Raw genomic sequence first — 144,179 nt, 5'->3', positions numbered from 1 at the left:
AACACTAAAGTTTTTTTTAAATAAAACCTAAGCCTTTGTTTCCTTACCCATAAAATTGGGTGAAAGGACCTACCTTAGTAGGGTGGCTATAAACTTTGAACAAGTTAATTTAAAGGCCAGGGCATTGTCACTCACACGTAAAATTAAAATTTAACAGACAAATTCATAAAAAGTAATCAATACTCAGTTATTGCTATAAAATGTAAATCAGATAAAGTCAGATCCCTGCTGGGAATGCTCCCTTGGCTTCGCATAGAACGCAAAGTCCTCCTGGGTTCAACGGGTGCTTTTATTTATCCACTTTCCTCATCTCATTGCTCTCTGGCTCTTACTCACTAAGCCCGGCCACACCAACCTTCTAGAGAATCCAGCCTCAGGGACTTTGCGCTTGCTCTTCTTTTGCCCAGAGTGTTTTCTCTTCCTTCCCATGGTGACCTCCTTCTTGCCATTGGCATCCCAGCTTGATTATCTTCTCCCGAGAGCGCCTCCTGGTGCTATTCTCCGCTATATTGTTATAGCTTATATAATTTATTCTATAGGTTGTTTCCTTTCTAGCACATAATACCTGTTCCTTTTGTGTTTGTGTACTTGCTGCCTTTCCCCACCAAGATGTCGACTCCAACCGTGTTCACATTGTATCCCTAACTCCTAGAACAGTGTTTGGCACGTAGAATGGCTCAGACAGTATCTGTTGGATTAATGGATGATTAAATTATCTCACCCAGTTAACTAGACTGTTATTAACAAAAACGTGATTCCCAATTGGTGATTGTGATCTTAGCTTACTGTAGCAACTATTGTGCAGAACGTATATGTTTCCAATGTTATATCAGTAGGGCATGGTTATTATTTTAGTTAACGTACTGGAATTTCACTACCTTTACACACATTTGGAGCGGTATGGAAAGTATGTGAATATCGTTTGCCTCTAACATGCGATAGTGTTAAGACGTGATAAGTGGCAGCCGGGATGGACACTACGACGTTTGTGGTAATTCCCACCATCTCACTTTGCGGCTGCTCTCCACAGAAACGGCCAGTCTCCGAAACTGCGGGGCTCTGCAACAGTTCCAGAGCAGGGAAGATGTGCCCAGGTCTTCCTTCCATGGCCTTATGTAGCAAAAGGTCAGGAGCTTGAGCTTTTACGGCACATACGTATCTCGGAAACCCGGCCTAACCACTTCCAAGTTGCAGAAACTTTTCTGTGCCTCCTTTTCCTCATGCAAAACAGTGATAATAATAATACTCACTCGATAGGATTGTTGGGAGGATGAAATAAAGCAGCATATATAATACAATTCTAAAAGTGCAAATGCTCAATGAACCCATTAATTACTTTTATGTGTCCTCCGTGAGAGCTGGACAGAACTGGGTTCCTATCTTCTCTCAGGGAGAACAGATAGAAGCAATAAAAAGTAGTGTGTGATAAATTCCAAATTCTCCTTCTTATTACTAAAATCAAACTGAGGCTAATTTTAGGATTTCCCACTATCACTGAAGCCAGTTTTCCATCCCTCGTGTTCATATTTATTGGGTGGCTCCAAAGAACAAGGCAGTATGCTAAGCGGCAGCGACAGAAAGCACCCCTTTCTAGCAAAGAAAATGTCTTATAATTTCTTTAGTAGCTTCACATCTCTGAATTTCAAAAGTAGCAGTGGAAAGGAAGACAATGTCTTGTGGTACCCTTGCTCCCCTGGGTCCCAGAATTCAATTAAAATCATGTTCCATCTTGCCTGATCCAAAGTGTTTTAGATGAAAGGATCCTGGAATGCAGAGACAATATCTGTAAAAGGATAACTCTAATGTAGCCGGTAAAGTCTCATGCAAACAGAGATGCTGAAAAAGTCCATTTGATGATGAAAGAAAATCAGATAGAGAGTTAAATAGATAGCTACACGGAGCTTTCCAGCAAGCTGTTCCTTTATGACTATAGCCTGCAGGACTGCTTGTGAAATAAAATAATCGTGTAATCATGTAATTTCAGATTTATTGCCTTCTTTTTCTCGCCACGAGTCTCTCTAACCACAGTTCTGGCAAAGCCCATTTTGGCACATTGCTATTCAAACATATTCAAAACCCACGACAGGCTACCCTTTAAAAAGGCATTAGTGTAAGTGCCCTGGGAAAATAGACTCCAAGGTTGTAGATGAATTGATATGATTTCCTTGATTGTATCTTTTTATTTATGAGGCATAATTTATGAGCAGTAGAGAACAAACTGCAGTGAGTGATGACTCACTACAGCCAAAGTCATAAATCAGAAGCAGTGAAGGAAGTGGTGGTTTTGATCGAATCTATTGAATTAGCCGTTGGTTTAGCCAATACAGGTGTTGGAAAGACCTTTTTAATATCTGTTTGTCTCCCTCATGGGAATGTGATCACAATCTCATTACATGCCCCTAGGAAACAAATAATTTAATTGTTTGTCTGTTAACATGCAACCTATTTACTCAACTTATTAATTACTGGCATGGCCATTCATGTCAGGTTTTTGTTTTATTTCTGATATGAATTGTCACAAAGATATATCCATACTCTCTAGTTTTATAAAGAATGATGTTGCTTCTCTAGTGCTGTTCAATAGGAATATATCATCACTAGTGTTGAAGTGCTTTTGTCTTATCAAAAATGGTCATTATTCCACAAGAAGCATGTTACAGGATATCACAGAAGTTGCAGAGAACTCAAAAATCCCTCCATAGCTGAATCCTTTGAGAGTAGCAGTTATAATACATCTCTAGCAATACAACTAAGCAGCCTGGAAAAAGAGCAGAATCTCAAACTTCTCTAAGGGCTAGGACGGTCACTGTCACTTACATGAGGAGTCAACAGATTAGAAGTTCTTTGTGAAAGACCACTGGCTGAATATGGTTATCTCTGCCTTCCATTTTTGTATGGAAGTTGATAGTGAATACAAGAACGAATCGACATCGAGTGGGTGCTAACAGTATCGTCAATATCACTAAGCTGTTCTCTTGGCTTTCACAACACTTGTAGCATGCTGGTCTCTTAGCCAAAAGAATCATAAAATACTTTTACAACTAAGGAGAGTCCTTATGATATGATAAAGGAAAAACACATCAGGAAATCCCTGGAGATTGACACTAAGAATTTCTCTTTGCATAAAGACTATACTTGGAGGAGCGACTGGGGGGCTCAGTCGGTTGAGCATCCGTCTTTGGTGCAGGTTATGATCTCACGGTCCGTGGGTGCAAGCCCTGTGTCATGCTCACTGATGTCAGCGCAGACCCACTTCCGATCCTCTGTCCCTCTCTCTCTCTCTCTGCCTCCCCCCTCGTGCTCTTTCTCTCAGAAATAACATTAAAGAAAAAGACTAGGAAAACATCAGTCCTAAAGAATGTTACTTCAGAAAGCTATGAACCATTGGGTAAGACAAAGCACTAAGATGAAAACGACTTTACGGTTAAGTATAGAAATAAGGCTGAAGAATAACTAGCACTATAATGTAAGCACCCAACAGCTACCACTCCGGGGAAATTTCAGATCTATCTTGCCTTTCCCCTGTCCTGTGCAGAGTCATGGCCCCTTCTCTGTCTCTTTTACAAAAATTATTACAAACGCTTCTGTTCACAGATTCTTCCCTCCCTTCTGGAATCAAACTAAAGGAATAATGTGTTGAGAGGAATTGGGAGCATTTAGAATAATATTCATCTGGGCTGCAAGGGAAAAATAGATCCAACAAGCTCCAGAAATATCGGGGTTTCAAGAAATGTACACCTGGATTGAAAACTAGGTAGCAAATGTTCCTTCTCGAAAGCTAATGAACTCTGGTTCTGTTTGAAACCATGACCGCTGTAATAAACTCTGTAATGATGATTGCAGCTGTAACATATTCAAACAGATACATGCTTCATGCTTTTTTGAATGGCTGAAGGTAATGACAACAGAAATGCAAAGTACAATTCTAAACTGACTTCGATGAATACAAGTTTAAGAATGCATGTGGTGCCGAGGCGCCTGGGTGGCTCAGCCAGTTAAGCGTCTGACTTTGGCTCAGGTCATGATCTTGTGGTTCATGAGTTCGAGCCCTGCATCAGGCTCTGTGCTGACAGCTCAGAGACTGAAGCCCACTTCAGGTTCTGTGTCTCCCTCTCTCTCTGCCCCTCCCCTGCTCATGCTCTGTCTCACTCTCTCGCAAAAATAAATCAACAACAACAACAAAAGAATGTACATAGCATCTACATGTATATTCCTGGTTCTATAAAGAATAGCCATCTGTGTTTCTCAAACAAGACTGGGCACAAGAATCAGTGTCGAAAAGGCAGGTTCCAAGGTCCTTTCACCACAAACACTAATATAGGGGCTCCAAAATGATTTTGATGATCATGGCCCAGGAACACATTTTGACAAAGACTTCTCTGATGGAAGATTTCTAGGAGGCAGTTTTAAATAGAGAAGAAATGATTAAACCCATCGTTTCCACAGCAGTGGGATCCTGGCAGTATGGTGGCACTTTAGGTAACTGAAATTTTTTAAGGCAAAATACAGTCATTAGTACTGGTTGAGGGAAGTAAATAAAAGAACAGTTTCATTTATTTAATGAATACTAACATAAAGATGGTAATAGTAACTAGTTAGGTTTTTTAAATTAGATTGAAAATGGAAATATAAACAGAAATATCTACTACTTTTGCAGTCAATGATAGAATTTGTGGTTAAATGGTTTTATTTTGTTTTTATTCAAATAGTTAATTTACATTGTAACTCTTGTCATGGTCACAACCAAAACCTTAGAGAAGAGAACACCCCAATTTAGCCAGTCCAAACTTGCTCTCATTTTTCACAGCTATTCGTTGGGAGGTTCCTAACTCTTACAGTTGAGTGTGTGTGTGTGCGTGTGTGTGCGTGCAAGTGCTCACTAAACACAAATAACCAATTGTTTTAGTGAAAACTTTAATAATCTTTTTTTAGCTTATTTTTTATTGATATTGAGAGAGAGAGAACAAGTGGAGACGGGGCAGAGGCGGAGGGAGACGGAATACTAAGTAGGCTCCATGCTGTCAGTACCGAGCCCGTTGTGGGGCTCGAACTCAGGAACCATGAGATCATGACCTGAGCCGAAATCAAGTCAGAACTTTAACCGACTGAACCACCTAGGCGCCCCTCATCTTTTTTTATTTATAAAATAATAAATATGTTCAGCTGGATACTGTAGGGATAAAGATATTGTGAATAAATAAAAAATGAAGAGTATCCTTACTTTTTTTTTTTAAGTTTATTTATTTATTTTGAGAGAGACAGAGAGCATGAGCGGGGAGGGGCAGAGAGAGAGGGAGAGAGAGAATCCCAAGCGGGCTCCATGTTGTTGGTGCGGAGCACGTTGTGGCGCTCGAACTCATGAACTGTGAGATCATGACCTGAGTCAGCTGCTTAACCAACTGAGCCACTCAGGCGCCCCAAGACTATCCTTACTTTTTGTCACTTGGCCTTGTAATTCAAAAGCCTTACTTGCTCTCATCCCATAAATATGTCCCTTCTTTTCTATGAGCAGCCCACACAGTAAAAGCCCACGTTTCTGTACCCTATGATCGTGTCAGGAAATCTTGGGACACAAACCAGGTGGACTGGCTTGTCAGTTAGGTAAAAAGTAGGTAACTAGGTGGTAATGGGTGAATGGATGGATGGATGGATTAGGTAAATGATAGGTAGATATGATAGACAGAGATAGATATGGCAGGCAATTCCATGGTCACAAGCTATTTTATTTCTTGATTTTTATATGGGTTCATTAAAATCAAAAGATCAGAGCATATTGCTCAAAATTTCCCATGCAAGATCTCTGCTTCTTTTTTCACACCGTATAAAGATGAACCCAAATCCTGGGGTCCTGTTTTGTCAGTAGAAATCAGAAGCATATCTGTTACTATTTTTATTCTGAACCCTGAACTATTACACTTCAGTTCCTTTGTTTCCTGCTTCACTGGGCATTGGCAGAAAGCCACAGCAATTTTTGGCTAAAAGACTTTTTACTTCAACAGACAGAGAGGATACCACGGACAGTTTCCTCTTTACTCTTCTTCTGGTGGTTTTGTATCACAGAAACACTGCCTCGTGGTACAAATTTTGTGAAATCCATAATTCTTCATTATTTTAGTCAGCTTTCTCTTCGTCGTAACTGCTTTCATTTTCAGAGTAGCTCATGTAAATAGGCTGATCCTGCTTTGCATAAACACGTTGATTTATATGAATGCTATTTTGATCTCAAATTGATTGAATACTAAAAAGAAAGACTAAGAAAAAGAGCACTATATTATGAAGGTCTCCTGTCAAAGACAAAAGACACTAAGTCCTACACACATTCCCAGTTAGTGATGGAGAATTTTGAATTGCCTTCTTTTCAGACCAGAATATTTCCATAGAAATACACAGAAACACCATAATACTGAGGCTCAAGCGTTTTAAAAATGCCAGAGATTAAATCACATTTTGGAAATAGGACTCTACCTGACAAAAACTCACCTAACACAAGAAGGTACGAGGTTTAGTTTTTATCTGACGACACTAGCATTAAAAAGCCTTCATAGTATTTATAATGCTGCATCTACATCAAAAATGAAAGCAAAGTGAATGTTCATAATCCGAGGCCAGACCCCGTGCTGAGCACTTATGATACTTATATCATTTTTTTCAACATCCTCATACCTGCCCTGTTGCTGGTCTCCTATTGGTGCTCAGTAATTAATTGGCAACTTGCTGAATTTTTATTTTATTACACTACTTTTATTTTCCTCCTTGTTTCCTTTCCCATCCATTGTGGCCTGTATCAAAATTCTATATGCCCTTTACTTAATTAAGCAAGGAGACCATTAGTCTATGGTGGCTCTAATGCTTTGAAGGTCTGTGTAAACAAACTGAAATCTAAGCCGGTGAATGCTTCAAGATTACAAAATCAAAACACAGAGAACAATGGCTATAGCTAATTAAATACTCTCCTCTCTTTGCTTCTGCACATTCCCTGTGTTGGCCAACTGCTCCTAACCACTTCCAGTTTGGCAGTGCCCCCATTAGAATTGTTTTTTGCTCAAATAAACTCTTAAAATTTTTAACATGCCTCAGTTTATCTCTTAACACCTTAACTCACCAACACGAGCCGTACTCTTGGCAAAGAACTTGATACCAATATGTACACCTTGTTTTGCACCCCTTTCCCAAGAATACTTTCTTTTCAAACTTTGTCACTCCTTGTGTAGTAAGAAATGTTCTCGCCTATCTCCTGGACAGGCATTTGCATTAAAGAGGTTGGTCTGTTGCTGACTGAGGAGTGGAGGACTCTCTCATCTGCTCTCAGATGTGACCTCTTCATCAATAACCTCTATACCTACTCTCCCTCTGCTAAGTCTGACCTGAGCCACTTCAGAGGGGACTACAAGAGCAGCTGCTGTTGGAGTCTGGTTCCCATGAAGTGGTTCTCCCATTGCTAACACGGCGTGCTGCTCCCTACCTCCCTGTGCCTGTGAAAACAAACCTCCATCCCCTAAGACAATCTGGGCCCGTCTATCCATCCTTACAAGCTAACGTTACCTCACCCAGGACTGCACATATTTGTCTATGGACGAGCCATTTGATTTTCATGACCCTGAGTGTCATACTTATGCATATGGACGACATGCAGAATCAAAACACGGTTTATTGGAAAGAGCAATAAAAGAGTTTATTGGAGAGGCCTCTGAGTGGCTCAGTCGGTTAAGCATTCTACTCTTGGATTCGGCTCAGGTCATGATCTCAGTTTCGTGAGTCTGAGGCCCACATCTGGCTCTGTGCTGACAGTACAGGGACCACTTGGGATACTCTGTTTCCCTCTCTCTCTGCCCCTCCCCCAATCACACGGTCTCTGTCTCTCTCAAAATAAATACAGAAACATTCAAAAAAAAAAAGTTTATTGGAGAGCAGAATTCTTGTCTCAGCTCTTGTAACTTCTCTCACCTAGAGTAAGAGAGTGACATTTTCAGAGGCTTAATTTTCTCACCAGTAAAGGGGGCTAATAACACATTCTCCAGCCACCCTACAAAGTTGTATTATGAGGACGAAGTCAGATCACACATTAAAGGGCTTTGTAAAGTGTAGGGTTTATACAAATGTGAGTGATTATTATACAGTGAGAGAATGTGTCTAACAAGGGCAGATTCTGCTATGTAAGGAGGTTAGTTGTCTCTTAAAATATGGGGCACTTGTTGGGATGAACACTGGGTGTTATATGTAAGTGATGAATCACTAAATTCTGCCCCTGAAACCAGTTTTACCATATATGTTAACTAACTACAATTTAAATAAAAATTTGAAATAAAAAAATAACAATTAAAAAACATAAAAATAAAAATGGGGCTTCTGGCAATCCTCTCAGCAAGGGGCTGCAGATTTGCATTTGACAGCAAATCGGAGAGCAGTTCAACATCAGAAATTTTACTTTTCCAAAGGAAACCACCAAAACCAAAACAAAACAAAAGTATGGACACATCAGTAAGATTTGGCCTAACTGCTAAAAATCTCTCCCGTATTTATTCTCTTGAAGCATCTCTTGATGCAAAAATAAAAGAAACAAAAACGGTTTGTTTCTAAGCATCTCCTATTTCAAATGTTCTGCATGCTTTTTTAACACTGCATACCTGGAACGTGTCTACTATAGAATCAAACAAGTTTTTTTTTAGACTTTAAAAGCTCAGAACAAATATATTAGATAGATGCATGGATAGATAGATGATAGATAGGTGACAGATAGATAGATAGATAGATGATAGATATAATAGATAATCTATCTATTGTAGGAGACACTGAATGAGAAAGAAATTTCCTGAAGTTAGATTTGCACAACGTGAAAGCTTACTAAGGAATACTCTTACTCCTAAACACGCAGATAGTCTTCTTGTATTGCCATTTAGATCTATCATTCTGATTGATCACTGTGTAGTTGGCTGTTATTGGGCCTAATTTAACCCTATACACTCACACATCCATCTACTCTGTCTATTGTACCTGACATTCTACAAATTACTTACTCATGCAAATGACGACCTAAGGCAACCTTTTAGGATATTCGTGTTTAATTATACAAATGGTTCTTGATAAATAAGATTATACATCCTTCCATATGTTTATTCCCTCCTTGATGAAAGGAAAATTTAATTTTCATGCAGATTTGGTGGGGACGGTGTTTAAGAATTGCTGAGTTTTACGTAGTCTGCAGATCCATTCAGGTTGCAGGAGCTGACACCCCATATACAGAAATGAGCGGCTTCTCATTAGGCTTAAACCAGCCTGCTGCATTCTGAAATGAGGGCTCCTAATCGGCCCCCTTTGTGTTCAAATGGTCAAAGGCAAAAAAGAGGAAGGAGCTGATCTCCTCTGTGATTACAAAGGTGCAAGATCAAAGTTTATCACATTCTGTCGTGTTTGGTTGCTTTTGGTTGCCAACTTTTGTTTCAGCCTGAGGCTACTTTGCTTTTGAGTGATCTTACTGATTTCTCTTTGGAGGTCTGGGCAGTGAATTCAGCAGGAAAAGCCCCCAGTAGCTGGACTTGGTGTAGAACCGGGCCTGCCCCCCCAGAAGGTCTTGGCGCCCCCAGGTTCCATACAATCTCTGCCACCCAAGCAGTGGTCAACATCAGTGCCCCTGGGAAGCCCAACGGAATCGTCAGTCTCTACAGATTGTTCTCCAACACCAGCGGGGCAGAGACCGTGGTGAGTAGCAGAGCACTCAGAACAAAATTCCAGGGCTGGTTGATTCTTTACGAATAAACTATGGTGCCCTTGCCTTTTCATCTCCTTGATCCTTCTTTCTTACCCATCTGTTCTCAATTGCCCATGATGAACTTAGCACAAAGATCTGAGAAAAAGTGTTAGGAAACATACAGAAAATATGTAAATATTCAGGGAGAGAAGTGCTAAAAGTATTAAAGACTCCACAAATATAAGAAGCCCAAGACTTTAGGGGCACCTGGGTGGCTCAGTCAGTTACACGTCTGACTTCAGCTCAGGTCATGATTTCACGGTTCGTGGGTTTGAGTCCCACGTCGGGCTCTGTGCTGACAGCTCGGAGCCTGGAGCCTGCCTTAGATTCTGTGTCTCCCTGTCTCTCTGCCCGTTCCCCGCTTGTGCTCTCTCTCCCTCTCTCAAAAAATAAACATTAAAAAATTTTTTTTTAAAAGAAGCCCAAGACTTTAGCAACAATTAATATCAAGTCGTGGCATATGGTAATGGGTCGAAAATCGGCTGTTATTGGTGGTGTAAATGTTAATATGAGAAAGAAAAAGTAGAGCAAAGACTATCCTCGGAATCCCCATTTTGGCACAAGCAAGTGTCTGATAACACACTGAAAGCTCACACTTTCTTTTGGTGACTTTGAGAAAGTTCCAGCGTTTTGGGAGAGAGAACAGCTTGGCCAGCACAACTCTTGCTCCGCTGTTTTTTTCTTGGCACGTTTGGGGCACATCGGGGAAACACAGCGGACAATGGGGAGAAATCATCTCTCCCACTGTGTTTTAGCAAAGCCACTGGCTGAAGGGACCCTAATAACTAATTAGACCAGTTCCTCCATTATTTATACAAAGACACCAAGAGCCAGTAAGATGAAGCCCCTTCTCTGCTGCCCAGTGCATACCACTCTTGCGTTTTTCGTGAATAAGTATAGATTATGACACTTTGTTCATAAAAAAAACCCTCATGGACAAGTTGTGCAGATCCCACTATGATATTATAAATTATTTAGACCAATGTAGGGAACAATTTGGGTAAGTGTGGAGAAATCCTCTGAATCCAGAGTGCCAGGTATTAAAACACAATTTCAGAAAATAACTTGCAAGGAAAGAGGTCTCGTATTGAATGTTAAAGAAGTATTAGCATATTTTCTACAGGGCCTCGTATTCAATAAATATAGATGATGTAAATACAATCAACCCTTGATTATCCACGGTTATAAAATGATAATATTAATAAACTAAAATAATTTATATTTGGAGTGCATTGTATGCATTTTTTAAATAGCAGATAACTCTTCTTAATTATATGTTGCTATGTCACTGGAAATTCGTTTTCCAGTTTCTGAACTCTTTTGTTCCAGAGTTCTTAATGAAACCACAATGAGGTAAAATACGTGCTCCAAAGAAACCAAAAAGTTCATGATGCAACAAAGGTGGTTGAGGGAAAGGCTTTGATATGTCATATAAACCAACATGCTCCCAGGAAGAGATAGACTTTCAAGCTCTTAAACACCCACTCGAACATGGATCTGAGGGAATTTTGGTCCCCCAATTACATGCACGGAACAATGGCAGAATATGGACCTTAGTGAATACTCTCCAGAAATATAATTCAAATACAGATTTTGGTATTGGAAAGGCATTGTTCTGAAGGCCACAAAATTTGATTAATATTTTGTGTGTTTTCTGTTAGTGGGAATGTGAGGTGGTACAGCCACCCTGGAAAACAGTATGGAAGTTACTCAAAAAGTTAAAAATAGAACTATCCTACGGTCCAGCAATTGCACTACTAGGTATTTACCCAAAGGATACAAAAATACTCATTCAAAGAGATATACGCACCCTGATGTTTATAGCAGCATTATCAACAATAGCTAAATTATGGAAAAAGCCCAAATGTCCATCAACTGATGAATGGATAAAGATGTGGTTTATATTTACAATGGAATATTACTTGGTCATAAAAAGGAATGAAGTCTTGCCATAGGCAGTAGATGGACCCAGAGAGTATTATGCTGAGCAAAATAAGTCAGTTAGAGAAAGACAAATACCGTATGATTTCACTTACATGTAGAATTTGAGAAACAAAGCAAATGATCATGGGGGGAAGAAGGAGAGAGGCAAACCAAGAAACAGACTCTTTTTTTTTAACGTTTATTCATTTTTGAGACAGAGAGAGACAGAGCATGAATGGGGGAAGGTCAGAGAGAGAGGGAGACACAGAATCTGAAACAGGCTCCAGGCTCTGAGCGGTCAGCACAGAGCCCGACGCGGGGCTCAAACTCACAGAACGCGAGATCATGACCTGAGCCGAAGTCGGACGCCCAACCGACTGAGCCACCCAGGCACCCGGAAACAGACTCTTAACAATAGAAAACAAACTGATGGTTACCAGAGAGGAGGTGGGTGGGGGGATGGGTTAAATAGGTGATGGGGATTAAGGAGGGTGCTTGTGGTGAGCACCAGGTAATATATGGAAGTGTTGAATCACTAAATTATACACCTGAAACTAATATTACACTATATGTGAACTTACTGGAATTTTCATAAAAACTTAAGAAAATACATGTTGTGTGTTCTGTGCCATATTCTAACATCTTTCTATGGTGCTAAATAATATTGTGCCTCGTGATCTCTATCCTGTTACCTCAAACTTCTAACTATTACACCATTACATTTTTCGCATGTTTAAGATATGCCTCTCCAACTGGATTGGCAATTCCTTGAGGGTAAATACTACGCGAGATGCCATAGCGTGCCTCCCAGGTGACCCGGCGTGGCACTCCCTTCATAGGAGGTGGGATACACGATAAACATTTGTCCGTTGTCTGTGCTCTGCGACGCTGCCTCACCTCGTATCCTTTCTTCCTACAGCTGTCGGAAGGCATGGCCACCCAGCAGACTCTTCACGGCCTGCAGCCCTTCACTACGTACTCCATCGGGGTGGAGGCCTGCACTTGCTTCAACTGTTGCAGCAAAGGGCCAACGGCAGAGCTGAGAACTCATCCTGCTCCACCCTCAGGACTGTCCTCTCCCCAGATCCAGACACTGTCCTCACGGACAGCTGCCTTCCAGTGGAGTCCTCCTCTGTTCCCCAATGGTGTCATTCAAAGGTAGTGGGCCAGACAGAAGGATGAATAAGCCAACATAAGACACGCATACAGACGTGCAGCTACCCAGCCCTGCCCAAGGAAGGCGTGCTTATTGAACAAATACCTATAGCGAAATAGATAAATAAACTGACTTATGTTCCCTGAAAAGTGTTTAAATCATAAAATCAGCTAACGACAGAAAGGTGAACAACCACATTGTCTTTAAATAAGAAAGACTAGGCAATGTGTTTGCGTTCATTGAAAGAGTACGCTCTTCAGGGTTCCCTGGAATTATTCATTCTATGGGCCTCGGCTGGAACATAAGAAACTTCTGTGGTAAATCAGAATTTGCCTGATCTAATTTAAAATGCCCTAAGGAACCACCGCTTGAAAAAACAAAGGAGGGATTTTACTCAAAATAATCTGGAACAAAAGATACTGTTTGTTCGGTATTTATTTGCTTGTTTGTTTGTTTGAAAAAAAGATATTCCTTCTTTTCAGCAGAGGAGAACGCTTTTATCGCTCTTCCCTGAAAAGAGACAAATCTCTTATCTCTACCAACAAGGATTGCTAGTTGCTGGCTGGACAGCAACACGTGTACACATGTGACTTTTCTTATCACTTCTCCGGTTACATCCGCCGCTCATTTCCAACGGCATTAAACTGTGTCTGAGCGCAGTTTCCCACAAATGGAAATCGGAAAGAGCTTGTAGTTCTGCGAAAACCAAACGTCTCCTCACAAGATATACCCCGTTTGAGACGAAAGTTAAACTAATCTGATTGCCTGCTCTCTCGTTCTAGCTATGAGCTTCAGCTCTACGTGGCTTGTCCCCCGGATTCAGCCACTGCGTGCACTCCCAGCCAAACAGAGACAAAGTTCGTGGGGCCAGGGCAGACAGCCAGCCTTGAGGGCCTCCAGCCTTACACCACCTACAAGCTGAGGGTGGTGGCCCACAATGAGGTGGGCAGCACGGCTTCCGAATGGATCAGCTTTGTCACCCAAAGAGAATGTGAGTAGAAGTGGCTGTGCCCCCATCAGCCAGAGAGGGAGGTAGGAGCCCTGCCACGAAAAGTAGGGCAGCTGGCCTTTGGAAAGGGTTGGGTGAGTGTTCAAGTTCCCCGAATATCGCTGAGACGTCGATGAAGATGACCATTGGGGGGAAACAAATGCCCTTTGGGTTTAATAACATAAAGATTAAGTACAAATTTAGGAAGAGTTTTCATGTAGTGGTGGGGTGAAAACCAATTTAGAGGAAATCAAACAAGGATGAACATAGACAAACGCTGGAAATTTGGGATGATATTTATTTGTTTGTCTGTTTTTTAGTTTGCCACTCCTTTTCTTTTCAAGTTACGTGGCATAATCCAGAAGGCATTTCCGGAAAGCATTGAGATACGGAAAGCACCATCAAGAAAAGCAGAAGGGCAATTCACTAGTTAATTGGGGCCTCCTTACATTTCTGTAAAATAATTCCTTTTCGGAATTTATAAGGCGTATATGTCTACTGTTTAAAAATGACAAAAATGAAAACAAGGTGCCTGGCTGGCTCAGTCAGAAGAGCAGGCGACTTCTGATCTCAGGGGTCATGAGTTTGAGCACCATGTTAGGTGTAGAGATTCCCTAAATAAATAAACATTTAAAAAATGAAAAAATACCAAAAGTATTGAGAATAAAATAAGTACTTATAGTTAGAGCCTGCTGCATCATTTGCAGGGCTCAGTGGAAAGAAAAGGTATGGTGCCCCTTGTTCAAAAGTCGGTAAAAAGTACCAATCTTCGAATGTCTGGTTTTCTTCAAATTAAATTTTGACACATGGAATTTACTACATCAAGAATGTAAATATTTTAAGTCTTTGGATACTTACTGCAAGTTGGATTTCCAGCCACACTGTGTCAAATTATAATCTCATCTTCAGTATATGGCATTGGCATTTTTTAAAGTAAGGGTTATATATTCATGAAAGGCCAATGCCTCCTACAAAGAACTTAATGTGTCTAAACAACAACACGGGAGATGTGAGCAACAGGTCACTCTTAGAGAGAACTTGCTTGTTCGTGGCATTGTTGAGGGATTTTACAAATAGTCTTCAGCACAAGACGATGAAGGAAGTGCTGTTATCTAAATTTACGGAAGACAGAACTGAAGCAGGACTGTGGACCGTGCATTACAATTCCAAGATGCCGTTCACATAGACCGGAATCTGAACTGAGGCTCTGGGAGCTGTACAATGAGGTGGCCCCAAAGTAAGGCCAGAGCTGAAGTCACCTGCCGGTTTCCACATCTAGAAAGTAGAGGTATTCCTCTGAATTCATCATCACCCCGCTCAGCTGAGTACCACTATGTTACCCTGGTCTGTCATGAAGATTTCAGACCTTCTCCTCCCTCCCCAAACCTCCCACTTCCTCCCACCCTCCCCCACTGCACACCCCTCCTGTCCTCACCCACCTCTCCCTGTGTGCTCTACAGAACTCCCTGCTTCCACACTCACCAGGAAAAGAGAGGTCACCGGTCAGTAATTTGCTCCCTTCCCACCCACCTGCAATCGGCTTCATTTCTGTCTGCAACAAGGAAGGATGGTCCTTCTCCCCGAAATAATCCCACCTCCTGTGCTTTGAATCCCACCCCCTTCCCTGCTGACCACCGGCCTCCTCTCTGCAATCTTCAGTGCACCCTGGATAGAGTCACACTTTTTTCCAGTGCCTGAGTGGTTCAGTCGGTTGAACATCCGACCCTTGATTTCGGCCCAGGTCATGATCTCATGGCCATGAGTTTGAGCCCCGCGTTGGGCTCCAAGCTGAGCCTGCTCGGGAGTCTCTTTCCCTATCTTTCTGCCCCTATCCCGCACACGCTCACTCTCCCTCAAAATAATAAAAAAAATAATAAACATTAGAGTCACAGTTGATTCTCTCCCTCATTTCCCCTCCCACACTCCTCCCTTCATAGTAAAACTTGTCTGAAGGATGCTCTCCGAGGGCTTTGCCCATTTTCCTTCTTCCCACTTACCCTTTAAAGTTCTCCAGAGTGATTTTCACCTCGTCACTTTGTGAAAATCTCTTCCTAGGTTTGCCCTTGACCTCCACAGTGATCATCTAGGGGATATTTTTTAGCAGCAGTCACTCTTACTGACTTCCGAGGAACATTCAAGGCAGTGGGACCCTCAGTCCCTTTTTAAAAAGCAGTCCCCCTGGGGCGCCTGAGTGGCTCAGTTAAGCCTCTGACTTGGTTTCTGCTCAGGTCATGATCTAGGAGTTCATGGGTTGAGCCCCATGTCAGGCTCTGTGATGACAATGTGGAGCCTGCTTTGGATTCTCTGTCTCCCTCTCTCTCTGCCCCTCCACTACTCTCTCTCTCTCTCTCTCTCTCCCAAAAAATAAATAAACATTAAAAAAAAAAACAGTCCCCCTAGTTTCCATGAGTTTCTCCTGTCCTCCTTCCTGCCTCTGTGGCTGTTCAGTGTCAGTCAGTCTGTTGGTTGATCTTACACCAACCAGGTCCCTTCCAATCTCAGTCTTAAACTTTCCTCTCTACCCTTTCCCTCCTCAGGAAGTGAGTTCATCTTCTCCCAGGCTTCAGCTCTGAAGGCCAACTCCCAAAAGGCCACCTGCTCCCCGAGTCCTTTGCTTTGAAACCCAGCCCCCCACACACCCACACCCCGCTTCCTCACCTCTGCCCAAATGCGACAGCCCCAGACACAGCTGGCATCTTTCCTGTAATCTGCTTCCCGTTCAGGCCTCACTTTCTCTACGTTACTCCAGCCCTGGGCCGCAGGTCTGAACACCCAACGTGTGTTGCTCTATGAGTGAGTGAACGCACCCAAACTTCTCGCGTTTATTGTTGCTGCCACACCATCTGCATTCTTTGTCACTTGCACCATAATCCAAAGTGCAATGATTCTCAGTAATGTCTACTGTGTAACCATAATCGTGGCATGGGGGTACAAGAACATCTGGCTCCAGGGGTCCCAAACAGAGCACATCGGGCCACCAGCCACTGACACAGTCCGGAAGCAGAGAGTCGAGGGAGGGGGTGAAACAGGAAAGGGATTTATTTCAGTGAGGCCACCACGCATTGGAAGCCTGTCTCCAAAGTGCTGAAAACACTTCCAGGCTCATGTAAGGAAAATGTGGGACAAAGGTTGGTGGGGACATGCAGGTGGCAGTACAGGTCAGGTCGACCATTGTCTTGGGGTCAGTCAAGCGAGGTCTTGCCGGCTCCGGGGGTCCTTATTGCTGGAGGGGATGGTTTGGTTCTTACCACAGGGTGCTTTGCCTCGCCTTTTGCCTGAGTTGAGAGATAAGCTGGGAAGAATTTAATCAATTAGAAAGTACAGACTGAAGTCAAAATGGAGGTAGTTGAAGTCCTCTTTCCTAGTGTGCACCCTCCTTCATCTTTCTGCCTGTTCCTCTCACTATCTGCCCTTCTCAAACCCAAAAGGAACCGTGAGAAATACTTATGCCCGACGTGAAGACACAGTAAAAGGAATTCTGGTCTACTAATAAAAAATGCTACTCTGGGGGCATCTGGGTGGCTCAGTTGGTTGAGCGTCCGACTTCGGCTCAGGTCATGATCTCACAGTTCGTGGGTTCGAGCCCCGTGTCCGGCTCTCTGCTGACAGCTCAGGGCCTGGAGCTGCTTCAGATTCTGTGTCTCCCTCTGTCTCTGACCCTCCTCCATTCATGCTGTCTCTCTCTGTCTCAAAAATAAATAAACATTAAAAAAATTAAAACAAAACGCTACTCTGTACAAGGAGAGAGACGAAACATAGTCACCACCCTTCAGAAGCGGTTCCCCTTCATAATATATCCATAAGCCCATTGTGTGTGTGTGTGTGTGTGTGTGTGTGTGTGTGTTTACTGGCCAGAAGGCCTGGCCAAAACAGCTCTGTGAGGTTTGCAGTTTTGTTAACCAATTCTCTTTTTAGTCATCGAGCTTAGTTTTGCCAGATTTTTTTTCCTTAGGCTCAAAAAAAAAAAAAAAAAAACCCACAGTGAACAGATATAAGATTTCCTTGCTGTCTTGGGGCTCCTGGGGCGCTCAGTTGGTTAAGGTCATGATTCTTGATTTCGGGTCAGGTCATGATTTTTTTTTTTTTTTAGTTTGTGCCCCACATCAGACTCTGTGCTGATAGCACACAGCAGCCTGCTTGAGATTCTCTGTCTCTCTCTGCCCCTCCCCTGCTTGCTCTCTCTCTCACACACACAATAAACATTAAAAAAAAAAAAAAAAAAAGGTTTCCTTGTTTTCTCTTCTTCCTTTACATAGAAGAAGTGACTCCAAATTGGAGTAGCACCAAGGGAAGAAAGGGCTCACTCAATCCACTTTACTGGATCCACAGACATGGAAAAATACAATAAATGGCTATCATATAAGTTTTTTTTTTTAAGTTTATTTATTTTGAGAGAGAGACAGAGAGCAGGGGAGGGGCAGAGTGAGAGGGAGAGAGAGAGAATACCAAACAAACTCCGCACCAGCAGCATTGAGCCTAATGTGGGGCTCGAACTCACAAACCGTGAGATCATGACCTGAGCTGAAACCAAGAGTCAGGTGCTCAACAGGCTGAGCCAGCCAGGCGCCTCTATCACATGGGTTTTCAAATACCATTCATGCTACTTTTAAGAGAAAAAACATGGATCAGAAATACAAATCATAAAGTACTTTGAAAGTAGTGTTTGTAATTTTATAGTAACGTGGGTCTGGAGAGGTGTTAGCAATGCATTCAGCCCCCTCTGCCTTAACTACACCTTCAGGGCAAGAACAAAGTGAGGCATAGTTTAACTGCTGGGCTTCTTGAGAGAAAATGTCTGATTGGAAGTGCTTGCCAACTTCCGTGGTGTAAATACTCCCACCGTGGCTAATTTCGATTTTCCAAGGAACACAGAGCTGGCAAGAGGTGACTAGTGGTGCCCTCCTCTGCAATATTTCCACCCTCCAGACATAATAGACATAAACCACCTCAAGAGCATAGATAATAATACAATGTAGCAAAATCACGAAGGATTTATGAACGTTGAGTGTTTATTAACTTAGTTTTAGTATCATTTATTTTAGCTTACATAATATATTTTAATAATGGTTGGGTTTAATAATCAGCTCACAAAATTCCTAAATATGTATCAGTCAGGATGAGCCAGGATGATTCAGTGCACCCATAAACTGAATTAGTAAACTGTGCTCCTTTGAATAGATGTGTATTGATTGTAACAAAACAACATGGGCTTTATGGTTAGCAGGTCTGGGTTCAGACCCTCGGCCTCTTACAAGCCACTGAGGTTAAGCAAGTAATTTGGCTTCTCTGAACCTCAGTTTCCTGACCTGAAAAATTAAGAACTCTTACAAGATTGAAGACTAAATGAGATAAAACATATCAAGTGCAGGGGGCATAGTAACTGTTCCCATTTCCTGTCTCCAAATTCATTATTCTTGGTTATTTTGATTGTTCAATCACTCTTTCCTCAGAGCTCCTATCTTTCTATTTTTATACTATTTACAAACCTTGTCTTTATCTGTGCTGTTATGATGGAGGGAAGATGTGGAAATCTTTTGAATTAAGTGGCAGAGGGAACCCACAGACAGATACAACAGTATATTCCATTGTGAAGTTTGTATTGGAAAAACATATTAAAAGAGGGTTTGAGGGGCGCCTGGGTGGCTCAGTTGGTTAAGCGGCCGACTTCAGCTCAGGTCATGATCTCACGCTCCGTGAGTTCGAGCCCCGCGTCGGGCTCTGTGCTGACAGCCCGGAGCCTGGAGCCTGTTTCAGATTCTGTGTCTCCCTCCCCCTGACCCTCCCCCGTTCATGCTCTCTCTCTGTCTCAAAAATAAATAAACGTTAAAAAAAAATTTTTTTTTAAATAAAAGAGGGTTTGAGGGGCACCTGGGTGGCTCAGTTGGTTGAGCATCCAACTCTTGATTTCTGCTTAGGTCTGGATCTCAAGGTCCATGGGATCGAGCTCTGCAGCGGGCCCTGCACTAACAGCGTGGAGCCTGCTCGGGAATTTCTTTTTCCCTGACTCTCTGCCCCTCTGTCTATCCTGTGTGTGTTTGTGTGTTTGCGTGTGTGCATGCATGCTCTCTCCTTCAAAAACAGATAAACTTAAAAAAATAAATAAATAAATAAAATAAAAGAGGTTTTGATAGCTATGGTTTTGGTATTTGCAGAAATACTTTCTTATGGCTTTATGAAAAGGTCTTGCTTTGAAAGATAAGAATCAAAGTTGTCTTTGTGGTTAAATCTTATGATCACAAAGGTATAATTATTCCTTATTTTGTTATATTTCCTAACATCAGCAACAGATGGGTTTAATTTCTAAAGAAAAAAAGGATATCCAATTTATTTCCACCACTCACTTTTTTCTTTTCTTAAAAGCCAATTTAGTATATGGATGGATCTTAATGCTGTTACAAATGTATTGATTATTTTGGAGAAAACGAGATCTCATGAAATAAATCTCTTCTGACTTGACAAGATGATATGGTAACCCTTCATTTGTTTCTGCAAAAATTATTCATTTAAAAGATGAGCCTCAGTTAAGGATTGTTTTTCCTTCGTTTTAGTAAGGAGCTGAAAAATGAAAAAAGAACATGCCTGTAAAATGCACACCAAGTTGCTTCTATATCTGATATAATACTTAGGAGACTTGAACTTGATTATATACTAATGTACTATGCTATTGATTGATTAGTCAGGCCAATGAATTATTATACTCGAATTGCTATTTGCAAGGCTTTTTAACTATCTTAGAAAACAAACTAACGGTTCAAGAAAAAGCTTTAAAAATAAATGGGTGCCAAAAGGACATAATTCACCATCTAAGCAGTTTAGTTTGGAGAAAAAAAATATATTAACTTCATCTAGTCCTTGGGGCTTTGTAGCAATAAATATTGATTTGATATGAAAAATAGCAATCTACTGTAGTTAATAGTGTTAAGGATACTTCACCCGTTAAAAGAAGGAAAATGCAACAAAATATGAGCTCCAGGCTTATGTTGGTAAGCACAACTATTGTATGTTAATAGTTTTATTTCATAAAACACTGCTTTTCATTGATTTTTTTTTGGGGGGGGGAAGCAGGTGCAACGTTGCTGAGAAAGCATCTCATACATGTTCCCATTGGTTTTCTTTTCACCCCCAATGCCAGGTTTTTTTTTAACACAGAGGAAAATATGAAGGGTTTCAGCAATGCCAATTTTGGGGGGAGGTGTTATACTTAAATATATATATATATATATATATATATATATATATATATATATGTATATATACAGGCCAGCTCAGTCAGTAGAGTGTGTGACTCTTGATCTTGGGGTTGTAAGTTTGAGCCCCACATCGGGTATAGAGATTACTTGAAAAAATAAAATTAAAAAAAAAGATACACACACACTCTGAGACAACCATTTTTAATTTTTTTTTTAAGTTTGTTTATTTCAGAAAGAGAAAGAGAGAAGGAGCTCAGAAGGGGCAGAGAGAAAAGGAAAAAGAATCCCAAGCAGGTCTGCACTGTCAGCACAGAGCCCAATGCAGGAATCGAACTCATGAACCATGAGATCATGGCCTGGGCTGAAGCCAAAAGTCAGCTGCTTAACCAACTGAGCCACCCAGGGGCCAAGCCCTGAGGTTACCATTTTTAGAATATACAACTTTCTCCCAACAGTGCCCCAGTACCGAGTGCCGTTTTTGGTGGACAGCAATTTGTCTATGGTGCGTGTAGACTGGAGTGGCTCCTTCCTTCTGAATGGCCCGCTGAAGGAGTTCGTGGTGACCGATGGAGGCCAGCGTGTATACAGTGGCTTCGACACCACCCTCTACATACCAAGGACGGCAGACAAAAGTTAGTTTCTGACTCCTATTTCGTAGGGTGTCAGGAACTCCGCTTCCCGGCTCTATGAGATATTCGGTCTGAAATGTGACCAGCAGATGCTACTCATTAAAATGTCCTGGTGGAAGTGGCCACTTCTTGAGGAAATGTTGCGGCTCCCAGAAAATAAGATTCCCCTTCCCGTTTTCTGCATGAGCGCCATTATGTGCCTTTGTGTGATGGCCCCACAAAGGGACAAGACTGCAGGACAGGCTGTGTCCACAAGACAAATGGCACCCACGGGTAGTCTGGGTTTCCTGAAATAATACACTTGCAGGGACTTCAGAGATTTTTCTTGATACATCCAAATAGAGACAGACCAGGCAATGACCATCTCCAACTCTTAGTCCTTGATTGAGGGCTTTCCTCAACCAACCTTGGTATCCATTCCTCAAACTACAACACTTTTCCTTCGAAAACTGAACTGTTTCTCCCTGTTTAATTACATGTTCTTCTCCTGTTTGATTTTTAAACTGAAATGAGAAAAAGCTTTACAGGGTACTATTTTCTAATGATCAATATGACCACAGGACCAATAGATGTAAAGCCATTTTAAGCACTCTGGATTTCTGCAACGAATTCATCAGTGGCCTTTTTGGTTCTTTAAATTTCCTTGAAAATGCTACTTACGTTGGTTAAAAGGTGCAGATACACAATGAGATCCAGGATTGCATTTAGAGTATGTGAAACTTATCCAAAGCATTTTTACAATCCAGCTCTACATTCTCCTGGTCACAGTTCTTGGTTACCTAGGCAGCCGTTGTGATAAGCAGATGAGATGACCCATGGTCGGGAGATCTGGGTTCTACTCCTGGGCAGGCCTCTACCGAACCACCTGTGTGGCCCTGTAAGAGTTGCTTCTCTCAGGTTCCTGGCTACTGAGAGAAGTATTTAGACCATTCAATTTCCTGAACTCTCCTGTTTAGAAAGAAACTTGGGATCACATAGTGCAAAGTGCACCTGTAAGTTTTACCAGAACAGGTTTAGACCAATATGAAGTATAAGATACACTGTAGTCTCCTTTACTCTTCCGATCATTCTTTTTCTTTGCTATATAACCTCTAAGCTTCTTCTTCAGTTCTGTTACTTATAAATGTATACTATTATTACGCTAATTATAGCTATTTTCTTGGTAATTTGAAAATTAGAAATAAGTGTGTATATAAGATAAAACCTCACAACTTGCGCTGGAAACCTGTTCTCAGATTTCCCGTGCTATGATATATTGCTCTTCTAAAAGTCTGCCCACTATTTGTAGGTGTTGAATGACCGAGTCTTGTATCTTTTTTCTAGCCTTCTTTCTCCAGGTCATCTGCACTACAGATGAAGGAAGTGTTAAGTCACCCGTGGTCCAATATGATACCTCCACCGGATTTGGTAAACGTTTAACTCATATTATACTTAGTATAGAACCTATTCATTTTGGGAAAGAAACAATCATATGTTTGTTTCTTGTATCCTTGTACTAATATGTTCATAGACTGCATGGAAGGAACTGTTCCACGACAATTTAAGTTCTCATGTAAATTATTTTGGCAAAGAGTTAGGGTATATAGTACTCTTTTAAAAAAAATTTTTAATGTTTATTTTTGAGAGAGAGAGAGAGCAGAGAGAGAGGGAGAGCCTGACATGGGGCTTGAACTCACAAACCATGAGATCATGACCTGCATGAAAGTCAGACACCCAATAGACTGAGCCACCCAGATGCCCCAGGTATACAGTCATCTTAAATACCAAGTCAGGGGTGCCTGGGTGTCTCGGTTAAGCGTCCAACTTCAGGTCAGGTCATGATTTCATGGTTTGTGAGTTTGAGCCTTGCATCTGGCTCTGTGCTGACAGCTCAGAGCCTAGAGTCTGCTTCGGATTCTGTGTCTCCCTCTCTCTCTGCCCCTCCCCAGATCATGTCTCTCTCTCTTAAAAATAAACATTAAAACATTTAAAAAATATACCAAGTCATTGAATTGTAGACACAGAGATATGACTAAATTCTCTCCTAGTCACAAATGCTCTCTCAATAAAGAGCTATATGACTTTGTTAAAAAAAAAAAAAGTGATTTATAGAGGACGTCAGAAAAAAGAGATCAGAGGAAGAGAAAATACTCTAATGCCAATTTGTGTTGATCATAGTGATAATATTGCAGATTCAGAGCCTAAAATGGTGAATTTGAGAGATTTTTCTCTTGCATTCTCTGTAAAAGATGATGATTGATTGCCATTACCAAGTAATTTAGCTGAAGAGATGAAATTGTAATTTTTATGGAGCATCTTTTAAATTGACTTCTACCCACAATCTTTGAATCTAACACATGCAATACTTTATAATTTCAAAGGGCGAGTTAGAGAAATGCCAGATTTTTTTTCCATTTGAACAGAATTGGGACTGATACCCTATTTTAAATTCCAGTAACTAATGTTATATCAAATTGGTATGCATGCGTAGGTTTTTTTTAAATACAAAGGTCCAAAAATTCTGAAACACAGGTAAATATATATATTGTTATCAAGGATAATTTCAACTGCTAAAAAAAAAACAAAAAACAAAAACAAATAGGATTCTCTATTTCCAGACTTCATGTGTCTGGATGCCATGTGAAATTTTTTACAACACCTAACGGTCCCTTCCACAAAGTTCATCTCATTTCATGCCATAGCAGCCGTGGGATAGACCTCATTCGGTATTCTTTTAGCAACTCTAATGTGTCCACAAGTGAAGTGCACCACTGGAGTCCTAAGGGACACCAGAACTCACCCAAGAACACCCCGCAAGCTCCCAGCTGAGAATCTGAACGTGGTTTTTCTGTTGACTCCTGGCCCCATCCTTTCTCTTTAGCAGTGGTTCTCAAATGTAAGTGTGCGCTCGGATCGTCTCAGTGTGCTTGCTTATTATATAGTTTCCCAGGCCCCCAGCAGAGATTCAGAGTCAGTAGGGCTCAGGAGTCTGCTCTTTCAACAAGCCCTGCCCATAACATTGTGTGTCAACTGCCATCAGATTTGAAAAATTAAAAACTAAATAAAAATAGGGGCGCCTGCGTGGCTCAGTCGGTTGAGCGTCTGACTTCGGCTCAGGTCACGATATCGCAGCTCGTGAGTTAGAGCCCCGCGTCGGGCTCTGTGCTGACAGCTGGCAGCCAGGAGCTTGCTTCAAATTCTGTGTCTCCCTCTCTCTGCCCCTCCCCTGCTTGCACTCTGGCTCTCCCCCTCTGAAAAATAAACACTAAAAAAAATTTTTTAATAGATATAAACAAGCCCCACCCAATGATTCTGATGTAAGGCATTAGGATCACAAGTTGAATAAAAACCACATAACCTAGATTGACCCACCTCTAAATCCAGCCAGTCTGGTCTCCTAGGTCAGTGGGAAGTATCCTTCCACGGGAGGAATGACCTCTGACGCTAGTTCTGGTTTGGGATTTTCTTTGAAGTTCAGGCTCAGCCTCTGGAGTCCCCTATCCCAACCTTGAAGCTCCCACTTGGGTGGCGTCCCTTAAAATTAAAGGGACTTTGAAAAGAAAAAAAGAGAAGGGATAAAGATACATGGTCCTGATTTTACCTGATTGTAAGCTCTCCACAAACAGGGGAAACCTGTATTTGGTTCCTGAATACAAAGTGAGGTTTCCACTGATGAGAGAAGGAACACTGAAGACCTGAGAAGATGTGGAAAATTCCAAGATGTATTGTCCACCTAATTTCCATAGTCAGTTTTAATTTTATGATGTAACTTTTAAAATGTTCCTGTTCCCTTGCCTGAGGCAGCCTTGAAGCATGAAAGTCTCCCAATCCTCATTTCCGTCCTCCTGATCTGAGAGCTGTTTTCTTTTTGAGACTTCCCTCAGGCAGGCTGCCCTACCTTCCCTGGTGTCCTCCCAAGCAAGGGGTCCACCGGGCCCATCAGATCGGTTTCTGGAGTTACAACCCTGTGCCACCCAGAGGAAATTCAACCCTTCCAGTGAATAACCAAGGTTGTTTGGGGGTGGGGGGGGGGGGGGGGATGGGTTTGTTTTCTTCGTCCAAATAACACACCTGGATTCCTAATTAGAGGTATTCCTGCCTGCCGGAACTTGGCAGAGCTTTGACCCCAACCCTTCATTTTAGAGATGGGGAAGCTGAGGCGCAGAGAGGCAGAGCGAGGTTTTTAACCTCAGAGCTATGAGAAGTCGAGTCAGGGTTAGCAAAGTAGGGTTGCTCCTCTTACGGAGCTTGAAATGTAGTCTTAGTCACCTTCTCGCCCTCTCTTAAACCCTCCTACTCCAATTCTGAAGCCCCCTCTCCACTCCCTTCCACTGAAAATGTGGGTTTTAAGTGTCCCACAGGCCCAGCCAGTCCTTGGGGTTGTGGAAAGGGGGAGTTTGTCCAAGGAGTAAAGACGCACTCGTGACTGTGTCCGTTGGCATGCCCTCCTCCTGGCTGCAGGCCTTTGCTTTGGAAGAGCAGCTCCCTGGCTCCCAGCTGCACACCAGCCTGCACGTCTGCAGCCCGGCCCCGGAGCCCAGCTCCAGGGTTCGCTGCTTGGGCTACATCAAATTGAACACAACCAGAGGACGTGTTGGAAACAAAGAATTGTGTTGTTGTTGTTACAAGAAAGGAGACAGGGAGATCGCTCTGTCTCCCCAGGGGGTTAGTGCAGGAAGCGTTTACTGAGTATATTAAGGGGTGGGGACAGGGAGCTTACAGAGGCATTTTTGGTTCAATTGAACGTGCCTACCATGTCAACATGCCAGGGCAAATACGGTGCGTTCAAAAAATGGCAGAAAACACCCACAGGAGGAGCTCTTGGTATTATAATGAGCTAAAGATAACTTCGAGAAGACTCCGGGGGCTTCTGGCCTAGGTCCTCATCCAGTCCTGCTCAAAGCTGCTCACGTCAAGGGCTGTCAGCACCTAGAGAGGGGCTCTCCGGCAAAACACCCAGTTGGCTGTTTCCTGGGCCGGGGCTGTTCGTTCTGCAAAACAAAACACATTTCTTCCCCGCTTTCGTCCCTCTCCTCCTCCTTTCTGCCCACCGTGTTCGGCCCTTTGGAGAGGGGCTCTGACACCCACCGCCGCTCCGTGGGTTTGACTTCGCCGCTTCACGCTGCCCTGCAGCGTCCCCCATGAGCCCTTCTCTTGTCTGGCCCGGCTCATCCCAGCTTCCCCCACACCCCCAGACTTGATAGTCGTGGGACTCCCCAGCCCTCGTCCTGTAAGGCACAGGGCCGATGAGTGCTCCGTAAATACGAGCTCCCGTGATTAGCCTCACGTGCAGGGCATCACACGCACTGGACTGTCCCCCGTACGCAGAAGTCAAGCGTGAGTGGTCCTATTGCCAAAGGACCTCTTCCCAGGGGAGGCTCTGAGGGCACTTGAGTGGCGACTCGCAGACCCTGACAAGGTCACAGAGAGGCCAGGGTGCCAGAAATATAAAGACAACAAGATAGCAAGCACAGGCTGTTTCCATCACAATAGAAAGTAGGATCTAATGTTTCAAATCCGGTTTGCACAGAACTTCTCAGGCACCGGGCTGTTGCATGAAGTGAGGGGACCCCGGATCTCCTCGGCACTGACTGTGTGTCCAGTAGGGTCTCTGCAGCAGTGGTCAGGCTGGCCCCTCACCAGAATCCGTCGCCCAGGAAAACACTTGGCTCTCAGGGCCCACGGCGGTGAAGCAGGCATTCCTCAAGGTTACTTGGTAACCCCTTTTAAAAGCCCCCTCCTCCTCCCCTTCCCCCTGTCTCTCCCAGGAAACTTGCAAAGGCAGCAGTGATTTCTAGCCTGAGGAGTGTCGGCGAGGTCTCCTGAGGGCCGTAAGCCTGCCCCTGAAGACGCACGGCACCGGTTCCCGGCCTGAACACAAGTACAAACCAGCACCATGAGACAAACTGCTTTAAACTCCTTTCCAATTTACTACCAAACGACAGGGCAAGGGATCACAAAATTGCCTTCTGAAATAACATCTCCCTTTTCTGCCCCTGGGTTTTGCAGGCCTGGTTCTGACAACTCCTGGAGAAAAGAGAGGATCGGGGAGGAAAAACACCGAGTTCTACAGCCAGTTATGGTTCATCGTGTTAATGGCAATGCTGGGCTTGGTCTTGTTGGCCATTTTTCTGTCTCTGATACTACAAAGAAAAATCCACAAAGAACCATATATCAGAGAGAGACCTCCCTTAGTACCTCTTCAGAAGAGAATGTCTCCACTGAGTGTCTATCCACCGGGGGAAACCCATGGGGTAGGTCTCTGAAGGCGGGCCCCATTTCCCTCTCCCTGGGCTTGTGCGTTTATGTAAAGGGAAATGTCTCCAGAGTCATAATAACAAGGGACTAGATGACAGTTATGTTTGACAAAATATGGGGACCACGGGAGGCCAATAGTGACCTTATTAAAAGAGGCCCCCAGAGCTTTCTTGTCCCTTCCTCCATGTGAGGACACAGCAAGAAGACCAGACCCCCACCTGTGAACCAGAAAGCAGGCACCTGACAGACACTCAATCTGCCAGCACCTTGATCTTGGACTTCCCAGCCTCCAGAACTTGAGAAATAATTTCTGTTGTTTAGAAGCCACCCAGTCTATGAGATTCTATTAAAGCAGCCCGAGTGGATGAAGACACCTGGGAAAGCTTCTTAAAATGCCATTGCCTGGGCCTTCTCCCAGAAAGTCTGATTTCATCACTTTTGGGTGGGGCCTGGGGATTGGTAATCTCCTTTTTTAACTCCAAAAGTGATTCTAAGGTGCAGCCAGGGATGAATATTTCTGTTCTAACGTTGTCAATCAGGGGATGGTGGAGAAGGGTGGTATGTTGAAATCAACGGGGGAATTTACAGATTATATAACTGTGCCACTTGTGGGGATTAGAAATAAACAGGGGGTCTAGGGAGAGAGTAAAGTGCTCGCAGTGCTCAGTTTGTCCCCTGGCTGTGACACTCTGGGCCACCGAGAATGGATGGCTCCTCAGAGCTCCCGACCACCCAGTCCCAAGATAGGAGGTCAGAGGTCTAGGGGGTGAGTCACACAAATGGTGGTGCAGGGAGATCGAGGCCCAGAGCACTCGCTGAAGGGGGAAACGTGACTGACTCTGAAGGTCCCCTCTGCGGTGTGGGGCTGTGTCTACTCGGAGGAGGAAAGACTGCAAGTTCTAACTCCCACCAGGCACCAGTCTTTTCTCCAAGCCATGTGTCCAAAGGGCTGCCTCTGCCTGAGAAATCACCTTCGCTGCAGTTTGCACAAAGGTTCCACATGAGCTAGTAGCCACCCTGTGCAGCTAAAACTGTGATTACCAGTTCCAGTGTGGGCGGAGTTTCCCACAGCAAGCAATTCTCTGACACCTGGTGGGTGTCCTACAATTCAACTCAGTTCTGACACTACCTACGGGGAGAGATGGCGTCAGAGGTATTTCATGAGGTAAGGGTTCAGTTCCACAGGACGGTCCCCTCTCCCCAGCTGCAGACACCGGGTCACAAGTCCAGGCTGTCACCCGGGGTTCTGACAGACCCTACGGGTCTGAGTAACGGGTTAGAGTTTCCAGTGACCCCTCCTGGGGTTCAGTTCATTTGCTAGCGCGGTTCACAGAACTCAGGGAAACATTTTGCTTATTGGATCGCCAGTTTATTATAAAAGGAGAGAACCCAGGAACAGGCAGATGGAAGAGATGGATAGGACAGAGTGTAATGGAGGCTTTATCACTTAGCTGCGCTTGGTCAACACTGGCCATTGGCTACTGATTCAACCTCCAGTCTCTCCCCTCCTTGGAGGTGGGGGGTGAGCTGAGGTTGAGCGGGGACCGAAATTTCCACACCCTTATCACAGGGTTGGTTCTACTGATAACCAGCCCCCAACTTTAGGTAGTTCCCTGGAAAATCACCTCATTAGCATGACAAAAGACACCTTTGTGGCTCTCATCTCTTAGGAAATTCCAAGGGTTTCAGTAGTCCTGTGCCAGAAATTGGGCTGAAGGCCAAATATATATTTATTATAAATCACAGTATCACAGCGGCACCAAATTATGCACAGAAGCCTGATCAAACTGCTTGAGTTCTAACACTTCAAACAATAGAGGAAAGTCAACCAAAGAGCATTGTGTTCCATCCAGATCTCTTCATTTGTGCAGGACACAGCCACGAACAGTGTCGAAGGCACTGACAAAGGTGTATCGTGATGCCCAAGTAGTGAAAATGGGGGGCACAGAGGGGGAGTCACCCCTCTGATGCCCATGGTTTGCGTGTGGGGTGGGGAGCAGCCAGGGGACAGTGACTTGGTGGTGGAGAAGTGGAGACAATGTCTCCCATGGCCTGGGCCTCAGCTCTCACCAACCACACCTCATCCCCCTCTCCTTGCTCTCCGGCCCTCCAGCCTCCTTCTTCCCCGAGCACATCAAGCTCCTCTGGCTGGGCCATCGCTCCTGCTCTCCTCTTGGGTGGCTCACACTCTCACTTCATTCAGGTCTCTGCAGAGATGTCACCTCCCCTCCGTGAGAGATAGAATTCCCTGGCTTCTTGTCCACTAGTCCTTTTCCAGACAGCCATCACATGACACGGTGGCAGACATGCTTGTCCGACTCCTCAAATAGAATGGAAGCTCCCCGAGGGCAAGGATTTTGTGGGCCGTTTACTGCTGCACCTCAACACCCAGAACAGTGCCTCGCATCAAATATTTGTGAAATGAATGAACATTGAGTGGCCAGTTCAAACCATCAGCCATTCGCTTATGTTCAGGGTATAGTCATGAGAAGATTCTCCCTGAAGAGCAGACACTCTGAAGTTTGCCCTTGTTGAAGAGTAACTTTCTCTCTCTGAGGAAGCCGTGTTCTTCTGTTTATTTTTTAATGGTTATTTATTTTGAGAGACACAGAGAGAGAGAGAGCATGAGCAGGGAAGGGGCAGAGAGAGAGACAGAGATACAAGAATCCGGAGCAGGCTCCAGGCTCTGAACTGTCAGCACAGAGCCTGACACAGGGCTCAAACTCACAAGCCATGAGATCATGACCTGAACCGAAGTCAGACACTTAAGTGACGGTGCCACCCAGGTGCCCCATGGAAACCATGTTCTTAGACAAAAGATGTTCCCCCACTTCTGGAATTCAGAAGTGCATGGAAAGGCCAAGAAGACCTGAGACATATCTAGCCTGGCAACATCAGCTAAATCAACCCTGGGGTATACAGAGTGCATGGAGAACGTGGGAGGAAATTTCCAGAGCTCTGAGGGTACATCTACTCTGTAACATGAAGTGTGCTTCCAGGAAAACCTACCGCATATCATTAGTGTCTGTAACTCGTTTCAGGGGTCAAGTCTCCTGTCTCTTGACCCATATCCTACAGGCAGGCATCAGTGTCTCATAATCCTTGCCGAGGAGGAATCGAGTTTTGCCCAGTTGGCTAACTGAGGGGTCAAGAAGCAATCACATCATTCCAAATGGAAGGTACTCTGGATGGCACCATTGCTCATGGTCCTCTCGAGTCTTGTCAAGCTTTGTTTTGTCAAAGTGAGGCCCGTGGACTATCAGTATCAGCATCACATAGGAGCAGGACCTGAACCTCGCAAGGAAGAAACCAAAGAATCTGCCATTCCAACCAGCACTCGGGAAGTTGGACACACAATACTCTGAGAATAGCCATAAACGAATTAAAAATGTAATACATATAATACAATTCCCGTAAGCAGTGGGTGCAGTCCTATAACCAAGAAAAACAGGTGGGACACATTGCATGATTGCACTTACGTGAGGTATCTAAAATAGTCCAATTCACGGAAGCAAAATAGAGTGACTGCCAGGCTGGGGGAGGAGGAAATGGGGAACCGCTAATTAGCAGGCAAAAAATGTCAGTGATGCAAGGTGAAGAAGTTCTGGAGATGCACTGTACAACATTGTACCTAATAACAATGCTGTATTGTCACCCAGTCTGTTAAGAGAGATCTCGTATTAGTGTACTTACCACAGTAAGAAACAAAACACAAAACACAAAAGAGGTAAGGGGTGCTGATTAGCCCTTACAGTTCCTGCCAAACCCAAGCCAAGCTGCTTCTGAGGCCAGATGTCCACTGGGACAGGCAGACAAAAGAGTGGAAACACCCTACTCTCATATACCCCTTACCGTCAGGGGAAAGCAGAGTGGCTCCCAACTGGTTACTTTTGCGAAGTGGCCAAGCGAGGTGTGAGGAGAGGCAGGGGTGGTGGGGACTGGCTGGCTGCTAGGGGCTCGGGGCTCCCACATTGGCTCTTCAGCATTGAGGGTATCAGTCACAGGGCCCAGAGGGTTAGCAGAAGTGGAATCTGGAGTGTCCCACAGCCCTGGGCAGTGTTCCCGGAACCCACTGTATCCTAAGTTAATCCTACCCGGGTAATAACCGGGTACTTGCAGGCCTCCTTCTGTTGCTTTTAAAAAACATTTTTGAACATAAGCTGGTGTCACGAAGTTGGGCACATAGAAGAATATTAGTGAAGGTTAACCACACTAAAGAGAGGATAATTTGCATTATTAGAACCAAATAAAGAGCCGGTGTTGTTATCTATGGGCCCCAGAATAAATGGGTAAGATTCTGAACAGGATCAAGCTGGAGTTACCTGCTCAGGGTCTCAGATCCACCTGTACACTTGGGTAGCTCGATGAGAGCTACCCCTGAAACACACACACACACACACACACACACACACACACACACACACGACAAGCTCCTATCCCGGGCACTCCTGTCCTCTGAATAGGTAAGAAACCTTTTGACACAAGACACATACTGGCAAAGGATGTTAGGCTCCAATCTGACTTCACAGAGGAGACGGGGACAGAGATACCAGGGAATGAGAGAGGCTTTTATGATTTGTTAACATTTTCAAGACCACATAGCATAAAGTATAGCTAAGTTTAAGTGCAGGTTTGACTTACAGTTTACTTACTTGCCTGAAGATCCTCTCATGCTCTGCAACCCTAAACAAATAACTCCAGTAGAACTCACTTGAAACACTAAGCCATTGCGTTCCACTCACCATGCAATTTTAATGGCAGAAAAGAAATACACACACACACACACACACACACACACACACCCTGAGATGCATCTCAGAATGATTATATGATTATGTCATTGTTGGAGAAACACAAAGAATTTGTTTGATGGTAATTTTGTTTGTTCTAAACGCTGACTGATGCCTCCCTCTCTGTTCTCAGTTTGACTCTGTGGCTGATATATCTGATGTGTCAAGCAATGTTACCCTAAAAAGTTACACCATGCACTTGGAGGTACCTCGTGTGCTGCGTGAATGCATGATCTTGTGCATGATGCGTTGACTACACACACAATGAAAAGCAGGAACATTTCATTGATTGGAACAGCTAAATCAAACCTCAGATGTTTAGAGCAGCTAGATTTTCTTATGGCACATTCTAGGTTCTAATCACATAGTGCCTTTGTGTTTCTGATGTTAATACCAGACCTGATTTATTAATTTTTTAAATCATATTTTTTTAATGTTTACTTACTTTTGAGAGAGTTATAGGGTGCAAGTGGGAAAGAGGCAGAGAGAAGAGACAGAATCCGAAGTAGGCTCCAGGCTCTGTCAGCACCGACTCAGACACTTAACCAAGTGAGCCACACAGGTGCCTGGTGACTTATTAATTACTAAATTTTTTTAATGTTTATTTTTTTAGAAAGAGAGAGTGGGGAGGGGCAGAGAGAAGGGGGACAGAGGATCCGAAGTGGGCTCTGCGCTGACTGCAGAGAGCCCAATGCAGGGCTCGACCTCACGAACCGTGAGAGCATGACCTGAGCCGAAGTTGGATGCCTAACTGACTGAGCCACCCGGGCGCCCCACAGACCTATTTTGATGGCTGAGTCTTATAACAAATAGAACAATATGAATGAGAAGAGAGGGTGGGGAGAGTCCATTTTCCTACACAAATCCAGGGATTTTAAAATATAATCCAACTGTGTTCACTTGGCAGCCATAAGAGACCATTGTTAACTTTGCTCTGGGAAGAGCGGTGATCTCAAGACACAGGCTCAGTGGTGACACTCACGAAGGGATTACTTTGTTAACCGAACCTCTATCTCCTTCACCTCACCACTTTGCAATGCAGCCCGCCCTTGTCTCCAGGACAAAAGCCAAAGCGTTAGCGCATACATTCTGTAGGTGCTAAGAACACTGATGTCTAATACGACTATTAGTTTATCATCTCACCCTTACCAAAAACCCAGGGTCCATGGTATTCCAGACAAGCTGTTCCGTAGGAGGAAATGGAATGTTCCCTTCATTGACGATGTGTGACACACATTTTCCGTCCCATTGCAAATCCATTTTCTTTAGACAGTAATCACCAACAGCAACTTTCTTTTCAGGGATTAGCTGATACCAAAATTCCCCGGTCTGGGACACCCATCAGTATCAGGAGCAACCGCAGCATATCCGTACTTCGGATCCCAAGTCAGAGCCAAATAAGCCAAACTTATTCCCAAGGCTCTCTCCACCGCAGTGTCAGCCAACTCATGGACTTTCAGGACAAGAAAGTCTTGATCGATGACTCATTGTGGGAAACCATCATGGGCCACAATAGTGGATTGGTGAGTGGGTTTCCTTATCCAGAGCCTTTGATCAACCTCCCGAAAGAACATTGGTAAATGGATGGCATGGAGCGTCCTGTCCTCATTGAATGCTGCCTCCCAGCACTTTGCATCTCTCCGACCATTTGCTCAAGTATTTTATAATGACCTACTTATTAGTGTTAACTAAAATTGTTTGATGAGCAGGGTAGAAACTTTGTCTCATTCTTTTTGCAAACATCAGATGCTCAAAAAAATGAATTCATCAAGTAGGTGGAGAGACAAACAGGCTATAGTCTATTACCTTGGGCAGAAGGCGACTGGGAACATTGGAACTGGTCTACAAGAGAAACAACCAAAAAAAAAAAAAGTGCATCACCTTTTTCCTTTGGGTTTATGGTTAGAGGAGAAAATCTTTCTTTCAATAGGCTCAATGGTTCTTTTCCAAGAAACTCAGAAAATCATGATAAATAAAGGTATTACTGTTTATGAACTTCATCTTTCATAATTTCAGTCCAGTGGATACAAATAACTGACTCTTGGAAAGTTAACCTCATTAATATCTAATATTTTGTATAAGTCCCTAGTGGCTGAAATGGCTAAAACCCTATAGTTTTTACCAACAATCAACCTTCTGCATTATGCCGACTACCTAGACAACTGCTGGAGAACTGTTCCTTTGGGGTAGTTAGCTAGGAAAGATCGCCAGCTAAGAACTCACCTGCTCTGCAGAGCAGACTGATTCACTTCCATGTCTTCCAACCGTCTATTTCTGCCTTTAGAGACTTCCTCTCATCTAAGTACTCAATTTTCCTTCGCTGAAAAGTTGAGGACTTCCATGAAGACTTTCTTAACTAATGGCAAGGAATAGGGCAAGTTTCCTGGTTCCAGGTTCTAATCACAATGAAAAATGCACAGTGTTGGCTTGTTCAGGACAATGATCTACAATGTGCATTTAAAATTGTGGGCCTGCTTGACATCGTTATGACTCTTGAATTCCATGATTCCATTCCAGATCTAAAGTTTCTAAATGGCAGGAATAATTACATCGGGCTGAAACCTAAAGAATTGTTAATTGATCATATCTGACATGGAAAAGGACAAGTTTATAGGGGACAACATAACATATAGAGGGCTAAGATGCATGTGTGCCCTTACCTAAGGATACATAGTGGTTTTTCGATGGAATTGGGATCTTAAAACCATCATTTGGTTACAGAAGCCCCATTCTTCACTCTTATGCTCTATTGCCAGTTTTGCTTGCTTTTGACAGTACTAGCAATAGACAATATGCAAAGCAATTTAATGAAAGTTTTCGAAGATGCAAAACCTGGAAAATAATCTGTTCGTTATAACCTTACAAACAATATTACTAGCCCTATTCAATAAATACAAAATACAGTAAGAGAGTGGGAAGCACAATAGCATGCATTCTGTCTCTTCTGCTTACAGTTTGAATCAAATCTTTTTTTTTAATGTTTGTTTATTTTTGAGAGAGAGAGAGAGAGAGAGCATGACCGAGAGAGGGGCAGAGAGAGAGGGAGTCACAGAATCTGAAGGAGGCTCCAGGTTCTGAGCACAGAGCCCGACGTGAGGCTCGAACTCACAAGCCATGAGATCGTGACCTGAGTTAAAGTCGGACGTTTAACCAACTGAGCCACCCAGATACCCCTGAACCAAATCTTAAGTATATAAATGTATATACATATGTGTGTGTGTGTGTGGATGTGTGTATAACATCCATGAATATAAATATAAAATAAAATATAATCTCCTCACTTGACAGATTAGGAAACTGAGGCTTAGAAAGTTAAAATACGGCACTTAACACTCAAATGACATTTTGGATTAGTCCGTAGTTCATGTGTACATGTGATCCTTTCAATTAGGTAAACTTAAGGCAGGACAATCTCAAACCATGCCTTAAGGATTTGAGCATAATACTAGCCTTTAACAAAATACTTACAGAGTACTTTTTATACTAAATTGATACCACTATCAATCAATGGCAAATACTACTGATAGCGAATGTCCTAACTCTGATGACTGGCTTATTTTTCAGTATGTGGATGAAGAGGACCTGATGAATGCCATCAAGGGTTTCAGCTCTGTGACTAAGGAACACACCACGTTCACCGACACCCACCTGTGAAGGATGGAAACTTGCAAGACATAAAGCTGAAAGGCGGGCCCCGTGCCCCGTCCCCGCCCCCGCTGGGTTATCACAGACAGACGCACCGTATATGCCAGAAAGAGTCATTGCTAGTTATTCTGTAATCCTTTAGGAAACCAAACAAAAACAAGGCTTGTTTTTGAAATTGTTCTTCTGTGATAGAGGTCTGTTTTTCAGGTGGTCTGAAATAAGGGGTACCACCGATATGAAAAAACTTACTTTGCTCTACTTACTTTGAGGAAGCTAAACGAGCCTGTGATTTTCACTTGGCCCAGACAGTGACTCCATTGGTTAAGTGGATAATCAGGGACAATTTCAAATCGGCCCACGGTGGTTACAAGTGAGAAACTAAGCAGTTCTTCTGAGAGGACGTCACTGCTGCTCCTTTCAATCCTTTATTCCCATGAAGTGACACGATCCTGGAAGAAACAGCAATTCTAATGATCACAGCTACAAAATAAAATCCCAGTTTCAGGCCAAGCTGAATCAGTTAGAGAAAAACAGACTGCAGTGGTGGATACACACTGAGTGGAAGGTTCAATGTAATTACAGTGTTTAATAAGTACTCACCAAACTTAGTTTTTTTTTTAAAAAGTACACACCAAATTTTGGCAGAGCACCACATAAACTTACAAATCTGTTCTTGATTTATGAATCTTCTGAAAGTCTAAGGACTAAAGAACTATTTCCCACATATTTTATATAGTTTTGAAACTCCAATCAATACTTTCCATAAAATTCTGTCAATTGCATCCCCAGGCATACTGACATCGTCAGCGGTGCACCTTTCACATGGAAACCACTGTTCTATTTGCAACATTTAATTAGCCTGTAGAATTTAAAAAGAAGTTTTGTGCTCCTCCCAGCTTTGGAAGTGTTTCACTTAACATTTGTATGTAAACACAAGATGATACATGAGCATATATGTCATATGTATATACGCGTATGTGTCTATTACTCGGTACTATAGCCCTTCATTTCAGAGAACTATTTTAGCCCTAGAATCACTAAGAGCAGATGATATTCCCCAGTACCAATTGCCATGGGTCAACAGTTTCTGGCATCTGCTCTAGTTGGAGTACGAAGTCATTGGTGAAAGTCCTAGACCAAGAAACATTTTTTTCCAAGTCATCAACATTAAATTAAAGGTATTTGTTCTTCATGGAACACACTAAAAAATACTGTCTTTCTTATTCTTAAAAGGGCTATGTAATGATTCCGGAAAGTTATTTTGTGTCTATAGGTCGCATACACAATTGTCAGACAATATTTTGTGAGTTAATCCAGAGGTAGGTGGATTTTCCCAAGGCTAAAGTGGCAAAAATTTATAACTTAAGGGATACCCTTGTTCTGCCTCAAAACAAGTCAGATTGTGGACTTTGGGGGTACTGAGGCTTAACTCAGTCTGTGGAAGAACAGAGCCTCAGACTGACCAACTCCTGACAAATCTCGCCAACTCTAAGTGTCAAAAGCACAGGCCAGTGTTAAACAGCACTTCTGCTCCCTCGTGAGAACTACTGTAAGCAGACAAATCTGCAACAATTGTGCACCCTTGCAGTGGATGTACAAATTATAAGATTCTTTTCTTTAACCTTTTTTTTTTTTTTTTTTTAACTTTCTAAAATGGAAACACAGGATTGGCTAGTTTACTGGTTTTAATTGCATTTGATGATTCCGGGTCAAGTGGTTGTTTAAAGCTGGCCCAAGTGAGCCTCAACCAAGGTTGAGTTTCTGATCACATGAGCTACTTCAGGTACATAGGGAAGAAGAGCTCTTCCCCAGTTGTGAACTTGCACTCTATCCTTGGTCTACTCTTCTGCAAATATAATTTGGTGGATTTACATTGAGCTCTTCCCCATTTTTGAAAAATTAACCAGATACCTTTATCACAGTTTAAAATTCGACACGAATAGAGAACTGCAGGGGATTTTTATATTAAATCATTATCCATTTAATCTAATTAGACATTTGGCTATTACATGAATTCATTTAGCTGAAACATTTACATTTTGATCCCATAGCTCGGAATGGACAGAGGCCTGTATGGCTCCCACCAAGAACACTGCCCCCTGCAACATTCTAAACCTTACTTTTACGTTGTTCGGAGAAGCAGCCCAAGATTTTGTTATTTTAAGGCGTATTGTGGGCCAACTTTCATTTCACAGTGTAGACTCATCCGTAGAGATTGATTCAATTGTCTGCCATGAGGCTAAGGCATCAGTATTTTTAATGTTTTTGAGAGAGAGGCAGAGCGCAGGGCGGGGAGCAGCTGCAGAGAGAGAAGGAGACAGAATCTGAAACAGGCTCCATCCAGGCTCTGAGATGTCAGCACAAGAGCCTGACGCGGGGCTGGAACCCGTGAATTGCGAGATCATGAGCTGAGCCGAAATTAGTTGCTTAAACTGAGCCACCCCTGAGGCATCAGTACTTTTAAAAGCTTTCCAGTCTTCTAGTTTGAAAGCCAGTGATGTAAAGCCACCTGGAAGAACTCATGCAGCTGGCGCTATGCACAGGGACTATATTCCTTGGCACACCGTTTCTCCTTTAGAGCGAACAATGACCAGTTCTTTATGGATCCCTTTAAATAGGTTCTAAATCTCCTGAACTCAGGTCTTACCACTAGTACAGGCCACATTCTCGGGTTCAGAACTACGGTTATTCCTAATACTCTTTGATAAGAGTCTGTAGCTGTATTTATAAGCTCTATTAAAAATTGTATTTATAGATGATCTGTTGTCATTTCCACTAAATGGAAAACCTAAATATGTCAGTGTATCTTATGCTGATCCAAAAATCATGTTAACATCAATATAATTCAACTTGAACAACCTGTAAATAAAACATAGGCCAAATGGAATAATTCGGTGATAAGGAACTTAATTGTATCACGAGTAGTTTATTTCCATCGCACAGATATCATGTAAACTTGTCTAAAAGTTGGTTTGTTTAATTTTAAAAAGTAAACCAAGTTTATTAGTGAAAAAAACCACTCTAACAGCTCTGAGTTATTATTTACAACTAACACATAAATAACAATTATAAAGCTGAACCCATTTAAGAAAACAGGATGCTCCGGATAATCTCAACTCCTGATTGTACATAAGAATCAACTGTGGTACTTTTCCCAAAGCAAGAGTCCCCCCACCAGATTGGAGGGAGGCCTGGGCAGGTGTGCACGTATAACCTGAGGTCATCCTGGTGTATAAGCCTAGATGAGAAAGCCAGACAAGACCACAGGCTCCTGAAACAGGCAGCACGGGTTCAAAGTTGGCTCAGTAGCTCACAAGCTTTGTGGCAAAGTTATTTCTCCTCAGTGGTCTCCTCTACGAAATGAGGACAGCAATACCTACCCAACCGGTATGATGGCACTTCTGAGTACTGCTTTGAAGTACAGAATTACTTGAAATACTCTCATCATGAGAATTAGAATTGTTCTCATTTGTCATTGAACACAAAGTATATAGATTCATCTCAATTTTTTTTTTCCTTTGGGTCACAAAAACCATAATGAGGTAGGTACAAGGAAAACACGCATAGCAGGGATCATCTGCTCAAGGTCACAAAGTGTCAGAATAGACTCAAAACCCATGCCCTAACATGAAGGTTCAAATTCCCGTAAGTGAAAGAGATCAAAAACATGTGACTCATAGTATACTGCAACCCGTGGTATAGTGAGTTGCCTATTTATGGGATTTTACTATAGAATAGTCTCCCCTACCCGCCCCCCTCGGCCTTTTTTAAAATTTTTAACATTTATTTATTTTTGAGAGACACAGCATGAGCAGGAGAGGGGCAGAGAGAGAGGGAGACACAGAATCTGAAGCAGGCTCCGGGCTCTGAGCTCTCAGCAGAGCCTGACATGGGCCTCGAGCTCACAAACTGCAAGATCACGACCTGAGCTGGAGTCAGATGCTTAATGGACTGAGCCACCCAGGCGCCCCCACCCCCGGCCTTTTATTAATGGAAAAGGCTGGGTAAATCATCAAAAATTTTTCTTTCATTTTCTCACTTGCCCCCACAACTTTTACAGGACAGTGATAATGAGAAAGAAGGGTATGGAGAGAATTACAAATCCTGGGTAATATGGAAATTATGCTCGGCCAAACATTTTCCCTCCACGATAACGTACATTAGCTTCCACCATGTTCCCTCCCCCTTTCTTACTGCAGGAAGAAGACATGAACAACCACATGCAGGTGTACTTCAAACAGGCCTTCTATTCCCTAAATAACCAAGAACGCAGTCTTATTTAATCGTTTTTATTAGACTTAATTGATAAATAAATACAAGAAAACTGTTGTGAAACCACGAGCAATAAACTTTAAAGAATTTATTTCAGCTTCACTCACTTGTATTTCTTGGAATGGGAATATATACATTATTCATCAATAAATGCTTAATGCTTTAAATTTACAATTACCCTATTTGCAGAAACTTGAAAATGATTCCAATTAAAAGAAAAAAGTACAAAAATTTGTCTTTTGTTCTTACAATTCAAAGTATATTTTAAAATAATACTTTTACAGCAGCCAAAACCTTTAACCAAAAATTGAGAACTGCGATTTCATAAGCTTAACAAAATGGCCACATTCTAACTTGATTATCTTTGTTATTAACAGTGGGGGAAAATATGGTGTATCCTAAATAAAACAAGGCAGGCTAACAACTAGTACAGCTTCCCTTCTGGGCACTCAAAAGCTCGATCCTGGATTATTATTTTTACTTCACCTGTTCAAACACAGACAACTGCTCCAACTTTAAAGGAAGTTTAAATGGATGTTCGGTATTTAACATGGATGATGCTTGGTAAAACTTAAGAACTCCAAAAATGAGAATCAGATAATGACCCACAATTAAAAAAAAAATACCCTAAGGGACTGACTACTATAGTGTTATCTGGTGTTCAATAGTGTTTTTTGAATTAGATGATATTTTTTCACAAACATAGCACCTCATTAAATATCTGGTAAACACTTGGCAATCACAGTAAGTGTTGGGAGACTAAATTCCAAAGAGAATTAACGTGATTCGCTTAACATAACCTTGCGAGACAAATCGCAAGCATTATCAAGGTTAGGAACGCACTGTTGGTCCCCGTGCCCTCAAAGGATGCTCACCTATTGTGGGCACTATCTTAGTAAGACTTGGTACTTTGCTTCCAAAATCTGGAGAGTAATGAAATATTGACATGGACTCTTGCTTTTTTCTTTCTTTTTTTTTTTTACAAACAATCTGTTAAATGTACTTGTAAAACTAAAAAAACTTTCCAAAAGGTCAAAAGAGATGTAATTATTTTCTCTCCTTACTCCAGGTAATTCTGTTTAAAAAGATATTGAATGAACTCCAGTTTTAATTTGCAAAGTTTTGGTGTAAAAGCTAATGTACTGAAATCCAGTAAAGTGTTCAACTTTTGTCTAAATTAACAAAACTACTATTCGTTTTGGTGAGTTCTCACAAGCTGTACTCTTGACCTGAGGAATCACTTTTTTTGTGCCGAGGAGACGGAGTGGTCTTTGTAGGAGATGGGGACGCGGTACCAGGTGAGTCAGTTCCTCCATCGGAAGTACTTGGTGATGATGCCAGATACGGAACTTTCTTTCTTCCAAGGAATCCTCCTCCTTCAAATCCCCCTTTCTTCCTTAACTCCATTTTATTTTCATTTTCTTCTTCTGATGACCTTTTCTTAGATTCCAGACCTTCAGCCACTTTATGCACTTCCAATCCACTATCTGATTCTCTCACACTTTTCACTTCTGTTCCAGGAGACTTTCTCTCCGATACACTACACTCCCCCGTTGCCCGCTTTACTTCGGCTTGTATTGGACCCAAGTTACCATTTTCAGGGACGGCTCGTTCTACATTTCTGTTCAAATTAACAGTCTGGAAGTCCCTATAACTGTGAAAGCTCTCAGTCCTCCTTGCTCTTGCTAACAAAGGACTCTCTCTGTAAGGCCTCATGGAACCGTAAGTGGCTGCTTCGTGGACAGTCTCATGGTGCTGGAGCTGAAGGCTGAAATACAGGTTTTATAAAAAATTACAGTTCAGATCACTTTCTGGGATTCTTCAGGGGCACATCTCATTAACTAAACTACAATGAAAAGGTATTATTTAAATATATAAAGAATGCATATCCTCATTTCTATATATAAAAATTCACTTAAGTACTCTATATATTATGGATTATTGTGTGTGTAGGTGTGTGTATGTTTATCAAATCACCAATGCAAATAATAACATACATATATTCAGCGAATCTGAATTTCTGAATAGCTGAAAAACGCTGGGGGAGGAAAAAAAAAACCTTTCAAACCAATATGGAACCAATATAATTTAGTCTTTGGTCCTGAATCCAAATTTTGGAATTTTTAAAAATGTGGTAACCAGAAGACATACAATGCTCCTGTATCGGAAGTACAGAATAACCAAACGTAAGCTTACACAGATGATGTAATCGCTTCAATTAATATCTCCCTGAGGCAACAGGAACAAAAAATCCACACACTATTCAAGGTGACATGTGTTTTTTCCATCTCCTTTGAATGAACTCTTGATCACATAATAGGCAACCAAATTGGCAGCAATTCACAAAGTAAGTTAAAAAGAAAAAATGGTTCTTAAATTTTTAAAGTTTATGTATTTATTTTTGAGAGAGAGAGAGAGAGAGAGAGAGAGAGAGAGAGAGAGAGAGAGAATCCCAAGCAGGTTCCACGCTGTCGGCACAGAGCCCAATTCACAGCTCGAGCTCACCAACTGTGAGATCATGACCTGAGTGGAAATCAAGAGTCAGCCACTTAACCGACCAAGCCCCCAGATGCTCTGGAAAAAATGTTCTTCTATAAAAAGAGCCAGATATGCTTATAGATGAGAAATTTAGTAAAATGTTTTTTAAAAAACTGAGTCAACAAAGTCAGAATTAAAAATGTGCCTTGAAAAATGATTCTTTCAACAACTATATGATTACAGTATCTCAGCCAATTTTCCCAAAAGCAATCAATTCAACTTATAAATACAATTTACGACTCTTTAACCTACCTAGAATTTGATTCACGGAGACGGCTGTGCTGAACCACAGAAGTTGCTGGACTGATGTTAGGAGTAGCACAGCGAGATGTGCTCAGGTCACACTGATCCAGTAATTTGAGTAGCTCTTCTTCAGTCGGACCACCTACATCTTAGGAAAACACACGCTCATTTTATCATCACTTCTGTCAAAAGCTTATTACCCTGCGGACAAACAACTTCCCACATGGAACCTACCCTTCTCTTCACTTTTGCTAACCATATCCATTGCCGTGGTCAGATCCCACATCTGAATGCTGCCATTTGTATGGCCTGTGAATAGGTAGCGCCTTGGCCTTGAGCCCATCCTACTGGATCCCTCACATTCTCTCACTGTAAATGAGGATATTGTTGTACAGTCAACAGCTTGGATCTCACAGATTCTGCAAAAAATATTGTATAGTTGTAAACCACGGGGGGCAAGTAACACATTCCAATTCAGATTTTTGAAATTGCTTATTAGCAAATTAGAGTTGACTATTCTATATATTTAAAACAGATCTAAAAAGTTCAAGGCAAGTCAACAGAAATAAGATTCAAGCCTTGTTTCTTTGAGTCTATAGAAAAGGCTGTTATAAAACAACATATTTAAATAATTATGAAATAAAGCAAATCATTTAAGTCCACCTTAAAAACAGAAAGAACCTTCATGGGAACTAATTCTTGAAAAGGAAGTTATAAACTAAAAAGGCAGAAACAAAAGCAAGTAGGCATGATATTGGAAAAGATCTTGAGAAGTCATTTAAAATGTATGTGGAAATTCAAGTCTGAAACCAGAAAAAAAAAATGTACAGGTCTAATGAGGTCTAAGTAGTATCCTCCATTAAGATAAGATTCTTAACTTTTTTAAAGGATTTTTATAACTATTTCACTGATTTTCATAAAGGACAAAAGGACCTAGAAAGAGCAATTATCACTTACATTTGACAAATAAAACAAACAAGGAATAATGTCAGCAAATGATTTGTCAAAATCGTGTAAAAGTTGACTGACTTTGCTTGACTGAATTATTTACCCCAGACTACTTCAAAACAAAGAGGCTTATTGAATGAATGAATGAATGAATGAATGTATGAATAAGTAAATAAATAGTACCAGGCAAATGCAAAGTCAAAAAGTAAAGGAGGGGTGCCTGGGTGGCTCAGTGGGTTGAGCATCTGGCTTCGGCTCAGGTCATGATCTCACCGTTGGTGAGTTCAAGCCCCGCGTTGGGCTCTGTGCTGACAGCTCAGAGCCCGGAGCCTGCTTCAGATTCTGTGGCCCCCTCTCTCTCCGCCCTACCCCTGCTTGTGTTCTGTCTCTGTCTTTCAAAAATGAATAAACATAATAAAACATTTTTTTTTTTTTAAATAAAGGAGGAAGGGGAAATACCATACTTATCAATGTGGGAAACACAGAATATGAAGCATAGCTGAGCCTCCTGGCAAGCACGGATAAAATGATGAGGGGAGAAGGGTTAATTACTGGACATCCACATATAGTGATAGAGGTCATCCTACTCTCATTCTCAACCAAAGGGAAAAACTTTCAATATTTTACCACTGTGTATAAAGTTTATTAAATTTGTTCTGTAGGCATTATTTATCAGATTAAAAAATCTGTCCTTTATTTTAAGCACTAAGATTCTTTTTTTTAACCATAAATGGGTGTGAAACTGTGAAATGCTTTTTCCTAACATAGTGAATTTACATTTTTAGTAATACCTATAAATTGATATAAAATATTTTTAAAATCTAAATTACTGTTCACATTTAAAACCAAATAAATCAAAATAAAATGACACAATATAAACCTACGTGCTTGAAAACAAACATGATTTTGCTTTTTGTTTTTCCTATGGGCTAGATTCCTTAGAATTGCTTCTTCCTTTAAATGCTGACAAGGTTTTTTCCCTGCCCACTTTCAATAAAACCTTTTCATTTCACTTCTCAGTATTAAGAAACTGAACAACTTTTATTTTTTAATTTATTTTTTTAATTTTTTTTTAACATTTATTTATTTTTGAGACAGAGAGAGACAGAGCATGAATGGGGTAGGGTCAGAGAGAGAGGGAGACACAGAATCTGAAATAGGCTCCAGGCTCTGAGCTGTCAGCACAGAGCCCGACGCGGGGCTCAAACTCACGGACTGTAAGATCATGCATGACCTGAGCTGAAGTCGGCCGATTAACTGACTGAGCCACCCAGGTGCCCCGAAACTGAACAACTTTTGAACAAAAGCTTTACTTAGCATTAGCCTCATAAAGGGATTTTTTTTTTTAATGCTTATATATTTATTTTGAGACAGAAAGTGGGAGCAGGGGAATGGCAGAAAGAGAGGGAGAAAGAGAATCCCAAGCAGGCTCTGTGCTGTCAGTGCAGAGCCCCAAGGTGGGGCTCGAACTCACCAACTGTGAGATCATACCTAAGCCAGATCAAGAGTCAGATGCTTAACCTACTGAGCCACCAGGCACCCCATAAAGAGTTGATTTTCTATTTAATTCTACAAAGTATTTTTTTTTATTTTTTCAAACATTTATTTATTTTTGAGACAGAGAGAGAGAGCATGAGCAGGGAGGGGCAGAGAAAGAGGGAAACACAGAATACGAAGCAGGTTCTAGGCTCTGAGCTATCAGCACAGAGACTGACGCAGGGCTCAAATTCAACGAACCACGAGATCATGACCTGAGCTGAAGTCGGACACTTAACCAACTAAGCCACTCAGGTGCCCCCAAAGTAATTTCTGATTATTTTTATAAATATAACTCTTCCTGTGGAATCGTGAATTTAAAAATTATAAAATTTGTTCTGTCATGCAGAGACTGTAGATGATAACACACTGCCACTGTTTAACCTAACACAGGAGGGAGGACATTGGAATTGAACAAGGATATGAAACACATTGTCAGAGGCTGTTATGCAGCAGTTTTAATACATGCTTGACGGCACCTTCACTAATATGCAGAGAAAATGATGAATCATGGTGATTTATAACATTTCTCAAGATAATAATCTGATCTCTAACTACATTACAGGCTTCTAATACATTTTCTTAAAAAGAAAAAGGTAACGAGAGTAGTTTAGTACTTAAAAATCATTCTCTAGAATCAATTCATTTAACACTTCCTGATGACTATATGCAATGAACTCTGATGGAAAGAAAATTTATCATCTCCAAGAGTTTGTTCATTAACATATTAGGAAATGAGAAACCACATGCTGAAGGGGAACAAGAGCAGTAGCGTTAGTAACATTAATATGAAAATCCATAAGCTTCTTAATGACTACTAGGTATGAATTCTACCTTTTTCATTTGTTTGGCGTGCAAAAAAATTTGTTTTTATAGAAGAGAAATGCACAGGTCAATCTGTTTGAGGTTTGAGGCTATATATAGTAATTTAAAAGAAGTACAATTTCACTCAAATGTTAAAAGGGGAAACTAATTTCTATTGGGCATCTGTTACTGTCTAGGACCATGAAAGATATTTCATGTTTTTAACTCATTTTATCTTAATGACATCCTTCCAAGGTAGTTGAACCTTATTTTATAAAGAAACTGGGGGCTCAGAGAAACAAAGTAACAAGTTGAATTTATGCAGCTAATAAGAGGAAGTGCCAAAATCAGAATTTAACTCAGCTGTCTGCCATCAAATTCATGGGTTCTTACTGTTATATCACGCATCCATAGTCTTCTTAACTGTTCACAGGATCAGTGAAAATCTTAAATAAATCCTAGAAGATTAAGTACTAAATATACTGTCTTAATTTTAAGCTAAAAAGATCCAAGGTAACGACTAGACTTCTTTTTTCAACAATTTGCTTCTGGTAGTACTTTTTATCAGTATGTCAAATTACACGTTTTTTGTTTTTTTTTTTTTAAAGACAAAAGTGACTTCTGAATACAAATAAAGTTTACCTTTTCCCAGTAGATGAGAGTCTTACAAACAGTTTGTTGGTGATGGGAACAACTTTCTGGATAAACACCTGTTGATCATCTCGTTCTCCAAAAGGCCCTTGGGTCAAAAAACAGACAATGTCAAAAGAAGTTAACTGAAATCCATTGGTTTCACTGAACAACAGAAATGTCAATACCAAAAAAAAAAAAAAAAAGGGGGGGGGGCATTTTTCACACCTGCCAATACCTGGCCTTATAGTCCACATCCCAGTCAGACAGAAAGTGCAGTGCTGCACATACTCCAACTTGCAGTAAGCATTTTTTAAAGAAATATGTAATATTTCAAATTCTATTTTATGCACTCAGCCTATTAAAGCTGAAGGCATTACTGTGCTGAAGACTATACATTGACAGCACTAGTACAAGACCTGTTAAAATACAGGTTCTACATCTATCATCTTTGAGAATGTGCGCCGTTTCTTATACCTTCAGAAAAAGCACACATAAATAAAATTAGTTTATGTATGGACTTTACTCTTTCTTGGAAAACCAAATGCAGAATCTTAAGAAATAAAGGGTGACTTCATTAAATAGAATTTAATTGGGCGCCTGGGTGGCTCAGTCGGTTGAGCATCCAACTCCGGCACAGGTCCTGATCTGACTTGTGAGTTCGCTGGCTTCAGATTCTGTGTCCCTCTTGTGCTCTGCCCCTCTCCCGCTCATGCTGTGTGTCTCTCTCTCTCAATAGTAAACATTAAAATAATAAATAAACAGAATTTAATTAACTAGAAGAAGCCTGTTGTATCCCACAAGGTTTTCAACGTAAAAGGAAAGATTCTTGTACCCCAATGTTTATAGCAGCACTTTCAACAATAGCCAAATTATGGAAAGAGCCTAAATGTCCATCAACTGACGAATGCATAAAGAAGATGTGGTTTATATATATACAATGGAATACTACTTGGCAATGAGAAAGAATGAAATCTGGCCACTTGCAGCAATGTGGCTAGAACTAGAGAGTGTTATGCTAAGTGAAATAAGTCAGGCAGAGAAAGACAGATACTATGTTTTCACTCACAGGTGGATCCTGAGAAACTTAACAGAAGACGATGGGGGAAGGGAAGGGGAAAAAAAAAGTTACAGAGAGGGAGGCTGGCAAACCATAAGAGACTCTTAAATACAAGAGGACAAACTGAGGGTTGACGGGGGCTGGGGGAGAGGGGAAAGTGGGTGATGGGCACTGGGGAGGGCACCTGTTGGGATGAGCACTGGGTATAAATACATAAATGCTAAAAAAAATAAAAAGAAAAAGATTCGATTATTTTTATTTTATTGTACTTGGCAAAGCAGGTATATGGCTCATGTATTTTAGAAAGATTCTGAACAACATTATAAAAAATGTGTTTCATGAAAAATTAAAAAAAAATTCTAGCAGTTCTTGTTTCTCATCATACTCATTAGCTAAAATAATACCAACTCATTGTTCATAAATGTATGTGATATAGGATACAATTTCATCTTAAGTGAATCATACCTAATTAATAAATGCAACAATAACACCTTTATTAGTTAGCAAATACATTATGGTTACTGTGTGCCACAGCAAACGCTCTGCACCTGACTCATTTTAATCATCATACATAAGGGATACACTATTATGATCTCCATTTTACAGATGAGAAAACTAAGGCACCAAGAGATTAGTTAACCAAAGATCTCAGAGGTCCTACCTAATGGAACTGGAGTTCAAATCCAAGATGTCTGGCTCTTCGCTAAGCTACGCACTTGCTCAGTTAGTGGACAATTTTCTCAAGTCTAATTCTATTGAGATGAAATGAGAGTCCTCATTCAATAACCCGTAACCAAAGTCAAAATAGTGATGATGGATAAAAACTAGAAATAAGGATTCTGGGACCGTATCTTCTCTCCCCTCAAACTATCTTCACGTGAGATGCTCACGTAGCTTAACTCATTGTAACTCAATTAATTATCCACACCTCCCTTCCTTAAAGTTTCTCCAACTCCTCTCCCCAAATTGGCTCCTTTCCTTCAGAACATAAATATCCTCAGGTCTCTCCTATCTTCAATGGGGAAGAAGAGAGTAGGGAGTCAGAAAGATGGCCTTTGAACCATTTTCTTTCTAACTAGATCCATTACTTCTTTCTTTCATGGTTGCCTCCAGTATTTATTCAATTGACCACTGCAATCTAGATTCCACCCATACATAGAAGCCTACAGACACTGGACTTTCTATTCTGTTCCACTATCCTGAATGTCTATCTCTTAAGAAATTTTTTTTATGAGAACTATAAAGGAAAAAAAAAAAATCTCCCTGCCCTCTTTCAAACAGTTTACAAGGCTGTTGTAATTTCCAGGGCTGTTTCTAAACATCTTTTCTTTCATATTGTACATGTCCTCCCTGATCTGACCTCTGCCTATCCACTCAGTCTCATGCCCTACTATTCTCACCCACATACCACCAATTAATGACTTTTCCGCCATTTTCCAAATTTGCCAGGTAAGACTTCAACCCTTACCCATCCTTCATGTCTCAGTTCAAACACTGAGACCTCTACTAAGTGTTCTCTGAATGTCAGTTTCCACCAGTGTAAGTGGAGGATAATATCTTCCTCATACAACTATCAAAAAAAGTAAATGAGACTGTATGTCACGATTACCCAGCAAGCAGACTAGCACTATCTCCCCTTGGTGTTTTTGCCCCATGCGATTGTTTGCTTTTTGTTTCTACTGGTCACCACACTGTGACTGGAGGTTCACCGGAGTTTTTTTGTTTTGTTTTTTTCTTAAGATTCCTAATGCTTGGAGCAAAGGTACTCAATAAAATTCTGTGGATGCTACAACTCAAACCTGCACAATGTTACTGTCAATTAATTGTATCTCAATAAAACAAGCAAGACATTTGTTGAGGAGATAAAACTAAACTTACAGTGCCTAGATCACAGAGAAAACTGGGTCACAGAGCAATTGTTAAAATCAACAAAGCTGAGTGTTTCTTTTTCTAAAATACTAAGACAGTCATACTATAATTCTCGTAAATAGCTTGTATTTTTTAAAGGTAACTATTTTAAAATCTTTACTGTGAGAGCATATTCTGGCTGAACATACATTTAAATGTTTCACATAAAACAATTCTAATAAAACAACTCTAATGTACTCCTTTCTATCAGTGCTATAATTTCTGCTTATATAAAAAAAAAATGATCAGAAAGGCACATGGGTTAATGAACAAGTCCCATAGAACTATTATATACAGTGAAGATACAACATACAGAATCTTCCAAAAAGACAATGATCTGTCTCTGTGAAGACTGCACATATGCTTGTATGTGTGAGTATCCACATGCACACGTGTCGTACGGTATATAGAGGGACAAGTCAAATCAACTTTATATACTCTTTTGCTGAAATCAGAGCATATCAATGGAGATATGCTTATTATTTCCCGATGGCCATTGCAATGCCATCAAAACAACTGTTAGCACATAACACCGCCAGCCCTGCTCTAGCTTCAACTTTTATTTTCAGGGGCACCTGGGTGGCTCAGTCAGTTAAGCATCTGACTTTGGCCTAGGTCATGATTTGCGGTTCTTGAGTTCAAGCCCCGCGTTGGGCTCTGTGCTGACAGCTCAAAGCCTGGGGCCTTTCTTTTCAGATTCTGTGTCTCCCTCTCTCTTCCCCTCCCCCACTCACACTCTATCTCTCTCGCGCGCTCTCAAAAATAAATATTAAAAAAAATTATTTTCAGATTATTAGCAATAAAAGAAAACAACCTGCACGTTTCAAATGTGCACAGCTATCATGGCTTTTAATCATAAACAAAAGTGGTTAGCATTTGGAGATATTATTTAAAAAAGGAAATGATAAATAGACGAAAATTTGCTCAACTTTTTAAACAAAAAATATGCCATAGTTGGTGAATTTATAGAACTAAATAAGAAAACACACTAAATTTCTGTTTTAAATGAGTTTCAAAATTGAAGTGAAAACTTCTATTTGAAACTCATTTTTAGGTTTCTCTTTACAGTTAGCATACTACTTTTGCATTGCCCACAAAGTATTTGAAAGTGCCCCCAAATTATCCAGCCCACCTATGTCGTTTCCAGAGGAATAGCTTCCATGACTTTCTGTCTCCTCCAGAGACAGTATCTTGAATGATGCTAAAGGAGTAGAACCTGGCTGAGTAGAGATCATTCCTCTGAATCGTGTTACTGTCCATGTCCGGACATGATTATTATCTGCACACACTAGGAAAGAGAACATAAAAAAGTTGTTAAATATAGATTATAAGAGCACCAACAGGGGCACCTGGGTGGCTCAGTTGGTTAAGCATCCAACTTCAGCTCAGGTCATGATCTCACAGTCCGTGAGTTCGAGCCCCACGTCGGGCTCTGTGCTGACAGCTCAGAGCCTGGAGCCTTCTTCAGATTCTGTGTCTCCCTCTTTCTCTGCCCCTCCCCTGCTCATGCTGTGTGTGTCTCTCTCTCTCAAAAATAAATAAAAACATGAAAAAAAATTTAAAAAAAAAAGAGCACCAACAATATCACTGTTTTTGTGTGTAACTTTTTAAACTGTGATCTATATTAAATAGATCATAGCACATTTTGAGTGGCAAATGACGTATTTTATCCTAAAATTATACTTAATCTGTACCTGGCCAACAAAAATGAAAGAACTGAATATAATTTACCTTGAGGCAAACATAAGGTATGTAAGTAAATCTATGGGTCCTTACAAAAGTAGCGTGTAAAATATAATTGGAGGAAATGTTTAAAGAAAAATGCACGCAAGATAAAAGATGCTATTATTCTTAGCTGTGACTAAACTACAGAGTAAATGAGTTACCCAGCCTATTTTTCTTCAACCATAGAAACTGCTTCTGCTTATGTTACTGAAACATAAACAACCTAGATCAGGAGTTACTGAAAATTTATGGACACAAATTACATTTGTCAAAAAGCTTGTATCACCTACTCATAGTTATATTAAAGAAAACTAAGATAAAGTTAAGAACTATTCTATATAAGAGAGTCTACATTTAAGAAACATACTCCAATTAGGTTTTTTTTTTAATGTAAATAATATTAAGTGGATACATATTAAGGTATCTCCTACCAAGTACCCTACCTATTGTTTCTTGATCTGAGGAACTGCTCCTTTAGAAAATACAAACCAGCAATTGATACTGTTAATACAAAAAAAAAAAAAAAAAGTACTTTCGTGGCATCCCTTAATAAAAAAGTGTACTTTTTAATGGAAAAGTACAACTTATTCGGTTTTCAGAGAATGTGCTATTCTTAGCAATGAGCTATGAACCCATCAGTAAATACTAGGAAAGTATTCAAACTTTCTTATAGATACATCTTTCTCACTGGGTAAAATGCCACAGCTGCATATTTTAAACAAAACTTTAGAAATTTAATTTTGACAAATAGCAATAAAAATTCAAAGTATACAGCTGTTACATTATCTAACAAAATTCTCCTATCTCAGGATGTCAGTTTCTGGTGAAAAAGGAGACATTTAGTTCTAGGCTGCTTTATCAGCTTCATAGAAAATAATTTCCTATTTCACTAATAAGGTTACTAGAATTCAGAAATATACCTTAAAAAAAAATCTTAAACACTTTTAGTTGACTCAATAGGCAATTTAGTTATTTTGTTAAAAATAATCATTACAGTTTTAAGACATGAAAACTAACACTATAGGAAAAAGAATGTCATTACATTCATGTCAATATCCACCAGGTGGCAGAATGATGTAACGGAGTATACATAAAATACTCTACATTTGTAGCTCAACTGGACATTTTTCTTGACAAATTTATTTAAATTTTAAACCTACATGAAACATTTGATGTTAAATGCAGATTTTACGATGTAGTTCTTTGGCGTCTCATCCTGCAATAACATCGTCACCATCAAAATAACAGCAATTACTACTAAGTGTGGTCATCACAATAGCCTTGCAAAACAGTCTTATTTTCTCACAGGATCAAATTACCTCATTTTACATAACATTTATTCAGCATCTTGTACGTGTGGAGAAGTATGCTAAGTGCTGAGAACAGAATAAACAAGCTTCTGCTGCTGTAAAACTTATATTCTAGAAGAGGGGGGCAGATGATAAACAGGCAAAGAAATGATCAAGTGAAAAGTCCACAAAGAAAACAAATCGAGAGGAGATGATGACAGAGAAAGTGACCTGATAGAGGTTTGGCTAATTTAGGCTGGGTGGCCTCACTGAGAAGGTACTGGAAATGGGACCTGAATGACAGGACAGCTGCCAAACAAACATCTAGGGGCAAAACAGTTCAACTAAAAAGAACGAGTGCAAAAGTTCTGCGGCATTTCTAAGAAATCGAAAGCCTTTAAAGGGTTAGGGTATTGTGAGCAATACGTGACATGAAGCATAGGGAGGAAAAGAGGCCTGAAAAGACAGGACCCATAACAGGAAGAACACTACTAGTTTATTTATAATACAGTAGGGTACAGCAGGATACCATAAGAAGCCACCGGGAATCAGACATGGTTCACATTTTCAGAAGATCTTTCTGGATGCTATGTACCATAAAGAACATGTACCATAGAAAGGCAAGACAGACGGGCACCCGGGTGGCTCAGTCGGTTGGGCATCTGACTCTTGACTTTGGCTCAGGTCATGATCTCATGGTAAGTGGGACTGAGCCCCACGTCAGGCTTTGTGCTGACAGCATGGAGCCTGCTGGGATTCTCATTCTCCCTCCCTTTTCGCCCCTCCCCCATGTACCCACACACATGCTCTCTCTCTCTCTCAAAACAGATAAACATTTTAAGAAAAGGCGAGACAGAAACAGGCAAAACAACTCAGCTCCGTGATCTAGGGGAGAAATGATCTGAGCTACCAAGTTGGCAGCAATGGACACCGAATGGTCAGATTTGTGATGTAGGTTGAAGCAAAGCCAGAAGGACTTACAGACAGATTACACGTTTGTGTGGGTGAGAGAAAGGAAGGAATCAAAGGTGATTCTTGGGTTTTCAGCTTGACGAAATAAGCAGATGGTGATGTGTACTAAGATGGCCTCTGAGAGAAAAATCAAAAGTGCCATTTACCCAGGTTAATTCTGACATGTCTCTGAAACACATGACCAGAGACAGGCACTGGACATACAAGCTTGGAACTGTGCGAATGGTCGCAAGTGGACAGTCTAGGAGTCACTGGCATATAGATGATAACACTCAAATCTGCAGGAAAACTACAGACAAGGAAGAATGGAGAATCTAGGAAAGAGCTCTGAGGCAATCCAACACTTAGTCATTGGGCAAAAGAGGAGGAACCAGCAAAAGCATGAGAAAGACTCTCCAGTGAGGCAGGTGAGTTGCTTTATGAGAGCCTGAAGAGGAGACTGATTATTTCAGGGAGGCACAATTATACTCAAAACAATCAGACTTTATACTCAAATAATTAGATATCAATAAAGACATACTCATCCACCCACGCACCCACCCACCCATCCATCCATTCATGGACAACGTACTTTAGCTCCATTTAGTGTTTAATCAGACTGGAGATGAGTGAAAGATGCATCACCTTTTAATATTATGTAGTCTTCATATAAACAAACTTGATAGATGAAAATGATGCTTATAAAAAGTTTAAGTTAGGCAGGAACTGATCTACAAAAGATTTAATGTAAGAGCAAGCTCTACTGACACACCTGACTCAAAATTACATTAAAATGAAGCCTTTTTGAAATCATCATACACAATGAACCTCATCAATGGAATTTTACTGTGATCACTACGCTCTGTGTGTCACATATTTGAATCATTTTTAATACAGTATCTAATTAGTATTTACATTAAAAAAAAACTTTATGACTAAGAAACAACTCACAGAAATGTAATTCTCTTCAAGTAATCTCTTTATACATTCTACTAGTTTTTAATATTTTTAGAAAACGATCAACAAATACACACATATATCTACAACTTTAGCTTTAAATCTTAAGAAAATACAACCAAATTTATATAAAATTCATACTTGGAAAACTTCTCTATTCCATCTCAACAGGATTATAATAAATATTTTAAAATAAAATGTGCCATGAGAACAAAATATTAGAATAGAGAATAAATAAAAGATACGGTTAACTCTTCCCAAATTCATATATAAATACATGTGTATATACACATTCTTTCCATTTGTAGGAGTGTGGGAAATTACCCACAAGGCAAGGCTGCACATGAAGCACACTCCTCACCAGTACCTAAAATCACTTTACCTGATACAAGATGCTTCTCAGATAGCATGATTTTTGTAACAGGACTTCGATGAACTGTGAAAGTCTGAAAAAGCTGAGGGCCCGAGCCCACCGTCTCTGGGTGCTGAACAATCACTCGCACAGCTCCGGAGCTCGTACCATAAGCAATCTCAATCCAGTTACCAGACACACCTGCACGAGGTCAGAAGTGGAAAGGCGGCGTATCAGATGATGACAGAAAGGGATAAAAGAGGCAGTGCTTTTCTAAGTCCCCAGATCCAGCTGAGCCCAGAAACCCTAAGACCTCTCTGACCAACTTCGAATCATGATTTCCTTTGCAAGTCATTTCCTAACCCTCACTCCCAGATAGATCTGTTCACCCCTCCCCTGGACTGTATGTTATGCTCTAGCACAGCAACTGTAACAAACCAATCCGCTATTTCCAAGTCTATCTACCTCTATTCGTCACTGAGACAGACTGAATCACAGTCATCCTTACAGAGTGCCTGAGACACAGCAAGTCCTCAATAGATGTTTAAAGAGTTAGTAAATCTGACATGCTAAGAACACCACTGACGCAACACAGTATTCCTAAAGCAATATTCCATATTATTTCTAGTCTATTCATAGTCTAGTCTAAGACCATGTTTTACTTATTTTAAATTTTTTTATTATTACTTTTTAAGTTTATTTATTTACTTATTTTTATTTTTTTATATAATTTATTGTCAAATTGGTTTCCATACAACACCCAGTGCTCATCCCAACAGACGCCCTCCTCAATGCCCATCACCCACTTTCCCCTTTCCCCCTTCCCCCATCCCCCATCAACCCTCAGTTTGTTCTCAGTATTTAGGAGTCTCCTATGGTTTGCCTCCTTCCCTCTCTGTAACTCCCCCCCCCCACCCCCACCGGTCTTCTGTTAAGGTTCTCAGGATCCACCTATGAGTGAAAACATACAGTATTTGTCTTTCTCTGCCTGACTTATTTAATTTTTTTTTAATTTATTTTTTGAGGGAGAGAGAGAAAGAGACAGAAAGAGTGTGAGGAGGGGAGGGGCAGAGAGAGGGAAACACAGAATCTGAAGCAGCTAAAGGCTCTGAGCTGTCAACACAGAGCCCAACATGGGGCTAAACCCATGGACCGCGAGATCATGACCTGAGCTGAAGTCAGATGCTTAACTGACTGAGCCACCCAGGCGTTCTTACTTTTACTTTTGCTATATTATTTAATCTTTCTTGAATAATCAAGTATATACTATTTAACAAATTCAAAATACTTAGCTCTGAAACAAATACACCGGTGTCTCTTCTAATCACGTACAGCTCATCATGTGAAGTTCATCTGTGGCTTTTTTGAATGAATGAATGAATGAATGAATGTCCAGGGGCACCTGGGTGGCTCAGTCACTTAAGCATCTGACTCTTGATTTCAGCTCAGGTCATGATCTCATGGTTCATGAGTTTGAGCTCAACATCGGGCTCTGTACTGACAGCACAGAGCCTGCTTGGGAGTCTCTCTCTCTCTCTGCCCCTCCCCAATGTGCGCATGTGCTCTCTCTCTCTCTCTCTCTCTCAAAATACATAAATAAGCATTAAAAAGGAAGAAAAAAAAAGTGCCCAAACTCTACCACATATTTAAAGACAGAATGGAGTTCAGTGACCTATGTACTTAAAAAGGTTCACAGAGAACTTCTTGGATTTAATAGTTACCCTTCCTGATTTACCCAAAAATATCTGAATCAAAAGAGAAAGAACATAGCATAGGAAACACTTCTCATAACCTAAAAAGTGACTCCATTCTTCCCCTGCCATTGCAAAAGAAATTTTCTCCTCCCTTTTTAATTAGATTTAAAAAATGTACATCTCATTCTAGAGCAGAGGTGAGCAAACTTTCTGTAAAAGGCTAGATGGCAAATATTTTAAACTATGCATGCCATACAGTCTGTCATAACCATACAACTCTGTCAACTGTTGCCCAAAGCAGCCAATGCAATATGTAAGACCATCGATAAAAAGGGCAGTTTGCTGACCCATTCAGCATAACAGTTGAAATCCTACTATAATTTTAAATAAAATCATCTGCATAAATTAGAATATTTATTTCACATTAAAGATAACGATTTCTTTCAATGAAGTCAATAAAATGATGATTTAACACAAATAACATTCAAATTTATTAATGTTACTGGACACATGTTAATATTTCCTAGAATTCTTTTCATTTAAATTTTCAACTTTCTATTTATGTTTATCTTTCAATCTAAAATATAAAAATATAAAAAATATAATAAAAATCCTTAATTTACAGAACAGATTTGTTAATTTCATTGCAATGACCTTTGAAAGATAATGAAAGCTACAGATACTAAACCTCCAAATAAAATGTCTTTTCCCATAACTTAAAAATTTCCCAAGGGAACAAGGCAATATCCACAAGAGATTAACAGTCTAAGAGCCTTCTTGCTTTCAGCTGAAAAAAACAAAAGCTTCTAATTTCAAAACAAAATAAGCTAGGGTAAATAGGAAGGTCAATGTGCAAATTGTTTTTTTAATAATTTTAGTCAATACTATTATCATATGACTTAAATATAATTCAGAAGAAGAAAAGTTCTAACTTCCCACCTCAACTTATGCTTGTTTAATCGTCACGTTTAACTTTAATACATAACGAATATGAACTGTAAACTAATAGAGATGATACTCTTAGAACTGCAGTTCTCAAAGAGAAAGGACTGGATTAGTTTTAGCATAATAAACCAATAAATAAACATACATTCTCAGAAACGGTCAAGAATTTATCAGAACGCTGCCATGTACTAACTTGTTTTGGGTGTGAGGTAAACACTCAGCGCAGTAATGGCATCATTTGAAGGATCGTGATAAAGCTCGGTTACAAGAAGATCATTATCTTTCATTCTCAAAGGAAACTTCTGCATATCTAAAAAACCCCAAAAATTTTAAATAATATTAAAATAGTGCATCTACTTAAAACTACAGAAGGCAATATTTTATTTTTAAAAACTGATATAAGATAGGACCAGGGTTAAACACCCATAAGCTTACCGATGTAATATATTGATCCATTGTTACATCCCAATAGAAGGAATGAGCCAGCAGTGTCGTAACTGGTTATAGGGACAACATCTTGAACCTGATGTAGGAAGATTATTATTAGATGTTAAATATTAATAATTTGTATTTACTGCTCAATTTCCTTAAAAATTTGACACTTTTAACAATAGCAACGACAACAAAACTCACTAGGGGCGCTTGGCTCGCTATATCAGTAGCGTGGGCGACTCTTAATGTGGGTGTTGTGAGTTTGAGCCCCACACTGGGTGTGGAGATTACTCAATGAAATTAAAAAAACCAAACCACTAATATCTAATTTAAATAGGACTTAGAAAATTACTTTCTTTAGTTCCCACAGGGAACTGTGAAGAGCTGTCAATACAGGTCCTTTTAAAGCTTTTTTTTTAAAAAAAATGTATTTCCAAAGGCAGCACTGTCCTATCAGAATTCCCATGGATTATCTCTTTTCTCTGCAAGTGGTTGTGAGCTCACAGCACGCATTAAAGTTGAAGGCACAATCTGACCAGGTCCCTTCCTCCTTCTCTCTTCTATATAAGAGATTAAATGGCCTGCCTAAATTCATGTAGTAAGGGACAGAACTAGAAAACAGACTCATCGCCAAATAGCACTTGGTCCCTTGATAATTTATCACCATGTCTTTGACAAAATGGTAATCTCTATCTTCATTCTGCTGTAGACCCCTGTTTCCTAGGAAATGGCAGGACAAAAAAATTCCGTTAAGCTTTTGTGTTTTCAAGTACTAGAATAAAAAAGTCAGCTTCCCGAGCAAATCAGTCTAGTTAAAAATTAATAACTGCCTATATGTGTGCTACAAGAAAAGCAAAGGGCACAATTTTACTAGAAAACAAAGCAACAAACAAAAAATGTTTTTTAGAGCAGTGGCAATAAGATCAAAATGAATCTTCCCTATGCATAGCCAGGTGAGAGTCACATGAAACTTCACAGATGACATTTAAATGAGCTATTTCTCATGTATCAGGTATTACCCGAGAGAAAGAGTAACTGGGCTGGATAAGGGATGTGAGACATCACTTGCTCTGTAAGAGCTTGTAAACTTGAGGGCAAGAAAGGAAAAAAAGAAAATCACAGTGTGAGAGGCCCTAAAATAGAGTGTGCTACACCAGAGAGCAGGGAGGACTCTCATCTCAATCCCAGGGAGGGGTTTAAAAGGGCAAAGATCAGGGAAAAGTTCAGAAAGGGAGCGAAGCATGAAAATTGAAAAAGTCAAATATGAGTTAGGTAGAGGAAGGGCCATGTCAAACAGAACAGCAAGTATAAAAGTGTACAATATGGGTCCCTTCTAAATAAAAGGAACAAATTTAACCAAAAGCTAAAAGTTGGAAGCAATGATTCCTCTAAAGCTGCATGCATATGACCCTAATTCCTGCGTGAACCTTCTGGTGTCGTACACGGAAATATCTCAAAGACTCAATTACCATCCCCCCACCCCCACCCCTGCACTAACCTCAGGTCAGGGTTTCCGTTTCATCAGAGCTAATGAGTTTTGTAGCAGGTAAACCCTGAGAGCCTTTCAGTGATATGAGTAAAGGTGTCTGAAGAATGGAGGGAAGGCTGCTTTAATGCCAATGACGAGTTTTCTCATGCCAAGTTCATTTTTTTTAGTTCCAATACTCTAGGAAGAACTTCAACTCCTACCCCAGAATCTTGAGAGTAGGGGGATGGGGACAGATAAGGGAATGAGATTCCTCTCCTTTTAGATCCCTTATCAATGAAAGAGTGGCTGCAGCCTGGAGCGTCCCAACACACATCCAAGGCAAACATTTCTACCATTGGTTCTCTGGGAAGATAGGCTCTAAGACCAGAACCTTCTACAACCTCTTTTTCTGCAACCCTTGACCCAAATCCTGCTTTTCCTACATGTCTACCCCTCAGTACAAGAAGAACAGAGAAAGCAGAGGATGAGTAAATTATAGAGGTAGGTGTTAGGACTGAGTTCTTCTCTCCTAGCATAAGCGAGAGACAGTCATTCTGGGGCCTCTTCTTCCTTATCCTGACAACTTCACATCAAGAACCTGAGAAATCGTACTGATTAATGTATTTGGTTCAGACATGATGGTCACAAATCTACAATGGAAGTGGATTTTCTCTTCTAAGGTAGCGCATGATGATTATCATTATCTCTATGTACAAAATTAAATGATACACAATTTGAAAACAATCAGTCTAAAAAAAAAAAAAAATCAATCTGTGTTCCCAAGCACTACAAAGGGCCTAGAATCTTTCAACCACAATCTCTACCTAGATAATCATCATTTTTAACAGTATGTTTTTACCCTCATCCATTACTTATTAAATAATCACTTATTTGGATTTACCAGCCTATCAATTTCTTTGCTGATGTGTATTTCTTTCCAGTGCTTCCCTTCAAAGTATGAATATCCTTCTTATCAAAGGGCGTTTCTTTAATGCCTCTTTCATTGAGGCACTAAAACAAACAAACAAAAAAATCATTTTTCTTTTTTCTTACCCAAATCAGATACAATGCTTTCAGGAAATTTTCCTTAAAATCTTATTGCAGCTGTTATAAGAACTGCTACACCAACGATAATTTCACAACAGCTTTTAGAACTTACACATGCGCGCGCACACGCACACACACACACACACACACACTCTCTCTCTCTCTCTCTCTCTCACTCATCTGATTCAAATACTTCAAATCAACCTTGAATATACAACGGCTGTCCCGCATACTTTGTGTGTTATTCGAGGGCAGAACTGTTGCTAAAGGCCAAATCAGAACCTACTCAACCAGCGTCACAGCACTCGGGTCGGCCTGGGGTCCGGTAACTGCCCAGGGACGTCTGGACCACAGACGCTGAGACTTCATTACATGCCACCTCTACACTACAGTGAAGTTCACCTAGTTGGTTTACAAGGCTTGTATGCTGAATGCTCAACTTTCCCAAGGTCTTCCTGAAATGTAGAAACAAACCCGCTTTGTCGGATATGGTTTTCAATTCATGCGTACACCAAACGAGAATCATCAGGTTTTACATGGGAATAAAAGCTTTAGAATAAAGGGCACTTTGAGGAAGCTGGTACAGTTTTCAGGACCCCAAAGATATGAACACTTTTATATGTAGTTTTAGAAACATTGGTTTAAAAAAAGAATAAAGAAGTATGTTCCTTTAGGAACCCAAATTTATGGCACAGCTAGTATAGCTTCCCCTACCCACTAAAAGTTCAGATTTGACATAATTTGTCAAATAACCTATCTGAAAGCAGACCTTCCGTTAATCATTAGAAATTCACATTCCTCTTTACAGAGGTATCACTTCCTGTCTTCCCAACAATTCTCACTCCTTACTAGTCATCAGTCGGCTTTAACATCCCTCGAGTCCCTTGACATCCCTGCCTCCTTCTCCGTCCACCTGGCACCTCCTTACTTCTTGATCTCAGGATTTCAACTACTTTGCCATCTTTATGTTTTCTCATCCCTTGGTGTGTCATATCCACTTTATTAACTCTCCAATCCTGGATCAGGCTAATGCTGGTTTCTTTCCTCTTGCTCCTATTTATTCCCAGTACTGAGCACTAATGGAGACACTCACATAGTTCTATCACCCAGGTCCACTACAAATGTACAAATTACAATCTCTGCAATCCTCGATACATACTTCCAGTGCCTTTGTCTTCCACTGAATTTATGTTCTTCAATCCTCCTTCCTTACTCTTTCATCAGAGAAGGAGGCATCTCTACTTTCTGTTGGGTGAAAGTCTCTAAGCTGTTTTACATCTCATACATTCCGGACTTCGATGGGATGAGAGATCATCTCCATTCTTTCACCCTCCATGTGCTTTCTCAGATAACTTCCCTCTCTGACTACAACCATGCTCAAGCTTCTCTCATCTTAGAGAAAAAAAACAAAACACTGAACATCTTTTCTACCACCCAGCCTTGATTCTCACGCTATTACTTTGTCTCCTTGCTTTCCTTCACCACCAAACTTCTTGAAAGCTAACTCCGAGTCTGCTGTGTCCAATCTCTGGTCTTTTGATTCTTCAGTTCCCACAATCTGGCTTGCCCCAAACAAAACCTAATTAACTTATATTTACAAATCATATCCTAGACTAATGTTATTTCTCAATCACGTATGTTCTTGTGGCTCTTGGTTTCCTTATCTTGTCCCCTTAAATGCTAATGTTTCCCAGACTTTTTTTCTTCCTATGTGCATCCTCTCAACAGAAAACCCTGAAGCAGTTCTTACTTTTTCAGTTGTCATAGAAGCATTGTGGTTTCTAAATACTACTTTCTAGCCCTTTCTTCCTTCCTAAATTCCAAAGGAATGCTCCCAAATGTGTACTGCACACATTCATTTTGATGCCTACAGGAATCTCAGAGTAAACATGTTCCCTGTCAACTTACTACCATCCACCCGACTGTCAAAACTAGCAATCCAAAACTGGAAATACATCTCCCTCTCCTTTAATTTTCCACACCCAAACCAGACACCAGTCCTGTACTTTCAGGAAGGCTTATGAAATGTTTTTCAAATAGGCTCACCTTTGCCACCTCTACCATCACTGCCTTTCGTCAAATCTGTCTGCTTCTTTGCTGGATTACCCCTGATCTCCAGCCCTGCTTTCATAGTAGTTAATGCTGCTACCTTCCTAAAACAGGGATCTAATCATGTTACTCTCTACTTAAGTCCTTTAATTTTTCTTCTCTCCTTCAGAATCAAGCATTAACTCTTTTATAGTCTTATCCTCTTGTTCCTCTCAAGTACTTGAGATCATTTAGCTTGCTATCTTCTCTGAACAGGCTATGTATTTCTACAACGTTCTGAGCTTTACTCAGGAAATGAAGTTTGCCTGGACTACTATTCTCAAAGCATGTTAAGTTAAAACATTTCAAAAATATGAAACATCAAACCGCAGTTTAAATACTCACTCATTTTCCCAAGTAACTAAACATTCTTCAAAACATAATCAAATCTGTATCTAGAAGTAAATGTCACTATAAATATATGTAATATTTTATGTAATCAAAAATAAAAACAAAAAAAAATGGGTACAGGATTTGAATAGGCAGTTCTCCAAAGACATACAGATGGCCAACAGGTGCACGAAAGCATGCTCACTATCACTCATCGTGAGGGAAATGCAACTCAGAACCACAATGAGTTATCACCTCACACCTGTTAGAATAGCCATTATCAAAAAACAAGAAATAACAAGTGTTGGCAAGGATGTGGAGAAAAGGGATCTCTCGTGCACTGTTGGTCACAAGGTAAATTGTTACAGCCACTATGGAAAATAGTAGGAAGGTTTCTCAAAAAATTAAAAAGAGAACTATCATAGGATCCAGCAATTCCACTGCAGGGTAGATATCTGAAGTAAACAAAAACACTAACTCAAAAAGATATAGGTACCACCATATTCCCTACAGCATTATTTAAAATAGCCAAGATATGGAAACAGCATAAGTGTCCATCCATGGATGGAGAGATAAAGAACATGTAGTATAAATATACATTGGAATATTACTCAACCACAAAAAAAGAAAGAAACAAACAAACAAACAAACACTGTCATTTACAATAATGTGGATGGACCTTGAGGGCATTATGTTAAATGAAAAAAATCAGACCAAGAAAGACAAATTCCTATGATTTCACTTATGTGGAACCTAGAAACAAACAAACAAAACAAAACCAAAAGATAAAAGGTAAGGGGCGCCTGGGTGGCTCAGTTGGTTAAGTTTCCAACTCTTAATCTCCACTCAGGTCATGATCTTACAGTTCAGTTCTAAACCCTGGTTCAGTTCCAGCCCCTTGTCCAGCTCTGCACTGATAATGCGGAGCTTGCTTAGGATTCTGTCTCTCTCTCTGTCTCTCTCTCCCTCCCTCCCTCCCTCCCTCTCTCTTCTCTCTCTCTCTGTCCCTCCCCACTCACGCTCTCTCATTCTCTCTCAAAATAAATTTTTAAAAAATCTAAAATATATATACATATATATATATATATATAACATTTTTTTTAAAGATTTAAAAAAAAAAAAAAAAGTAAGGGCGTGGCCAGCTCAGTCCTTAGAGCATGCAACTCTTGATCTCAGGGTTGTGAGTTCAAGCCCCACGTTGGGCATAGAGCCTACTTAAACAAAGATACAAAGATACAAACTTCCAGTTATAAAATAAGTCAAGGGAATGTAATGTACAGCATAGCAGCTATAGTTTATACTATATCGCACATCTGAAAGTTGCTAAGAGTTTATCTTTTAAAATTCTTGAAACAAGAAAGAAATTCTGTAACTGCATTTGGTGAAAGATGTTAAACTAGGCTTACTGTGACCATTCTGCAATATACACGAATATCTAATCATTATGCTATGAATTCCACACTATGAATTCCACAAAAATGAAGCAAATGCATAGTCAGCATGAGTTTCAGAAACATTTTCTGTAATGTGCTTTAGTTAAAACTAACCTGCCAGTGCTGAGTGACGGCATTCCATACTCCCACTTTCCCTGTGTGACTCGTAGCCACCAACTGGTTACCGATAAAGAAGAGAGCATCTACGGGAACACCAAGGCTGAACACTCCTTAAAAGGTAGTAAAAAATAAAGAGTTAAATAGTCACTATCTTTAGAATTCATCAAAGCCCAGATTAGAAACATCTTCAAGGTGACTAAATGTGTTCTCATTTCCGTAAGTTATATGCTAGACCCTTTAGGGATCAAAAACAAGAAACTTGGTAAGCTCATAAGTAGCTGCCCTAAGTAACCTTACCCTAAAACACCGTATTATCTAAAGCTGTGGTTCCCACACTTGGTTGACCATCAAAATAACCAGGTAAATTTAAAGTGAACGAAATGACGGGGCACCTGGGTGGCTCAGTCAGTTGAGCGTTCGACTTCGGCTCAGGTCATGATCTCAAGGTTCATGAGTTCCGGCCCCGCATTGGGCTCTGTGCTGACAGCTCAGAGCCTGGAGCCTGCTTCGGATTCTGTGTCTCCCTCTCTCTGCCCCTCCCCCACACGCGCTCTGTCTCTCTCTGCCTCTCAAAAATAAAGAAAATTAAAAAAAAAAAAAAATTTTAAGTGAACAAAATAAAAAGAATCCTAAGATTCATCCCAGACTCGCTAAATCAGAAAACCCACCACACCTTTATAAAACCTATATGAGATTTAGCTACAGATTGCTAATGACTGGGGTATTTGGGAACCACTGATCTCAAGACAGAGACTTGGCAGCGTTAACTATCTAAGAACATGTCCAGAAATCTGGATACACACACACACACACACGCGCACACACACACACACAAAGAAAAAAAAGCAGCAAGAAATCTTACTAAAAACATTCAAGCCTTTACTCAAATTATTTTAAACTCCTTGTCTCTCAGCATTGCAGATCTCCATTTAATTCATTCAACAGGCATCATATCAGGCCATAGGATGAAACACATGAAAAGACAGGATATTACTGGGTACTTAAGGTTTAAAAGAGAAAAAATGCAAACAACCAATTATACCATAACACAACAATAACTAAAAGATGTGGATACACAGGATCAAGTGACGTCCAGAGGAATAAGAGGGGGGGGGGTTAAGAAAAGAGGTTTGAAGATATTTTTTAGAAAAGAAGCCATCTGAGTTTTTTTTAAAGGTAAATAGTTCACCAAATGGTGGGGGGGGGGGGGGGGGGGGGAAGAGGGAGGGGGGATGGGCAAGCCCAGAGAATCAGAGAAAGGGGAAAGAGGGGATGTAGGAAGGGAGGCTGTAAGGAGCAAATATCCCACATCAGTAGCAGAAGACCCAAGAATAGCTAAAAGAGAGAATTCTAGAATTCTAGGCTCACTTTGGTATGGCATTATGGCCCTTTACAGTCGTTTCTGGACAATATATAATAGAAAAACATGATGCATAAGGCTCTGAAGAACTCATGGGAAGAAACAAACCAATTAATTGCAACTGCAGCATGTACTGAAAGCATAATCCAGAAAAGGTAACCGATTTCTTTTGATTCTTACACCAGTGCACAGTATTTCCCTTTCTGTTCAGAACTGTGAACTACATACAAGACAAGACCAGCAGCAATAAATAACGCCTTGAAAATTCTTAACCAGGAGCACCTGGCTGGCTCAGTTGGTGGAGCATGCAACCTCTTTGTTTTTCATAAAAATGTAAAAATATTTTTAAGTAATCTCTCCACCCAACGAAGAGCTCCAACCCAAAACCCCAAGATCAGGAGTTGCACGCTCCACTGACTGAACCAGCCAGGCAGTCCAAAAATGAATCTTCAAAAAAAATTTCTCAACTAATTTTGAAAAAGCCAGGCACCTAGGAGGAAAAATGATTTACACTGGACAAAAAGAAAAAAAAAGTGGTAAGTATTGCTAAGAATGTCATATATATGTGTGTATATATATATGTATATGTATATATACACATATATATATAATGTGTATATATTGTATGTATAATGTATATATATGTATATATACACATATATATATAATGTGTATATATTGTATGTGTAATGTATATATATATGTATATATACACATATATATGTGTATATGTATATGTATATATACACATATATATGTGTATATGTATATGTATATGTATATATACACATATATATGTGTATATGTATATGTATATGTATATATACACATATATATGTGTATATGTATATGTATATGTATATATACACATATATATGTGTATATGTATATGTATATGTATATATACACATATATATGTGTATATGTATATGTATATGTATATATACACATATATATGTGTATATGTATATGTATATGTATATATACACATATATATGTGTATATGTATATGTATATGTATATATACACATATATGTGTATATGTATATGTATATGTATATATACACATATATATGTGTATATGTATATGTATATGTATATATACACATATATATGTGTATATGTATATGTATATGTATATATACACATATATATGTGTATATGTATATGTATATGTATATATACACATATATATGTGTATATGTATATGTATATGTATATATACACATATATATGTGTATATATATATGTATATGTATATATACACATATATATATAATCTATATGTATAAATATGTATTTATACACATGAATACACCACCTCAACCCAACCTGTCAACCAAAAAAAAAAAAAAAAAAAAAAAACAACAACTCAGCAAAATAAAATACAACACACATACCCAAAAACCTGCCACTCCAGAGCAGAAAATCATCACCTCAAACACAATTTTAGGAAGTCCTTTAATTTTGATGCAAAACAATTGTTCAGAACATGTGAAACCAACCATATTCAGTACTATGGGCCGCGTGAAAGGTGGAAATAAAAACTAGAAAACCAACTAACATCGATTACTCTAGAGAAGGATGAAATCGAGGGAAATCAAGGAAGGCATTCCGAATGATCTCAAGAAACTCAAAGTGTCACTCCTGCTTAGGCTCAACAATCTCGGCTACTATCCACAGGGAAGACACGCTACAAGTAATGACAAGTTCCTGTCTTCGGGGACCCTTTCAGCAAAACGCTGCTTCTAGCAGCAATCCGGCAGCGCCGCCTTATACAAGTTAAGATGAAAGGAGCCCGACCTCTGGAAGAGCTCTATCCCAGACAAACCAGCCAAACAATTTTCTTTGGATGGTGCTGTCAAGTTTGAAGAACATCTGTAATAATCAGTGGTTTCTTTCACTGGACATGAACAAATTACCACGTACCGTCTCCCAACACAGCTCCCTACCACACTGGCCTCTGAAAGCAAAGGAAGGCCTGAAATCTCCACTCACTGCCGTGTTACAAGCGCCTGTTTGAAAAAAGGAGTGGGGGAGGGGAGAGAAAACACAACTTAACTTTCTCTCCGTACAATTAATTACCAGCGTATCATAATTTCAAAGTTGTAACGTTAAAACTTTTTCCCTACAGTTGTTAGGGAGGACTCCCCCTGCCAGCCATGATGGCATACACACGGCATCGGATTTTTCCTCATGGTGAAGCGACAACGGGCCACAACACACGAGGCAGCTGTGTTCAGGCACCGGACAACGGGTAGCTGAAGACGCAAAGGTGGGAAATAGCCAGGAGCCCCGCATTCACCCGGCTTTCGGCGTTCAGGGCGCTTTACTGGCCCTACCACAGGGAGGTCAAACTCACGGGCAGAGTGACGGCTTCTCCCTGAACTGAAGAGACTGAGGTAGAGCGCGCAGTTGATGAGGTGGCTAGAACCTGAGAGCAAAAGTGATAAGAAAAAGGCAAGTGCGCCAGGGTGAGTGAGCCGGCGGCACAGAAGGTCTGCACACGGGTTTCCTACCCGTTGGCAGAGGCCGGACTGCACCTGGGCAGAGGAAAAATCCCCAAAAAACAGAAGAGAAAGGCTGCCACAGGCCTGAGTGCAGAGTACAGGTGACAGAGGTTACATGGGTCGCTCCAGCTCAGGAAGAGTGGAGAACCCTGGATGAACACCTCAGACGTTCCTTCCGTAAAGACTCCAGAAAAGGCAACACTTTAGGAATAAGGACCACACCCCTGAATAGGAGCCAAGCCTTTAAATAAAAAATCAAGCAGAGCGAGGCTAACTACCCTTAACAAAGCACAAAAACAAGCCCAGCAGGATCAAGAAGATCCTCCAGTAATTTAACTGCCTACCAGGACTAACCTCACATCTTTTAAGACAGAACATAATCATATCCTCTATATGATGTATCATGCACATGCCCTGCATACAGTCAAAACTTCCTAGACGTGCAAAGTAGAATAGGGCCTGAAATAAAAATATGAGATGATCCAGATACTGGAATTAAAGTCAAAAAATAACGGAACAACTATAATGAATATGCTGGATTTAATAAAAAGTAGAACATCATAAGTAAAAAGGTTAAGAAATCTCAGCAGAAAAACAAACTAAAATGGAATCAAAAGAGGTCATTTTGCAGCTTAAAAGTCCAATATCGCAAATAAAAAACTTACTAGATGGGCTTAACTGAAGAAAATGGGTAAATAATATTAAAGGCATAAAAAAAACTGATCTAAATTGTTTTAAAAATGGGGAGAAAAATGAAACAAACCAACAGTGCTTCAGTGATCTCTAGACCAATATGAAGTAGTCTAATACAAAGCTGAGTTCCAAAAAGAAGACAAAAGGAGAGGAGAAAGAGATAATGGAGAGGGGAAGGGAGGGAGGGAGGAAGACAGAGGGATACACACAAAGAACTCCCTTAGCTGTGTCAATCAAAAATGTCTCCAGACACTTCCACATGCCTCCTAGGTGATAATATGCCTGGCTGCAAACCTCTAATCCGGAATATATAAAGAACTATCACAAATCAATAATAGAATGACAACCTCATAAAAAGAGAACAATGATTTATTTATTTTATTTTTATTTTTTAGTTTATTTATTTTGAGAGAGACAGAGAGCATGAGCAGGCAAGGGGCAGAGAAAGAGGGAGAATCTCAAGCAGGCTCTGAGCTGTCAGCACAGAGCCGACACAGGGCTCGAACTCCTGAAACCGTGAGATCATGACCTGAGCCAAAGTCTGCCGCTTAACCGACTGAGCCACCCAGATGCCCCAAACAATTATTTTTTTTTTAATTTAATTTTTTTTTTGAGAGAGAGACAGAGAGTGTGTGCACAAGCGGGGAAGAGGGGCAGAGGGAGGAGAGAGAATACCAAGCATATTCTACACTTAGCGCAGAGCCGAACCACGAGGGGCTGGATCCCACAACCCTGGGATCTTGACGTGAGCCGAATCGAATGCTCAACCAAGCCACCCGGGTGCCCTGAGAAAATGATTTAAAGACACATCCCAAAAGAAATAATATAAATGGTCAATAAAGCACATGAAAGAGATACTCAGTATCATTAATCCGCAGCAAAATGCAATTAAAACCACCATTAAAATCACTGTATATACTCCTCTCATACACTGCTAGCAGAAATGTAAAATAATACAACTGCTCTGGAAACCAGTTTGTAAGTGTCTTATAACATTAAGCATACACTTTTTATATGACCCAGAAATTCCACTGCTAGGTTATTTACCTTGATTTACCTTGAGAAAACATATTCACTAAACAAAACAAAACAAGAGAAGAAAGAAAAGAAAACATGCCCAGAGAAAGACGACTTCTTGAATTTATAACACCTCTGAACTGGAAATAAACCAAATGTCCATCAACAGATAAATGGATAAACAAATTCTAGGATACTCATTCAACGGACTACTACTCAGCAGTAAAAAGGAACGGGTCACTGATACATACAACAATATAGATGAATCTCAGAAACATTATGCTAAATGAAAGAAGCCAGACACAAAAGAATACATACTAAGTAATTCCACTCATGAAACTAAACAAAGGAAATGTAATCCATGGTGACAGACAACCTAAACTGTGTAAACAATGGGGTTAATGGTGAACACCTGCTTTCCTTTGGGAACTGTGGACTCCTGGTACGTGCCACGCAGAGGCTGCCTCTGTGACTAGCCTCCAGGAAAAATCCTGGGCATCAAATGTCTAATGAGCTTCTCTGGCAGCCATTCCACAGGTATTGTTACAATCCATTGCTGGAGAAATTAAGCATGTCCTTTGGGACAACACTGGAAGAGAACTCTTGAAACCTTATACTTGATTTCCACTAGACTTCATCCCATGCGTCTTTTTACTGATTTTGCTTTGTATGTTTTCATTGTAATAAATCATAACCCTAAGTAGCTCTTGCTGAATCCTGTGAGTGCAAACCACTGAAACTGGAAGTGGTCTTTGGGACCCCTCACACAAGCACAATTCTGAAGTTCGGAGGAGGGGCCAACAATAGACACATAAACATGTGACTCATCAGCACACAGCACCATTAGAGTGTATGAGATCAGTAACAGAATAAATACAGAGGAAAGATGAGCTCTGGGGCCCTCCAACAATTTGAAATCAGTCAAATGAGGAGGAACTATCAAAAAGGAACCGATAAGACACAAGGAGGTTGGATAAAAATCAGGATTATAAAGTATCCTGGAAGCCAAAAGAGGAAAAGTCCTCCAAAGGAAAGGAATCATGGTATCAAATGACAGCTCTAAAGTTTTAATAAGAGGAGACTCGGAATTGATCACAGGATTTAGCAGAGTACAGACCACAGGTCATACTAACAAGAGTAGTTTTATGAAGCAGTGGGGGCAAAAGAATGATTAGAGCAACTTCAGGAAAGAACAGAAGAGGAGGACATTGAAACAAGTTCAGGTAACTCCTATCTTCTGCTTTAGGAAAGCAGAAAAATGGAGCAAAACCTGAAAGAGAATGTAGGGTAGTTTTTGTTGTTATTCTCACCACAGAATTACAGCATGGTTGTGTGCTGGCGGAAAGGGTCCAAGAGCAGGAGGTGAGCAGTCCTTACGAAGCAGGAGACAGAGCAAACGGCTACTGGAGCAATGTCCTTGCTCCTTGTAAGTGAAAGCAAACAGGATCTAGTTATACAACAAAATGCACGCAGTTGGCCTTAGATTAAAGCAGGGACAACTTAGTGATGGTAACACATGGGACAACAGCGTATACGAGCACAGATACACAGATATGACTTGATATTCTCTCTCAATGAGAGTGGCAGAAAGTGCTGGAAGTCTAAAGAAAAGGAAAACAGTGTGAAATAGTCATTTAGGAGAGTGGCAAAGTGACAAGGATAACGCATGAGCATTTCTGGGTAGCTTTTTTTTTTTTTTTTTTAACGTTTTATCCATTTTCGAGACAGGGAGAGACAGAGCATGAACAGGGGAGGGTCAGAGAGAGGGAGACACAGAATCTGAAACATGCTCCAGGCTCTGAGCTGTCAGCACAGAGCCCGACGCGGGGCTCGAACTCACGGACCGCGAGATCATGACCTCAGCCGAAGTCGGACGCTTAACCGACTGAGCCACCCAGGCGCCCCTCTGGGTAGCTTTTAAAGGCCCACCTGAGAGTAGAGGTCATGAATGGAGATGAAGTATTGCTTTGTATGCATGCATTTCTGTTTCCAAGTCATATTTAGCTTTTCAGGTAGAAAGGTGGATTTGGCCAGGGTTGGGACTTCTTTTTAAAAAAAAATTTTTTTTAACATTTATTTTTAAGAGACAGAGAGAGACAGAGTACAAGCAGGGGAGAGGCAGAAAGGGAGACCCAGAATCTGAAGTAGGCTCCAGGCTCTGAGCTATCAGCACAAAGCCTGAAGTGGGACTTGAACCCACAAACCGTGAGATCATGACCTGAGCCAAAGTCAGACGACGCTTAACTGAGCCACCCAGGCACCCCCACCAGGGTTGGGGTTTCTTCAGGGAAAAACAGCAAAGGGAGTAGTGCGAGGAAACTGAGGCTCTGTGCCAGAGGGAATGTGATGACAGATTCCAAACCTGATACAAGGGAAGCGATAAGTAAAGATCCCAGGGAAGTAAAAGAATGTTTGAGCTGGGGAACTAGAGCTGGTAACTTCAAAGGAATAAAGGATAATGACCCAGGTGAAGACATACCAAGTATAAGTCCCGATGACTCACAGGAGATTTGAAATGTGGGGAGGTCAGGTGGGAAGCTGGAGAGAAGGGAAGGCAAGTGGTCTAGAACAATAATTCTCAAAGTGTGGTATGTGAGTCTCTGTGGGTCTCTGAGACACATTCTAGAAGTCTGAGAGGTCAAGACTATTTTTATATAATATTAAAGAATTATTTGCCTTGTTTACTGTCGTTATCTCAAGAATATACGGAGGAATCTTCCAGATGCTACCTGACTTAATGGGGACATCATTACGACAGCTAACAGAATGTATGTATCTATTCTTATGTTGCCTAGAATTGTCTATATTGATAGCTGTATGATATAACTAACTTTGTAAGTTTCCCCAAGATTAACTTAGTTTGTTGGAAATACTTCCACTATGTTCTGTTTGTCTTCAGTTTTATCTGTTGTAACCTCTTTATTGTCCAATAAATTACCTTAAAACCCAAACTTTCCTCGAGCCTACAAAGAAACACAGTTGAGAAATATGTACTTTGCTGTGTTTTGCAATATTAGTATTAAAAATGTTCTGGAAACCTCTACAAATTTTAAAACTTTATTTGAAACTGTTTGAAATAATTTATTCTAAAATAAGTTTATTCTAATACATTTTTCATCTACTTATTGATGGTTCTTTGGCTTCAAAATGATAAAATTAAAACATTTGCTGCAAAACCCACAGCTGTGCCATCTAAGTCTAAAGGTGCTGACAAATATAGATATGACATGGAAGGGAGACTGGAGCAAAATAGGAAAATAGGAAATTAACTATTAGAATTAACAAAAATTATTATTTCCCTCAAATGTATAGATGTTGATATCTTATTGTGCCTATCCAACAGAACATTTCTGAATACTACCCTAATGCCAGTTGTGGGCACACTGAGATCACATATTCAGTTTAAAGACAAGAATTTTGGGACACTTGGGTGGCTCAGTTGGTTGAGCATCTGACTCCATTTCGGCCCAGGTCGTGATCTCACAGATTTGTGAGTTCAATCCTAGTGTTGGGTTCTGCACTGAAAGCACAGAGCCTACTCGAGATTCTCCCTCTCTCTGCCCCTCCCTCCCCTGTTTGCACTCTGTCTCTCTCAAAATAAATAAACTTAAAAAAAAACAAAAACTTATTTTTATTTGAGAGACAGAGAGAGAGAGAGAGAGAGGACGAGCATGTGGCAGTAGGGGAGAGGGGCGGAGGGAGAGAATTCCAAGCAGGCTCCATGCTCAGCACGGAGCCCAAAATGGGGCTCGATTCCATGACCCTGGGATCATAACCTGAGCTGAAATCAAGAGCCGGATGCTCATCCAACTGAGCCATTCATGTGCCCCTGGAAAAAAATATTTTAAATGAAGATATGAAAAGGTCTTCAAAAGCCAGAACTGTTATAAAATTTCAAAGTAGAAATGAAAGAGGCACTGAAGCACTTTACAGGGTAATTATGGTGCTGGACTGGCTAGAGAGGCGCACACAACTGCTAGCAGCTGAGAAAGCCTGGGACGCGTGACAATGCTGAATGCCTACTAGATGAAAAGTCAGTAAAAAAATCACAATGCTGCCACTTTTCAATTACACAGTAAGTTCCTGAATTAAAGACTTGGCAGAGACAGTATCTTGTGAGCCAGACTACATTTTTGTCCTACAAACAGATTCATATACAGATGTAGCTGACCCTGGTATTTTGCTTCTATTAATTTGGTGTCAGAACCAATCGATCATTAAAGATCTTTTGCGTGAATGTACGGCCACAAACGCATGTGGTGTTGAAATACTCGAAACATTAAAAACTTTTATGAATCTCATGCTTTATCCTAAAACATCTGTGTTGACAGTTACACTGACGGTAGGTATGCAAAGCAACGTGGGTGACAATGGCAGGCACCTGAGCACAAATTAAAGCAGGGGCACCAAACTGTACCAGCAGCCATTCAATTCTCTGCCACACACTCTCGCAAGGAAAGAAAAAAAGGCCAGTTTAAGAATGTCTTTGATGAAGCAATTTATATAGCATTTTGTACTGACTCAATCTCAATTTTGAGTATATGTGTTCTTAATATTCTGTGTGACTAAGTACTATGTGTACGTCAGTCAAGGAAAAGCATCTCGAATGCTGGAGCTGAGAGCTAACCTAGCAGCTCTTTTCACAGAATGTCATTTTTATCTGAAAGGGTGACAAACCATTGTAATTCAGATTTGAGTACTTAGTAGACTTCCCTCAAAAGAGAACAAAATAAGCCTGTTATTTCAATGATAAAAATTCAATGATTCAAGTGAAAATTGGAATTGTGGAATACTTTTACCTACCACAGGGAATGTGACGGTGTCCCAATACATTAGAATTTAGAGACGTGGTAAGTAGTGATTTTTTTCCTGGATATTGTACAATGAAAGATATCAACATTTGGAAGATCTCCATAACTCAGTAAACCAACGTTTTCCAAATGACCAATGCATGATGTCACAAAACCACGCATGGATAAAACATCCATTCAAAGTATAAAAGAGACTGCTGAGGGGCACCTGGGTAGCTCAGTCGGTTAAGTGTCCAACTTTGGCTCAGGTCATGATCTCACGGTTAGTGGGTTCGAGCCCCGCATCGGGCTCTGGGCTGACAGCTCAGAGCCTGGAGCCTGCTTCAGATTCTGTGTCTCTCTCTTTCTCTGCCCCTCCCCCCCACTCATGCTTTGTCTGTCTGTCTCTCTCTCTCAAAAATAAACATTAAAAAAATTAAAAACTAAATAAGACAGATTGATGAATTTTAGTTTAACAGAGTATGCAAAGTTCATCGATACGATTTCAAATGTTTAAGAAAAGTAGCAAAAAAAACAATGTCCACAATTACCTGGAAAGACTATTAAAATGTTTTTTTTCCAACTACATATCTGCATAAAGCCAAATTTCCTTCATGTAGATCAACCAAAAACACATAATGCAGCAGACTAAATGCACAAACAGGCAGGCACTGGAATTCAATAAAATATTAGAGATTCACAAAACTGTAAACCAACGCCACTCTTCTCACAAACATTTTTGGAAAACAAAGCTAGTTTTCATTAAAATGTTACTCATGTCACCATGCAACGGGTTTATTATTGCTATTTTGAAACTAATTAATAAACATTTATAAAAGTTTCAGCCTTAATTCTCCTAATGATAAGTAACGATAGATATAATATACACTAGCAAAATCTCTTAATGGTCTTGAATGACTTTTTAAGAGTACAAAGTAGTTCTGAGATTAAAAAGTTTGAGAATTTCTGCTCTAGAAGCAACAAATGAGGGTGAGAAAGACAGTTATTTACCCCATCTTCAGGCCCCACAGTATACGGAACTGGAGAGAAAGTGGCCCAACTCACTGGGATCCAGGAAAAATATATGCTCATAAAGCTGCCAGCTTTCAGCTGGAGCAAACTGGTAAAAAAAAAAAACAAAACTCTCCCCTCTCTCCTAAAACACTAAACTTCCCCATCTTTACTAGATCTTTCTTCTCACATTGAGCAGTTCTATTACCACTGAACCCTGGAAAGATGATGCGGCAGCTCTAGCTAAGTAATGGTCCAGGTTGGCTCTTATGCTGATGGGCGATCCCTCTTAAACTTCACAGTATTACATATACCAGCAAAATGCAGCAGGAACAAGAATTTCCCTACCAATTTCACTTCCGCTCCCTCCATCTTGGACACTCCATAAGATGATGCTACTCTCTGAAGCAACAGCAACCATTTTGTCTTTGTCTCCATGTGGACCTCCAACTACTTTGGCATTTAAAGCTACTCGTTCAATAGTCCAATCCAAATATGGACTTGTAAACACTTGTTGCCATCCTGAAGACTCTTTGATTCTGTTAGTAAAAATAAAGTATAAGTTAGACTCAGCAGCAATTAAGCAAATACAAACGAATGTTCCAAAAAAATTAATCACAGCTATATTTATTAAATACAAGATTCTGCCAATATATTTCCTCTACAAAGCCAGAACAATATTCTTAAGCTATCTTCTATTTACATACATAGAACATATAAGCCACATAACAAGAGACCAGCATTTTATATTTCTCCAAAGGAAAGTTTAGAACAATCACTCAGATTTTGAAAAAGCTTTAACAACTTAAAAGAAAAGAAAAAGATTATATCTTTCACTTTTCTACTCAGAAAAGTGCTACTATCATTATCTATGGATAGAACAGTCACAAAAATCAGAATTTTAGGATATTATTCCTTTCAATTATTAATCAGTTATTGAGTTATTAACTGTAACTACCTACAATCAACCTATTATTTTTTGGTACTTCAGGCGACAGGGCTGATAGTCTATCCAGGTAAACCAAGATGAAGGCATAATCCGGTATATACCACTATGCATTCCAATAAACTGGGACAATCAAATGAAAAAAATGTAGGGCTTTGGAAAAGCCTGATTTTAAAGGTTTCATTCTAAATGAAAAAATTGCATGAGCCTATTCTTTCCAAATAAATAAAGCCTACCACGGTTCAGATCTGCAGTTGAGTGACTATAAATGCTTTAATATTTCATCACTTATAAACATACCTTTAAGTTCTTAGTAATTTTTCTGCCCTACCTGAACTTAAGTCTTTCAGACATGTATTCCATGTGATTATATAGCCAGCCTTCATACATTCAGAACTTACAGTTATGCAGTCACAAGTAATGACCTCAACCTTAACTATGGAATATCTGTTTTTGAAGTCACACCGATGGAAACAAAGTTGTAAAGTTTTTATTTGCCTTACCTATGACAATAAACACAGCGTGAAGAAAACGATGCTCATTTATATACTACCTGACACACAATCATAAAAAAACCTTCAGTGTTCATACATGACAGTTACCTGAGGACCTGGGTAGAAATACTTTCGCTTCAATTTTGTTTAATAACGTGTGCTAACATGCACCTGGAGGGCTCAGTCGGTTGAGCAGGTGACTCTCGATTTCAGCTCGGGTCATGATCTCACAGCTTGTGGGTTCAAGCCCACAATGGGCTCTGCACTGGCAACACAGAGCCTGCTTGAGATTTTCTCCCCTACCCCCAAAATAAATACATAAAACTTAAAAAAAATTTTTTTGAAGTACGCTAAAGTAATACAACCATAACTCGCAAAAATATGCAATTCAGCCTTATCATTTCAAAGAACTAATGATTTCCTTAACTTCAAAAGAATATACAGAAAATGCACAATTTTTTTAAGAAAATGCACAATTTTTCCTAAGCATTATATGGTTCTGCAATTACTCACTTCAGCCACCAGATGGGATCATGTGTTATGATACATAAACAGAAAAAAATCATTTAGTAAAATCTAAACATGTACAAACATTGAGATATGACATATAGGCCCTCTTAGGAACTGTCAAACTGGGCACAAAGCAGGGATTTGCCAGCACCTTGAGAATAGTGACCACACGCTGCTGATGTAGACACAGACACATACGAGGCTCAGGACAGTGTTCAATAGAGATGCTGTGCGGAATTTAATGATGTGATTTTTGTGATCATTACTTTAGAAATGTAAGTGTATATGAGCTCATCTTTTATAGAAATCATACTTATAAGGTACCTTTCTCTACAGAAATTAGGTTATTATAAAATAGGGATGCCAAAAAAGAGTAAAAGAATCAGGACAACATATTTGAAAGTGATTATAACAATTAGAAAATTTAACTTGAGGCACCTGGTGACTCAGTCAGTTAAGCATCCAAATCCTGGTTTCCGCTCAGGTCATGATCTCACAGTTCATGAGTCTGAGCCCACATGGGGTTCTGCACTGCGAGTACAGAGCCTGCTTGGGATTCCCTCTCTCTCGGTCCCTCCTACATGTATGTGCTCTCTTTCTCTCTCTCTTTCAGAATAAACCAATTATTCTGATTAAAGATTAAACAAAAAAGAAAATTTAACTCAATATGATAGGTGATACTGTTTTTAAGTTAAAATCAAATACAAAGATGAAAAACATATATGCTTTATCATTTTCCACACAAGTGACACAAAACTTTAATATGTAAAACAAGACAGATGAGCTTTGATTGGTACTCTACCTCCTTACTCCTGCCCAGTGAACCAACACTATGAAATCAGGAGACTTATGCAAAGAATATGAATACCATCCACATTAAAATCTCAAAAGAAATGCAGTGGAGGAGTCATGCCCCGACAACATTGTGCAACTTACTACAAATACGTAGTACCCCAGATTATATGGGAACAGATAAAATAGGTCGTTTTAGAAGACAGTCTAAAATTAGATCTAAGTATATCTATACAAATATAAAGCAAGATAAAGGAGGGCTTGCAAATTCACTGAGGAAAGGATAATTTATGTGATAAAGAATCAGAACATAATTAGCTACTACCCTCTTGGAAGAAAAGAAAATAGATCCCTAAATCTCACACCATAAACCAAAAGCAAGTTCCGAATGGATTGAAGATCGAAAAGCTCCTGGAGGGCAACAATTTACACAACCTCTCTTCAGTAACATAGATATACAAAAGTAAACAGGTAAGCGTGGGAGGGAGGAAAAAAAAGAGAGAGGGAAACAAACCATGAGAGACTCTTAAGGTCAGAGAACAAACTGAGGGCTGAGGGAGGGAAGTGAGTGGGGGAAGGGCGATGGGCACTAAGGAGGGCACTTGTTGGGATGAGCACTGGGTGTTGTAAGTGATGAACCACTGAACTACTCCTGAAACCAACACTGTACTGTGTGTTAACTAACTAGAATTTAAATAGAAATTTGAAGGAAAAAAAAAAAAGTAAAGCCTAAGAATATGGAAAATTAGTAAATCTAGGTGAGAACATACAGGGGTTCAATGTACTATTTCATTTTTTAGGGTTTTAAATTTATGAAAAGCTGTGGAAAAACAACTTGTGGAAAAGATTACACTATTGAAATCATTTGAGTATTTATTTTGAAATCTTCTAATTGCCACTGTGTTAAATGATTTAACCATATATGAGGAAATGCAATACATCCTCAATTCTCTTCCTTCGTCACTGTGCATAATTAGTCTGCCATCAACAACACTCAGAGAAAGCAAAGAAAGGTCATGGTCAAAAGCAAACACAAAAAATGGAAAATGTAACAGCATCCTTCTGATATTTGTCACTCAGTGAGGGAAATTTTGTGCAATACTGCATGTCTCTGTGTGGCAAGTAGCAATCTTCAGTACTGCTGTGCAATAACAGAGGTTACACCTGGGTAACATAACTATTTCACAACTCCTCTGGAATTCCTTATTAATAAAAACACGTACATAATATTTAACCAAATAAAAAATAAAATCTAAAATAGTTTTCTCAACTTAGAGCCACAGCCCTTAAGTTCAAAACACCTCCCCTCAAAAAATTCCTTTTTTCAAATCAGTCTTGCTTCATATAAAAGTCATCCCCAAAGAAATCACCCAAAAAGTCATTTCCATACTATTTAATAATTAAAATAAAAAAAACAGAATACTCTCAGAAGGAAAAGTTTGCACTAACTCTCTATTGCAATGAAAATATAACATAGAGATTATTGTTACAAAAGGCTTTTTTACCCAAATGGCTAACCTACCAATAAGCTCAGATTTAAACAAATACATCTGGGATTCTTTAAAATACATCTGTAAACTCTATAAGTTATTTTTCATATTTTTAATCTATTGTGGGTATTTTTTCTTAACTAAACTCAATAGTGACAAAATGTTTATATATTCTTTTATTTTTTAGCAATTAAGTGGGATAATAATCACAACCGTCTATGTGCTACTATGCCACTTTGTCAGAGTAACACTGTATACAGTGATTGTGAACAAAGAATCCTACCCCTTCTCCAATTTAAAGAAACAGAATCACTGGTCTCCACTACATTCTTCTTCATTCTCTCTTAGTTTCTGAGAATGCCAAGAATTAGTAAAACCAAACCACCTCTGTGTAAGTCTCACATGTTACAGACATTAAACCATATCACTGCTGCCCACAATTGTCCTGCTTCAATACCTCACTCCCAACTCTTTGAAAGTCATGACCAAGTCTTACTACCCCCACCTACAGAGTACAAAAGACTGAAATCACTATAGACAGAAAATCACAAGACTCCTATTAGTAATTCTGCCTAGCCATTTAGTCTAATAGTTAAGTGATTCAAGAGCTGGACAGAATAAGCAAAAAGAAATAACCTCAAGATACCTCAATTCTATCACAGTTGATATTAAATGGGAAAGATATATAAAAGCTATCAGAACATTTATCAAATTAATTACATAAATAAAACCAAACGAAATCTAGTCAAGAGACACAGAAGTGGGCAAAATACGCAGGAAAAAAATATGATGACTAACAACTCTTATGTCTGTAAATATAAAATTGCAATTATTAAGAACTACACCTCTCCAAAAACAAACCTTTATTACTTATACAGTACCTGTAACACACAGCGAAATGAGCATATGCAGCTACAATCCAGTTGTGATGGCCAGCCACAATTAGCACCTTTCGTGGATCCACAGGAAACCCTGTTGATTGTAGAAAAAGAAGTGGTTAATGTTCTAAAGCCGGGGTGCGTATACTATGGCCCATGGGCTGATTCCAGTCTTCTACCTGTTTTGATTAATAAAGTTTGGCTGAAACACAGCCATGCACATTTATTTACATATTGTCCTTGGCTGTTTTCAATGCTGCAATGGCAGAGTCAAACAGTTCAGACTGAGCCTAAAATGTTTACTGTTTCTTTAACATAAAAAGTTTGTCGGGGCACCTGGGTGTCGGGGCACCTGTCGGGGCACCTGTTTCTTTAACATAAAAAGTTTGTCGGTGCACCGCTCAGTCGGTTGGGCATCCGACTTCAGCTCAGGTCATGATCTCACTGCTCGTACGTTTGAGCCCCACGTCGGGCTCTGTGCTGACAGCTCAGAGCCTGGAGCCTGCTTCAGATTCTGTTTCTCCCCCTCTCTCTGCCCCTCCCACGCTCGTGCTCTGTCTCTCTCTGTCTCTCAATAATGAAGAAATGTTTAAAAAAAAGGTTTGTCAACTCCTAAAGATTTAGAGCAAACAGATGATCACAAACTTTTTAAATAAATTATATGTCAAATGAGATATAAAAATATAAATGATATATTTACATTAAAAGACAGGTAAGGCAAAGATCACATCTTTAAAAAATAATTACTCACTATCACTCAGAACTAAAACAATTTGCATTTTTTTTTTTTCTGTCTACTTCTGTAATCTTTGTTTACCTAGCCTAACAGTCTCTTCTCCAGTTCCAGAGAGAGCAGGCTGGGTACCATTTCCCCGAGCTTCACTTTCTGTGGAATTTAATCCATTCCTAGAACCAGCAGAGGATCTAGTTGTGTTGTTTATTTTACGACTAGGAATACCTATAAAAAGAAATAATAAGGTACATTTATTTCTAAATTCACCTACCAAAAATTTATAATTTCACACTGTAACAAAGAAATATACAAATGTGAATTTCATCATAGCTAAAAAATACCTTCCAATATAGCAATTTATTACAAATAATTTAATTACTGTGAAAAACAACAAAATGAAAATGAAATAAATTCTTTCAACAGATTTCTATTTATCAATCATGTTATATTCCATTTTAGCTAACTCTAGCTTACTGAAATCAATCATTAATTCAGTTGTCACCAGTGTTCACATTTGCTGTCTGTTTACAGTGTTTCCAGTTGCTTTGTGTTCGGTACAAGGCACTCACGGAAACTGCTTTACAGCTCAACTGCCCCTTTTACTAAATGTCTTTTATTTGGCAGAAGAGTCTGTTTTGGAATGAAATCTTGCTCAGAAGCCCAGCTTAACAAAGGTAAAGGCAAAAGTCTCCTAACTGACCGAGGTGGGACAGGGATGACAGGCACCTCACGGCCTCTCTCTCGTACACTGGCCTATGCCTGCAGAGCTCCCCGGGTTCTACAGAAAGGACACTGACAGCCGGTGCTCTAACACGGGCTGGCAGGCTACGGGCCATGGCTGTTTACATCAATAAAGTTGTACTGGTTGCATCCGTTCATGTCCACAGAGCGTACGACAGGGCTGAGTAGTTGCCATCCAGATCTTCTAGCCCACAAGCCTGTCTGGCTTTTTCCAGAAAAGAAAAAGTTTGGCACATCCCCACTCTAACATACAGTAGGACTTCTGTTAAAATTAAAGTTCTCAGCATTCCTAGTATATTTATACACGAGAAACTCAATAATCAAGAAAACAGATTTTCCTCTCTACATGCCTGTACTTGCCAAACGATGAAAAACCAAATTTTCTTAAAGACTAGCTAAACGAAGCAGAAGTACCTGGTGGAGGCAAGTAACCATGAAAAAGGACACTGCCGCAAGATGAGCGTTCCAGTTCTTCGCATAGGAGAAGCCTTCTTACTAAAAACATTTCAAAGCAAACTTGTCAAGAGTACATGCAAACAGAAAAATAGGACTCCATTTTTATTTTCTCTAGTTAAAGAGGATAAGGAAAGAAAAGGAAAATGTTTAAGTTAAATCAGTTGACAACCTCTTTTTACTATGAAAAACCACAAAAAGTAAGCACACTGAACCAGGTCATCAAAAAACAGGACCTGGTACAAAACATATTTCATTAGACAAGTTTACTACATGAAAAGTCACATCATAAAAACAAAATTATTAGGACAACACATACCTAATGGAGTGATTCCATAAAATTCTGCTTCATGCCTGAGAACATTAATACTTACTCCCCTACAAAAAAAAAAAACAAAACACCAAACAAATGGTATAAATCCTCCAACACTGGCAACTTGGATTATCTGAAGCAGAGGGAAAAAGTACTACATTCTTAAAGTGAACAAATTCATAAGGCTTTAAAACTTATTCTTCTAATATCTTTAGTCATTTTAAAAGCTCTAAATAAAACAAAACAAAACAAACAAACAAAAAACAAAACGCATGCCAACGAAAACATTTTTTTACTTAAAAACCATTCCCGTGTAGATGAATTGGGTAACTGAGAAATTAGGGCTTCAGAGGGTTAATATGAATAAATTATCAAGAAATACCTAATAAGGCAAATAAGAGTAAGAATCATTCTTGTATGACATTTATTGCTTTTAAATTTTTATCATAATTATTTCTATATGTATTTTAACCTCCCCAATTATACTATAAAGATCCCTACTCCAGGCGCCTGGGTGGCTCAGCGTCCAGCTTTGGCTCAGGTCACGATCTCATGGTTTGAGTTTGAGCCCCATGTCTGGCTCTGTGCTGACAGCTCAGAGCCAGGAGCCTGCTTAGGATTCTATGTTTCCCTCTCTCTCTCTGCTCTTCCCCCGCTCTCCCTCTATCTCTCTCTCTCTCCAAAATAAATAACATTAAAAAAAACTTTCTTAAGATCCCTACAAGCGCATGATCCATCCATTTTCATATACCTTGCATAATGACTGTATATAATAATTATGTAATAAATATTTGTTGAACAAAGAAATTCAGATAAATGACTCTTCTCATCAGAAACCAAAAATAAAAATATAAAGAAAAAGTGGGGGGGGGGGGGAGACTAGCCTTAAAAAGGGCTAAGCTTACTAGAAGATGTTATAGGACCATTAAATAATTTGAAAATAAAAAGTAAAAAGAACAGAAGATTAAGAGCTTACAATACTAATGATTCATTTTGACTTGCAGTTATAACTTGTCCTTACTTTAAAAATATTGCCTGGGAAGAAATAAGAGCAGCATCACTAAAAATTAAAAGGATAATAAAGGAATACTGTCAACAATTCTTTTCCCACAAATTTGATAACCAAGATGAAATGGACCAATTCTTTGAAAGGTATCATTTGCTGAAATTCACATAAGAAAAAAAGAGACAATCCGTATAGGCCTATACCTACTAAAGGAATTGAATCAAAACAGAAAGCAACAGACCCAGAAAGATTCACTAGTGAATTCTACCAAACATTTAAGTTAAGAAATCATACCAGTTCTCTATAATCTCTTTCAGAAGTTAGAAATAGGAATATTTCCTAACTCATTTTATAAGGCCAGTATTACCCTAATACCAAAACTAAGACACTATAAGAAGAGTACAGACCAGTATCTCTCATGAACATTGGTGCAGAAATTCTCAATAATGCCATAAGGCAAGAACTGTAATAAAGGCACACAGAAAACATACAACTGTTATTCACAGATGACATGGTTATCTATGTAGAAAATCCAAAAGTACAGACAAAAAACTCCTAGAACTAATAAACGATTATAGTAAGGTTGCAGGATACAAGGTTAGTATATAAAAGTCAATTGCTATGTACTAATAATGAATAGTGGAATTTAAAATTAAAAACATAATACCATTTACATTAGTACCACCAAAAACAATTATTTAGGTATAAATCTAACAAAAAATATGTTAAGATCTATATGAAGCAAACTACGTAACTCTAATGAACAAAATCAAAGAACTAAGTAAATGGAATGATATTCCATGTTCATGGATTAGAAAATTCAGTTTTGTTAACATGTCAGTTCTTTACAACTTCATCTGAAATTCAATTAAATCCTAATCAAAATTCTAGCAAGTTATTTTATGGATATTGACAAACTGATTCTAGAGTTTCTATGGAGAGTGAAAAGACCCAGAATAGTCAACACAATATTGAGGGAGAATAAAATTGGAGGACTGCCAGTACTCAACCATGGCATTTACCATAAAGCGATAGTAATCAAAACAGTGTGATACTGGCGAAAGAAAAGGCAATCTGAAAAGCCTACCTACGGTATTATTCCAAGCATAAGACATTCTGGAAAAGGCAAAATTATGGAGATAATGAAAAGATCAACGGTTGCAGGGCGGGGGGGGGGGGGGGGGGGGGGGATCAACAGTCAGAGCACAAAAGATGAAGTTAGTGAAAATATTTTCTATGATATTAAAATGATGGACACGTGTCATTATACATTTGTCTAAACCCACAGAATACACAAGACCTAGAGTTAACTATAATGTAAACTATGAACTTTGCGTGGTTATGATGTGTCAATGGAGGTTCACCCTTGGCATGAAAAAAAAAAAAAGTACCATTCTGGTAAGTGATGTTGATAATGGGGTAGGCTATGCATGTGTAGGAACAGGAGGTACATGAGAGATCTCTGTATCTTCCTCTTGATTTTGTTGTAAACCTAAAACCGCTCCAAAAAAGGTCTTTTAAACAATTCCTTGGGTTTAATAAACACGTACAACTGCAATGTTAAATTGCTTTTGTTTGTCAAATTGGTTGTGACTGGTTTAACACAAAAACAGTTAAACCTTTCTTTTCAAAACCATCTGTGTTAACAGCACAATAGTGCTGGCTAATTACGAGGTGGCTCAGGTCACAACAGTTCTTGAACCCAGTCTCCTGGGGAGGACAAGAAAACAAATATGGTAATTATAGCGCAGTGTGATAAGGGCAACAGAAGAATTTTATGGAAGGTAGAAAATTAGAATACAGTATTTTTTAAATTCCTTCCCATCTTCTTTTGAAAGGTACTACTACTTAGAGAATTTTAATTTGATAGGCCTCTTTAAATGAAGTAACATAGCAATTTATAAGAAGCGCAATCAATAAATACAGATATTTAATTCTTACTAATTCTGCCTTTACTGGGTTATCTAGCTGTGAACTAGTCACAAGAAATCGACCACAAGTAAATTTAGGCTTCTTTCATCAAATTCTATGAGTCAAGATAATTTTATTCAAGAAGTAGTTAGTAACTTATTTGCCACCTCCACGGACCAAAAAAAAACAAAAAGCTCCAACAAACTCTTTTATTGATTCAGTAAATATCTATTGAAAAGCTACAAAGTGACTATATGCAGTCTTTTTTGTTTTATATGCACTGTTTTAACACTGGAAAAATCACAGGAAACAAGAGACCAAAAGATTTTTGTCATCTTTAAGGAGCTCATATTCCAGTAAATATAAGCCAAAACTTACATAATATTATAAAGAAGCAGGTCAAATAAACAACCAGAATTTTTAAAATATTTTTTAGATTTTATTTTTAAGTAATCTCTATACCCAACATGGGGCTTGAACTCACAACCCTGAGATCAAGAGGCACATACTTCACCAACTGAGCCAGCCAGGCACCTCTAAACAATTGGAATTTTAAAAGCTGTGTCTAAAAAAGTATAAAGAGATCTTCAGTGACAGTTCACTAGGAATATAGGGAATAAAAGAATAATAAAGGCAAATTAGACTGTAAATTCTTAGTAGGAATCCAGATGTTGGCAAAGTTAAAGTAACAGTTTAAATGGTCATTCGTTTATCTACAATCTATAAAACTCATGTATTGGACATGACGCATAAAACTCATGTACCAAACACAATGCTAGATCCTGGGACTATATAGGACAGTGCTTACCCTGTTGGAATTTAAAGTCAAACAGAAGATAGACTACTAAAAAAGCAAAATGTGTAAGAAATGTTGTGGTAATGGCAGGACAGGAAACTAGGAAGACCTATACTGAGTGGACATACCAGACATTATTGAAGAAGTCAGGACCAAGACCAAGACCACAAAGGGGCGCCTGGATGGCTCAGTCAGTTAAGCGTCCCGCTTTGGCGCAGGTCATGATCTCACGGTCCGGGAGTTCAACCCCTGCATCAGGTTCTATACTGACAGCTCAGAGCCTGGAACCTGCTTTGGATTCTGTGTCTTCCTCTGCCCCTCCCCCACTCGTTCTCTGTCTCTCTCTCTTTCAAAACTAAATAGTAAAAAATTAAAAAAAAAAAAAAAAAAAAAAAAAGACCAACACCACCAAGAGGTGAAACTGTTGAAACAAGAGAAATTTAGCAGGGGCAAGATCGTAGAGAGCCTTATGAAACAATAAACTCCCAAATCCCCAGCCATTAATCCAAGAACATATTAAATAAGAGTTTTAAGTAGAGTAGCAACCAGATGACATTTATATTTTTAGAAGATAAGTTTGGCTACAGTGTGAAAACTAATCGGAAGGAAGTAAGAATGCAGGCAGGAAACTGAATGGGAAGCTAGTGGAGGGGTCTAAAGGAAGAGATGATAGATACGACGGTGGCCTCTACCTGTGAGTTTAATTCTGCGGAAACTTTCAAGCAAAACAATTTGGGGATGGGGGCGGGGGAGAACTTTTTCGTTCCACAGAATATTCCAAAAACACAGACCTACCGGTAAGAATTTACTTTAAAAAGATACATTTCTTACCTTAAATCTAGTTCTTTTGTCCGAAGAAAATTTAAAATGGGTGCAAATGCTGCTGGATCTCGATCAATAAATATCTGTAAATGAAGAATTGTTTTATTTTCAAATTATAAATTCAACTAATTAATCTGTAGCACTAAGGGGACAAACACTAAATTATTTAAATACCGTATTTATTTGATCCCACTCTTAGATTTTAATGTTTCTAAAGTTAGAATGCAGTTTTAAATGTGTGCATTTAAGGTAGTATTGTCTCTTCACCCAAAAACCTATTATTAGATTGATAATATTTTAAATGTAGGAATACTGGCATCTATTTATTGATATTTTTGGTAAAAGTGACATACTTTTTATCTGAAATATTGTAGAAATCAGTAAATACTTCAAAACCATTATACATAAATAATACCTTCTTATGTTATCTTATCATTAATTACTGGTGACAATGACTGTGACTTATATAATTTGTGATTCATATGTGAATTAATGAAACAACAATGTACTTTAATAAAACACACAGGGTAATCAAGAAAAATAAATACTGCACATTACTATAAAAACTGGAAACGAATACTATTCTCATAGCATTTTTACATTCCATTATCTCAGTTTCCTCAAAAGCCAGGGATGGGGGATGATGACAAAACACATTTCTTAAATAACAAATACTGCACCACATACAGGGAAAAAAACAATGCTTTAGAAAATATGAAATAGGTAATTGATAACTTTCTACAGGAATGTATACCAACACTTTGGATACAGATTTTAAATCAATCATAAAAGTTCTAACCATAAAAATGAACACCTTTTAAAGCTTGCATTATTCAATTAGACAGAAAAATGATAGCTAGCAGTAAACCTCTTTATACTATGATTGATTATGTTTCTACAATAAACGAGGTTGTTCTCGCTACGTAAGCTCTTGCTTTTGTTTTTATCAGGACCAGTGAGAAGTTGGAGACACAACAGATTGGTGCAGATGTTGTTACTACTGATGTCTATAATCTCTCATGGACGTACGTGCTTTTGCTGCCTAATTTCATCTGCAAATCCCATCACAGCAAATAAGTACGTCTGGTCACTTTATTGCCTCCAAACAGAAAGCTATTTTAGCTTTTGTGAGTACTAGCCATTTCCTTTACATACCGTTGTGCACATTATAACTGTTTTTTAAATGTATAAACTCGTATTTCTGTACTGCACCCTGATAGTTCTTTCCTTCCCTCATTTTGCCATTGCTGTACAGGTTCCTAAGGTTTTTCTCCAAAATAAAAAAATTGTAGGACTTAATTAATTTGCAATATCTTACCATTCTAATTCAATATCAAAATGCTTTAGTATCCATATTCATCTAATTATTGCTAAAGTTTTAATTACTGATTAAAAGTATTTCCTCTCCTGACAATGTAAGCTCATATCATCCAATCTCTTTAATCATAAATACCTAAATTGCTATATGCAGTATTCCATTTTGAGTTCTATTAATTACAGAAACACTATATGTAACAAGAAATGAAACACTTTTTAAGTACATATACATCACTTTCATTTAGTGGTTATTAAAATATTAGTTTTTCTGTCTTCTTAGAGTCACTATATAATACAGAACAATCATTAGCATTATTATTAATTAATTATATTACTAATAAACATTTCAAGTTAGAAATATATATCAGCATATTATACTCACAGCACCAGTTTCATCTCGCAGTGTTGAAATTCGTCCACTCAGCAAACTAGAAGAGTCATGATCAATAAGCGGTTAGTTCCTAAAAGCTGAGTATGAAAAGAATGCCCTCATTTTTTATCAAATGTCCAAGACCAATACAAATGAATCATCCTATCTTCAAAATAATATCAAAAATTTTAAATCTATTTTAAAAGTGAAGATTTTTACCCAAAAAATGAAAACATTAATTTAACCAGAAAAATAAATTTTTTTATTACTTTAGTAATCAAGTTTTAAAAAAAAAATGGTACTAAAGAATTATATAAAATACCTGGAAAAAAAAGAATCTGGAATCCACATAAGGGTTTGTCTTGAGGTACTAAATCTGCAATTAAAAATAATCTGGTATTATAAATGAGGACATGATTTGAAATCTCAGTGTTAACCTGCTTCACATAATAATTTACAAGTTGTTGCACAGCTATAGCTACATCAATTATGTACATTTATTATTTTAAAATCGTGCCAGTTTCAATTCAGAGCTAAGATTATTCAAAGAGAGCACAACAAAAATCACGGAATTTTTTTTATTTTTTATTTTAGAGAGAGAGTGTGTGTACAACCTGGGGGGGGGGGGGCAGGGGCAAAAGGAGAGGGGGAGGGAGGGAGAATCCCAAGCAGGCTCCATGCTCAGCAGGGAGTCCGATGCAGGGATCACCCTGGGATCCTGACTTGGTGACCTGAGCCAAAATCAAGAGTGAGACGCTCAACCGATTGAGTCACCCAGGTACTCCCAAAATCAAATAACTAATTCGCTAACATATAATGCTTCTTAAAATACCACTTTCCAGCATGCCATCTGCTGAAGAATCAACAAAGGCCATCACAAAAAGTCCAAAATTCTCAACATTTATAATTACCTTCAAGTCCCATTCCATCTCTCCAACACAAGTGTATTCCCATCTAATAAGATAGTACTTCAATACCCTTGGACAATTCATGCTTACTCTCTCATTGGGTATCTACTCTACCTACATATTCTTTTTTACTTTCTGTTGCCATCACCATGTGTCCTCACACAGAAGACAGCCAAACAGACTTCTGCTTTTCTCCACATTCCTTGTCTAGCATTATGACTGTTCTAAAGCAGTCCCTGTGCCCATTAATCAGATTAAGAAAGGATCCAGGGAGTTCATTCAAGAAACCACGGCAAATTTTGCAAGTGTATATCTTAGCAAAATCTTAAGAAAACATGAGGAGCAGATTACGGCTAGTCAAAGGAAACTGACTTGGCCAAATAAATAAAAGCAAATTCAGTAAATGGCAAACTGAAGGATACAAGGATCCACTGCCCCCCCCCCACACAAAATCACTATGTTCTTGAGCCTATCAAATTAACTCCAAATAAGGATCACTTATAACTTGTGATCCTTCACGCACTCATTATTCAGCAGACTGCCAGAGAACTCAAATTTTGTGTCACTTAGAAAATTACACAGGTCTGCTTAAAGTTGCATTAGCAGTTTCAATTAAAATCAGCAGTTTGGGGTAGGGTTAGTAATCTGAAATTTATGGGCAAAAGGATTAGATCCTCTCCCCCACCAATTTTCCACTTTTCAAACAAGAGGAAGACAAATGGGGGGGGGGACCCCACAGAACGTAAAAACCAGGTTTCAAGTCTGACGTCATAAAAATGACATTTGCAATTACATGCGGTGCCTGGGTGGCTCAGTCAGTTTCGCGTACAACTCTCGGGCTTCACCTCAGTCATGATCTCACCGTTTGTAGATCTAGCTCTACACTGGGCTCTGCACTGACAGCTTGGAGTCCGCTTGGGATTCTCTCGCTCCCTCTCTGCTCCTCCCCCCGTTTGCGCAGGTGTGCATGTACTCTCTCCCAAAAATAAACTTTAAAGAAAAAATAAATTAGCTACACTTTAAGGAAAAAAATAAATAAAGTTACATGTGACAAGCATAATTTTCTGCAATATATATGAAAGCCTTATCTAATGGTTTTTAGCTCCTATCCACAGTGTGCCAAGAAAAGGGCCATGTCCAATCTGGTCTCAGCAGAAATGTTACTCAAGATATTAGCATAATATCTACACTTCTAGTTCTTGCTCTTTGCCTCCCTCTCAATTAACTTGGAAGCAATCTAATTAAAATTATTTATCCTTCAATGTTACTATGCCACCAACCCTTACATTTCCCATTTTTACTTCAAATTCCTTTATCAAACCTGTAAGGCTGGTACTATTATCATCACTTTACATTTTAGGAAAACTAAGCACTAAAAAATAATTTGCCCTAGGCTGCTGAGTAGTTACAGGGAAAGCCTGGGAACTGGAATCTGTATCTGCATGATTCCAAAGTCCTTTGTCCATAAGTTCCCCACTAGCAGATCCCAGACCTCTCTTGTGAGGCCTCAAATTGTACTCATTCATAACAGAATTAATCACAAATTGAGTCATATTAGGTTTCTTTCACTTCTTTAGGGTTTTTTTTGGGGGGGGGGGGTTGGTAAATACTGTTAATTCTAAGTGAGCCCTTTTCTTCTCTACTTCCTGAATTACCCACAGTGTTAAATAAATCATAAAAATTGCTCATTTCTATAATTCCTTTGAATATGTCCAATTTCATATCCTTCCTCTCTTCGGGGGGTGGAAAGGACCTCACGTATATAACATATGCTTCTCTGCTCACAGTATACCCTCCTTTTGAGTCTTACTCTATCACCTTGGAGCCTACCTCCATTCTTGCCACAGGTAGTTCTCCCAGGGGCAATTCCTCAACTTTATTGAGAATCAAATCAGGATTTTTTTTTTTCTTCACAATGGCTAAGGTGATTGTGTTAATCTGTTTTGTACAAAATACAGATGACTTCTGGATCCTTTCTAGCTCTAAACTGTTGCAAGAGTCTATGATTCAAAGTAACTCAAGAAAATAGCCTTAGAACACTTGAAGTTGGATGTCCTATTTTCTATAGGCCATGTCATTACTTATTTTATAAACCATGTTATCCTAGCAAATCTATAAAGTTTATGCTGTTTTTTTTTTATTTAAATTCTCATTCCTATCTAACAACTTTCGTATGTCTTCTAAACTGTTCGATCCAATAATATATTTATCTTATTTTTGTATTCTTTGCTAATATCATCACTTAGAAAAACTTACACCCTGATAAAATCAAGTTTCATAAACAGTGAAATAAAATAAAGTGTTTCAGCTCCAAGATGGCTGCCTTTTATGATTAAAAAATTTAAACTCAATTCTACAGTCATTACCAAGAGTTCACTCATTATTAAACCATCCACTTTCAGCATGCAGTAAATAACACTACATTTAATTTTTATCGTAATAGTAATATCGTAATACTTTAGAATACCTGAAAAGAAACATCATCCACAATCTACAGCAATTAGGAACCAGTGCAGGTATTTTCAATGACTATAGTGCTATTCCTCAGCATTAACACACACTGCAGGTCGACTCTAGAGGGGGTATTCCTTTGCATCCATACGTTATCAAACCCGCAAAATTTCCATGTGATTTTAAGGGAAAAAACCCATTTCTTACATTAGGACACATGTCTTCTCCAGAAGACCAGTATCTATACAGAGCAATAATCGACCTCACACTGTTGAACGGTTTTGCATGGGGGGAGGGGGCGACCGGGAAAGAATGAAGAATTACTGATTCTTGTGTTGAATAAGTACACTTAGAATTAAACGTTTAGGATTAAAGTACGATACATTTTTATCCGTACGCTTCACAATGTTGTTTTGTATTTTTAAAAATATTAGTTACGTCCGGGATGTTGAAATCCTTTCATGTTCTCGAGCACTCTATCGTTCATCTCCTACCAAGCTTAAAACTCAACCACCCCTTCCTTCAAACAGAGCTGGCAAAGTCCCATTTTTGAGAAGAGTGACTCATAAGCCATACCGAATCCACAAATGATTTTCCCCCAAGAAAGCTTAATAGAAGTCACAGACAGGGAGTGGAAGGCAAGAGAGAGGATACAGAGCTTTCAGTCTGTCTACTCTGAGTAGACAGTGCCAATATCCAAAGCTTCTCAGAACCAACTGTTAAAATTGCGGTTCCTGGACCCACTGCCCTGCAGGTTGAACAGATCCTTCAAAGCTATACACCCAGAAACTCTGAAAATAAATAACGTACTGCAACTCTACTGTACTCCATCCACCGAAACCCTTCGAGACTGCAAACACTCCTTAATTAGAAGGGGAAAAGAGCACAGTACTCTTTCTTACCCACGCCCACCGACACCTTGTTGACCGAAAAGGGAAGCAGGTTCATCTGCAAAAGCCAAACCACAAGGCCAGGCTTCTACAAAATAAATTCCTCAAATACACTCTAAGGTTAGGTAAGGAAGGCTTTTTAATGTTCCACTTGGCCTGATAGTTTAGAAAGGGGGAGGGACAAAGGTTGGCATTCTAGGAAGGCAGCCACGGGCACATGGGCCCGGCTCGCTCTAATTCCAAGAGGCCCTCCTGCCTCTCCGTCCCCGGAGCAGAGACTCGAGACCGCCGACATTCTTCCCGCCGGGAGGGCCCCCGCGTCACCCACCGGGCTCGGCTCCCACATTCGCCCAAGTCCCCGCCAACCTTGGCCTCGCCGTCCCCCTGCAGGCCGTCCGCCGCATGCCCGCTCCGAGGCCCTTCTCCGCGGACTCACCTGGTCCCCCCGACGTTCAGCTGCACGATCTCGCCACTGCCAGCCGCCGCCGCGGCGAAGCTGCCGCAGTGCCCTCCCGCCATCTCCGGAGGCTCCGGGCGCGCACGCCGCCCGCCGTCCCCGGCCGGGGCCGTCGAGCCCGCGGAGGGAGCCCGAGGAGGCGGCGGTGGCGGCGGGGGCGGCGGCGGCGGCGGCGGCGGGGGCGGCGGCTGCGGCAGGGCCAGCAGGGCGGCGGCGGCCGGAGGGCGGGAGGTGCCCGGAGCGTCCCCCACCTTCCCGGCGGCCGGGCAGAGCTCTCTCGCGGCCGCCTCTTCCCCTCCGCTCCCGCGGCGCGGGAGGGCGGCCTGGCCTCCACCTCTCGCGGCCTCCAGGCCGCAGGGCCGGCCCCGGTCTCTCCTAGTGCTCGGCTCCCGCTGCCGCCGCTGCCGCCACCGCCAAGGCGGCCGCTGCAGCCGCAACCTGCCTGGGAGAAGGGGTCGCCGCTGGGGACAAAATACCGCAGCGCTCACCGCTTCGCCCGCCGCTGCGGGGGAGGGGGGGGGAGGAGGAGGAGGAAGGAAGGGCGGGGGAGGAGCTTCCCAACCCAGCGGGGCTGGCACTGAGGGAGTTAAGGGAATGTGCTCCTGGGCCGCCGCCCGTAGGCGCGGGTTTCCAGGTCTTTCCAAGCGCCCCCCACCCCCCCGCGCGATCCCAGCCCGTTCCGTTTTACATTTAAGGTTTTCCAGTAGTCAGATTCCCCACATTGGGGGCAAGTCTGGGCAGACTGTCCTAAGCAACTTTATTGTCTCCCTTCACGCCGATTTGGGAGGTGAAGGGGAAATTTCCTGGAGGTAGTAGTTGCTGCCTAAATGTAAAAAATACAAATACAATGAAAATTTGGGGATTTTGTAACTTTTTAAAATAGCGTTTATCTCAGCAAATTCATTACTGTATTACCCTCTTCAGTCTCAACCCTAGTCCCCCAAGCAGTTTTGTTACTCGTTTTGTTAAACCGGGAAGGAAACAAAAGGACAAAAACAACCCCTAGCATGTGTAGGGCAATGTGCTTCTGGAATACAGTAAGCATTCAGTGTTAGACACACACAAATATACACTTTAAGAATTGTTTACTTTAAATATATATTGGAATCTGAAAACTTAGCCGCTACTAAAGTGTATGTGTATGTATGTATATAATTATATATACACATAATTTTTAATTTTTTTTTAAATTTCAGAACGAGCATGGAGGCAGAGAGAGAAAGAATCCCAAGCAGGCTCCACACTCAGTGCTGAGCTGATGGGGTCTCCATCCCACCACACCTACCCCCATCCTGACCCAGCCGAAATCCAAAGTCCCATACTTAATTGACTAAGCCACCCAGGAGCCCCCTAAAGTATATTTTTAAAATCATAACACTATAATACCTGATGTTAGCTAACATGTTTCAGAGTTCATTATTAGTCTGTGGTACTAAACTCTGTTAAAAAGAAAGAATCAAGATGGAGTCACTTTTGCTAAACCCCATCAAGACTTAGTGCCTAATCTGGGGCACCTTGCTGGCTCATGTGGAAGCTTGGTGAGTTCAACCCCCACCTTGGGTATAGAGATTACTTAGAAATAAAATCTTAAAAAAAACCCAACAAAAAAACTTAATGCCTAACCTAATTGCAGCTTAAGCCTCTTCTAGGACTGGAAATTTAAAACAATTAGTCTGGGGGTCCCTGGGTGACTTAGTCGGTTAAGCCACCAACTCTTGATTTCGGGCTTAGGTCATGATCTCATGGTTCCATGAGTTCAAGCCCTGCATTGAGCTCTGTGCTTGCAGAGTTTGCTTGGGATTTTCTCTCTCCCTCTCTCTCTGCCCCTACCCTGTTTGCATTCTCTCTCTCTCTCTCTCTCTCTCAAAATAAACTAAATAAATTAAAAAATAAATAAATAATAAAGCAATTAGTCTGGAATTTCCCAATCAGCATTAGTGAGGAAACTTGCCAGATAAGCCCCCTTGTCTTTCCCTAAGGAAAGGTAACCCTACCTGGAATAATTGAATCTTTAAACCTCCCCCATTCCACCCTCCTTTTGCCTCTAAAAACTGTTTTTTTGTACCACTGTCAGAAGCTACCCCATTCATGAATTGTTGAATAAAACCAAAGAGATCTTCAAATTTACTCAGTTGGATTTTGTTTAACAATTCTTAGCATGAATTGTGTTTTTAAAAATAGTTTTACCAGAGGGATTCAAACTGAAGACCTACATGATGTTATGATTTTATTTTCATTGTCATAATAATAAAAAAAATAAAACACTCTGCTGGAAAATATACCAGTGATAATGATGACTTTATCCAAATTTGATTTAAAAGAGGCTAGCACTATTTATAAGATAAATATTATTTACCCCAGTTAACAATGATAATAATAATAGCTAATTTGTATTGTTAAAAAACAAAATTCAACTGAGTAGATTTGAAGATCTAATTGGCTTTATTAAACAAGTCATGAATCGGGCAGCATCCCATCCAGCAAGTAGAGGGGAGGTCTAAGGAATTGTACAAAATGCACGGTTTTTATAGGAAGGAAGATGGGGCAAGAGAGTTATCAGCAAAAGACAAGAAAGGATTGTTTCTGGCAAGATCACCTTCCCTTGCAAGGAGGGACAGGGAAAGGGGTCTTACTCAGATTACTTCATCTTTTGGAGGATGGAGAAGGCCCATGTGACAGATTATTTCATTGGTGCTATCGGAAAATTCCTGACTGCCTGGTTAAAACTTACATTTCTGGGGGAGGTTGACACTGCAGTCAGGTTAGGTATTCAGCCTACCCAGCTGGCACTTAAACTTGGCCTAAGTGATACCATTTGGGGCCTGTGGTTTTCTTTTTGACATTATTTATTACCAATTTTTCACATCCTAGATGGTTTACATATTTTTTGTCATTCTTTTTCTTTACAACTATTATCACTATTTTAAAAATAAAAAAATCTGAGAGTTAAAATGATCAGGAAACTTGCTCAAAATTACATAGCTGGCAAGGGGCATAGCAGGAATTTGTAGGCGGGCAGTTGAATTTCAGGGCCTCTCTCTGTACCCTAAACCTTCACTTTATACTGAGGTGAGTAACAGTTTAGATTAAGGAGCAGCACACTAAGAATCTCTCATACTTTAAACAGTGTTAGTTAGCTATCTTTGCTCCAACTGATAATGTCCATTTCTATTAGGATCTAAAGTTTTGTTTTCAAATTGGCAGTATAGAATTAGGTGGTAAAAAGGCCATTTAATTTTTCCTAGGCCCATAACTTGAAAGAATGTAAAAGCATACTAACAGATTTTTGCCTTCAGTGAATTCAAGAGGCAACTTGGAGTTAGACTAAGGCCTGTGATATTGTGATTTATAATAAGAAATATATATTTGGTCTTCATCCTCTGTTCTGGGACAGAACTCCTAAAAACCATTGTAATTTCCTAAGTGATGAGAGCAATAAATGTTCCTTTTGTTATGTTAATGAGGTGACTTTTGGAAAGCCCTTAGGTAACCAAAAGTTTAGTGGCTGGTTGCTAGACCCAACCCTGTGATTACTGGGTTGGAAATTTCAGTCCCACCACCCCTAGCTCCCACCTCTCGGAAGAATCAATTACCGATGGCCAGTGATTTAATCAACAGAGACTTTGTAAAACGCCAAAGGAACAGGGTTTAGAGAGCTCCCAGGTTGGTGAACACATAAAGATTCAGGGAGAGTGGCACTCTGATAGGGCATCAAAGCTCTGTACCCTTTCCCCATATCTTGCTCTTTGGATCTCTTCCACCTGGCTCTTCCTGAGATATATCCTTTTGTAATACACAAACGATCCAGTGAGTAAATGGGTTTCTTGACTGCTGTGAGCTGTTCTAGCAAGTTAATCAAACCCAAAGAGGGGTTTTGTGGGAACCTATGATTTGTAGCCAGTCATTTAGAAGCATTGGTAACAACCTGGAGTTGGAACTGGTGTCTCAAGTCCAAAGAGTGAGTTGGTGAAACCTCTAATCTGTAGCCAGTGAGTCAGAAGCATAGGTAACAAACTATGCTTATGATTGGCATCTGAAGTGGAGGACGCTCTTAGAGGACTGAGCCCTTAACCTATGGAATCTGATACTACCTCCAGGTAGATAGTGTCAGAATTGAGTTTTGGCCCCCCAACTGATGTACAGAGAATTGCTTGATGGTGGTAGAAAACCCCTTTTTCTACAGTGGAATTGTGTGCAGAATCCCTTAGTAGGCATTCAAGTGAGATGTTGAGTAGGCAGTTGAATATAGGAGTTGGAAGAGAGATTCAAACTGAAAATACTCTTAAACTTTGCTGAACTAAAACTTTGGTGGAGAGGGCACCTGGGTGGCTCAGTGGGTTAAGCTTCTGACTCTTGGTTTCATCTCAGGTCATGATCTCACAGATTCATGGGTTTGAGCCCTGCATACTGCATGCTGCCAATATGGAGCCTGCTTGGCATTCTCTCCCTTTTCCTCTCTCTCTGCCCTACTGTCTCTCAAAAAAAAACAAAAACAAAAACAAAACAAAAAACACTTTGGTAATTAGCAGTGTTGAGATGGCTCTTAGAGCCATGGGACTGCCTGAGATCATAAGATCATAAGATCATAAGAATGTAGAATGAGACAAAAATAGGGATCAGGAGGGAACCCTTGACTATACAACATTGGGACACTAGGAGAAGAAGGTGGTTCAGCCAAGGAGAAAGGAATTCTGGCAAGCTGGCAGAAAACCAAGGGAGCAGAAGGTCCAGTGAGATAATAGGCCAAATAAAAAAACTAAGAATTGACCATTGGATTTAGCAACATGAAGGAAATTGATGACCTTTTAAGTAAGAATAGTTCTAGTTCAGCAATGAGAGAAACGGCATGATTGGTGGGGTTTTGCTGTAAAGAAAAGTAAAGAAATGGATACTAATAAGCAGAGAAAGTAAGGTCAAGAAAGAACTTTTTAAATATGGTAAAATAAATAACCATATACTGAGAGAAACCATTTAGTAGAGAGCAAAAACTGGTAAGTCAAGAGAGGCAGAGAGAAGATAATGATTAAAGTTATGTCTTTAACTAGATGAAGGAAGACCACATGTATCCAAAGAGTAAAGATAAACTGAGCCAAAAAGAGGAAAGGTAATTTGTCCAGTGTTTGCCGTTGCCATTGTTATTACTGTTATCTTCTGAGCCACTCTAAGTGTAGATACACCCATTATTTGGGTATGTCTTTAATGATATACTCTATGTACGAGATTTTAAAACCATTGGCTTGAGATTACTGACAGTAATTGGGAAAACTTTCTCCACAGAACTGTCAATATCTAAAGGCAAGCCATAGAAAAAGGGAAAAGGTCTCAGAAGTTCACTGGATCCTATCCCTCAGACCTGATCAAACAAAACATATTCCTAGTCTGATGCCACACTCATCAAAGACGTTGTGGTTTAAGGGAAGATGTAGGACAATAATTTGGAAAGATTGGTGAAGGGCCAGAATGACATCTACCCTCCAGGCCCATGGTATGAGGATTATGGGAAAGAAAATAGACTAGAGTTGAGAAGGAAGCAAGGGAATCAGTGTCCATAGGGGAGAGTCCACTTTTAGTCTGTGCCAAGAACATTTAGAAAAGATAGTGAAGGTGAAGGTTATTTTCCTTATAAGGGACCATAAATTCTAAAGCACACATTGGAAGGGTTGTGTTTTGGGGGAGAAGAGTGGAGAATGAGATATGATCTGTGAGTGCTGGACTTTTGTGCAGAACAATATAAAATGCGAAAATTGGTATGAACAGATTAGTCCTGAGGTTCCCTTAGGCAGATTGTGGTTGTGATTCAGAGAAGGTTTTGTTTAATTTTGGGGTGTGGATGACAGCAAAGGCCTTTGTCTGAAGCAAAGAAAGTTCAATGAACACTCCCAGAAAACTATTTCTTTAAAGACTTTTTTAAAGTCTCTCAAGGTCTACAAGGTCTGAGATGATCTCACATATCTCCTATTGGCATTCGGTCTCCCTCAGCTATCTTCTTCCCATGTTCCTTCTTACCTCGCTACTCCATTCAGGATACACTGGCCACCTTGTTATTATTCCAAAATGTCAAATATGCCCCAGCTTCAGGGTTTTACACCTTGCTTTTCCCTCTGCTTAAACTTTTTCCTTGAGACAGACAAATACCTCACTTCTTCAGGACTCTGCTCAAATATCACCTTATCAGAGAGATGTTTGTTCTTCTAACACAACAAGAGAAACAAAATAGAACCATAAAAAACATACTCAACTAATCCAAAAGAAGGCATAAAAATAGCAAGGCAAGAAAAAGAATAGATGACAGAAGTAGAAAACAATTAGCATCTTGTTAGATTTAAACCCAGCCATTATCAATAATCACATTAAATATAAATGGTTTAAACACTCCAACTAAAAGGCAAGGTTTTCCAGACTAGATTTAAAAAAAAGCAAGACCTAACAATATACCACCTAAAAGAGAACCTTTTAAGATATAAGATCACAAATAAGTTAAAAATAAAAGAATGAAAAAAAAAAGGTGAAAAATAAGCCATATGCAATGGACTGAATGTTTGGATCCCCTCCCAAATTCATATGCTAAAGTTCTAACCCCCAATATGGTAGTATGGGGAGAGGGAGCTTTAGGAAGAAATTAGGTCCTGAAGGTGGAGCCCTCATGAATGGGAATAGTACCATTAAAAAAGAGATGGCAAAGAGCTCTCTTGCCCTCTTTCTGTCATGTGAGGATACAGTAAGAAGATGGCACTCTGAAACACAGAAGAAAGCATCACCGGAACCCAACAAATACTGGCATCCTTATCTCAGACTCCCAGCCTCCAGCATTCCAACATGAGAAATTTCTGTTGTTTATAAGCCACCCAGTCTATGGTAGTTTGTTATAGCAGCCCAAACTAAGACTCCATACTGATACTAGTCAAGAGAAAGCTGGAACAGATATATCAATATTAGACAAAGTAGATTTCAGAACAAAGAATATTACCAGGGATAAAGAAGATCATTTCAAAATGGTAAAGGAGCTGTGTCATTAAGACAACATAACAATTGAAAATATTTATGTACCTAGTAACTGAACTTAAAAATACAGGAAGAAAAAACTGATAGAACTGCCAAGAGAAATAAGGAAGTGCATAATTATCGACAGGTGTTTCAGTATTTTTATTGCAATAATTGGTTGAACTAGTAGATGAAAAAATCAGTAAGGACAAAGAAGATTTGAACAACATCAACTAAAATAACTTGTTGATATTTGTAGAACATTCCACTCAACAAGAGCAAAATGCACATGATTTTCAAGTGCTCACAGAACTTTTACCAAGATAGACCATATTCTGGACCATAACACAATTCTCAGTAAATTTAGAAAGATTCAAGTTATACAGATTATGGTCTCTGGCTGCAATGCAATTATGTAAGAAATAAATAAGAAAGAAAGAAGGATATCTGGAATATTCCCAAATATTTGGAAACTGCATAACACAGTGCTAAATAATGTATAGGTTATAAGGAAATTAAAAATTGTTCAAAATAAAGGTGTTTTGAAACTGAATATCTAAATGTACGGGATCCTGCTAAAGCAATACTTAGAAAATAATGACATCAGGGTCAACCTTAAGAAACTAGGAAAAGAATAGCAAAGTAAAATCAAAGTGAGCAGAAGAAAGGAAATAATAAAGATCAAAGTAGAAATCAATGAAATAGAAAAGAGAAAAGCAACATAGCCAAAATCTGGTTCTTTGAGGAGATTAATTAAATTGATGAACCTCCAGCCAGACAAATTTGGAAAAAAAGAAAGAAGACACAAATAATGTATCTCAGGCATGGGAGAGGTGGTAACACTACTGATCACACTATTAAAGGGAATATTAAAGGGAAATAAGGGGATGTTATGAACAAGTATGCCCACAAAGTATGCTTACATGAAATGGACAAATTCTTCAAAAAACACAAACTACCAAGACTTAAGAAGAAATAGACTACCTGGAAAGCTCTATTTCTAGGGAAGAATTGTAATTTGTAGTTTAGAATCCTCCCACAAAGGGGCACTTGGATGTCTGAGTCTGTTAAGCATCTTGGTTTGGGCTCAGGTCATGATCTCATGGTTTGTGAATTCAAGCCCTACATTGGGCTCCATGCTGACAGCGTGGAGTCTGCCTGGGATTCTCTCTCTCTGCCTCTCACCCACTCACATTCTCTCCCTTTCTCTCTCTCAAAATAAATAAGTACACTTAAAAAAATCTTCCCACAAATAAAATTCCAGGAACAGATGGCTTCACTGGTGAATTCTGCTTATATTTAAGGAGGAAATAGTGTCAATTCTCTATAACCCTTCCACAAAACGTAAGAATTGGGAAAGAATTTCCAACTCATTCTCTGAGGACAGCATTTCCTGATACCAAAATCAGAAAGAGATACAAGTAAACTACAGACCAATTTCCCTCATGAACCTAGATGCATAAATGTTCAACAAAATATAAGCAAAGAGAACCCCCCCAAAATGCAAATTAATAATATATCCACAATGAGGTGGGGTTTTCCCTGGAAATGCATGTGTCTCTGTGTGTCAAATCTCCCTTTCATTTCTTTTATAAGGGTACCACTCATTGAATTTATGGCTCACTCTAAATCCAGGATGATCTCATCTCAAGATCCACAACTTAATTACATCTGCAAAAATTTTATTTCCAAATAAACTCACATTCACAGGTATCAGGGATTAGGGCTTAGACATATCTTTTGGGAACCACTATTTACATGTTTTTCCAAAAACTATTACACAGATATCTGTATCAACTTTATTTGTAATGGCCAAAAACTAGAAACAATCCAACTGTTCATCATCAGGCAAAAGGCTAAACAAATTCCATTCCTTGCAATGGTATACTTCTCAACAATGAAAGTGAATGAAGTACTATACATAAAAACCTGGATGAGTGTAAAAATAATTAAATGAGTGAAAATATAAATATAAGAAGCCAAACCAAAAAAAAAAGTGTATGTACTGCGTGATTCCATTTATATAAAATTCTAGAAAATGTAAAGCAGTGTTTAATCACAGAAAATGGATAGATCAGTGGTTTTCTGGGGAGGAGAGATGGAAAGGTATTTGGTGGGGAATATTACAAAGAGGTACAAGGAAACTTTTTGGGTGATGGTTATTTCATTATTTTGATAGTGGTGATGATTTTCTGTATGTACACATCTACCCAAACTTAATAAACTGTACACCTTAAATAAGTGCAGTTTATTGTATTTTAATTATACCTCAAATGCATTGTGAAAAATAGTGTTTCCTCATGGATTCTGCCGTGTTCTAATCATCTGTGGTAACTCCGGGAAATAATACTAAGCCACTCTCGCATTCCACAATTTTGTTTTCCTTTTTCTTTTTTCCTATGTGCTATGAGACACTTAAATTAGGGACTGCATCACCTGGGCTCCCTTGCCTGCTGACTTCCAGTTGGTGCTAGCCAATGGGAGGTACAAGCTGGAGATTCAGGGCATAGCGAGACAATGGCCAGGACATTTATTTCCCCCTGTTTCTGCATAGTTCTGGAAGTGTTTGTGTTTTTCTCTGGTCACGCTTCATGTAAGATATTCCTCTTTCAGAGGTTTAACTCTGGTTAGGTCCCCTGTAAACCATGTCTTCCCTTAAAAAAGGGAAAATAGCTTCCTGTTGTTCCTAGTCATTGTGTATTTTACCATCCCTTCCTGGATCCCTGAAATCTGCCCACACCTCCCTAAAGAGTACCTTTAACCCTATTTAGTTAATATCTTTTCATCCCCCTCCTCCCCTTTCTCTCTCTCTCTCTCTCTCACACACACACACACACACACATCCCTCCTAAGGTAAAACAAGATGTTCTAAGCAATAATACTCCTAACAATAATAATATATTCTGCTAAATTTTCCCAGATCCACAATGGAAGAATCCACAATTACTAAACAGAACTATTTCAGTTTTCCTTTTATTATCTTCTTATTTCTGGACCAGTCATTGGTAAACTATGGCCCACAAGTCAGATCTGGCTTATTATCTGTCTTTTTAAATAAAGTTTTATGGAAGCATAGTTTTACTGGAACATGGCCATGTTTGTGGCTGTTTTTGCACTACAATGGCAGAGGTGAGCAGTCATGACAGAGACCATATGGCCTTTGAAACCTACGATACTTGCTCTCTGGACTTTTATAAAGAAAGTTTTTCAACCTAGGTCATGCCTAGTGCCTACTGATAGTTAATAGATCAGGCCCATTACTGTAACTTTCCAAAGAACAGAGCAATCATTGCCTTTAGACAAATAACTGGCAGAAGACTTGAGATTATTATTATTTTTTTTCTTTTTGGCCTGCGATGAAATTTTTAGGCAGGACTCTCTCCCCATTTTGTCACCATAAGTAGAAAGAAAGCAGTATAATGATTTTCTTTCATCTCATCCAGAGGAAACTCCCAGAGCTTGAGTTGTCTTTCCTATTTACCCCTGATGTTGTGCAACTTTAAATCAGAAATGGGGTTAGTTACTGAAATTGAAATATGGGATTTCTCATAAAGTTTCAAACCTTAAATACAACCAGATGTACATATATGATTCTTATTTACACAAAATTGTGTACCAACAATTCTGTAAAGTGTAGAAAGAGCAAAAACAGACTACTGTGGCTACACGAATATTTCTATTTCAGAACAATTTCTCGGATGATGATATTGATTAATATATTCAGTAGAGTATTTCAAAAAATCATATATTATTAATGAGTAAAAGCCTCCCGTAACCATTAGTCAATATATATTGAGTTTTCATTAAAAGTTAATAAATCATTATATAAAAGGGCTTTGAAAACCATAGATCCAAATCCCATCCCATCATCGCAAGGTTCGAAATAAGAGGGAATTAATCAGAACAATTCTTCATGTGTTCAAATTATGATATTATACTGATATAGTTTGTTTCTACAAAAGCCCAAAATATAGAAACATTTCCTCTATAATCGATACTGTTTATCATTTAAGAGGACATTAGTTCTGCCTTACATTCTTGGAAAAATATTAACAAGTTTTATTTCAAAAGTACTGTATTTTCTTAATATGTCTGCTAACAGTTTGAGAGTCTTACTATAGTGAAAGTCTTAATAAAAAGAAAGCAGACTAACTTGAGGGACTTCATTTCAGTAAGACTTTTAACCAAAATTGGCTTCTGTGATGAGGACTATTTAAAAAAAAGTACCACCTTATTGTACTTAATTGTACAATATTGGTAGAAAATATGTGGACCAAGAAATCTATACAATTGTACATGAATTTTGAGAAAGCACTTCCTAACTCCTTGCTTTAAATATGAAATAATATCACAGTAGCTTAGAACTCTGATCTCCTTTTTTCAATCAGAAATTTCTTTCAAGTTCCAGACTGAGTATACATGATGAAAAGAAAAAGTGGGTAAAACAAACAAGATTTTTGTCAATATATCGAAGTATTATACATAAACTATTTAAATGAATAAATATATTATGCTAAATACAATTTGAATATCAAAAGTTTCCATAGAATATGAAAGATTGGTCTAGGAAAAATTTCATCATATTTTACCATAACCATTATTTTGAGCACCATTAGGTATGGAGAAGAGTATTACTTCAAACTTTTTCCACCTAGCACATCCTAATTATTCTTTTTTGGTTGACCAAATTGTATAGGCTTAATACTACTTTATAACAATTTATTATGATATAAGAACTATTATGATATGAGAACTCTCCTCTTTTGAGGTTTCTAAAAGCCATTAAAAAGCCATTTTGCAGATAACATGTAAAGAAATTTATCCAAAAATTTTCTATGAGTGTTAGTAAGTGGTAGATTTTAACCTGCATAATATTTTCTTATCATAGGGATCATTGTTTACATAAGTCTGATATTCATTTACTTCAGTCAATGAAATAATAATTCTATGTTTACTGTATAGCTTTGGCAGAGATGAAAATAATAACACATCAAAACAGTTTAGATTATACTGTGATTCTCCACTCCTTCTCAACAGAAATGACATTTCTGACATATTACAATCTCCATTGTCCTAGGTGGTGATGAGAGGCCACTATTGTTCAGTGAATTCTGCATTACATCTGGTTTGTAGACAGAACCATATACCAGCTATTGTAGTAAAGATTTTACAGATATCAAGTTCCAGGTATCATTATGTAATATTGTCCATCTACTTCTATAGGGATGACATTCCTTTATCTGTCCAATACCAACAGATAATACCTCAGGGAAGATAAATTGTCTTTATATCTCTGGCAGTTGATTCATTAGAGAACATCACTAAAGGCCTCACCAGCCAGTCATGCATTCTATCATATATGATGTTCATCATAGTTTACATACAAACATTTCTTTAGCTTGATTTCTACCAAACCTGGCCACTGACTTTTAAAGACAGAAAATTCAATGGTGATTAAAATATCCAACCATTTTTCCTGAGTGAGGGAATAATCTCATTACCAGCATTATTATAAGGAATGGTGTTCCATCAGAAACACTATTCAATTAACTATTCAATTAGAGATTTGTTGTTTTCCCCAGCTGATTTCCGGACATAGCTAACTTCTGGGCAGTTGGCCATAACCTGCTTTCCATCATACACAGACAGCTATTTTAGCAACATATCATCTTGATTTATGGTCACTCAGAATGTAGATCTCTGGTGTTCAATATCATCTCCCTTATCTCATACATTGGTGGCAATTCTCTTATGCTGTCTAAAAAATAGCCAGGGGTAATCACGGTCTACACACTGTGAATAGAGTAATACCTATAATTGATTACTTGCAAATTAAGTCATTAGGGTGTTGTGCATCTTCTTTTCTCTAGGTTATTCAGGTGGCCTTTAGATAGAACTTGCAGAATACCAGAAATATAATCTTTACTCCCTGGAGAAAACAAGTGTTTTTTGAAACACTAGCCATCAGTCAGTCCCAAAATTTCATCAAAAGAAATATATCTAGATGAGCCAAAGTGATATACAGTTTACTGATACAAACCTTTGTCTGACCATTTCTTTGGAATAGGATTGTTAGTACAGAATAGAAACATTTCTCCAGTTCCATAATTTTTCGTTTTTAGGAGGATAAAATATGAGAACTTTGTAATCATTTTGAATTGTTATAGAATACTTCAATAGTTACCCAGTTCATATTTTTAAATTGACATAAATAAATAAATAAAGACATTTACTGAATCATATAAAAATTTAATCTAATAAAAGGCAGGAGAAAGGGGAAAAAGGAACAACAACAACAATAGCAAAAAAACAACTAAACAACTAATAAAAAATAATTTTCTAGAAAACAGCACACAAAATCGGGTTGGATCTAACCATATCAATAATTACATAAACTATAAATAGTCTAATACCTCAATTAAAATTCAGAGATTGTCAGATTCTATTTTTAAAAATCAAGACCTAGGGGCGCCTGGGTGGCTCAGTCGGTTAAGCGTCCGACTTCAGCTCAGGTCATGATCTCACAGTCCGTGAGTTCAAGCCCCGCGTCGGGCTCTGTGCTGACCGCTCAGAGCCTGGAGACTGTTTCGGATTCTGTGTCTCCCTCTCTCTCTGACCTTCTTCCATTCATGCTCTGTCTCTCTCTCTGTCTCAAAAACAAATAAACGTTAAAAAAAATTAAAAAAAAAAATCAAGACCCAAGAATATTCTGTCTATAAGAAATCCACTTAAATAGAAATATATAAATAAAATAAAAATAAAAAGGTAAAAGAGATATACCATGTGTGCCAGTTATTGATTTATAACCTCTTAGTTCCAAATTTATACTTCATTGTCTCATTCATGAAAATAGATCTTCACCCTGCACCAGCTGGCATAAAACTAAATTTTGTCAATAGAGGGCACTAGAGAGACATTTCAGGATGAAGGAGCAGATTCCCAGAAAGCCCACCATTTTTTCTCCCACTGCTAAGCCAGTGCATTTTCTCCAGGGTACAGCTCTCTACAACATTTGGCTACTCCTGGGGCTTTCTCTAGCTCCTGATTCAGGTCACAATATGACCTGGGCTGCCAAAGTTTTTTCCTTAGGTTTTCTCTACCTCTGCCTTTTAGCAATCCCGGCATGTCTGAACTTAGAGGGAGCCTCTGTCTGTGCTCTTGTCCTTCCTCAGCAGTAGATTGCTGTTAATCCTGGTAGGCTTGTAAAGGCAAGGGATTCTCATTTGCTTTGATTGATCCTCAGTCTCACAGTAGTCTTATACTCCTGTACTTTGGGGGTAGGGCTTTCTTCCTATGCAAGGTTTTGAGCAGGAGTTTCCTGACCACCCCCTCCAGTCCCCTGCCTCTATCCCTGTTAACAGGCTTTTGCTTTGTAACTGTGGAAGATCCTGAGCCTAAGGGGATGTCCTACCCCCTTGCAAGGCATAGAGCTTTTGCTTCAACCCTTCCCCCAGAATCAGTTTTTTGTTTTTTGTTTTTTTTCCTAGGAGTCTTTACTACTCATACAGAGCACTTCACTTCTGACACTTTTGGTCACCAAATATGTGTATGTGGGATTTCCACACCATGCAATTCTCTATGACATCAGCTGGGTGTCCTGCAATTCTGACACAATTTACCTGAAGATAGTGTCAGTTCCCACAGGTTGTGGGTTCAGTCCCACAAGACTGTCCCCACCTTCAGATATCAAGCACAAGTAATAGTTCCCCAGGTCACCTACAACTTCTGTCAAACTTGGCCATAAATCAGAGTTCCCCACAATCCCTTCCTTGGATTCAATTAATTGGCTAGGTCAGCTGACGGAACTTAGAGAAACACATTTACCAGTTTATTAAAGGATAGGATAAAGGATACAGATGGACAGTCAGATGAATGGATACACAGGGTGAGGTCTGGGAGGGTACTGAACACAGGAGCTTCCATCCCTGTGGAGTTGGAGTGTATCACCTTCCTGGTATGTGGATACGTTCACCAACCTGGAAGCTCTCTGGGATTTTTATGGAGGCTTCATCATGAAGGTCCGATCAATCTTTAATTCTATTGCTGGCCCCTCTCCCTTCTCACAGGAGTGTGGGGTGGGCCTAAATTTCAAAGCTTCTAATAATGGCTTTGTCTTTCTGGTGACTACCCTTACTCAGAAATCATCCAGGAGCCCATCAAGAGTCCCCTCATTATAACAAAAGACATTCCTGTGACCTGGGAAATTAGAAGGGTTTTAGAACTTCTGTGGTAGGAATTAGGGGCAGAGACATATATATATATATATATATATATATATATATATATATATATTTTTTTTTTTTTTTTTTTTTTTTTTTTTTTTCTCTATTATCTCACACATGGTGATTATCCAGAGTGGGGTGGCTCTGGGAATGGTAAAAATGAAAAATGGATAAATAAGTAGGAGGCATATTATAAGAGTCGTGTATGCCAAGCTGGATATTTTGACATAATGTTGTAGATTGTAGCAATCATTAAAAGGTTTTTAAATAGAGGCATAGTAAGATGAAATGTGAATGCTAGAAAAATCAGTATGGCACCAGAATATAGAAAAGATTAGTTAGAAGAGAGATTGATGGTGGGTGTATTGCTAGGAGGCTGTTACATCATAGCAGGTAAGAGATGGAGGTGTGACCCACGACAGCGCCAGTGGATGAACTATAAGAGGATATTCTGTCAGTATGTTAACTTTGCCCTTCCTTTGTAGACTCAAACATCTGTTCCTGTGAAGCGTTTTCACCAGTACTCTGAGACAAACTTAGTGAAATTCACTGCTTATACAGCACTAATTATGAGCTAGCATATGGTTGCTTCTGATTATTTTTTAAATCTTGACCTTATATTTGATGAAGTTTTTGCAGACACTCATTAATGTTTAGCCAATACTCATCTGCCTAAATGTGGACAGGGTGTGTATAGGTCTGCCACCTGGCCCTTCTCCCGTCCCTTTGCGTATTTGTGTCTCTCTTCTCTGTGCTGTGTTCAGTACTATTTTCTATGGTGCAACATAAGCATCCAATCAAACTCTCGTTAGTCAAGTGGCTAGCCCTCAAATAAGGAAAAAGAGGCCTTTCCAAATTAAAATAGATCCTCTAAACCATTCATATTTAGTGAGGAAGAAAAGGACATTGTTCCAAAGTAAGAACTGCCAAGAGCTTCAGAGATACAGTTTAGATGGAACTTTCTAAATTTTCTTTGTTTTTAGAAAACTATTCTTAGTTGAGGGAATAAAAGCCCAAAATGGATCTTAAAAGCAGCTTGAAATTGGAATAGTTTTTATGATACAAATTTTTAATAGATTAGGTCAATCAGAAATATGTTTTAAATTTCCTTTGAATTATAAATTATAAATCTAGAAACTGACTTCTTAGAATAAACACAAGAAGCACCTTGTCTTCTTCATGAATCTGTCATACACAACTTCACACACCTATATGCACATGCATATTCTTGTATACACACACAAATCTGTACACAGAAACTATCTCTTGGTTTTATAACACAATGATACCGTCTCATTACCGCCTTCTGCCAAAATAAGATGATATTTGTAAGAATATTTGTAAGAAATTCCCTCTGATACCAGGATTGGGTCACCATATTGAATCAACACCTTGAAAAATAAATACACTGAACCTTTTGCAAAACTTCAATATTAAAAAAGTAGAATATTGTATTTTATAACCTTAAGTTATTTTCTGATGTACACTGTATGGATTTCAGATCTAACTTCACATGGCCAATGCCTCCTGGTGTAGGAGTGGCAGGTTCTTTGTTTTTTAACTTCTTCATTTCCTACAAGATATGCTGCTTGTTTTCTAATATCCTTATCCTGTTGTTTAAGTAGCAAGAACTGAACTCCCAAACATATCTCAATTTTGCACACACACGCACACACACACACACACACACACACACACACAACGTTGTTGGCCATACAGCCTCTAGATGCCATATATTCTCAGCTTTTATATCAATGGGTCATCATCAGAAATAGGGCCTGTGCACTATGTGAGTTTTAAACTCATACTTATCTACAAAATTTGACACAATCAGGGCCAAATTTATCAAAATGAGTTACTGGAAACACAATGAATGTTCTCCTTGTGTGAATTATAGTAGCTTTTGTAAATTGCTAAAATCTGCAAACCTGTGGGAAACATTTTCAGTAAATTGATTTTACCAGACATTGCCTCCGTAATAAATAATTCATCCTGGTGATTAATAAGTGTTCCTTCTTTTGATTTTGTTCCCTTATAATTAAAATAAACCTGAAGTCAATTAAGAGAAAACTCAAAACTACATCAGACAAAATATCACAGTAAGAACACAAACCAGGGCTGAGGCACCATAATTGTTCTTTGTATAATTTCTACTGTTGAGACCTTTTCAGTTGCAAATGACAGGAACAGGATTTAAAGGAAATAAGCAAATGAAGAAATCTTAGGGCCTGTGAAACTGTGAATGAATCTAGGTCTGGTTAGATCAGATATAAGTGAAGGAAACCAGAATATGTCACCCTAAAGTATGCCTCTTTGACATAAAAATTATTTTGAGGTGAAAGCAATTAAGAAGAAGCAAACTCACAAAAAGCTTCCCCTTTCTACCTCACGATGGGAAATAAATATTCCTTTTATCGGTGACACTCGGATCGGCCCAGAGATCCTCCAGAGGAATCTGCAAATAAAACTTAACTTTATTAATTCTCTCCCATACACATTGACACTTGAACAGTGCAGGGTTAGGGTCACCAACCTCCCCCCCAGTTTGCATGTAACTTTTGACTCCCCTAAACCTTAACTGTTGATGGAAGGCTTACTGATAGCATACACTGTCAATTAACACATATTTTGTATATTATATGTATTAAATACTATTCTTATCATGAAGTAAGTTAGAAAATATAAAACATAATTAAGAAAATCATAAGAAAATACGTTCATAGTACTGTACTATATTTATATGTATAAAAATAATCCCAGTGTAAGTGGTTTCATGCAGTTCAAACCAGTGTTGTTCAAGGGTCACCTGTGTTTACCTTCCCTGGGTCTGCCATACTTGGAAGCCTATGACTCTGTGCTTTGTTCTGTTGTTTCTCTATAATGTGTTGTTCTCTGTTGAAGATGCTGCATAAGATGGAACCCAAGCCACCATTTTGAGCTCCTTTCCTTCAGGTTTCTCCCACCGGATGTGCACTGCACACATTAATAAACTGCTTGTTTTTCTCTGATCAATCTTTTTGTTAAAGAGTGTCAACTGACAACCTAAGGGGCTCTGAACTTTTCTTGGAAACTATCTCACATTTTCCCCCTAGCTGGAGAAGAACTGGCCACAGACGGCCCTCTGCCTATATAATTCCTGTAATTTATGGATTCAGAGAAAGATTCTCTCTCTCTTTCTCTCTCTCTCTCTCTCTCTCTCTCTCTCTCTTTCTCTCTCTCTCCTCTAGAGTTCCCAAATCAACGGTCTGGGCTATACACTGAAGTGTAGGATATATATCCCTATTCAGGATGTTGGCCAAGGTGGGGTTAGTGTTCTGAGCATCTAAGATATGCCAGGTATTGTCCTGGCACCTGGGAACAAGAGAAATAAAGCCCTTGACCTCCTGAGGTTTACATTCTCCTGGGAGCAATGAGAAATAAAGTAACCAGTCAGCCACCCAATTTCCAACAACAACAACAACAATATTTTTGTATCATTAATGTGCTTTGAAGAAGAACTAAGCAGGTTAAGGGGGTAAAAACCAATGTGGGGTTGCAGTGGTGGTGTCAGTGATGAATTTTAGATAGATAGAATGGACTTTTTAAAGAGCTAACGTTTGAGTAGCAACAGAGCATGGTTCCATGTATGTGTTGTGACTTCTGTTTACTCTAGAAGAAAATCCAGAAGGGGGACATTTGCTACCTGGGCTTGCAGAAATACATTTTCTAAGAAATTTCCTAGACATGTAAGGTTGTGTGTGTAAAAAGACAATGTCATATGTAACTACTTCCTTTTCCTGGAGATGTGGCACCTTGCTCAAGACCCTGGGCTTCTCTGGATTGAAGTCTACTTGACTTCCAAGGTCCCATGTAGCTCTAAAGTCAGTGGTCTTGCATTCTATAATTAATTTTCATATTTTCTTTTAACATTCAATCGTGTCAGAATGAATGATGCAAGCAGGACAAAATTGAGTTGCAGATTATCATTTACATTAGCCAAATTAGCGAAAGGCATTACCTAAAAAAGACAAAAGTTCTATTTTTTAAGGACTCATGTATCAATAATTGTAACTTCTACTAAATAATTTTAAAAATGCCTGGTGACATAGAGTCATTATTTATTTTCTAGCTTCAGAAAAATCTGTGATTAAATTAACATATTTTGATCAGTAAATATCCTCTAAGTGTACTTGACATAAACTTGCCAGCCAGTAGAACAAATATTTAAAGAAAAACAATCTTACTTTTTCTATTTTGTGCTTATTAGTACTAGTACTATTTGATTTAATGAGACCAAAAGAAATACTTAGTGAAATGTTACCTATGAGAAGCTCTTCCATTTATTCATCAGACATACTTACAAAATCAAGATAATAATAATTCTCTCTAAATAATTCCTGTTGTGTTAAGTAATAACAGCAATAGTAATAGCTAATTCTAGTCAAGCACCTAGTATATGCTGGCACTTTTATAGATGCTAAATATATTTATTTTAATCCTCTCAGCAACCCTTTGAAATACAGTAAAACCTTGGTTTGCAAACGTAATTCATTCTGGAAACATGCTTGTAATCCAAAACACTCAAATATCAAAGTGAATTTCCCCATAAGAAATAATGGAAACTCAGATGATTTTCTCCATCACCCAAAAGTATTCATATAAAAATTATTACAGTACTGTACTATAATACAAAATAATAAAGAAATACAAAATACAAAAAACAATTAACCTGAACTTACCTTTGAAAACCTTCATGGCTGGTGTGCGGGAGACAAGAGAGAGGAGGGTTGTTGCATAGGACGACTTTCACTATCACTAATGGAATCACTGCTATCTATTGGCTCAATGGAATCTTCTTCTTTTTGTGCAACTTTAACAAGGAACCTATCTAACGACCTAGAATGAAGCAAAGCATTCCTAAGTTCACTCTTGTATGGAAAAGCAAAGGACTGTCCACAGGTGCTTTGAAGTGACAAAAAATACACCAGTGCCACTTGTGGGCACCTTCCAATGTTCTGAAAAATCACTGATATCTGCCAAACATCATGGCCTGAGACCGAGCATTTGAGCATGGGAGACGATCACCCAGAATCCCGGGGGGGCGGGGAAGAACCATTGTCTCCGTTGTGATCATGTGATGTTTGGCGTCAGGTACTACTCTTATCGTAAGACAGCACTTGTTTATCAAGTTAAAATTTATTAGAAATGTTTGCTCATCTTGTGGAACACTGGCAGAGCAAGTTACTCTCAATCTAGGGTTTTACTGTACTGCTATTATTAACCTACTTTTCAAGTGAGGAAACTGAAACAGAGAGGGGAACCCGCCTCACCTCACAAAGCTGGTTGGCAGAACAGGGTTTTAAATCCAGGTGTTTCAGATCATAGTTCAAGTTCTTAACCACGTATTATATCCTGCATGCATTTTCCATCTGATGAGTGGGAGATGGTATTAATCTGGGTGCAAATCTAGTTTAGGAAAAGTCGGGCAGTAGGTGATATTTGCCCTACTTGCAGTGTCTCTGTTTTGACCCATTCATCTCTACCCATTGCCCGTGCCCTTGTCACTCCTGCAGCCCCACGGCTCTTTTGCTCTGTTCTGTCACACTCAAAATGTGCAAACCCCAAAGGAAGCTAGTGTCAGTTGTTTACAGTTAGTATCATTTTAAGTCCACGGTTTGCCTCTTTTGGTGGGACTTACACTTTATACTGTGTATTTTGCATAGGAACAAATGGCTTTTTTTCTGCTAAAGAGAAAATTTCAAATTTCAGCAAGTGGATGGAAGAGCTTTTTGGAGGGTCAGATTGCTTTAACAATTGCGGTTTCATAGTTAGAAAGTCAGTCTTCTACTCTACCTACTTACATCGTGTCCCAGTGTTTGGCAACACGGGAAAGAGCATTTAAGCTAATTATGTTAAATATGCAAAATTATGAACGGGTGAGAGACAGCACAGTTAATTTGGAATCATCCCCAGGATGATCTGTCTTAGATTGCAATACATATCAGAAAAGTCTTTGAAAAGAACTGGAAGAAGAAAATGGAGTAAAATTCTAAGGGTTCAACCACCTTCCGTTGTGACGAGACATAAAATGTTGCTCATAAGAAAACAGAACTATACCCCTTACCTTCTAAGTAAGTGTTTCTGATTCAATAGTTTACTTGATTGTCAGTCAAATGGGAGATATTCCTTTCCCTGAGGAATTGCACTGGTGCTTTCAACTTCCTACCTCCTTTCCCACCTGGAGGGCAGGAGAGGCGCCGCTGAGCCTGACCAATTCTAAGACAGAGTTAAGTACCCTTCAGTTGTTGAGCTTTTAAACTCTGGTTGTAGGGTATCTGCCTAGGTATCTCCTGTCTATTTTGCTTCCTTTATCTTCCAAATTCCATCTGCCTATCTAGGTGACTCTCAGTTTTCCAATGAGGAAACACTGCTTCAATGCTAACTGGGGGCTATCAGAGGCAAACAGCATTGGCAAAACTCCCACTCTCTTTTTTTACTGTCTCTTTTTCCCCTTTATGTTTGTTTTTTTTCTTTCAATCTTGCTCTCCCTGCATCCCTTTTCCTCCTCTTTCCATCCTTTTGCCTTCCCTCCTTTCTAACCAGAGCTGGAGTCCAAGTGCCTCCTTTTGAATTCTGGCTCTCATACCTTCTTGTTGCATAACCTTGGTGGACAAGTTCTTGAACTTCCCTATATACCTCAATACTTACCTAACAGGGTAGCTCAACATAATGACAGGATTCAAAAAGTAGAAAGCACTGCAAATAATGTCTGACACATATTAAGTATTCACATGTTAACCATTATCAGCATCATCACCATCATCATGATTGCTATTCACTTTCATAAATATTACTGAGTCTTTTGTTTTAAGTGCTGTGCTAAATAATTACGGTCAGCAAATCAAACATTTCAACTAAGAACTTTCAATTTTAGGAGCCAATGTGCAGTCCATTTCTCACACTGTCCATTTCCTTAGAGCTTTCTTACTCTTTTCCCTATAAAATCATACCTGTTTTGTTTTCTCATTCCTTAAAGAATGCCCTTTGCCAAGTGGTAGTAGGTGAAGATATAAAAAAAATGTTAGTTTTAATCCAGTAAATACGCACATGTTCCCAGAAGGCTTTCAAAGAACTAACCATGTGGACGTGGTTTTCTATATCACAGCTACTTCTAGGACTAAATTTTATTCGGTTTGGTCATTCCATGATACTCAAATCATACCTCAGTCTATTATTTACTTTGCCTGCACATTTGGATGACTCTCCCAACTATTTTTTATAATTGATAAAGGTGCTCACAATCTTTTTGATAATATTTTTGTTTAGAATTTATGAGGGTTCATTTTATTTAATTAATTTTTTTTTCTTTAGTGTTTATTTTTTGAGAGAGAGAGAGATAGAGAGCACAAACAGGGAAGGGGCAGAGAGAGAGGGAGACATAGAATCCAAAGCAGGCTCCAGGCTCTGAGCTGTCAGCACAGAGCCCGAAACGGGACTTGAACCCACGAACCATGAGATCACGACCTGAAGTCAGACGCTTAACCTATATATGGCCACCCAAGTGCGCCATATGAGGGTTCATTTTAATTCATACTAAATAATATTTCTTAAAATACCACCATGCTTCAAGCTTTTTTTTTTATCAGATTAATGAAAAAGAAAGTTTGTAATACTATGGCCATTTTCTGTGTCCTTTGCAGTGACAGGAATTCCTTTAAAAATTATCACAATTACTGGCCTTCAGAACAGCATACATATTGCTACTCTTCACTTTGGTTTAAGCACTCTCTGAGGAGAAAGTACATATTTTCATTTCTTTCTTTCTTTCATTTGTTCATTGATATACAATAAGGGTCAGAACTTCTAGTCCATGTTGTAAAAGGTGTCTTAGACACTCATGGGGATCATCCCTATCGATGGCATTTCTACTGCGGGTGTTTTCCCTAACTCTCGTCCACGTGTCAGACCACAGCATATCCAGTCCTGGTCTCTGTTTAATTCAGTTCATGTGAAGCAGCACTTGGGCAGGATGACTCATTTGGAAGCCACTGGGGGTTCTATCTACCAAACAGATGCAAACTTCCAAAGTCTAGGTGCGAGTAAGAGAGAAAGATTACCAAACCTGCTGTGAACACATACCATTGGTTTGAAGGCTGAAATTTAAGTTATCATTCTGCCTTTGGGGCTTTTGCCTGCAAACATTTTAAGAGGTTTAAGAAAATAAAATATACTGGAAAGTGGATCATGCAGGCAAGTGGATTTATATAAGGCACCCTTTCTCAGAGACTCATTTTAGGCAAAATGATTTCAGACACTTCCTGAAGCAGTATGGCATTCCATTTCACTCTATTTTTTTTTCCTGTTGATTAACAAACCAGTTATGAGTAACATGCCAGTGAATCAGTAGTCTTAACATGAGAAGGGTCCTGTCAAAATAATGACAATCACCAACTATATGTTGATAGGGTCATTGTGAGGATTAAAAGAGATGAAATCTGTAAAACATTTAGAGCAATGTCTGGCTTAATGTTGAACACTTGCTGCTTGTTAGCTATTGATAGACTTATTATTGCTACTGGGAATTACCCTGGGCTCACTTTACCCTGTGGCACTGCCTCACAATTATGGGGACAAAGACTAGTACAAATGCAAAGTAAGGACCTGATAAGAATAAAGATTTTAATATCGACTCACACTGCTCCCTGGAATGTATAGCAATTTCTATCAATAGCATTGAAAAATCAACTTGAAACCATTTTGAATTCAATTATTACCAAGCAGTTTATTTGGGTGAGTCTGTCGGGCAATAAGATAGGCTTATTCTACACATAGTATTTCTACACCTTTTTACAGGTGAGGAAAACCAAAGTCCAAAGAGGCTTTAAGTAAATTCCCCAAGGTCACACAGCTAGAAAGTGGTAGAACTGGTTTACAGAATGTTTTGAAATAAGTTCTCAATTGTCATGTTTTGAACCATAAATTGTCTATTGTAATTTCCCTTTCACTCCATTTGCAGGTGATTGAGCTGTTTTCAACTATTTATGGTTTCCACTGAGTCCTTCATGAAATCATGTTGATTTCTGTTTCACAGGAGTTTAGATTGATAATTGTTCTTCCTGCTGCCTGTGGAAATAGTTTACCTCAATGGGATGGGTATAATGGCCCCTCAAATGTGTCCACATCCAGAACACGTTACCTTACATGGCAAATGAGATTTTTGTATGATTGAATTAAGGATTTTGAGATGAGGAGATTATCCTAGAGAATCTGGGTGGGGCAAATGTAATACAAGAGTCCTTATAATTGAAAAAGGAAGACAAGATGAGGTGCCTGGGTGGCTCAGTCGGTTAAGCGTCCGACTTCAGCTCAGGTCACGATCTCACTGTCCGTGAGTTCGAGCCCCGCGTCAGGCTCTGTGCTGGCAGCTCAGAGCCTGGAGCCTGTTTCAGATTCTGTGTCTCCCTCTCTCTCTGACCCTCCCCCGTTCATGCTCTGTCTCTCTCTGTCTCAAAAATAAATAAACGTAAAAAAAAAAAAAAAATTAAAAAAAAAAAAGAAAAAGGAAGACAAGAGAAATCAGAGAAGATATGAAGACAGAAGCAGAGGTCAGAGTGACGCAACTTTGAAGATGGAAGAAAGAGCCACAAACCAGGTAATGCAGGCTGCTTCTAGAAGCTGGAAAAGGCAAGGAAACCAGTTTTCTCCTGGAGCCTCTAGAAGAAACACATTTCTGCTGACATCTTGAGTTTAGCCCCATGAGACCTATTTTAGACTTCTGATCTCCAGATTTATAAGTTTGTGTTGTTTTAACCCACTGAGTTTATGGTAATTGGTTATAGCAGTAATACGAAACTTACACATCCTTTTTGAAGCATTTACAAATTGTCTCACCTTTTATTTTAATGCTTCCGTGAGATCAATTGTTTTTTTTTTTTTTAAGTTTATTTATTTATTTTGAGGGGAGGGAGGGGCAGAGGAGGGAGAGAGAGAATCCCAAGCAGGCTTCTCACTGTCAGAACAGAGCCTGATGTGGGCGCTCGATCCTAAGATTGAGCTGACATCAAGAGTTGGTCACATAACTGACTGAGCCACCCAGTTGGTTTTTTTATTATCTAGATCAAGATTCTGAACAATTTGTTTCCAGCGATAGACATGTATCAGCCTGTTTGCCATCAGGAGAGAGGTTTGGGAGGGTCCAATCAGTATAGGTGAGTATAGGAGAAGAAAGGATGGGTGATGGGAGCATGACCCATGGGTACCAAGGAGGGCCTTGAAGGGAGGAAATGGCTTTAATTTGAAGGTTCCTCAAGCAAATCTAATAAGGCCCAAGGAGGGCCTTGTCTCACCCTGTTGGAAATCATTGATGTAATAATAGGACCAGTGACAGTACAGCAATTCATTGCTGACTGTAGTTCTAAGAGCTTCACTTCTATTGTCCCCTTTATTCCTCACAACAGCCCTGTGGAGTAGATATTACTGATACTGTCTCTATTTTATGAATAAGGGAACTGATAGGTAAGGACACAGATTTTACATTAAGTTTTATATAGTGACATTTTGCTTACAATATAATTGTTAACACTGAACTGGTTGCCAAATTGTAAAATATACAAACATTCGTGATCACGGCACTATTTTACGTGCAGATTTTAAGAAGCCTTTAAGCTTTCTTCCTGCCACTTTGTCTTTAGCTATTATTACTAGATTGCCATTTACAATGTAATTGTTCAGATACGTTAAAGACAACTTTTAAACATCGTGTCCATCCAGGTATTAAGCAAGTAGCTAGCTTTGCATAAAATGTCCACTGGGTGGCAGCTTTTCATAAAAAGTACCTGGCATTAGATCTCATATCATTTTTAAAAATTTGTAAAGACCAAAAGAATCATTTGTTTGGAATTGTTGAATAGTTATTCTTTGGGTTTCTTAAAAGGGGGGGGGGGACTTTACTGTATTTAATATCCTTTCAAAATAGAAACAGAGCTTTCTCAGCTTAACACCTTTGTGTCATATATTCCCTTTAACAAGAACTTATTTGAAATGCATTTTGCAGGTAAACTAATCATAACATACACAAATGGCATTTGAGCACATAGGTAAACTTGTAAAACAATTTTTGAATCTTTAAAATCAAGTTATAATAATAAAAAGCTGTGTAACTTTGTACTAAAAATATTCTGATTTTTTGGGAAAGATCAACAAAATATTTTACAGTATGAATTTACTTATATTTAATCAAACAGCTTTCTTTCCCCCACATGCTTAAAATTTTCACATTAATGACAAATTTCCTGCCATTAAATATTTTCAGGGTTACAGTTTGAGGCCAGATTACAGTTATTTGCTTGTTTAGTGCTGTAATTCAGAAAAATAAAGGGAGGTTGTATTTTGGAAACTATTCAGTAAACATTTAAATATTATTATTATAAAAATGTGGTTGGCCCATTTGTCAGCCCCTCCCAGTTGCCTGTCCCCTGTCCAGACTGTAGGTAAAAGCATGGCCATCAGGGAGGGCCAACACGGCAAAATTAGTCCCCAGGACATTTCCACATTCACCTAGATACAGCTTATTAACATACAAGTCTCCTCCTTCTCCTTTTCTTCCTCTTCTTTAATCAGTTTTTTCTTTGGACTGTGCATCAGGTTGTTAGCACACTAGCCTAGGTGTTTCTAAGACATCACAGACTCTTACAAAAGCCCCATCCTTCTGTCTTTGGTAGATGCTATGAGCTCTGGTTCACTAGCTTTTAACATGAAAATATACCAATTTGTGAATTTTAAAATGTACTTTAAAATGATTAGCTCAGTAGTTTTAATAATCATGAAAAAGAAAAGATTCGGCCACTATTCCCCCAAATTTAAATGTTAATGACTTCACATTGAATAGGTCTTATGTTATGAATTTTATGAATTTATGAACTTCATGAATTGAATTTTTGAGACACAAATATTCAAATGTTGTTAAACTTTGACCCTCTTATAGCACATATAACACTAAACAAGTAAGATGAAACCTATTGGAGTATTTTCTACATCAATTAGCTGTTTCACAGCTAAAAGATTAACTCCCTAGTGGCAATTTATTCACACCAGTTTTGATGACAATTTTCAAAAATAGAAGTTAAACTTAACCATCAGTACTTTATCATATTTTATACCTGTATTAAATTTAAGCAATGTTTTAAGATGAATTGTCATTATTTCCTTATTAGAAAAAAATTGAAATAAAAACAAGAATCAATTACTGAGGGTAGTGGAGAGAAAAAAACCAATCAATTGATCAGAGGGATATTGAGTATCTACTCAGTGCTGAAAACATAGCAGATACTCAACTAATACACCTCTGCTGATTGATTGATTGATTGATTGATTGATAATGTTTGCTTTTGTCCATTAGCCTCCAGTATTCATATTAAAAAAAATATGCACTGCAAGGGAAATATGAGTAAGTATCAGTAATTGACTCTTTGGTTTAATTTGACTTTAGCCAACTATGTTGTCTTTGCCTGGAATTCTAGAAAATATAGGTTAGCATTAAACTGAAACATAACTATAATGAAACATTTAGTAGAGTGCTGGATCGTTTTAGTGTTGTTGAGTTTCTTCTGTGTTAGTCTAAGAGGTTTTTGGGTTTTTTTTTTAATTACATGGCCCATTGACTACCACCAAATAACTGATAATTTTTGCAAATCAAGACATACACAAATTGAGGACATAATACAACCAAGCATCACAATGCATAATGTAGTAGCACTCACAGTGACAAGAGACACAACGCAAAGTCAATCTCCAGGTAGACCACTTCTGCTCTACAGACTGCCTCTAATTTTCCTTAAATAAAACACTTATAATGCATCATTTTTTTCTTTGAATTCTAAATGAACACAAAGTGTTCACACAGTGTAAAATGTGGTTTTGAATACATAACTCTTTTCTACTTATAATTTTGAATTACAGAATAATTAACATGTTTCTTTTTAAATACCTCCAAAGAGAAGTTACCTCATATAATACATGGACAATATATTTCAGAGAAATCTTCATCCAACTTACTAATATTTAGATTTAATTTTCCCCTGTAGGCTGGTTATAGTGATAATAAAAATCAGCACTGAAGGTGATATTTTATTTGCTCTAATAATTTTTTCTTACATTATATAACTCTCCACCCCAGTGTTAGTCATCCTTTTGAAGTTTCTCAACCATTTTGTGGCCTTGGTGTAGGCTGAGGATTGGAGAGATCTGGCAGGAGGCAGAGATGGGTGGTGCTCATATGTCTCCTCTGGGGGTACTCTCTCTTCACTCTCCAGACATTGCAATAACATTATGCAGAAATGACTGTCAGAGGTAGGATATGTTTCTTTCCTCATGATTTAATGGACAAGATCAGTAAACACTTTGTAACTCCACAGCTCCAGTCCCAGTATCAAAGGCAAATGGCAAAAACAATGTACAGTTTATTGGCACACTCTGATGTTTCAGTAAAGAATCAAAAGCATTAAATTAGATGCCCACACCCACATCCTCGTTTAGTCCCATCAATAATAAGGCAAATTACTGAGACATTAAAAGTTGGAATTATTTTAACTTCTGTCTAGAACTGACATGCAATGTTATGTTGCTCCATTCCCACAGTAGTTTATCTTCAAATATGTGTATAAATATCACTTAACACTAGAAAATAAGTTATTATTCCATTTTCACAAGAGTTCAGATTGAGGTCAAACACTATTGAGGCAAAATCAATTATGCAAAGCAAAAACTACTGATTCATCATTTCATTTATATAGCTTTGCTTATTACCTCATTCCCCTCATCCATGCATCTAGCTTTGCAAATATTGTAAATATATAATATCTTTAGATATTATCTTGGAAAAAAACAAAAATGTTGGAGAAAGACCAACTGTGGTTAAATTCTGCCTTTATTACCTACTTAGTTATGTAATCTTGGGCATGTAGGTTGAATTTTTTAACCTCTTTCCTAATCCATAAATGGGGATCAATAAAATTTACCTTATGCAATTATTATGAAAATTAAATAAGAGAGTAGATATTAAGTTCCTAGTGTATGGTTTATATTCAACAAGGTAATTTTCTTTTTTCTTTTACAGTCAACTCCACTCATTAAAAATAGTGACACACATAGAATTATAGGATAAGAAGAGAATCTGAAGATTGAAATAAACCTGTAATATTATCTAATCCACTTCCATCTAAGTCTTTCCATAACATTATTGAAAGTCTTGTAGGACAGCTGAGCCTGCACAATCAGACATTAAGGGGATCTTGGATGGCATACTGACAATGATATTTTCAACTGGAAGACTCAAACTAGCTTAAACAAAACAAAACAAAACAAAACATACCACATTCTGAAAAGTCCACTGTTCAATCAGTTTGACTGATGTGAGGACCCATTCTTTTCCCATCTCTCTGCTTTGCCATCCTCTGTGGATCTTACTCGCTGGCTCATGATCTCAAGATTCTTCAGCCATGCTCAGCATCACACGCAGACATGACTACAGCCAAAAGGAAAAAGAGATCTTTTCTCAATGTCTATTTACTTCATTTACAAACAAGGAATCCATCCTTGGAAATCTCCCCTGCAAATTCCTTCTTATTGGTCAAAACATTCATTTCTAAACCATATCTTGGCAAGAAGAACAAATGAGATTATTGTGACCATTTAGAACAATGCTCGGAGAGAAAGATTGTTGAAGAGTCAAACTCGTTTGGTATTATTTTGCTGCTTTTCAGAGCAACTCCATTTCAATATAAGGTTTGCTATTCTGTTACCTCATTAGTTTGTCCTTTGTTCCAGTGAAGAAAAATAAAAGGTCCTTTGGAAAGGTAAAATCAAATTTGAACGATGGTTATAAAGACTCTTAATAAATGTGCATACAAATGTTATTGTGCAAACCATCCGAGAGGTACTAATGAAAGAAGGTTCAGGTTGGCACTGAACATGTGATTTGCTTTTTTTTTTTTTTTTTTTTTTTAAGTTTCATTCTTGAGCTCTCTCAACTTTAATTTGGAGAAAAATAAAGATGGTTGCTGCAGTACATTTTGGACCTTATCTTCCCATTGAACCTCAAAACGTTATCTTCAAAATAATCCATACTCATCTTTGGATACCATAATCACTTTTCTAATGCTTAGGGGGAAGAGCAGTAGGTAAGAATTTAGGTATTAAAGAGGCAGCTTTATATTTCAGGTCGACAGTGACAGGCAGCAGTGCGTGTTTGCTGCTCCTTTAAAACCTACTCCGGTATGGCCAAATCCGGTTCTGTTTCCTGCCAAAGGCATCCCTTAATGGAAAAAGGAGATTTACGCTTTAATGCTTTAATGCAAGAATTACTGCAGTCTTGATGTGAATCTCTGCTCCAGGCAGAGAAACAGAGAGAAGTTCTTCAGTCCCCTGAAGGAAGGAAGAGGGGGATTCTGCTATTTGTTATTTTTAAACAAGAAACACACACACACACACACACACACACACACACACACGAAAAAGGAGAATTATCTGAAGGAGAGTCATGTGTGAACTAATTTTTTAAAAATTTATTTAAAAATGGTAGAGGTGATACTGATAATTATAATATGGTCATGAAATGAAGGATTCCATCAATAATTGCACAAATTACTGAAAGAAGGACCTAGTTAAAATATTTTGCCTATTATTCATATATTGTTTTTAAATGGAAATTATTGTCCTGATTCTCTTTAAAGAAAAAGCTACCAAAAACATTGTATTCCTTCTATCACAATAGCTAATTAAAGACAGATTTACAGGAGGACTGGGTGGCTCAGTAGGTTGAGCTTCTGACTGTTGATTTCAGCTCAGTCCATGATCTCATGTTAGTGGGATCCACTCTGTGGATCTGTGCTGATGGCATGGAACCTGTTTGAGATTCTCTCTCTGTCTCTCTCTGCCCCTTCCCCATGCACATCACTCACACTCTCTGTCTCCCTTTAAATAAATAAATAAATATTTAAAAAAAAAGACAGGGGTGCCTGGGTGGCTCAGTCGGTTAAGCGTCTGACTTCAGCTCAGGTCACGATCTCGCAGTCCGTGAGTTCGAGCCCCGCATCGGGCTCTGGGCTGATGGCCCAGGGCCTGGAGCCTGCTTCCGATTCTGTGTCTCCCTCTCTCTCTGCCCCTCCCCGTTCATGCTCTGTCTCTCTCTGTCTCAAAAATAAATAAACGTTAAAAAAATTAAAAATAAAATAAAATAAAATTAAATTAAAAAAAAAGACAGATTTGCATGTTTTGCATGCTAGATGTGTGGTGACTAGGTTTCAACCCCCTAATTTTCTTGCTTGACACCAATATAAAATGACCCAGATTCCTGGTTAAGTCAAGTGCCTGGGTATCCTCTCCAATTTTTTTTGATGGAAGTAAAGGAAAGATGTAAGGAGGAAATAAGATACTGGGCAAGGCTTAGTAAGCATATGCGTGGCAGTAGCATTTCATTTAACAAATGCTTCCCTGACAGTACGCAGTTCACACATAAAGTATGACCATTGATATTTTTACTTTTTACATGCCAGTATTTTAAAAATTACATATTTCACAATGGTCAGGAAGAGTGGTAAGTGCCTGGATTCATGCTGGGTGTCAAGAACTGTGAAGGGCACAGTTATCCTTCTTACAGTGTGACAAGTTCACCCGTCAGTGTTTCATAGATGTCGGCAGAATGTGGGACTGCTGGGTGAGAGACAAAGGTCTTCATTACTCACGGCACAGGAGGCAACATGAGCATAACATTCACTTGGGTTTCCCTTGTCCTCCAGTTCCACGGACGGAGGTGATATTGAACAGATGCGGGTAGATGCTGCGCCGTCTGTGTCACATCGAAGAATACCGAGATTAGGAGACTCCCAGAGTCGTAAGAGGGCTGCTAACAGTCTCGTCCATCCTGTAACACCAAGGGAGACTATCTTTATTATGCTCATCGGGAGACAAATCTGTCCTCTATTCCAGAGGGAATTACTATCGCCAATTTTCAAAGCTGTTTGTTCTACAAATATTCTGGAAAAGATTATCTGGAATAAAAACCGTCACAGGCATGTAAAAATTTGGCAGACCCACGGAGAACTGTCTCCTAACAGTATATATTACAGCCATGTATACAGTGTATGTGGCATGTGTGTGTGTGTAGCATGTATATGTATACCGTTCTCCCAACAATTCTATAAAGGGAGCTCATAATTCTCACTTTAGATGCAAAGAAGCAGTATCTGCTTCGCGCCTTGCCGAACATCCCAGAGATTGTAAGGGACAAATTCAGAAATTCAACCTTTGTTCTACTCAACAGCCCACACTCTGTGATCAACCAATACATGAATTGCCATGAAAAATTGGGAGAAATAGATGTAACCTGTGACACTGAGTTTTAGAAAGAAGGCTCTTTGACTTATGTTACTAACACTAGAATTAAAAAAAAAAATCTGTGTTGCTGCTCTCCTCATAATTGAACTTATTACAAATTATATCACGTGCAATACCATTCAAACAAGTATGTAAAATGGTGGTCAATGAAGCAGTATGATTTTTTTCCCCCTTCAATCAAACCAATTTCTCAGTGTAATTATAATCTTGGAAGATACAGTTAAAAAGATGTTGAATTAAATTGAGCTCTGAAAATTGCTCACCTCATGATTCCTTCTGATTACATCTTGGCATAATTCCACCAAGTTTCAATATGTAATTTAGGGATAATGTATAATTGGTATTGGAACCATTGCAGCTTCCCCACATTTAAATGGGAGGCCAATTTTATTAGTAATAACTATAATAACTCTGCTAAATAGGTTGTATGACTTAGTTGCTCATTAGGAAATTATTTTTCAGCAGGAACATATTACATTTATATATTTAATTCAGGTTTTAAGTAAGAAATGTATTAGCGATGCAAGTGTTTACAAGGAGATAATTTTTACAGAGATTAGAGTCAGGTCCTAATCAGACAATTATTTCCCATGGTGCTAAGATCAAAAGCTTATTTTCCATTAAGTTTTATATTTAGGAAAACTTTATATCCACAGGAGACATTTTTAAAATATGCAGTGATTTAGACCCATGCTATCCAAATACCAGAGAGGTAACACGGTTCCCTCCAATTTCATCACACAGTGCTTTGCTGATATATTTTATGGGGGAAAAACTTTTTTTTATATTAAAAAAACCACTAAAAACAAATACAGTAGACACTGGTATCCATCATTTACTAACGTACATAATGACTACTCTCAAAGTAGGCTCTCTTGTGAAGCAAATCTGGAGAAAATTTGGTTAAGATATGTTTTCATAAAAATTATATTGCATATTAAATAAAGGTGCTGAAAGGTCCTGCTTATAAATAAAGTTGTTTTCTCATTGTCTTTGAAATTTGTTTGATCACAGGCCACTTTCTTTTGTAAGCCTTCCAATACTTAGGGGAAGTCCTGAACACTCTTTAATGATCTTACTCCACTTGAATGACAAGGTTCATAATCTTAGTTATTTCTAGCTTTTCACATATTGGATAAAAGCTTTTCTTCATTCAAAAATATTCAGCAAGTTCCTATCCATTCCCAGACCTCACGTGGACTTGAAGAGAGAGAAGTGAAGAGATCATTATGGCAGATGGAAGAGGTTGACTGCAGCACCGAGGGGTTCAGAAAGTGCTAGATTGATGCCAGGGAATGAACGATAGGGATTTATTGGTCATCAGCTTTGAGCTCCTATTCACTGTGTCTTGATTTCCTCATCTTTAAAATAAGAATAATGCCTTCTTGGTATGTTTACTGTAAGGATGAACAAAACACAGTTAGTTTGGAATGTTCCATAAATGGCAGCTGTTATAAGTATTCATTACTTCGGCTATTAAAAAGTGACTTTGGAAGTTACAAAACACGGAGTAAGGTATTTTTTTTCTCCTGAAAGTTACCTTCCCCTCAGGATTTCATAATACTTAGGGAAATACGGTACAAAATCACGCAGCGCTGTATCTAGCATGTAGCGCAATGTATGCATGTACTTTCTTGTGTTTGGAAATTGGCACTGAATTGTATTACATTTATTCAGTTTCTTCAGCAATATTTTTGAGCTACTCACGTGGCAGACACTTCTCTAATTGCTACAGATACATCAGCAAACAAAAAACAAAAACATATTCCTGCTTTCATACAGCTTATATTTTAAATTATAAGCAAGTTCCTGTGCTTGTAGTAAAAGCCAAAGAAGATTACAGAAAATTGGAAAAGCAGATTAACAACAGCATGTGAAAAAGATTTAAATTCAATCGTGTTAAAAACAAGCAAGACTTGATGTTTCTTAAAAGGAGCTTGGTTCATTTCTTGACAGAGACAGGGTGGGTTTGGCAGATTATAAGAATGTTGTTATTGCTCTGAGCTTCTGGTTTTAGGAAGGAACTTTAAAAAAAAATTTATGTTTATTTATTTTTGAGAGAGAGAGAGACAGAGCACGAACAGGGGAGGGGCAGAGAGAGGGAGGCACAGAATCTGAAGCAGGCTCCAGCCTCTGAGCTGTCAGCACAGAGCCCGACATTGGGTTCAAACTCAAGAACCACAAGATCATGACCTGAGTCGAAGTTGGACGCCTAACCAACTGAGCCACTCAGGCGTCCCAGGAAGGAACTTTTTTTATACTTGTAAATTACTAGCTACTTATTTCCACCCAACATTGCAGATACATTTTAATTTGATCTTTAAATCTCTTCTTAGAAGATAGACTATGTAAGACTAATTCTATTTTGTAGATTTGAAAACCTAGGCTCAGAAGGGAGGCACATGAGTTAGTTGAGAGATAAGCAGTTTCAATGTGGCAGAGGGAGAACAGAAATAAGATCTGCCTCTTGACTGAGGAGGCTTACCACTCCTGGTTGTGAAAAGAAAGTGGTAATAATGTCCTTAACAGATAGTTACAAAAAAGGAATCCTGATTTTCACCATGCATAACATCTAAACATTCTTCACAGAAATCACTTCTCCTTGAAATCAGATAATTATGTTTAAAGTGAGATCTTGAGAATGAGACACAGACATAGCCTTTGGTCCTATGTCACTAATTATTCTAAATATAATTTGCAACTTTACATATGTTGAATCAGCTCTAACAGCTTGTTAATGTTCTCCTGTGCTGCAAAGGAGTGCTATAGACCCATGGTAAATCATCAACAAATATGGGTAGTTCCAAATTTGTAATGGCATATTCACATAGTATGGCAAAGAATTACTCAGCTAGACGGCTAGTTAGGAAAATATGGGGACTTATCTAGTTGGGGAAATGTGGCCCCTCTTTGGGAAACTTTGTGGTTAAAGTACCTGTTGATTCAGGACTGGGACCAAATCCTGTCCCTCCTAATGGACATGATTTAACACCTCTGAGCCTTATTCTTCTCCATATGCAGTGGTGATAAGAACAATGTCTACCTCATGGCATAATTTTGAGATTTTAAATGAGATAATGCATACATCTGATACTTAGTGATCACTCAAATGTTAACTATTATTATTCCCCTTTGAAGTTAACTGATCAACTCAAATTATGTTCAACAAAATTATCAATCTGTTAGACACCCTGTCACAAGTTACTTTTCTCACAAATTTACCTTGAGGATTATGGAATTCTCAAATATCGATAATCTTAAGAAACTAAAACACTGGGGCAGTGGGGTGGCTTCCAATTCTAATTAAAAAGAATTTTTTTACATTTATTTATTTTTGATAGAGAGAGGCAGAGCACAAGTGGGGGAGGGGCAGAGAAAGAAGGAGACACAGAATCTGATGCAGGCTCCAGGCTCTGAGCTGTCAGCACAGAGCCCGACGCAGGGCTCGAACGCACAAACCATGATATCATGACCTAGCCGAATTTGGATGCTTAACCAACTAAGCCACCCAGGTGCCCCCCAATTCTTGGTATAGGCTCAGGTCATGATCTCACGGTTCAGGAGCTGGAACCCCACATTGGGCTGTGTGCTGACAGTGCAGAGCCTACTTGGGATTCTCTGTCCCTCTCTGTCCCTCCCCTGCTCTCTCTCTCTCTCTCTCCTTCTATTTCTCAAGATAAATAAACTTAAAAAAAAAAAACTAACTACAAAAATTTGCATAGGAGAGATAAAGAAAAGCCAGTAAAGTGTAAGTTCATTTTGAATATGGTTTCTTGGAGCGCCTGGGTGTTTTAGTCAGTTAAGCATCTGACTTCCGCTCAAGTCATGATCTCACGGTTTGTGGGTTAGAGCCCCGCGTTGGCTCTGTGCTGACAGTTCAGAGACTGGAGCCTGCTTTGGATTCTGTGTCTCCCTCACTTTCTGTCCTCCCCCATTCACACTCTGTCTCTCTCTCTGTCATAAATAAATAAACTTTAAACAAAATTAAAAACTAAAGAACATGACTTCTTCTATTTGTCTCATGTTTGTAAGTTTGATATTTATATATATACATGCAATAAGTTCTTAAAGTTTACATTTTCCACATATCCTGTAAGAATTCATACCATCAATTAGAATGACAGTTAAACATAACATTCCTTTGTTGATTCACCTTAACATGACAGTCCTAATTTAATGAATTCTTAGGGAGTTAGGAGCAGGGAGAAAACAAAGAGAGAATCTGTAGAATGTACCATGATGGGCATGGAGGGGATGATTTTCCAGAATTATGATAGTAGAATTGCTCATCTAAAAACATGGTGCTAACCAATTTGACAATAAATTTCATATATTGAAAAAAAAATAAAAAAATAAAAAATAAATAAAAACATGGTGCTTCCTCAGGAGGACTTTTTTTTTTTTTTTTTTTTTTAACTTAACCTTATGGAAAGTAATGTAGCAGAATTCAGCACAGCATGATGGCCTCAGGTGCCAAGCTGCCTGGGTTCATATCCTGATGCTATCACTTATTAACAGTGTGATTGTTGAGTATATTGCTTAACGTCTATATACCTCAGGCTCTTTGTAGCATAGAGATAATAATAGTCCTCATTCTATAGGGTTTTCTGACGATTGAATAAGACAGTGAGTATAAAGGATTTAATATGGAATACAACATGTGTTCATAACATATATATTAACTGTTATTACTTCTACATTAAAAAAGAATGCCTCGGGGTGCCTGGGTGGCTCAGTCAGTTAAACGTCCAACTTTAGCTCAAGTCATGATCTCATGGCTTGTGTGTTTGAGCCCTGCATCGGGCTCTGTGCTGACAGCTCAGAGCCTGGAGCCTGCTTCAGATCCTGTGTCTCCCTCTCTCTGTCCCTCCCCTGCTTGCACTCTCTCTCTCTCTCTCTCTGAAAAATAAATTAAAAAACTAAAAAAAAATTTTTTAAAAAAGCATGCCTTAAGTAACAGAGGCACTTAACAATTTTAAAATGTTTTTTCACTTCCTCATTTAACCTTCACAAATCCAAAGGTAAAAAGTTCAGGTATGGTCCTCCTCCTCCCTCACTAATCAGCGATTCAAAGAAATTCAGGGACATGTCTAAATCCTAAGGTCATTAAGAGGTGGGCTTGATTCCATGATGAAATGTCCATATAAATGAAAAAATAGGCTCTCTCCTTTAACATCATCTTTACCAGGTCCTGGCTTCACCATCATCACAAGTGATGACTTTATCACAGGATAGGTGTTTGATAAAGGTAACAGATGAATGATGAAAACAGCAAAACCTATGCATTTTAAGGGGAGTAGGGAAGAGAAAGTAGATACAGAGCTATGGGAAGACTGCAGGGAAAAGAATTACTAGAAATGCGTCTTCATAAAATCTTGGGTGGCAAAATAAAGCCACTGCAACGTGGTTGGTGCTTCAGTCCAAGCTGCAAATAGATGATGACTCTAGCAGCTAAACTGTAAAATATTTTTACATGCAATTAAAAAAATAAATGATAAAGGGTACTATATATTCTTGAATGATTAGTTTCTACATATCCAGAAACATCTAATTCTCTATTTTGTTCTTATCTTTGCAAGTTTAAGTGGAAGGAATCTGCCTTTATTCGAATATTTGTTACCCATCACTCAGTATAAATTGCCTGTCTTCAACAATTATGGAAGATATTAGGCACAGCAAGACAGGAAGAAGATTAAGTCAGTTCTGCAAAAGGAAATATTGCCTTTCCCTAACTTTTACTAATGTCACTTTGAAAAATCTTGAATATCTGTTTTCCTGTTCAATTATTAAACACAATATGCTTGTGAGACTTAGTCCATTAGTTTTGAATTTTGTTTCATGCTGTTTTGTATAGTGAGATGCTATTCTGATTATCCTGGGTAATAACTTAGCCCTTCCATATTTTTCTTTTGACTTGTTACATTCTGCCAATGATTTATAAATTTTCAGATATAATTACTGAAACATTTTTGTATGTTTTAAAATAATTAAAAATGGTAAAGCAATATCAAGAAAACCTGTGATTTAAACATAAAAGCTTTGTGTTCTCATTAAAATTTCTACATATACATAAAATTATAGGCATGTAGGCCTTTGGAAAGGAGATGCAGTTTATAACAAAGAATAAAATACTTGGCAACATGCATAATGTTATTTTGGAATTGTATACTAGATGTACATAATAAAGTTTACTGACATTTTAGTCCAATTAAATTTTACTTAGCGATGATACTGATTATTATTATGTAAGAAATTTACTTAAGAACTATTTTTGAGCATAACAGTTATAAGAAAACATATCAAAGTCACCACCTCTTTTTTTATCTCTAAAATAAAATCAGCACCTTCTAGAGAAGAGTTATGATAGTTTAATTACTCACTACGTTTTTGCCTCCAGGTATCAGCTACCAGAATGTCAGACATAACATCTCTGGAAGACAAATACAATGCTAAAGAGAATCATTTCTAACTGTATTTAGATTATAAATTCTTTGAGATCCTGATGGGAGCTATGGGTCCTCTTTCTAGAAAAATGCACATATGCACTATGGGTCCTAGGGTTACAGGTAAAATAACCTGTGCCAAAGGAAATTTGCCTTGTGAATTAACTGATTTATTCAAACTATATTTATAGTGTACTGAGTATGGAAACTATGGAAGAGATAGGATTTACTTTTTTATTGGCTAATGTGGCAGGGCAGGAAACATAGCCATGGAGATAATTGAAAAGACTTCCCAGAATGGACTATTTATACAGAGACGGAAAGAGCAAAAGAAACTCATAAAGGGTCATGGAACTTTCTTAAGTGGCTACCAACAGCTGAATTCTGACCTGAGGTGGCCTGAGGTGGACAAGGGGTGGGGGGGGGGGGGGAGGGCTGGTGTGGGAACCAGATGAGAGCTCTCATGTCCAGGCTTTCCTCTTTGTGTGAATATTAGAGCAATGTTCCACACATATTTGAGAAAAGTCTTCAACCTGAGAGAGGGCCCAAATAAAACAAGAGAAAAAAATGAAACAGACAATTCAGGAAACAGAGAAAAACCTAAATTAAGATAAAGTTCTATAATTTGTCAACTATCCCAGTGGTAAGAGAAGACATTGCATCCATTAAATAAGAGCTGGATGCCATCCACAGGAATAATCAGAGAATAAGAAACAGCCATTCAAAATTAAAACTGCAAGCTAACACACACACAAAAAAAAAAGTGTGAAGAAAGATGAAGTTGAGTAAATGTTCCCAAAGTAGAAACTACAAAAAAGAAAGAAAATTTGAGGGGGAAGAAAAAAAAACAAAACAAGAAAATTAAAGGACCAATCCCAGAGGTACAACATTGAAGGCTCAAGACGGTGGAGATACTGTCCCCCTCCCTGGACACATGAACTTGTGGTCTCTCAAGGACCACACAGATCATCTTTTCATTCTGATTCCAGAAAAAAAAGTATAACTTTCTTTCTTTTTTTAATTTTTTATTTATTTTTGAGAGACAGAGAGACGACAGAGAGAGAGGGACAGAAACAGAGATAGAGTGTGAGTGGGGGAGGGGCAGAGAGAGAAGGAGACAGAATCTGAAGCAGGCTCCAGGCTCTGAGCTGTCAGCACAGAGCCTGAGCCAGGGCTTGAACTCACCAACCACGAGATCATGACCTGAGACAAATTCAGATGCCTAACCGACTGAGCTACCCAAGCGCCCCCCCCCCCCCGCCAACTTTCTTTTAGGTGATAAATAAAATAACATTAAGAACCTAGAAAAATTATAGCAGAGATATTAGGAACTTGATCCTTCAAACAACAGCTCCACTATCCATTTTCTGTGGGACCCGGAAAACTCAGTTATGAAATAGAAAACAAAAATTACTTACAAAGTGACTCACGATATATAATGGAGTTTACCTTTTGGTATATACATATGTTCATGCTTTAACAATTTCTATATTCCTGTACTTTGGAAATAATCTAACCTTTCAATAATATAAATATCCAGTAAATAAGACTTTTGAGACACACTTGCTTACAATAAATTCTTTATTTTATTTTTTAGAATAAATTCTCAAAAGAAGACCAGTTATGCTTTAAGCATTTTTGAAGACAATTGCCCAGTTGTCTTCAGAGAAGTTTATATCAATTTACATCCATCTAGCAGTTTCTAGAAGGGCACATTTTTCTCACATCCTATCAATACTGGTATCATTATTGTTAAAAATGTAAATTTTTTAATTTGGTAGGTGAAAATAATATATCATGATTATTTTAATTTTCATGTATTTACTTATTATTAATGTTCAAAAGGCTATTTTATTCTTTATTTTTTAAAACTTTTTTTAATGTTTATTTATTTTTGAGAGAGAGAGACAGAGCACGAGCAGTGGAGGGGCAGAGTGAGAGGGAGACACAGAATCCAGAGCAACCTCCAGGCTCTGAGCTGTCAGCACAGAGCCTGACGTGGGTCTCGAACTCATGAACCATGTGATTATTACTTGAGCTGAAGCTGGATGCTTAATGGACTGAGCCACCCAGGTGCCCCTCAAAAGGCTATTTTAAAGGAAGTTTTATAATTTATTTTTACAACTCTCATTTGTATCTGTTTTCCTTTTGACAATTGCCAATTGAGTATATACTTAACTATATATATCTTATATATATACATATAATATAGATACATGTATAAACATATAAGTATATTATATGCATATATATGTGTGCATATATATGGATATATACACATATATATACACATGTATGTATACATATACATATAAAATACAAAAAAGAAAATACAATAAAAAAGAAAATATATATGTGTGTATATATGTGTGTGATAAATTTTTGATGGTAACATATTTTTAAGTACATTGTTATGAGTTCAATGGTTTCCTCCCAAAATCCATATGTTGAAGTCTTAACCCCTAATACCTCAGAATATGACCTTATTTGAAAATAGTCATTGCAGGTATAATTAGTTAAATTAAGATGATGTCATACTGTAGTAGGGTATACCTCTACTCTAATATGACTGAGTCCTTATAAAAAGGGGAAATGTGGACACAGACACACCTATGGGGAGAATGCCATGTAAATGTGAAAGTAGAGATCCTGATGATGCTTCTACAAGTAAAGGGATACCAAGGACAGCCACTAAGCCACTGGAAGCTATGGACAGATACAGAAATTTCCTTAATTTTACTGAAATTTCCTTCATTTTGAAAAGTTTATTTTTATTTATATCTTACAATGATCCAGTACCTTACAGTTTCTCATTTTACCAATCAAATACACTAATTTTAATTTTATCAAGTATAACTTTCTAGTCATTATTTCCACTAAGCCCATAATCCCTGGATTAAAATTTGAAGATGCATATTTTTCCATGAAGGTTTAATTTGTCCAACACATTTAACCCTGCATAGTTTTAGCCATTTATTATGGTTATTTCTACCAGGCCTATTTACCTTGCCTTTTCACAAATGACTGAAGTCAGCTCGGTCAGGAAAAAATTGTAAGTGATGTCGTGAAACACAATCCAAAAGAGAGATAGAAGCAAAGACAAAGAAAAAGTCAAGAAGACATTGAAGATGATTAAGAGATACACACACACAATGTCAGAGAGTCAGCAGACAAAGTTTTCAAATGCCTGCTAGAATAAGAACATCTTCAGGATCAAAATGTACTCAGGGTCAAAATGCTAGGGTCAACCCACATGCTTCAGGAGTCCTAAATTACGTAGGTACACAAAAGGTAGACTAGAAATAGCAAGTTTCTTTTAGAAGATGTGACAATCTTTCTCTCTTAGACTGGCTAAAGAGAATACTTTATGTGCTTGGAAATCATGAGAAGTAGTTCGCTGTGGGAAGCCAAAGTCTAACTTTTCACTCCCCCTACCTAAGAAAAAGTTCTATGGAGGATATAAGGAATATTTTTACCAAGGAAATTTTTCCTGTAAAAGCAGATTATGGGGCTCTTCGAACAGGAATTTCCACTGATGGCTTACAAATGAGGAGACCAAGTAAGTTAAGTATATCTTGGGATGACTTTCAACATATGTGTAGTAACCATTTGGTTGTGAATGAAACAAAACAGCTTTTGCTATATTGCTCTATATCTGATACACACGCTTCTAAAACCTGGTTCCTTCTCAGCTCTGCAACATCTGAGGGAGGAAAACAATTTGGCTATTAGCTTACCAAACTTTGGTTCATTCTTGTCTGACTAAAGGATTTTCTACCTTCAAAACATTCAAGATTGTCGCTATAGATGTTTGGATCTCAGATGTATATGGTTCACATTGTTCTTTTTAAGTTTCAAAATTTCTTTTTACTAGTGTAAGCCCTAGAGGAAAAATGAATTGGCTTTCAATATTGATAATACATACTCTGAGGGGAAAGCCCTTAACACTCTAAATTTTGAGATCAATTACAGAATGAATGGGATATTGGGAGAGTAGACCCTCTGGACTCATGAATGCTTTATGGGATCTATCTTGTGCTTATTATTTAAGTATGAAAATATTTACAATTGAAGAGAAATGAAATACAAAAGAAGCAATAATGAAAGAACTAATGACTTCTTTTATGTCAGGTTCTAGATTGAAAGCTCTATTTGCCACTTGAGCCTTAAGTAGCCAATTTCACGCACAATTCACTTAAACCTAAGTTCCATAGCAGAGAGAAATTTTAACTGCTTCTTTTCCTGTATATAATACACTATAGGAGAAGTTAACATGATTAGTTATCACAAGATCTACTGCAGCAGTTTCACAAATGGCTATGAGGCATTTGGCAATTTTCCCAATTATGATACCCACAACTTTCCTCTCTGTCTTATACTGTTTGGATCTACCAGAAATTCCTCCCACTGGAAGAAGCCAAAGTAATACTAACCCACCTAATCTCTCCTTCTATACTCATAAAACCTGCCAAACTCCCAAACCTGAGACACTTCTTTGGGAGACAAAGGTATTCTTCATTCTTGATAGTAACTCATCTTTTCTTTTTGGTGAGTCTAGAGAGATATGTTGAAAAAATGTTTTTGCATTATTTTCTCTCCTGTAACACAGAAGAAGAAGACGACGACGACGACGAAGACGAAGATGAAGAAGAAGAAGAAGAAGAAGAAAGAGAGGAAGGGGAGGAGGAGGAGGGGGGAAGGAGGAGGAGGAGGAGGAGGAGGAGGAGGAGGAGGAGGAGGAGGGGGAGGAGGAGGAGAAAACCCCCAACAACACAGAAGCTATACAGTTCTTTGGTGCTGTCATAGAGAGGTTTTTGTTTTTTTTTCTTTGTGGGTAGAGTCACTCAGTTACGTAAGAAAATCAAGTATGGATTTTGGGGAAAAACAAACTAGCCTTTTATCCCCATGTCTGGCACAAATTTATGATGTAACTTCAGTAAATACCTTCTTACTTTCAGTTTTCTCATTCCATAAAGTGAAAGAGTTGGATGCAATAATTTCTAAAGTCATTTTAGTCAACTAAAGTAAATGGTACTAGTTGTGCTGCTGTTTCTAGGCAAAGAAGTCATGAGGTTGGCAGCTACTAACTCAATTGTTGCATAGCTCATATGTCCTCTAAGAAAACAGGAGAGAAAAGCTGGAACACACATTTGAGTGGCATGAGCATTTCTTTGCTACCTGCAGTGGCGCGGCCATAGCTACCAGGTGCCACTATTCACTGGGTTCCCTCCTGGTCCAGTTCTAGTATGAATCTGGGAGGGACAGGGATGTTCCTCACAATCTCCTTCACAAGCCTCATTGCTCAGACACAATTAAAATAGCCAATAGATTCCAAGAATCTTTCAAATAGAATAAATCTAAGACTCTTCTATTAGACTACCAGGTCTTTGTCCTATTGGTGACAAAAAATAAACAAGAGAAAAGAATAATTTGAAGCTTACTCTCTCAGGTGTAAAAGGAATTGCTGACATTTTCATTGTGCTAGAAAACTAGAGCAGAAGGACACATGGCAGCAGCAGGGAGCTTCTCCAACTATCTTGACAACTTGCTACTTTGACAGTTTCTATGAGAGTCCCAGCTGTGACCAAGGTAAGTGGGATGGCGTCACTTGAACACTGCAGCTGCCCTCTTGGCAAGTCGAGTTTTGTGTGATCCTTGGGAAGACAAAATATATAACATTTCAAAGAGGGGCCACTTTGCTACCAAATCAATCTCTACAAGTCTTTAATGAGTTGCCTGAAGGAAATAAAGTCTTAATTCTTCGTTTAGAAGGGCTAGGATCACCAGGTGGCTATGAATTCCTCCTCAGTTTTACCAGAAGCAAAGAGACTAAAACTGAAAGACAGATGTCTGACCAATTAGGTATGTCAGACTATTTCTTTCATTTTATGCCTTGCATAAGTTCATAGTTTTCCAAACCTGTTCAAAGTTGATGGACAAAGAAGGTGATTTACACTCAACTACTGAAAGGTATTAAATCAGAGCTGAGCAGTTACTTCAGGCTACTTGGGAGAGCATGATAATCTGCAATTATTTGGAAGCTATAAATATTGAGACAAGAGAGGAGGCATTTAATAGGGTATTTCAGAGTATAATAATAAGAATGACATAATGTTTAGAGCCTGGCTATTACATCAGGGATAATCACACGATGTTAAAAGCTCCTAAAAAAAAAAAAGCTCCTCATATTCTCATGAGGAAGGCTGCAGAAACCCCACTCTTGACAAGTCTGCCACTGAACTTAGAAAAATGGAACAAACAATGGATTGAGTAATATAAAAAAAAAAGCAGACTTGTAGTGGTATCATAGCATGTTGATTATTTGACTATAAACTTCACAAGTAGTGTCTACTCTTGGAAACTATTTGAATTGTGTCTTCTTACCTGTTCCTTAAGAGTCTCTCTTTTTCTGTTGGGATCATAACAAGAGGCATTCTCCTCTCTCAAGCTGTCCCCATGATTGCTACATGTTGTGCTTCTCCCTCCCCCAAGGCTATGAAACAACTTTTGCTTTTCTCCCACTCTTCTACTTCCTTGGAAAACATTACTTGGCTAATTAGATGGTGAAGTGGTACTGGCTGATAGTGCTTAACATAGGATTTTAAAAAGGCCTCCCACATACAAAGCAATGACCCTCTGAAAGGAAGCTGCAGACAGGCAGGTCAGCAGCAACTGGGGCCTTCTTAGCACCTCGCAGGCCAGAAGATACTCCACAGGTGCCCAATTCTGCACATCATTCTCTGTAAGGACTCAGATTATCATCTAGACTTTTCACTCTCTCCTTCGTTTACTGGTTATGTTGATAAAACTAAGCTTAGTGTTAAGCATGGGATTCCCTACTGAGAGAAAGAAATGGTAGGGCAATACATATCAGTTGTTAGCTAGTATACATAAACTCAAATTTATCATATGCTTTCTTATCAAAGAGTTATATTAACGATGAGCCAATTTAAAGCCTAGTTCTCAGGGGAGGTATATGAGATCATTCAAAGTTCACCATTGGTTCTGCTAAAAGTGGAAAACTAAAAGCAGCTTATAATCCCAGGGACAGATATTCCAGCATCCCTGTCCTCTCAACAGATATGGGCGTGACGATTACATGCTCAGTTTTCGTAGAGGTGGTGTATGACTGGCAGAGGTGACATTAACTGGAGGAAGTTGATAACAGCAGCTCATGCTTTTGAGATATTCTAAGAATAAACTGCTATGTTAGAGCAGTTGTAAAGAGACGCTTTCTTTTTTGGATTTAAAGATTCATCAAAGAAAAATATGTACACATCGCTACAAGGCAAATACAGAAGAATGAACATTATGAACATTGACAAAAAAACTAAATGTAATAATTGCAATGGCTAAGGGATGTGGAATTATGAAAACACAAGAGGCTTTTAGGATTCATCTAAACTTAATAAAACTTTTTAAATTGCTGCAATAGAGAAATTCTGTACAAAGCCAAGGTTTAATGATTACTGGGGAGATTGACTAGACTATAAGTCAACCTTGAATTCCTGAATTCAAGTTTAACATTTTATCATCTATTTTACATAATTAAATTTTGTTACCCGAGCAGTGCTGGTAAATTTTGAAAAGCTTTCCGAAGGTTTAACAGGATCCTAGGGTAAGAGGTTGAGTAAGAATTGCTCAAGAATCTGCACTCTTAGAGAAGCCTTCTGCTATGGGTGTAAGTTTGGGGTATAAAGTGTTTTAGATGAATTTTATCAAAGGAAGAAAATGTGTACTTAAATGTTCCTTCCAGGAGAGGAAAGAGAAGGAAAAGAACTCATCGCCATGACCTTGCTATAGTTTCCTGAAGAAGAAACTTTTCCTCTTAATGAGGAAATTGGTCTCTCTCTTGGAACTGGTTAATTGGGACCAAAAATGTAAAACTTCTGCTGTATTCTTCTTCTCTCTCTTTTGTTTTTTAAATATTAGACATCTATGAGACTTAGACTTTAGAAAGAGTATTTTCCCCTGGACGCTGTATTAATTTGCTTGGTTGTCATAACAAAATACCATAGACAGGGTGTCTTATGCAACATAAATTTATTTTCTCTCAGTTCTGGGGCTAGAAGTCCAAGATTAACATGTTGCAGGTTTCTCCTGAGGTTGGTTTCTCCTGAGGCCTCTCCCTCTTTGGTTTCCAGATGGATATATTCTTGTTGTGCCCTTATGTGACCTTATCTTTGTGACTATGCATTCTTGACGTCTCTGGTGTCCTAATCTCCTCTTATAAGGATACCAGTCAGATTGGAAGAAGGCCAACTGTAATAACCACATTTTAACTTAATTACCTCTTAAAGGCCCTATCTCCAAATAGTCACATTCTGTGGTAGCAGGGGTTCAACATGAATTTTAGGAAGTGTAATTTAGCCCATAATGGACCTTTTGTTCAATAACAAAGGGAAAAATAACCATAATTTTTGGCACAGGTAAATGGAGTTTAGACTTCTGATATATGTCATATTCAGAGGTACAGTTGTTAAGAACTTCAGCCAGGGGCGCCTGGGTGGCTTGGTCAGTTAAGCATCCGACTTCGGGACTTCGGCTCAGGTCATGATCTCACGGCCCGTGAGTTCGAGCCCCGCGTCGGGCTCTGTGCTGACCGCTCAGAGCCTGCAGCCTGTTTCAGATTCTGTGTCTCCCTCTGTCTCTGCCCCTCCCCTGTTCATGCTCTGTCTCTCTCTGTCTCAAAAATAAATAAACGTTGAAAAAAAATTAAAAAAAAAAAAAAGAACTTCAGCCAACATATTAGGAGAAATTAGCTGTTTGGCTTTTCTCTTTTTCTTTCTCATATTGGACTTACTTTGCCTCTCCTAAATTCCCTGTAAGGTATAAAAATATTTACCCTCAGGAAATATTTAAGCAGTAAACTCTCCCAGACCTACAGACTTTAATGATTCTGATAGACTTTTTCCTTTTTTTTTTTTTCTTATAAAAATGTAGCTTTAATGTAGCATTATATTGCATTATAAAATTGAGATGAGAGAATGATTTTTGTTTGTTTGAGAAATGAAGACATTATGAGGCCAAAAACCAGGGAGAGAAAATAGTGACAGAGGGAGAGAATACTCAAAACTCAGGCACTCATCCTGGGGAAAGAGGGGGATAGCTACTACATGCACAGGGCTCCGGTGGTGGACCTAGAAAAAGACCATCTTGGGAAATCTGACAATAAATGTTTTCACCAATGCCTAATGATGAATATCTGCATAGGCAGACTGTGGTTTATTATTTACAGTGACGGGAATTAGCATGTAGATCTACTTGTCTTGTCTACCCTATTGTCAAGTCAATAAAATATGCCCTGTGAAAGAGGTTAAGGTAATTTGACACTCCAAATGTGTAGGGCAAATGTCCTCGGAGATATGGTCAACACTCTGAGACCACACCCAGAGTGCTTGTGGGTCACCAGGTCAGTCATTATCTTAGGTAGAGGCAGAAAAATGGAGAAAGGAAATAGCCCGGTTTTGAGCTATAGTATGTGATTAAGGAATAGAACTTCCCAGCAATGTCATTAGGGTGACTCCACAGGCATTAAAATTTAGTGTGGAGGGGAGCCTGGGTGGCTCATTTGGTTAAATGACTTTGGCTGAGGTCATGATCTTGTGGCTTGTGGGTTCAAGCCCTGTGTTGGGCTCTGTGCTGACAGCTCAGAGCCTGGAGCCTGCTTCAGATTCTATGTCTCCCTCTCTGTCTGCCCACCCCCCCCCCCCCACTCATGCTCTGTCTCTCTCTCCCTCAAAAATAAATAAACATTAAAAAAAAATAAATAAAATTTAGTGTGGAGCTAGAGGAAATTAGGATGTTGTAGGATTTTGTACTGCTTAGTAAAGTGTCCTGTACAAAATGAACGTTACTCTTTGATCTTAAGTACATTCAGTGTAGACTTTAGTTGTCTGAGGAAGGAATGAGACAAATAGAACAAACCCCGTACATGCATGTGTGTGTATGTTTGTGGGCATATGCGTGTGTATGTGTGTATGTGTGTATGTGTGTGTGATATCTTACCTTCTACCTACCTCACCATCTTCTTATACTTTTAGAAGTCAAGTTCAGAGTCTGATGACTTTGAGGCACTCCCAACAGTCAACTAGTTGCTGTTAGTGGGAGGCTCCCAGTCCTGAATAGAAGGTAGTTGTTTCTGGCATTTCACTTTGGCATCATACAACTGAGAGGTAGGTTCATTATGAGCCAAGTTTTAGCAATGGCTAAATAGAATCCTCTAATGTATTATCTCAATATTAATTAAGCTACCAGATGACTTATGTTTCTTGCTAATCCCAAATCTGAGATGGAAAAGTGCCATAAAATGCAGGTAATTCAGAGATAACAGTTTGGTGACATTTGGATCACACTAACAACATGGGGAATGTTGACTCCAGTATTTCTTTTTATCCAAAAGAATGCTTCCTCATGTATAACCTTTGCTTA

General features: G+C 39.0%; 2 protein-coding genes and 1 long non-coding RNA gene across 3 annotated transcripts in view; 2 read left to right on the top strand and 1 right to left on the bottom strand.

Annotated features, from left to right (window-relative positions):
* The window catches only part of USH2A (usherin), a 743,753-nt gene extending 707,270 nt beyond the window's left edge, over positions 1-36,483 (top strand). The window contains exons 66-73 of the mRNA XM_042925179.1: positions 9,490-9,696; positions 12,588-12,826; positions 13,607-13,815; positions 21,458-21,634; positions 22,955-23,038; positions 27,620-27,864; positions 33,960-34,181; positions 36,223-36,483. Of these exons, the coding sequence (XP_042781113.1) occupies positions 9,490-9,696; positions 12,588-12,826; positions 13,607-13,815; positions 21,458-21,634; positions 22,955-23,038; positions 27,620-27,864; positions 33,960-34,181; positions 36,223-36,312 (1,473 nt within the window). The 3' untranslated portion in view covers positions 36,313-36,483. The remainder of the gene's footprint in view (positions 1-9,489; positions 9,697-12,587; positions 12,827-13,606; positions 13,816-21,457; positions 21,635-22,954; positions 23,039-27,619; positions 27,865-33,959; positions 34,182-36,222) is intronic.
* Positions 36,484-40,576: 4,093 nt separating this feature from the next.
* Positions 40,577-94,828, bottom strand: KCTD3 (potassium channel tetramerization domain containing 3). Its single transcript, XM_042925073.1, has 18 exons — positions 94,712-94,828; positions 90,349-90,402; positions 90,039-90,084; positions 88,349-88,422; positions 83,811-83,869; positions 83,453-83,533; positions 82,382-82,522; positions 81,568-81,658; positions 76,803-76,993; positions 65,068-65,183; positions 58,591-58,678; positions 58,349-58,465; positions 55,547-55,717; positions 51,375-51,530; positions 47,287-47,383; positions 43,591-43,775; positions 43,366-43,504; positions 40,577-42,343 (listed from the first exon to the last, which is right to left on the bottom strand). The coding sequence occupies exons 1-18, from the start codon at positions 94,792-94,794 to the stop codon at positions 41,785-41,787; spliced, it is 2,448 nt and encodes an 815-aa protein (XP_042781007.1). The 5' UTR covers positions 94,795-94,828; the 3' UTR covers positions 40,577-41,784.
* A 25,544-nt stretch (positions 94,829-120,372) lies between these two features.
* Positions 120,373-124,822, top strand: LOC122212344. The gene is made up of 2 exons (XR_006199107.1): positions 120,373-120,429; positions 124,028-124,822. It is a non-coding gene; the product is annotated as an uncharacterized LOC122212344 (long non-coding RNA).
* The last annotated feature ends 19,357 nt before the right edge of the window (positions 124,823-144,179 follow it).

Source organism: Panthera leo, chromosome F3, assembly GCF_018350215.1.
Source record: "Panthera leo isolate Ple1 chromosome F3, P.leo_Ple1_pat1.1, whole genome shotgun sequence".
Classification (NCBI taxonomy): domain Eukaryota; kingdom Metazoa; phylum Chordata; class Mammalia; order Carnivora; family Felidae; genus Panthera; species Panthera leo.
Note: the sequence above shows the minus strand (reverse complement) of the source record. Positions and strands in the feature narration are given on the sequence as shown.

Bases quoted from the DNA above. Each gene is read 5' to 3' on its own strand.
- KCTD3 (XM_042925073.1), bottom strand. From the start codon at position 94,794: ATGGCGGGAGGGCACTGCGGCAGCTTCGCCGCGGCGGCGGCTGGCAGT. The intron at 82,523-83,452 runs GTACTTCTGCTT...TTCTTTTTATAG, and splicing joins TGGTTACTTGCCTCCACCAG to GTATTCCTAGTCGTAAAATA. The intron at 58,679-65,067 runs GTTAGTTTTAAC...TTCCTACATCAG, and splicing joins CCGTCACTCAGCACTGGCAG to GTTCAAGATGTTGTCCCTAT.